Genomic DNA, 118,148 nt, shown 5'->3' on the forward strand with positions numbered 1-118,148 from the left:
GTACCTTTAAAGAAATCAAAAAAACTTAAAGACATCTTTTTTGTCTACTAAAATGTAACACCAAAGTATACAGTATTACAGTATATAAAGCTGTTAAATGCATGTAATAATGTTGACATTAACAGTGCTTCATTAAATGGATGCTTGCAAAAACTCTCCTTAACTCTTACATAGATTTTCATAATGCTCTTTGTAAATGAATGCTGTACATCTAAATCAACAATGCACAGATATTTTCAAGATTTTGTCCTAGTGTCTGTTTTGTCCTACAATGTCCACTGGGTGGAGACAAAATACTGCACCAACAGTATCACCAGTATCACCAAAGCTCACTCATCTTTTCTTTATCCAGTAGAATAGCTTTTGTCTGCCAGTGGTTTGTTGGGACATAGGTGACACCTGTTTTATAGGTTGTCGTGGGGAATTTATATTGATTTAATATTCACCTTATACGTATTTGATATAAAATAACACACACTCACACGCACATTAGGCCTATGTGTCAGCCGCATACAGAGGCAGCCTGTCAGACAGGTCACACCCAGAGAGTCGCCTCACAGGAGACGGGTTGTGAGCGGAGGAGGCCAGTGCCACCCCTTCACTTCAAAAGACATTTCCTAAGGAGCTTGTGGATTGTATTTGTCTGAAGAGAGAGTTGGGGTTATTTACAGGACACAATGTGAACTTCTTTTTTAAACAGTATAGATATAACCCAGTGATACAGAGACACCAGGAGCCAACATCTAACCAGCAAATGATTATTTCACGACAGAATGTAAAGGTCGTCTGATAATGTTGTGTCACAGCCTTGTACTATTTTGCATATGACACGATTCAGGGAATTGTCAGCTGCCTCTAAACAGAACTGCTGTAGGTCAATTAATATTTGACTCTATAATGTTAAAAGGCTTCATTTGGAAAAGATAAATGCAAGCTGATGTTAAAAAGTAATAGACTTCGAAATACTGTTGGAATAAAAGTTGTTATGGATGTTTGCAAAAACAGAAGTCAGCCAAAAGATATAAATACAGTTTCTACAGGTGTTTTTAAACATTTATTCAAGTTGTGTACTTAAGTAGTATCACTTTTGAGGTACTTGTCCTTTACTTGAGTATTTACCTTCTCTGCTAATTTGAACTTTCACTCTAGAATCCAGATCATTCAATATTTGCTTGACTACAGTTATTTAATCATTTGGTTACTAATTAATTTGATAGGATCCGTCCAATAATTCAAAAAGTATTCCATTTACATTACCCGCTGATCTAGAAACAGAAATAAACATATGCCAGGTATAGCACTTTCAAAGTCTCATATAGTCCATCCCTTCACCAGAGCTAAATAATGACCAATGTATTTTGAAATAGATTTTAAAAGTTGCTGATCCAGCTTTGAAACTTAAAAACAATACCTAGCTAAATAATCACTGCTTAATATCTGGGGATTGATTTTCATCCAAAAGCCCAAACATAATGTTTAAAGCTGAAGTCAAATGTGTGGAACTTTGGACACTGGCCCACTAACTTAAACTTTGCCAAAATAAATTCTTCCTCTTTCTATCTGCATGATGCTGAGTGTTAAAACTCTTCATCTCAATATGATATTGAGCCATATTGTGCTGCTGCAGCTGCTGTTGAACCTTTCTTGTCCACTTGTGCCTGACCCTGTTGTTTGGACGTCCCGGAGCTGCGCATGCCCAGTGTCGTCTCTCGGAGTAACTCATGAATATTTAGTGTCGCTCCTCGCTCGGCGCCCCGTGATTGGTCCCCGTGGCCCAGTTTCCTGTGTTATGTTGTGTAGAGGCGATGTTTGAGGGAATCGGGCTCAGTGTGTGAATCCAGTGTGAACGCAGCTGCTGTCAGAGTCGAACCCTCCGGAGCCATCGCACCATGGACGGAGGAGCCGCCTCCACGCTGGCCGAACACTAACGGGAATAACATCTGGCGTGAACTTGGATTTTTGTGTTGTCGTCCTGTGGGTTCGGGAAGAAGCGGGTCGAGTTGAGGGAAAGACTTTGGACTTCACTGAGGCTCCTTACACACAGCAGCTGGACTGCACACAGGGAACACTGTAGAAGACAGGATGGTGAGTGCTGTTTACATTATTATGGCAGAGTCAATACAATCCAAATATTTAATTAACATGGATCCACGTGTGAGCCATACAGGTGTAAGCTATTTTATTTAGTGGCCTTATTATGGAAGGTTGATGTGTAGGCTTCAGTAAATATTATTCTAAAATTCCAGTTTCCATAAGTTTCCTTTTAACTTGAAAATCACCTGTGTAAATTTGTTGTTTTTTTCCACATATTTATGTATACATGCTGTAGTGCAAGTGATGAGAAGTCATTGACCCAGGAGTGATGTGTTGTGATGTGTCATTTAGAAACATTTTGGCAGCTCTCTCTCTTAAAAACCGGTTTGTCCTGGGGCACGCAGCGGGGAGCGTGTATCAGGTGCAGTGTGTGTACTGTATGTGTGTGGCTTGTTGTGGGTGCGTGCATTTCATGGAGACAGGTTTTTCCTGGTTACTGGGTGCCATTCCTGACACGCCTAAAGCCAGGTAATGGAGGAGGACGGGTTGTTGCCTCATCCTTGCGTTCTGGCGACAGCTCCTCGGGTCACTGTGGATGAACCCCTACCTGACTGTGGAACACGGTCGTTCTTCTGCAAGTTTCTAAGACTTTGACAATATGGCCGCTCCTTCCATTACTGGATACATCAATATTAAGAAATTGGTTGCAATTTTGGATTTGTGTTGAATTCTAATCAACCCCTCAGTAATGTTATTAAAACATGTTCAAAATGAAAAGAAAGGTTGAACATCCTCATAGATATCTCCTCTTGAGTAATCCCATTTCTCAATATGTTTCATGCATTATGGCATCTTAGAGCCTCATCAATAATCCATCAGCCAAATATATAGGTCAATCAGATCAGACATCAGATCCAGGGGAAATATTGGGTTTCAGTTGCTCCAGCCAGGGAAATAATGTATAGAGACCAAGACAACAACAATAATTTAAAATATAGGTCAGATATTTGTATTGGTTTATATGTTGTCCATATGTTTTTTATTGAACATTATGTAGAAAAAGATGCTTGTAGTAACTTGGAAATGGTGAAAATGCGTTAGTTGATTAAACTCAAACAAAGAGAAAAGACGCTGATTTTTTGATTTGTAGTTCCATGCCCAGGTTAACCAATAAACAAGCATTTCATCTCATCTACACTAGGACCTATAGAGTATAAACATCTGTTGATATTGATTAATACATCAGAATCAGAACCTTTCAACTCCATACATTTGTTATCAGCATGGGCCCAGTATCAGTCTGGCTCTACTTCATTATCTGTTCATATGTAAATATACACACAAACACTGTCTATTTGTAACAGAGGTGAAACCTGCATCCTGCCATCCTTTCTGCTCAAATGACCCTGTTGGTGGTGTTTCCCAGAGAAAAACCCAAAGTACAGGGGTCAGCATTACAGAGCTTTTGCACTTGGAACAGTGACAAAGACAAAAAAAACTTTCATTCTTTGAATCTGCTCATGAGGAGACATTTACCAACTTTGGATGCAGGAGTTTTTTACTGTAGTATTTGCCTAATGTATAGCTGTCATGGTTAAAGTAATTTCGGAATGAATGGGAGTTGTTTTCTCCCAGTGAGGTGTTATAATGAGGATTTGGTCAAAGTAAAGAAAGGTTAATGTAGGTCTTGTCTGTACAATGTTTTCGAGGAGGTTAGGGCGAGGATCAGCTCATGTAGTAAAAGCGTCTGATTGTCATCCTCACTGTCTGGAACAGCCGACTCCAGCATCGCTCACTGGTTCCCTCTCTGCCAGATGCTGAATAGCGAGTCGGTATGACAGCAGATGGTTTGCATTAGTTTCTCCTACAGGGAGGTGCGTACCGAGCAACCCCCCTCTCCCCTTCATTTCAAAGCTGGCGCTCCATTTTCAAACCCATCACTGCTGTAGAGATTTGCTCAGGAATTCAAGCCCTCGCTCTGAAAACAGGACGAACACCCATTCTGTGGAGCTGGGGAACTCGTTAGGCTTGTCGCTGTGGCTCAGTGCGCTCACACACTCCTCCTGATCAGTTCCATACGTCTTTATTACAAAGCTGCAGTGTTTGCACTACTCTGCTGTTTGTGATGATGGACCTCCTCCGTATTGACTTAGCATACAGTGGCACTTGCTGTAAATCATTTTGGATCAGAGGAGCACACAAACACACCACCGTTTTTTTGTATTTTCTGGGGAAATGTAAAATTTCCATACATTTGAATATGAAAATAAAAACATTTCATTACGCGCACAAACACACACACACACACACACACACACACACACACACACACACATTGCACGCATATTTCATGTTTTGTTGTCATAGGTACACAGATCATTTGTTTGTTTGTTTCTTGGTTTGTTGGTTTGTTTGTAAGACGTTTATCACAAAAACTAATTTACGGATTTCCACGATACTTGTGAGATGGATGCGTTATGGGTCAGGGAAGAACACCTTACATTTTGGTTACACATGGTAACATATCAAGGAATCGTCTTTCACTTTCTTTAACATTGGGATATATGGCATTTTTCAACATTTTTACTGTTTTCCCAGAGAATAAATCTGGCATATTTATGGAACTGATGTCTATGAGTGTGGGAAATTAAGTGTAGCCCAATTAAGTTTAAGGGGACTGTGGGGCCTGTCTTTTGTTTTTGTTCAAACTCAGACATGGAGCGATTCCTCTGGTTGTACTGTACATTTTACACTTAGACATAAAAAAAAAAAAATGATGAAGTGTTTCAAGTTCCTACACAGATAGGATACATTTCTATTCATAACAATAAATTATATTATATTTGTAGCTATTGTTGTCTAGTGGCTGCTATCTCAGTGTCAAATTTTACAATGAGGAACATGAGGAAGGTTAAGCATCAGAAACCAAACACCTGATTGGTGTTGTTATTTTTTTTAACGTCGGCTGGTGACATCAAGACGTCCAGTATTCTAGTTACTGTGAAACATGATCTTCTGACCCTGGAAGTGGTGAGGTGACGAGCACTCCGTGGTTTTCTCTCCCTGTGACTCAAGTTTGTTTACTGTGTTGTCTGAGTCCCCAGAGCACAGTGCAGCTGCGTGGCTCTCATTGTGTGCACGACACTGCTGTAGTGCTGATGCTGTAGTCGCAGCCAGCACGGCGTGATGAGGAGAAGAGCAGATACATCAGCTGATGGAGCAACTGAAGCAACTGAGCAGATTTGTGTGTAGGATGCATGTTCACAGATATGAAAGGTTCCTGCTTGTACACTGATTACAATTTTTTGTGTTTGTTCAACATCGAGCAGATAAACACTCCCATCAAACAGGAGAACTCAAATCTACATTCCAGCGTCTTAGTTTCTGTCCACAACAGTTTCAAAATGGGTCAGGTGTTAAATCATTTTACTCAGCTGTTATCGGATCATTCTTTGCAACTCAACACCTGAAGAGACAGCTTACAATAAGTAATTAAATCAAGAATGATTGTTACCCCCAGCAAGGAGGTTATATTTCCGTCAGATTTTTATTTGGATCTGCACCAAATTACACACACTCATAAATATCAGTCCCCTAAACATTCACTCTATCCATGAATTATTCTTTGAGAAATTAATAAAACCATTGAAAAGAAAGTCTAGGAAAAAAATGTTGATAAAAAACCCCAACTTGGATCCTCCCCTGGTCCAGATCTGCAACAAAATGTAGAGGGTTCTTTCCTGGTCCATCCATACCACATTCTACCTACAAGTCTCATAGTAGTTTGTCCAGTAGTTTTTGCGTATGAATGAACAAGCAAATAAATGCAGGCAAAAACATAAACAACTGAGATCCTGATGAAAAAAATCTGGTATATTTCAGGGACTTATACATGAGTGTGTGTAATTTGAGGCAGCTGGATTGAAGTTAAGGGACTTGTGAATGCCAGTCAAGATGTAAATGTTGTTGTTTGTGACAACAGAAGTCCTGCTTCGTGCGAATGTTAATACCCATTTCATGTTTGTTTAGTTTATCTTCCTTGTTCTTGGATCATTAACCGAGTTTTACCCTTTCAATGACGCCTAGTTGCATTTGCATGTATGACTTCCCTCATCATGGAAAAGGAACAAGGTCGGACTCTTACTGCTGTCCTCTGCTTATCTGCTCTAATAATTTCTCATTGTTTGGCCTCTGACTCAGTGGTTGAAGCCTCTCACTCTGTCCAGTGGGAACCTCATGCATCGTGTTGTTCTCAGTCAGCTGTAGCCTTTGCTTTTACACTGCTATTGTTTAACCTTACTTCCTTAACATAGACAGTGTACTGGCTCAGTGAAGCAAAATGACAGTCATATCATAAGTTGAGTTTACTGAGTGACACTTAGTCTTTGAATTAGTTTGCTCTGTTGAGTCAAAATTGGATGGCACCTTTGGTTTTTGATGCTTTTTAATATCCAAAATCTGTTAAAAATGACCTTTATTTCATTATCTTACAGTGATAAGCTCAAAATGTCAAGTGGCAAGTGTTTCATTTTTCCACACACCATCAAGGAAAAGCTTTTTAAAGGGTGTCAGCTGTTGTATGGGAAGACGTGAAGGAATCGGCTGGAAACAAAGTCAAAATTAGCTGGTTTAATGAGTTGTGTTTTCTGGCTCGTGACCCACCATGTCAGGGCTGAATCAGTGCAATTCTCCACTATGGAATCATGCAGTGAACTGGAGTATTAAATAACATCCTGTTGAGCTTTAAATACTAGTTCTTCAGTGTATTACACACACTCACAAGGTCCAACTAAATATGGTCTGAGAGTAAAGATAGAGCTAAAAGTCAAACAGATTCCCAATCAGTGTAGATTCCTGCTGTAGCTGAGAGATAGAGACCACATGCTTTATCTTTAATGCTGTATTCGGTAGCAAAACCATTACTACGGGTTATGACGGCCGTGATGTTATCATGTCGTCACTTTTGCTTTCCATGTAGATTTGTCTGTAATGGGCCAAAATAAATATTGACTTGGATCTGACTGACGTTGGGTTTGGCTGCTTGTGTTGGATTCCTGACATTATCGTGAGATGTGGTTACTTACAGCAGGAAGGGTCACAGTTTAATGAATTCAACGTAATATCTCCCACATTCTTTCTTATTGAACTTCCTGCTCTTGTGAATTGCGTCTGTCTGTACATTCACAAGCAAATTTTCCTGTTGATCATATTTAAAAGTGGCAAGTTTTGGTTGAAATTAAAAACTGTGCTTAACCAGTGCAGAATATGCTTTCTTCTAAAAAATGACAGTGAACAATTATGGATTTATGTGGAGTTTCATTGTACTTAAACTCTCAGACATTCAGTTAGCTCGTGAAAGATTAGGGGAACTAGATAGCGCTCAGTCCAGCACATTAGATCCAATAAAGCTGCACCAAATTACACACACTTTTAAATGTGGCAGATTTTTTATGATGTTATTCAATGAAATCAAGGAAAATGTAAAAAATCACCTCAAAATGCTCAGCAAAATTGAATGGGTTCATTCCTTATTCATATATCATTCTTCCACCAAGTTTAATGGAAATCCGTTTTTATGTTATCTAGCTCACAAACAAACAAACCAGCAAACAACAGGGGTGAAAAGATGATCTATTAGCGGATCTTGGTAACAACCTGACCAATCATGCTTCTCTACCACAGTTCTCTTTTAGCTCTTCATAGAACCTCTTAGATTTGGAGCAAATTAAATAAAATGTTGTTTACTGAACCACATGACCCACAATAAACTTTCTCACAGCAACACCAGGCACCTCTGACCAATGTTAGACTGTTGGACCGGGCTCCTATCAACACTTTATTCACGAATCGGAGCCAAGACGTTACTGTGTTATTTAGTGATATACCGCTTATCTGTTTTAATGGGGATGATAGATTTCCCACAAACTGATGCACTGACCCTGTTCTGGGTACAAACACTCCGATCCAGCTGGAAGCTTTCCTGGAGACCTTACTTGCCCAAACTCATAATTCTAACTCCACCGCTCTCCTTTTACCTTCTAAGATGTGAAGGATGCGTTGAAGTAATTCCTGAGCTGCAGCCAACACAGAACGCCCTCAGGTTTAATGGCATTTCACCAAACCATGTGCTGGGTCAGGCTTCTCCTCCCTCTTCAGTTTGAGATGAAAACACTGCCGTTTGTGTCCAACATGTATATGTCATGTATCCAGTTGCTAGAAGAGGAGATGCTGGTTTGGATTTCATTGATTGACACTTGCAGTCTTGTTGTGGCACACAGCACGGCTATGAATGAGTTTCCACTGTGGATGGCTTGTTTACATTCAACCACTACTGAGACTGCTTTAAAGAGGAAGCACAGCACTCTGTGACATGTCTCTTGTCTAGGATTTCAGCTGAGTTCCACAGAAAACCACATTTTCTTTGATATCATAGTTTATTAGTGGCCTTGGGGCTGTTGTCATCCATTTAAGAGACAGATTCAGTTTGAGACGTTTAAAGTAAGCAGTGTCCACAGTTTCACTCCAGTTAGATAAAGAAGAATAGAGCCTGTGTGAAGTTGAAAGGTTGTGTAGCTCAGTCTGTGTTAAAAATCATCCAGTGTCTGTTTACACTTAATCATTCTCTCCTGTTTGTCTCTGGGAGGGATGGTGCTCAATCCCGTCCTGCAGGCACAACATTACAACGTCATCACAACCAGTCGCTTCTCAAGTTACCACATTGCAGCAGGATAATACATTTCTTTTCATTCTTCCCTTGTATGTGACATCTCTCAGTTCAGATCACAAACACTGTGGCGTATCTAGTCATGGGCTGGGCCTGGTGGTTGCATTATTCATGGTGTTGTGCCCATTACATGCAAGTGACCTAGGCGACGTTTGAGATGCCAAGAGAGCATGTGATCTCTCCTCAGCAATCAGCTCTACTGTGTAGTGTTTACAGTTTTATACATTTCTTACTTCCAATGACTTTGTTTTGATATCTGAAGTGCTATGGTTAGTTGTCCCTGGCTATTCTGGGTATGTGAACACATTTAAACCATATTTCAGATCACACAAAAACTTAATGGCTCCACAAATTCCCAGCTTAGTTCGTATTCAGCTGCAGTCAGGGCTTTAGATCGAAGTAGATGGATGGAAATTACTTAAGGTGGTATATCAGAGAGTTGTATTATTTTCATTTACATTAGGTATTGACATTTACAGTCTTGTAATGCTTTGATTTAATGATTTTTCTAGAGATTTCTGTGGGAAAACAGGGCACATTGTCAGTGATATATAAGTCAGATGTTTTAAAAGAGAGTAAGTGTAATATGTGAGGCTGCAGGTTATTCTATACATTTCTCTAAGTAGTAAGAACAGATGCTTCTCTCCAGTTTGTTGGCAGGTGAAGCAACTGGTTACCTACTTTCTTACTCCTCTGTGGTGCTGGCTCAGATGTTACTGCATGTTGGCTGTAGCACCACATGATTGATTGTGTGGTTTCAACCGGGAGAGAGATTAGACTAGAACATGAAAATGTACACATATAAACAACCTTTATTTGTCAGAATATATTAAGTTATAGCGTTTCAACCTCAGGGACAGTTTCAGTTCAGTTGTGCAGCAACACTTTTCCACTCTGTGTAATTCACTATGGATTTACTGTCTAATCAAGTTCCAGCTGCATCTGTATTCTTCAGCATCACTTAAGAGGAAGTTTGTGTGTGTGTGTGTGTGTGTGTGTGTGTGTGTGTGTGTGTGTGTGTGTGTGTGTGTGTGTGTGTGTGTGTGTGTGTGTGTGTGTGTGTGTGTGTGTGTGTGTGTGTGTGTGTGTGTGTGTGTGTGTGTGTGTGTGTGTGTGTGTGTGTGTGTGTGTGCGCGCGCGCGTCTGAATGTGAGTCAGAACTTGATGAATATCCCATTCCTCAGAAGTTCAGATGGAATCAGACTGTCTCTCCCTGTGGGTCATTGCTCCTCTGACACCACACACGCACAGACACACACACACACACACACACAAACACACACACACACAACCACACACCTCAACCACACACATGGTGAGTAATCCTGGACAAAGTGCAAACACAAGCAGCAGAGACCAGGTGGAAATGCTGTTTAGAGAGTAATACTTCCTTAAGCCCTTCTGAGTTCCGATAGAACCAGATATGCTTCAGTTTCCATCAAGAGTATGAGGGGAAAATTCTGTCAAAATCACCCCACACGTTTTTGCAGTGAATTTGTGCTGGAGCTGGTTCCTGACTTCTTTTGGCTCCGTTCAGGAAGTGGACAATCTTGGGAGCAATTAGAGCCCTTTCAGTAATTCAGTCATACCAGACCGGTGAATGGTGTGAATGGTTGTCTTTGATTTTGTTTCCCCACTATTGACTTCATGATAAGCAGATATGGCTAACGGATGGATGGATGGATGGATGGATGGATGGATGGATGGATGGATGGATGGATGGATGGATGGATGGATGGATGGATGGATGGATGGATGGATGGATGGATGGATGGATGGATGGATAGCACTGCTATACCAAGACAATGAGACAGACATGTATATTCAGTTCTTTGCAGCATGCCATTGTTCAAAGCCTTCCGTTTTTAGATTGCTGCTCAGAAATATGATAATTAGATAGTCATCCTCAAAAAGCTTTGGATTCACAGGGTTCCCAAGTTTTAGGATTGTTGGGAAAAGTAAAACCAGGAAAACGAACAATGAGTGAACTACAACATAATGGAAAGGATGAAGTGGAGTTTTCTTTTTCATGCATTAAAAAGTTTTTACTGAGGTTGGAGGTCAGATTTTTCAAGAAATGTTTGAACTTATCGATGAGCTCTGAGTGCAGAAGACATTTTTATTCTTTCTTCAACTTTATATCCACAAACTAAAAAGAACCGAAAAATCAAATCAGTGATTTTTGAGACTACAAAGACCGTTGAGTAAAATAATAAATAGAATGGTACAGGCTCTTGATAAAGACTCACAGTGTTCTCCAAACGTGAAACACACTCAGAGAACACAATGACCTGTGTATTACTGCTGTGTGTTGTTAGACTGTGTAATAATAAGAACTGCGGAGCAACAGCAGATTTCCTGTCTGGTGTTTTTAATTTTTATGGCGAACCAAACCCTTTTTTCTCCATTTGGACGACAGATTCTCTCAGAAAAGCCATTACTGAATAATTACTGAATGTTCCTATAAAAAAAGAACATTAAGAAATCCCTGCTTTATGTTACCAAAACAAATCAAAAACACAATGATTTTCATAGGGCAGACAGAGTTTTGTTGGAAACTCTTTGGACTTGTTCACGATAACTGGAATTATTGTAAATTTTTGCTTTAATTTGTGACACATGTTAACTAAATTAGATTACTTTGTGTTTTTGTTCTTGGCTCTTTCACCAGCTGCCTTTTCATCACAGTCTTTGGCAAGTCCTGATAATAATGTGGAAATAGCTTTTACATCTGACTCCCACTTATTCAGTGCCCCTACACCCACAGGCTTTTATAAATGGAGAATTTTCTTCTCTTTGACCAACACATGCCCTTCAAAGTAAAAAAGCACAAGTAATGTATTGTTCTGCAGCCACTAGCGCATATGAAACAGACCTGGTTTTTCCCTCTGACAAAGAGGTTGTATGTTTTCAACTCTGTCTGTTTGTTTGTAAGCAAGATAAGATAAAAACAACTCAATGGATTTCCACGAAACTTGGCTGAAGGATGTGGGACAGGGAAGAACCCATTACATTTTGGTGCAGGTATTTACGAGTCTGTGAAATTTGTTGCAGCTTGATTGTATGTAAGGGACTCGTTTAGGTTTTTTAAGGGCTGAAACATGTGCATAACATGTTTTAATTGTGTTTTTTTCACAATCAACACAACCACAAAAACATGCTATAGCATCTATGAAAATGTCCTTTTGAAATACTTTAGAAATCAGGTCAAGTAAACTTGTGGTACATGGCAACGCTTCTAATCTTAATACACAAGGGCTTATCAGACCTGGGGACTAACGTCTGTTCCCAGCCAAAGTCAAAGTCATATAGCTCTAAAAGATCCCACATCCTGCAGCTTATACTCCCCTTCATTAAAAAAAATGCCTTTTCTAATCTGCTGATGACAAACGGGAGACTTGGCGTGTTCCTTCACAGAAACCCAACATGGTTGTGGGGCATAGAAGCCCTCAGATGTTGAGATACTTGACCAGCATTAGATTTACTTTGACCACTCGTGGTGAGCTGTTTTCCTCAGTCATTCACTTGTATAGAAACTCAGTGATTTCTCCACACCTTTGAGACAGAGGAATGAACGGCTTTAGTTGCTTCTTATTTTGGAAGAGAGGAGTTTGTTCTCATGGCGTTCATCCAGATTTGCTACCAGAGGGCAGAGCTAAAACGCAGCCCTGGCACATGGTGGACTGTGTGTCAAATCCTGGTGTGGAAAAACGACACAGACGGGAGAGAAATGAGGGAAAAGTGCCGCTTATGATACTGAATCAAACCCAGCCATTTCCTGTACCTCGAGCCAGAGCTGCTCAGCACTCTCCATATATGGTGATGGTATTTGCATGAAGGGAAAGCCTAGGCTTATGGATCAAGAACTGGTGTTGAAATTCCTTTGTATTAACTTCTGGGAAAAGGTTGGATCCTCTACTTTTGGGCGGTCTCATTATCTGCCCAATGGAAAAATACTTTTTTTTTTGTATTCCTATTATTAGCTGGTTACGATGTCAAATACTTAGCTCTTCTTATCACCATGTTGTGGTGATGTCAGATACTAATTTCTGGGTGTTGCTCAGCTCAGAGGGAAGGCTGTGGTTCCATGGTGATGTTGTTATGGCCACCATAGACACCCAATATTTCCTGTGAGTGTGTGTGTGTGTGTGTGTGTGTGTGTGTGTGTGTGTGTGTGTGTGTGTGTGTGTGTGTGTGTGTGTGTGTGTGTGTGTGTGTGCATCGGTGCATGCATGAGTGTGTGTGTGTGTGTGTGTGTTTGTTAAAACACAAATTCCCCTCATCTGCATAGGAGCGGTGTTTACTGCGTATGACCAGTCACTAACATGGACAAGTGAACTGACAGCAGAGAAAAACACCATGACTAAAAGAAACACAGTTACATCTGGACATCTGGTAAACAAAAGCTCTGTATGTGTGATTGTTTAAGTCCCGGAGCCCCCCCGGTGACATTTGGCGGGAAATAAAATATTACATGACCATGACATAATAAACCAGGAGATAAGAATCTGATGGGAGGAGGGAGGGATGGGGTCTGTAACAAGGTAAAGAACTATCTATCCCCCATTCCAAATTAATATTTGATTTCATAAGAAAACCCTACTTAAAGGGAAGGATACAACTATATCTGGTTATTCTGTCGCTAACACACCCACTACATCAATATCAGTAACTCCCTCCAAGTAAAGAAACGTAGAGCGATGCAGACAGTCTGTGTTACTGGGAGCACGCTGCTCCGACGTGTCAGGTTGGTTCTGTTCTGCTCCAGCAGCTGACAAAGGTTTATCATTCCCTCCAATGAGGATCTATATCTTTCATAAAGATACTGATTAGATTCGGTAAAAGGATTTTGTGGGTCTCTGAAGACCCTTGTCCTCCTCAGAGACTCTCACAATCTGTACCCATGCAGATCCACAGGATCCTTTTTTTGTTTTATTTTATTTTGCATGTTTCGAAGGAATTGATTGGTCAGTGGGCAATGTTTTATCGTGGTTGTTCTCTTATCTCAAACTTAACCTGCTCTGGAACAGGTTAGCCGTTCAGCATAAGTTACCATGGTGATTTACCCTGATAAGAAGTGAACGAGCTTCATAAAACTGAAAACCCTGAGGTACAAGTTACCCCTATAACCGCAAATCCTGCCAGTGGTCCATTAGTACAGGACCACTGGTCTTTTGTTAGTGTTTTGATTGAGAGACCCCTATAGCGTCTAAAGTTATGTAATATGCGTTAAAAAGAAAGGAAAGTCACTGGATGTTGGATTACTGTATCTGCATTTGGTATTAGAAGAAAATCCAGAATTAATTTTTTTAAGTACACAGATAACACACAGTTAAAGTATTATTTCTTATTTATTACAAGGATGAAACATCTGCAGTAAGTGCAAAATATTGTTGTTTTTCTATTATAGAAGTGTCTGGATATAAACTGGCATAGCAGAATCGTAATGATGATATACAGAAGCATTTTTATGAATAGCTACTGGTTCAGTGACCCCATCACCCCAACTTCATTCTGTACAAAATTCACTTGAGTAAATCGACCTCCAGCCCCTGGTTGCTGTGGAGTTTCTCAGCAGCAGAGGAGTGCGGTTGCTTTCGGGCACCTCCCTGACGTCTTTGTGTGTAAGTGTGCAGCCCACTTTCCCTGTGCAGCTACTCCCTTATGGCCCACTCCTTGAAGCAAGCATATTTTCTTACTCCTCTCGCCTCATTACACAAAGGCCTAAGTCAAAACAGATGAAACAATCTTTGGAATATGTGACGTTCATCTCCCAGGTCTTGTGTTCATTACTTCTTCCTCCTTGAGTCTGCGCTTGTTCATTCCAGACATAGCAGAGAGAGGTTAAATATAGCGTGTTCAATTGTTTTCACTTTGTGGTCGGGCCAGCACTCTCTTAATGTCTGCTTTTAGAGAGAGGCTTTTCATTTGCCTGAGTATTACTCTTAATAAGAAGGTGGCAGTGAAAGGATACCTAGTAATTGCCTGAATTAAAAAGAACATTTGGTGACAACAACAGTAAATAAAAGATTCAGGTTGTGCTGGTTTTGGAGATAGCTGAGGCCCAGTCAGACCCTCAGGGGACAAAGTGAAGTCAGATGAATGAACACAAATCTGCTCTGAAAGACTCAACGTGCTGGTAAAAATTGTGTTAAATATCCTGAAGCCCTAGAACCAGAGGGAATAAGGTGTTTCTTATCGACCCTTGTCCACAGCCACAACCTTTAAACCAAACATTTTAACATATTGCCAAAAAAGTTAACATGAAACTCATATCACACTTATTTACTTACCCAATATTATACTTTGAATGTTGTCATTCTTTTTTCCATTTCCTAACTGTACTTTCTCTACCTCTATCCAAACTGTGTAAAGGACATATATTGATTGTTCCTTCTGAACGAGCCATTTCTCCTTGCTCACGTTGGTGTGTTGTTTCTCTCTGTGTCTACTTTCTCCACGTCACAAATTGGCTACTCGGCCTCCCCGTCACATCAGCTCGTCATCGTTGCTAAGGGAGGAGGGAAGTCAGCTGCTCCGTCTACAGCGCCCAGAGAGTTGTAAAACTTGTTAATGGGTGTGATCTGGAGAATTAATCCAGCTATAATTGGCTGCTTCCCTCCTGAGGAGAAAAAACTCACTGAATTAGGCTGAAAAAGTTGTTAACATTCCTCACCACAGCACCATCTCCCATGCTATGACCGAGTCTGTAAAGTGGTTTTAATTTTGCTGCTGTAAAGAATAAAATCAGCCTGGAGGATATTAAAAGCTTGCTGGCTGCCCCCCATGATTTAGTAAGTTCAAGTTACTGTAATTACTAAAAGTACAATAATCTGCCTCTGGTTTGGTTATTTATGTCCCTTGATATACACCAAGGTTTCTGTCTTTTACATTTTTCCTTTCTAGTTGTGTCTAGTGTACAGGCAGCTGCATTTATTGGTTCACAACATACATAACCTCAAATAACTTTACATAGTAAGGTTGAGACCTTACATTCGAGAAACTACACAGTTCCCAGAATGAGAAAGACATTTCTTTAACTTTTTCTTGAACAGAGCCAGAATGTGTGTGGATTATGATTATTGAATGATACTCTGCTGTTTATGATGTGTAGTACTGCAATCAGCAAGATATTACAACCTCTGAAAGGGAAAGAAAAAGTAGGACACAAAAATACAGCTGAGGTTTAAAGTGCATTCTTGACATTGGAAAGAGCAGTTGTGAAAACAACTGGAGCTTTCTGTCATATCACTTGATCCTCATCAGCAAATCAACAGTGTCCTGCTGTTGTGGAGTTATATTATTTTAGCATTTAAATGAAAATAGTTGCATAAGAGTTGTTGTAGTACTTTTGTGTAGTAGCTGTGGCTGTTGTTGCAGTCTTCAGATTGTTCACTCAGAGAATAATAGACAGTTTACTCAGTGTATAATATACGGTTTGCTCAACTGCTTTTCAATAATGAGTTTCGAAGCTCAGCTTTTAAGACAACACAGAGGAGTTTATGCTCAGAACAAATAACAAAGCTACTAAATACAGCCACTATACTCGCATGGCACTCAGTAGAGCGTATACATCCACCATGGCCCAGCAGTCCCATTGTATTCAGTCAAGCTCCAACAAATTCATAGATATCAGTTTACACCTGACCCCCCCCCCCCCCCCCCCTCAAGATCCATATATTATTCCCTCGGAAAACTGTGAAAATATTGAAAAACGCAATTTTGCAATGTATAAGTAAGTGAAACAATAATAATTCTGAATCCACAACATGATTTGAATCCGCACCGAAGTTTAGTTGGGTCTTTTCTCATCCATACCGTTTCCTTCAACCACAATCTTTTTTAAATCTCAACACAAATCTTGATTATTCTTTCAAAAATGAATTACTTGCTACATAAAGTACAGTGTCTTTGTGAAAAATCTATTCTTTTATTTTCCATTGGGAGTATTGTTGATGGTCACTTCCTCTGTCCACACTTCCTCACTGAAGACGGAGGAAGTCAAGAGTTAACTTGTGTGTTGACTAATGTTCTGGACGCTCTCTGTGGCTTCGAGTGGTTCTGCGTCCAGGAGAAAGAGACTCACTCCTCCGAGCACGTTGTGACTCTCGTCCACAGTAGCCAGACAACACTGACTCATAGCGCATGATGAATGACCTCAGTTCTCCAGAGACTCATTCAGCTCAAACAAAAACAGGAACGTAGGGAGAAACTCGGAGTGGTTGACTGTGTGGGGGGAAAAAATCTGGGTCAGAGCATCTTTAACATTTAGACAAATAACACGAAGCACATCTGGGAATCTGACCTTGCACTATTTCAAAGTAAACATGGCTCATTATACTGCTGACATCAGATAATAATTTTTTTCCCCCTTGCTTTAGTTTGGTCTGATTATCTGAACACTGTGATAAAAACCACACCACCTCTGCCTCTGAGGGCGTTTGAGACCCAGTTCCTTCGTGCAGCAGCCTCGCCTCTGTGCAACCTTAATGTCAGACCCTCCATTTGTCCACACCATCTCATTGTGTCTCTCTCAGCGAGCTAACAGTTGCGCATTGTGTGTGTTTTGTTGCAGGGGAGCCGGGGCCACTACCGGTACCACTGGCAGAGCCACAATGTCAAAATCAGCGGTGTGGACGACATGGTTCTGCTCGCCAAGATCAATGAGGACGCCATCGTGGACAACCTCAAGAAGAGATATATGGATGACTACATCTTTGTATCCTTTGTTCACGATCGCAGCTCACACCCCAGTGAGGAATAGCTGAGTCCCATCTCATCTGTGCTGTTACCAGAATAGCTGAATGGTCATCACAGTGCAGCAGTGAGTAATAAGTCAGTGTTGGAAGGTGACGCCTTCCCCCCGAGACGCTGCTGTGAGCGGGGGGGCCAAAGGGCCTCTCTGTTCAAACTTCCTCCCAGACCTCTGACTCCTGTTACTCCACCAGTGTCAAATTTACTCTAGCTTTGTCCCACCGTGGTGCAAAATGTGAACAAAATGGTGTGAAGAGTAGCAGATTGCATAAAGGAGATCATTATCCTCTTTAATCAGAGCATTGCTGCTATCTTTTTCAGAGTAGTTTCATTGTGGTAGGGATTTAAACACGTGTGCTGAGAGCTAGTATTTCCATAAATGAAATCTACCTATGAATTCCACAAAAGTCAGGGCAGAGTTTGGTGCAAATTGTCTTCAAAGTAAAAGCACAAGGTTCATACTGTGGCTGTAATACTTTATATCGAGTTGAATCACAGAGCTTTTATTTTGAAAAGGGAAATGTGAAATTGAGTCTGAAAATTGTGTTGATAGCTGAAAAGACCTCTTAAATAGCTGACAGGCAATGTATAAATAAATAACAGCAGTTTAGAAACTCATTTAAAATTATATGAAACCTACACATTCTAACAGTAATGAAGCAAATTGTTTAATTTGATCAAAAACATTGACTATAAAATCTTCATTGCAGTTAAACACAAAGATTTCGAACTTGACTCTGCACCACAGACTGTTTATAAAAAGCTCTGCACTCAGCGTCCAGTGCACAAGCAATAAAAAAGTGACAGTATATTGTCAAATAACTGTTTGAGGAGGACTCACTAATTACAAGAAATAATTCAGAAGTAGCTCCGAACTGTTACCATAGGCTAAACAAACAGCCCCTTCCTAGCAAGCATGTTGAGAACAGGCACTGCACTAGTCACACAAATGCTAAGTTTGGGCTTTAAAAGTACAGCTGTGGCTATGGATACACACACACACATACGAGCTGTTAGTGACGTAAAAAGGAGTTGATGAATGAATGAATGGAGCCCTTTCTCAAAGCAGCACATTACATAAACTCCAATCCACGCTCTGGCAGCGCTCAGGACCATGAAGTTTGGTAAATGCCGGCAGTTTTTAGGTTTGTCAGCTCTGAGTCGGGCCTTTGATTTGGGTCAATCAATCGCAGTAGCTGTGAGATCGGCCCTGCCAAGGCTGCGGGTCGCTGTCGGCCGCTGGAGGCCACCCACAATAGCAGCTTTATTTGCCTCGAGCGGTATTTTTGCTCCAGGGCACAAGAACCTCACAGTGTTACACGGCCAGTCTATTCTCTGTCATTTCGTAAGCACTGGATACTCATTTAGACTCAGGCCTCATCACCAAATACTCCACTGCTGCACTGGTGCCCACTCTGTTGACGTCCTGGCCTCAGATGAAGTCATCTCTTCCCTGCACAGTCTCATTATCTCTCTGTAAAAACGTTATGTTTGCAGACTCTCGTTGCAATTAAACATTTTTAACCCCTAATATAAATGTTTAAACTTCCTGGGAAAAGAGGATTTTAATGGGATCTGTTCTTTTGTGATATTTTTGTCTTCACTGTATGATCCTTAATTCAGCATGTCATCAGACGTATATCGGCCCTGTGCTCATCTCTATCAACCCCTTCAAGCAGATGCCTTACTTTGGAGACAAAGAAATTGAGATGTATCAGGGTGCTGTAAGTACAACTCCATCTTTTCAATGACATGCGATAATATATGACACACACAGCATATTTTAGAATTATTGATGTGCAACTGAATTATTGATGCCTTATTGAAATCCTCAGGGTTACTGATGTATAACTGAATGTTTTAAGATGGGAGCAGTGTGAAGGACAAATGCTCGGAAATGAACTGGGTTAGATGCGGTGCGATCTTCCCAGCAGGCTGGCGCAGATGTTGCTGTCAGAAACTTGACTCAACCATTGAGAGGCTTGGCAGCACCTTCACAGGACAGCCTGTTCGAGTCTGCCTTCTCTTGGCCAGTCTGCTGAAGAGTGGGCTCGTCTGCTTAAAGCCAGCAGCACACTGGAAGACTTTTAAAATCCTCCGGACTGACTGTGAAAACACTCAGTGTGACACATGCCAAATTTCACAGATTGGCAGATTCTCATTTTGCACTGGGTTCTGATTTGCAGAGGGGGCCAGCTCAGATAACAGTATGAAATTCAGATTCGATCAGAATAAGATGAAATATTCATGAAGCTGCTGACTATGTTTCCTATTTAAAAGGGCAGCAGATTTGTCAGAACAGTGCAGACGTCACAGTCTTGGGCTCAGTCATTTCCTCAACGTCTGGACACAGCAGTTTTTTACAAATGTTTCTCAAACAGGAGGTAAACGTGCATTTCCTGTAGACTATTTTGGGAGCTGGATTAATACACACTAAGCACACCAGTGAGTGTTAACATGAAATCTGTTGACACTAAGGAAAAAAGTACGTCTGCCAAGGCCCAGCAGACCCCCGCATAAAGACTTTATGGGAAATAAAAAGGAAAAACTATTTGCTTAGCAAACAGACTAAAACGTGGGAGTTGCAACCACGCTGGATCTGTCCAAAGTAGAAGAAATACAACTATATCTCACCATATGCTAGAATGGCCCTAAGTAGAGTGCAAACCTCCACCAAGGCAACAGTCCCCTCAACAAACCACATTTAAATGTACAAAAATTTGCTTTTTATTTGGAACTCCACCAGATTTCACATACAGTCCCATAAAATATACGTATTTTTCCTCAAGATCAGTTGAATATTTTTGGAGATATCAACGAAAATGTTGTCTCTTGTAATGTTAAATAAAAAAAATAGGCACCAATATTGAACGGGTTCCTCCCTGACCTATGCTGCATCCTCTCTATTTTCATAGTAATTTGTCTTTTTTGTTTAATCCTAACTAATAAACACAGATGAACACATAGCCTCCTTGGGTTAGGGAGGTAAATATACAATATCACCAGATTTATCCTCAATATGTTACAACCTTTAGTTTTATAATAGCAACCTCCACAATGTTTAACGAGAGCAGCTTAAACACTGATATTTTCTGATTTGTGTTTGCAGGCTCAGTATGAGAACCCTCCTCACATCTACGCTCTGGCCGACAACATGTACAGGAACATGATGATCGACCGTGAGAACCAGTGTGTCATCATCAGGTGAGACTCTCGCACAACATTCCCCACCTTCTCTCGCACACCGTGAACCAATGGCGTGTGACGGCCATAATGTGTCACTGCACGCAACAGAGAAAGTATTCATCTCTGTGCGATAGGATGGCTCGTAAAGCGATTGACTGTTGACCCCGTCACGTCACCTGTTCGCACTGTGCAGGATGGGAGCGAGCGAGACAAAGAGTGGAGATAGTAATCTGTGTGCAATGTGATCTGTGGGATGATATAATGAAGCTGAAGTGAAGCAGAGCCTGTGCAGGTCATGATAATGGTTTGGGAGGGGAGCAGCTCGGAGAACCGACCGAACAGGTTCCACCACATTGCTCGGTGCAGCTGACTGACCGAAAATGACACACCCGCGGTGAAATCTAAAGGAATGAAAACATATATAAATGTGGATAATAAACCATGGATAAATCGCTTGCTTTTATGCTTGGAATGAGCTGCAAGACATCCTGAACTTAGAAACATATACACTCCCCTGGTGCATTTAAAAAATCATAGAACAATGCTATTGTTTTTAACATGTGCTTTTATTTTCTTTAGTTTCTTTTAGCCACAGATTCCTATATCCTTCTATGTATCTCCTTTATTTTCAGTCAGTTTGCTGTTTCTGTGTGTTATTGGTCCCTGCTGGTATTTATATTTGAACATTGCTGCCCATCTTGACCAGGAGGCAGAACAGATATTATACCTCAACGGAGAATTTACCCATAGAAAAAGAATAAATGAAAATGTCCGTATATGGAAACAATGTGAGGTTCACAGCAGGATCTGGCCTCTTTTAACTTAGGATGTGAGACGAGAACAAAGCACCGTTTATAAAGGCTATTTTTAAAGAACTTCCTGGTTGAAATAAGAAAAAACACCTGCACGACCCTCTGTGCAGAAACCCTCTCTCACTGTATTTGGGGGATTTTTCTATCCCTTCACAGCCTGTTTGAGTTTGTTGGTGGTTTTATTTTTTGCGCTGCAAAGCTGCAGAGGGAAAAGTGTGGTGTCATGATCGGGCCTTTATCCTGTAGCCCTGTCACCTGAGCGCCACGGTTACCATAGTGCTTACCTCATGATGAATGACCCCTGCTTCAGCACTTTCGCCCGTTGTTTGGACAGCCAGCAGTTGCTCGTTCAGTTTCCCACATAAAGGCACCGAGGTGGATTTTGTGACCAACTAAATCAGCAAACAAAAGCATGGAAGTGGTTTTTTTATGATGAACCAGGTCCTGGCAAACAAAGGCTCGCTGTGAACTGCTGGCCATGCAAGCGGTGCGGTCAGCATCGGCCTGTGCAGACGCTTTTTCATATTTCTAAGGAAAGCCATGTATTAAACGTAAGGGGAATTCAGGTCAAAGAGGTCGAGCAGTTTTGACGACTCATGAAGGGAAACTGTGACTTTCCCAATAAAAAGTTATTTGTTTTATTCAGCAGTTTATCCATTTGCCATCTGCTAACCATAGCATGTGACTGACGTGCCTATCCTTAGGAAACCTTTAGCAGATTTTAAAAGGAAGAATGGGAGCAGGTAATGTACGTAGGTGGTGATATCAGTTTGGCTCTCAAAGTATTCATTGAAATCAGGCCAATGACATTTTTCAAAGGATGATCAACCGAGACTTTTGTAATGTGAGAACCAGCTGCTTCACATCTGTCCTGTCAGAAAAAAAAAAAAGTTTTTCTCGCCAAACAAAAGTTGCTTAATGCTTTAAAAAGCCTGTTTATTCTGTGTCAGCTGGGTTATTACGTCTCCTTAAATTTGCCTTTCTTTTTTTAACGAATGAAAATAAGACCTGCTTTTAAAAGGACAACGTGTATTGAGAAATTGCCAAGTTCTTTTTAATAGTACAGGTGTAGTCACAGGGTGTTGCTTACTGTTCCCTTGTAAGTGCTTCTTAAATGTGTTTAGTTAAACCAACAAGCAAAGCATTGATCTACTGTGTTAATGCATGAGGCAGAAACGTTGTTCAGCCATAGGCTTCATTCAGGAATGAAATTGGATTACATATTACATCGAATTGTTTTGAATAAATAAGTAAAGGTCAAAGAACAGGCCCCATCTACCTGTTTAAACACTGATTTACAACCTGGATAATTATTACCTCTGCCTGGGCTGTTGTGTTTTCACTTTGTCTGACTTTGAGAAGGATTACTGGACGGATTTCCACAAAACTTTTGGTTTGGGTCAGAAAAGAACATTTATTTATATTTTGGTGTGTATCCGGTTCAGGGGGCGGATCCAGGAGTTATTTAACTTCCTTTAACATTGCGAGATAGGGTGTTTTTCAACATTTCCCCTTGATTTCTCAGAGAATAATTCATGATCTTGATAAAAAAAGTCAAGACATGTTACGCAGCCTGATATTTGTGTGCAATTTGTACCAATCCAAATAATAATATGGATCTAGTGAATTTAAATGTGGTTTCTTAAGGAAAATGTTGTGTGCCATTTATGTATATAAGCTAAGCTATGATTTAAAGCTAAGGTGTCATCATGTGACCAATATATAATAACAGTTAGTCATTGTCATACTCATAGAGGGGTTCATCACCAGTGTCTTTGTTCAAATATGGTCTTTGTCCGATGAGCTTTTTGATCCTTGTTCAACTGTCGACCGACTCCTTTGTCCGTCGATGACTTTGATCTCGTCCCAGTTGAAATGAATCCAGCTCATTTTACAGATGTGCTGTTCTCCACAGCTGTTGCATGGGATGTTGTTTAACACTCCATCATTTGTGTCCTTTTGCTCCAAGACATCGGGGGGGCAGCTAATACATTAAGTCTCAATGGACGATTGAACGCACTGCTTTGAAATGACCCCATCAGCAGCTCAGACCGGTGCAGACACGGTTTTGTGCCGAGAGTCAGATGTCGATCAGAAACTTCATCAAACACTGAAATTAAATATTTGTGTATGGCAATAATCAAAGCATCGAATGGCTTAACTCTTCTGCTACAATACGTCATAACACCATACTTTGTGACACATTGCAAATCTGTGTGAATATTGTTTCCATTTTGATTGTTTTTAGACTTTATTTCTTTATTTTCATACATAAAATCTAACTGTTTTAACCAATATGTTATTTATTTTTTTCCTGTTGACAGAAGTTATTCAAAAAATGCACATAAACAAAACAAGTACAAACCAATGGCAATAACCATTGTGATTTCTATAATAATAGAAATCACAATACAATTCTAATGTAAAGAAAAAAAGCACATTACTGCTTTAATAACACAACCACATGTAAAGCTTCAAAAGTCTCCAAGCACTCTTTTGTTTGATTGGTTGTCATTCAATTTGTATCCGTTAATATGAGTTTGACACAGACTCCAATAGCATTGGAGGGCATACAATTAAAGTCTTTCTGTGGGAGCGCAGTGACTGTTATACCAAACCACCTAAACTAGAACTCAGTGTTGCGTGTGTGTCTGTCATGACTTCTGAAAGTAAATGTTTAAACCTCCCTTCCCCCTGCATTGCCTTTTTTAAACTCATGTCCTTGTTTGGTTAATAAATCTCTGCAGAAGTTAACAAAGCTTTCAGAGTGATTTTGAGATTTTCCCATTGGGAGCTCAAATATGACTCAAGACTCCGAGCGGCTTCTACTTAAAATAACTTGCAGGAGTAGAAACAATGCTAAACCTCATTGAATATTTGTTCCCCCACTTCTTGTTACTCGAGTCCTCTGCAGCGAGCGAGTACAATGCCGAAGATTTGGAAGTAACAAGGAGTTACATAGGGGGAGGGTCACAAACCATACAGAGAGACTGCAGTGTAATGGAGTGGCTCCCATGACTTCCTCTGGCAGCTCCTAACAGCCTGCAGCTGTGCTTCTCACAGAGGCATTACCAACCTGACCCTGCTTTAAGGCACTGAAAGAAAAACAGACTCCACTGTCATCCACTGCCAAACCACATATGTCAAAATAAGTATGACCCTGGCAAAGTGAAAAGGCAAAGAGGAAAATAGACAAGTGTGGGTCGAGGAAGGAGAGATACGGGGGGAAAGTCTGTAAATGTGTCAAAACTGAACCAGTTATTACTGCAGCGGTCCAGAGGTGCTGTAGCCAATCACTCATCCAGAGTTGACTTTTGCTTCTAGTTGTACTAACCATATTTTGGTTCATGCAGTAAATGGTGTGTGTACAAATCTCATCAGGGGAATGGATTTGACCTGTTAGTTCAGCAGACTCAATATGACTGATGGACTCAAGGTTGTCTTTACTCAGCTGGAAACATTTGCACAGAATCAGAGACGCACACAAAAACAACGGCAAATTTGTGCATAACAACTTGCTCTTACTTGTTTAGAGTGTGAAGGTTTACAATGTCTTAAACATTATTAATAATAAAAACAGTTATGACTTTATGTAATGCAGAATTTTGACCATGAGGAATGTGAACCTGTCATATTTTTTTAACCTCTAACATCATCATCAGGTGGAACTTTCAGAAATTAAGTTTTATTTATTCCACAGACGTCCGGCCTTTTCCTCAGTGGGACAATTGTAGGACATCAGACGACCGCAGTACATCGGCCTCAGATATTCACGACAGCAGCACAAAGAAATAAACGATGAATACAAAGTGTCTTAGTCCCTTAGTGGACGCTTCCTGCTCTCAGGGTCCATCGAGCAGCGTGGATAATGGAACAAACAAGGCGTTTTCATGCCTCTATGCCAGCAGCAGACATGACCAGAGGCTTTATGTGTCTGGGTTGTCAGTCCGTCCATCTGTCCCAATTCTCAGCAACACCTCGGGGGAATGTCTTTGAGTTTGGCACAAGCATTCACTTTGGACTCAAGGATGAACGGGATAGATTTTGGTGGTCAAAGGTCAAAGTTATTGTGATCTCACAAAATAGATTTTCGGACATCATGAATTACACAGCAGGAACACGGCAATAGGGCAGCACGGTGGTGCACTGTTGGTATCCCAGTCCGGTCGGGGTCTGTCTGTGTGGAGTTTGCGTGGTTCTCCCTGTGTTTGTTTGGGTTTTCTTTGGGTATTTTGAATTCCTTCAATGCGTTTGAATAAATAAAGTCAGTAGATGTGAGGGACTGAAAATAATGTCACCCTGAACATGCACATGCAGTCACTCACCCGCCCTCCAAAGCCATAGGCTATCATGCCAAACAATCACTCAAGTGCATATGAAACACTTCAGGTGTTTCATACCACTTCACAGTGCACCTGGTGGGTGGATTTGAGTTTCACTCACCGGATCCGATTGCTTGTAAGAGAAAACGTGCTCACATTCTGATCTTGTCTTTCAGTGGAGAGAGCGGCGCGGGGAAGACTGTAGCAGCCAAATATATCATGGGCTACATCTCCAGAGTGTCAGGGGGTGGACCCAGAGTACAGGTGAGACTGGCTGCTTGTTCTTTCTCCGTCAGGACAGAATGTTAAATATGCATGAAAACATGTGAGATGTTGAGCAACAAAGATCTGGATTGAGATGAGATTCAACGTCAAGCAGGAAACTCATTTGCATTTGTTTTGACTCAGGAAAAAAAGGTGGTCAGGGACTTTCTTTAAGCATCCCTTCTTAAATATTGTATTACAAATTTACAATATTTTAACTTGAATTATTCATTTAATTTTGTGACTTCTCAAATTAGTGTTTGAATATATTTGGTCAACTCTCCTTGTAGAACATGTTAAAAATTGAGCGTAACAATCTCATAACCTGTTGCTATTTCATTCCTGCACTTCTCCCTTCCTCTCGGATCATCTTATCATCCTCATCCTTATTCCCCATTATCAGGCCATCAGCAGCTTCTTGCTCACCCAGCCCCCTCCTCAGCCATCTGGCAGCCCCCCAACTAGCAGATGTCCAGTTCCCTAAGCTAGATAAAGATCTAAAGTTTGATGAGGAAATGCCTTCACTGTGATGGCTGTGCAGTTTTTTAATTTAATCCAGTCGGAGCTGCTGCTGGCATGGCCACATCAGAAATCATCTTATGGCTTTAAACAGTAGAGCTGGTAGACTTTTTAGATTAAAAGGAGTTATACTTCAATGGTATAATTCATGTTTTGTGTAGCAATTAGCAATATAAAGGTACTTTACTAAGGAAGTAAAAACACAAGTTATTATTGTTTGCTTTTAACGAGTGTGACTCTTACAGAAAGTACATTTACCTCACATTTGTCTCCTCCACCTCATCCAGCTGTGTTGAGCTCAGTGATGCTCAGGACAGTACATTCTTATGCAATGTGGTCACATAGTTTTGAACAGATAAAAACTCCCTGTCAGTTCCATATCTATTCATCTGTCTAAACATTGCCCTAATGAAACTGCATTTAAATCCTTTGGATCTGGATTCTTATTTGGATCTTCACCAAAATCAGTCCCCTATAGAAATCAACAGAAATGTTGTTCAAGAAAAGGGGGAACAATTCCTGCATCAGTTTCCTGGTCCTGATCAAAACCAAAATGTAATGGGTTCTTCCTTGATCCCTACCACATCCTTCCACCAAGTTCTGTGGTAATCTGTTTTTGCAGAATCCTGCTTACAAACCAACTAAAAACAAACAGACAGAGGTGAAAACATAACCTCCTCGGTGGATGTAAATCTAAATCTAAGGTTTAAGTTTTGGTTACTTAACTCAGTACGGATTGTCTTGGAGGAGTCAAATGCGATCAAATAAAAGACAACAGACTGTTTTGCTTGTTTATTTCCTGTCTTTTACACAGAACAAAGTTTGATTTAACAAAGAAAACAAGAAATAATTTCCACTCAACTTCTGTGGACAGAAATGGAAGTGGGAGTAGCTGTGTCTGCTCTACCGATTTAAAACTCATGTGTTTCTGACATGCAGATGGCTCACAGGAAAGATAATGTCTTCCAGACCTTGTGTCTGTCTGTACGTGTGTGTGTGTGTGTGTGTGTCTGTGTGTGTGTGTCTGTGTGTGTTTGTGTGTGTGTGTGTGTGTGTATTCATGTACACACACATGCTTATATTTGAGTGGAAAGTTCCAGGCGTGTACACGGCAGCCTGTTAGTGAGGGTGTGAAGTGTGTGGTGTCTGTACCTGCTCCACAGACCGTCTGTGACGTAGCTAACAGCTCATTGCGTCTGTCTCCCCGCAGCACGTCAAAGACATCATCCTGCAGTCCAACCCGCTGCTCGAGGCCTTTGGAAACGCCAAGACAGTGAGGAACAACAACTCCAGCAGATTTGTAAGGATTTCGTTACACTTTTTTGTGAATCAGCGCCTAACATTCTGGCTCAATAAATAACTGGTTCTCGTTAACCAGAGAACTCTTATTCTTCCAAGGACAGAGTTTTTCAGCCACATTTCGTGTGTGTTTGCCAAATCTGGTTTGCAGCCTAAGTGAAGATGATGCCGGGGGAAAAAATGAAATGACACACCGTCAATGCAAATCCTATGTTTCACAGAGAGGAATAAATGCAATCGGAGCTGGAATAACTTGAGGAGTCAACTTTTTTGTGGTATATACCTTTTGCATTCGAGCTGAGACTTTGGAAAACAAAGATTTATAGTGACAGATTTTCTCCTGACTCCTGTTTTACTGGATGAGGCAGCAAACAGCGTGTGTGTCCTGGTTAACCAGAGCTGTGCTGTGAAAGTGCTGTGCACAGAAAGACATGCTTGCACAACCACTGAGGCACATCCTCCACTGCTTATTAAGGAAGATGGTCAGCAATGACTTTGAAAACATATTCCCTCAGAGTTAATTGGTTAAGTGTTTGCACACAAAGCAGTATTGTCTCAGGGTTTGAGACATTTTAAAAGTTGAAGTTTTGGGGGAAAAAACCCTTTGGTTTCTTTTAACTGTCTTTTGATTAAAAGTGTCTCCACTTCAGATTTGCTCTCACCGTGACTGGAACAGATATAACATTACATTCAAGAGAAAAGGGCATTGCAAAAAACAGGATCAGATTTTTACACACACCAGCAGCAACATTAGAACAACCAGATGCCAGTTTTCAGATCTTACGGCTTCAACTTTATTGCAGCTCCCTCTGATACTAAAAACAAACCTGCTTTGATCCATCAGGGGAAATACTTTGAGATCCAGTTCAGCTCCGGTGGCGAACCAGACGGAGGGAAAATCTCCAACTTCCTTCTGGAGAAATCACGTGTCGTCATGAGGAATCCTGGGGAACGGAGTTTCCACATATTCTATCAGGTGATTTTTCAAGCTGGAGAGTCAATGGGACACACTTGTGGAGAAGGTGCATGTGTGTGTGTGTGTGTGGATCTCAGGACATATCGGACTCAGTGTTCCCTTTGGCTGCGGGAGGAGGGTAAATCTGTTTTCATTGTGCATGACCTGATTTTCCTATTCCACATAGAGATGTTCAGATTTCTCCAGAAACAGATTGAGTAGATGTGAACACTAACACTACTACAGTATTTGTGAGATGTCACGTGTATAACTGCATAAATATCCCCTGTTGATTTCTGCTGAACAGTTGATAGAAGGAGCCAGTGTCGAGCAGAAGAACAGCCTGGGAATCACGAGCCTGGATTACTACACTTACCTCAACCAGTCTGGTTCCTACAAAGTAGACGACATCAACGACAAGAGCGACTTCCAGGAGACAATGGTTAGTTTTCTTTTTCCAGACGATCCCCTGTTTTCGTTGACCGGTCAAACCACGAGAGGAGTAATTAGAGGACAAGTACAGCAGGAGTTTGTAAAGTATAAACCAAGCCCTGATAGTTTTTCTTTGCTTCCTCAGCACGCCATGGAGGTGATCGGCATCTCAGCGGTGGACCGCTCCATGGTGCTGCAGATTGTGGCCGGAGTCCTGCACCTGGGAAATATCACTTTCAAGGAATCGGGCAACTACGCTGCTGTGGAGAGTGAAGAGTGTAAGTGGGCTCACATCAGCAGTTGTGTTGTGCTCAGTGTGGTTCCAACCAAAAACAAATAACCAAAGCTCACACTGAAACAAACAGGGACTATTTTTGACGTGTTGTTGAGATTTTGCTGGAAAAGGACAAATAAAGAAAATGAAAGCATGAAAACAAATATGCATCGAGAGAAAGTATCTAATCATAACCGAAAAGACTAAAAGTTTAAGATAATTGTTTATTAGTGCCACCATGGGGAAACTTACAGCCATGCTATAGTGGCTAGAATGGTGAACTTTGACCCTGAGGCACAGCTTTGTGAGCTAACATTAGCTGTTGGAACCAATCTTGCTAATAGCTTTCTATGTAGCTTATTCTGGAAATCTAAGCATTGAGTGAAAACTTTGACATGATGTCAGTTGTATTGTTATGACTGAGGTGTTGTGCAGGAGGTAACTCTCTTCTTCTGATTGCAGTCGTCTTTCTCTGAATGTCTCTCCTCTTTCCAGTGCCCTGTGCTGCCTCTTCTCTAATTTCTTTTTCTCTCACCACGTTCACTCCTTAAAGTCTCCTTGTAGTTTTATTGTGTTAATGCAGGGATGCAGCCAACTGTCTGGAGTAACCCAAAACCATGCGAGATTACCATAAAATAAAATGCTGTTGCTGAGGCTCTGGTCATATTTCGTCACAGACTAAAATGCCTAGGAAAAATACTTCCCCCTCTGTCCCCTTCCCTCTTGCCACATTTGATTCTTCAGTCCTTTTCTCCCTCTCTCCTTCCTCCTCACTCTGTTTTGGTATGATGCAGTTGAGCAGTTGCCAGTGTACAAAGCCTCGGTCTGTTCTGTGCAGACGAAACAGTGGCACGTCAAAATCTCTGCTTTTCCTGTTCCCTCCAGTCTCACTTCCTGTGTGCTTAAACTGCACACTCCTACTCTGCCTTCCATATAAAACTGCACCAGCCAAGTTCACATTTAACATCACATCACACTCAGCAGTGCAACATCATCTGATGTTGACTGTACTTCCTATAAATGACTTGTACCTAATTTGGCTGGTTGGACATTTAGGAACTTGAGAGTGGTACAAATGACTGTTTTAGAAATTTAAACTTATGTAAATGAGAAAAATAAAGTTGAAATCAATATATACACTATTGGACTTCATATTTATTGCATATACGCAAACTGTTGTCAACAGAGGTGAGCGTGTGAATATCTTATATCAATTTCAAGTTGATTTTAAGTCTTTCTTGAGATTTTCTGAACTTAGATATTCAAATATCCAAGATGCTATGATTCCGACATTGAAAGTTAAGCAGAGTCAATTCTGTAATTGAACGTGACAGGATCACTGTATGTGTGACAGCTACTTGAAATTAATGAGGCCACACGCTTGACAAACTTTTGTATTGATAACCCTTCCTACAGTTGCTTTTATTAGTCACTGCTGTTTTAACACATTTCCTGCAGAGGAACTTGTGCATTGTTCCTGAAATAAACAATGTGTAACAGCCTGCAGTTTGTACACTGTAGTATGTTATCCATAGTCTCCCTGCTGAACACATCAGTGGCTTTTCCTGGTGATTTAAGCCGGCGTATGGTCAGTCACACCCTAATGTCCCAGAAGGGGAGCTACTGCAGAGGCCTGATGCATTCCCAGACACAGTGAGTCTGCAGGTCTGAGAGCTATTTCCTTTTAGGGGAAGTGAGTCACTGTAATAAGGCAGGGAGGGGCTCTCAGGGGACGATATCAACACCAGGTTGGGGCAAATGATCTGTGGTGTGCTCAACACTTTTTTTATTCCGATGCTTAGCCCAGTACTGTTCTTCTATTTAGCTGTAATTCAGAGCTCATCTGTGTTGAATTTTCTCTGGAGGAGGTTTCGTTTTGGCGGTTTAGCTCCAATTGCATGCGTTGTGATTGTCAGTAGAAGATTCTCTGACTCGTGAGACCGTAACACTGATGAGCAAATGTAGAGCTAAAGGAACGTTGGAGCCCTTTATTTGCAAAGGTTACATAAGGCTGTTTGTCAAACGTATAAGGTCCTGAGTATTGATTTTCAAACAGATTTTTCTCCTTGCTTTTTCCGAACAGAACCCAGGGCAAACTGCCTTAACTCTCAGTTTATCATAACAGTGTAGCAACTACACAATAAACTATCATGAACAAAATATTTATTAGGTTTTTATCCTCCAATTATTTTGTGGAATAATAATTTAAACTATAAATATCAAAAATATGACAGGGCAGAAAAAAACAAAAAAACAAATACATTTACCAGTAACCAGGTTGGTGTCACCAAACATCTCACTGTGTCAAACTCAGATTTCAAAACCCAACTATACCAGGTTAAGATGAAGAAAAGCAGCAAATCATCACATGTAAAAGACTGAATCTAAGCAATGTTTGACCCAAAAAACAAGTTTAAGGATTGTCCGAATATGACAATAATGCTACCAAACAGACTCTTTGTTAGAAATGAGTTGGTATTATTATATACATATACTATTAGCTATAGTTTGTGGAATTTGTACCTATATAAAATACAAAAAAATAGTAACTGTCTGCTGTTACATGATTTATTCCAGTACATTTTACAGATTCCAGCGCTGTCTGGAAAAAAAATTACTGGAACAGTTTCAGTTGGGAAATAAACATTTATTAAGTTACCTTCCCTTTATTTATTTCTCCTTGTCTCCCCTTCTTCTTTCTCTTCCCTCTTTTCACAGTTCTAGCCTTCCCTGCGTTTCTGCTTGGCATTGACCAGAACCGTCTGAAGGAGAAACTGACGAGCCGGAAGATGGACAGCAAGTGGGGGAATGCGATAGAGTCCATAGACGTGACTCTGAATGTGGAGCAGGCGTCTTACACTCGTGACGCCCTCTCCAAAGCCCTGCATTCACGCGTGTTTGACTTCTTGGTCGAGGTATGATCTTATTGCTGTACAGCTCAGTGCGTCTCAAATAAATATCCACATATTTTCCACGGATAATAAAGCTGCAATAAATCTACAGTAACCCACTCTTTTGATTTCAGTCCATCAACAAAGCCGTGGTGAAGGATAGACAGGAGTTAAATATTGGGGTGTTGGACATTTATGGATTTGAAATTTTCCAAGTAAGTGTTTTTTTTTTCTGTTTCACGAGCTGACACATGGCAACGGGACGTTAACTCTGCAGCAACACATAAGTTAGATTAACGGGCATTAATTTAAACAGATTAAACATCACGGATAAAACTAATTTATTAAGTATGTGGATTAAGTCCCATCTCCTGATTGAGGCAGCAGACGTCAACATGTACTTCTAAGCTGATTGTATAATTTGCTTAATAAGACGTCCTTGATGCGCCAGGAGTGGACGAACCAAATGGAGATGTATTTGTTTTATTTTGGTTTGTAAGGATATCAAGGTTGTTGGTGTATAATGACATCTACTCTGTCAGTTTAGCTTCTTTGTTTGCACAATGTCAGATAAGGCCAGCTGCATTTTGGTGGCCAAAGATTATTAACACAGGAAGATGCAGGCTGCAGTAGCATGAGGCTGAAAGCCCATTGTATGGGCTGTGAAATGCACAATATGGCCCTTCCTTTAATGCCAGCCAATCTGTGTGGAGCTCCCTCTCCAAACAATGGCCCCTGAGCTCAGAGGAAATCCGTCCTCTGCTCAAGATAGATCTCACTTAGGCCTTGTGGGTTTTATTAACTACATCGTCTATTCATTAGAAAAATGGATTCGAGCAGTTCTGCATCAACTTCGTGAATGAGAAGCTGCAGCAGATCTTCATCGAGCTGACTCTGAAGGCGGAGCAGGTAACGCACCCCCCACACACACACACACACTCTTCTTCTTTTCTTTTTTCTTTATTTTGAATTTGTAAGATCTTCACGTGTTTCATGTACTGACTCCGGACTCTCTTTTGTAGGAGGAATATGTGCAGGAAGGCATCAAGTGGACTCCCATCGAGTACTTCAACAACAAGATTGTCTGCGATCTCATCGAGAGCAAAGTAAATAAACAATAGATAAATAATTCAGAGAACAAACTATGAGTTCACTGAGTTCACACCCCCCACAGAGGGTGCATCATTCTTACAAAACACAACATCACACAATATAAATAGCCCTTGCATCAATTTACTTTAAATAAATTGGGAAATGTAGAGTAGTTATGTTTTATATTGAACATTTGTTAGTGTTAGGGTTCCACAAGTTGCTGCCAAGTTCCTGCTCTGTTGCCAGGACTTGCCGCTTAATATCCTCAAATGTGCCGACGTACCTCTTAATTTGATTTATCTGCCCCACTGAGGGGTCTAATCCATGAAATCCACAACAAGGGCTTTACAACAAGTCCCCCCCTGAGAGGAGGGGGGGGGATCTGTATCGGTGCCTGACACTTCAGCTCTGTACACCAGACCCACTTTAGTTAATCCAGAGACAGAGACGCGTGTTCTCTGAGTCCGACACACTGTTGCCACTGTGCACACACGGAGCAGCACTGATCAGCTTTAATGGAGCCGAACAGGGCAAAGTGTGAGAGTAATGTTGGACAGAGGCCGAGCTTAACCTCACAATCTGATTTATTTTACATCTCTTTTAGATGCTTCTTTAGTGTCATAAAGATTTCGGATGACAGTTTTTTACCAGACTGATAAAGCTACAAGCCGTAAATTGAATAATTCAACCTATATTTCAACTCGTAAATACGTAATAACACAATCATTTACTTTCCTAGAGGCTATAAGGTGACTTCAAATATCTATTTGATATTGATTTGACATAAAATACTAAGGAAGCTAAAAAACTACAGAAGATGAAACCACTACATTTTTATTATTTTTTGCTTTAAGGATTTAAACATAACCTCAAAGTTACAACAATAGTTTTCTCATTGAAATTGATGTTATTTCCTTTTCTGTCAATCATATAGTTCATTCAGCTATAGAACATATTAAACCTTGTATTGATATTTTCATTTGGGTCTTTTTATGACTTTGTATGACTCACTAATTATAAATAAAGAAGCGGTAGGTCAAAAATGATCTGCAGTATCAACAGTGTGAGCATTAGTGTTGTTAAATAAATGTCATATGTTTCCTTTGTGTTTTCCCAGAATCCTCCAGGCATCATGAGCGTCCTGGATGATGTGTGTGCCACCATGCACGCGGTGGGCGAGGGAGCCGACCAGACCATGCTGCAGAAGCTCCGAGTCCAGATCAACACCCACGAACACTTCAACAGCTGGAACCAGGGCTTCATCGTCCACCATTACGCCGGAAAGGTCAGTGTCAGTTTGAGTGCACTTAGCCCAGAGTGTGTTCTCCGTTTGAGCTCTTTATGAACACACACACACAGAAGAACCTTGTGTTACCACTTGTTGCTGCTTGCATGCTTTGGTTGCCAAAACAGAAAGATTTAATATTCAATATAAAGTTTACAGCAGCTCTATGCACTTGTCTGTGCTGTGGTATCTACTGTAAATCAATTTGTTATGCCGACTGCCTGCAGTTGGGAGCTGTAGCTTCTACAAATAGAAACTTATTAACATGTCATTTTTTATGGTGTTGGTATGGAAGCTGTCCTCGTCACTCCCCACTTCTACGATCTGTCATAAATACCAGTTTTGCAGCTGCTGCTTTAATTCTGGAGCTTCTGTCGTCATCTTCGTATTTATAAACTTTCCAGGTCCCACTTATTCTTCTCTTCGTCATCATCCAGCTCTGTTTCTTGACTATTTAAGGTCTGTTTGTAACAGTGTCTAGTGACGTTGTGCATGTTAATCAGCTTTATTTCGCCCATTCATTACAGTTCAGTAGCTGCCTTTGTTTTGCCATCCTTCTCATTTCTGGTGGTCTGGGCCGAGGTCGTCCCGTGTCACTCTCCAGATGTGCGGCGGCCTCGGCCTGGCACACATGCCGCAGGCTTAATGAGCCATGCCATAAAGACTTGAGGGGCTCCCATGACCAGGCTCAAAACATTCCTCCAGCCTCAGCCGCTACTATAAGAGAAATAAAATGGTTCATTTTCTTCACTTTCAAAACCACTGCTGGGTTTATAAGGGAGCTAATCCTGGGAGGTGTAAAGCCTGGATATGCAACCAGTCATTTTCTTTCCCCATAAAATTCAAGCCACTGATTTAGGTCAAAATATCAGTTACCATTTTTGTCTTCGCACATTTACAGGTGTCACTTTTCCTTTTTGCAAGAGGTTTCAAATGGTTCCACCTCGTCCTCTTTGATTGACATGGAATCTTCCTCTGTATCTCTCGTCCAGGTGTCCTACGACGCAGAGGGTTTCTGCGAGAGGAACCGAGACGTCCTTTTTTCCGACCTCATTGAGTTGATGCAGAGCAGTGAAATGTAAGTAGCTCCCATTTGCACATTGCACCAACAGGTGGTGAGGGTTTCTATGGCGCTCGACTTGAAAGAACGCTCGTATTGTGATGCATATGGTTATAATTGAACACATGTGAATGAGAGCTTCAGATGCTCCAGTGCATCCGGGAACTGGTGGGAGTAGCCAAAGTGTGCAGGGCCGGGTTGTGCCGTGCCCTCTGCCCCAAATCACGTCTGGCTGCTGTCCCGGTCTGCAGCTTTATGGGGGTCTTCTCAGTCTGGCCTTGAAAGTGGGGTCTCCCTCTGGGGGAACACAGTGGAGTCTGGTCCCCCTGTGTCTTGGTGTCTTGGCCTTTCTTTGTGTCAAAGGGGCCATCTGTGCAAACAGCCTGCATTATCTGTGTAAACCCTGCAGACCTCAGCCAACGCTCGTCCCCTTTGTGTGTCGTGAGGCGTCACAGGCCATTATGCCGAATTCACATTCACGCACGTGTTGTAAAACAAATACTTGAACTTCACTCTGCAAACATGTGCACATATAGATAGTTTGGCACCATCGTTCATAAAGGAAGCACGAGAAGGAAGGAAGCAGCCTCATTCCTTGGAGCAGCAGGTCTGAATAGAGAAGAAAGGAATGGGCAGTATTGTCAGCTGGATGATATTAGAGGACTTCTGGTCTATTTGTACACACAACCTGCTGATCCTTTCTTCTGTGTCCATGGCCCTGAGCCTGAAATGTCAAATCAAACAAATACCAATGTGGGAGCAAACTGGAAAGGGGCTGGAATTAGAAGGGGAAAAAAACGACATGAAATGCACTTTGAAATAATAAAACAATAAACATCAAATGCAGCGACATATGCAAGTTGAAATATGTGGAATGCTCAGCTGCACTACATGTCCGACCAGGCCTGACGGTCGCCACATTTCTGCCTGAATGACAGATGTGGTAAAATAGTACTGATGAAAGTTTTAAAGATAACTACTGTGCTTAATTAGATTTTACCTCAATCAGATTATATATACGAGTATTTTAAATGTGTAACCTTAAAATAAGTCTTTGAATAAGTTGGACATTTATAACCTAAGACTGGTGAAAACTATAAGACATCATTGTTCATTTTATTTTACAGCTGCGAGTAAACCCCTGGTGTTATAATAATATTCCTGTGTGTATTCATTTTCCTTAATACAGGAAGATGTTGATACACAAGAATATGAGAAGAATTGTGTTTTAATGTGATCAATATTTGTATTTGGTGTCTTATTGTGGCTCAGTCCAGTTTTGCAGGTGGCGACAAATGTTCCTTTGTCACAATATAAACACACATTTCTCTCTTTTACCAGCATATATGAAGTTCTATTTAAAAAGTGAAACCCTCAGTATTACTGTTTGTATAAATCTGGTAAGATTTGGTGCACAGAGAGGTGTCTCACACACACACACACACACACACACACACACACACACACACACACACACACACACACACACACACACACACACACACACACACACACACACACACACACACATACACACTTGTTTTCCCACCAGTTCAGACCTTCCCAAGAGGTTCAGGAATTTAAACCGCTGACCTCAGTTAAATGTCCTTGGTTCTTTAATCATTAACTCTGTCTTTGTTTTTAGCCTCCATGGTAACTCATTATATATGTGTTTAGGTCTAAGACACTTTGTTTTGGTTGGAATGAGGATGATACCAGTGTTTCTGTGTCCTCACTCCGTGTCCTCCCCCTCTCCCCCTGACAGCGCCTTCATCAGAGCACTGTTTCTAGAAAACCTCAACGCTGAGAAGAAGGGTAGACCCTCAACTGCAGGCAGCAAAATAAAGGTGTGTGTTCAGTAAAGTTTGCTTGTGTGTGTGTACACCTGCCCCTCCGCCTTATCAGGGCGGCTGTGGGAGGGGCCTTCGTCGAGAATATGTGCATTAGCTGTTCTGTGTCCTTCAGCCAGTCATTCATTCTCAGTGGTTTGGTTTTTCATGACTTTGACATCGTGATCCTCAGTCTCATCATCGTCTTCTTTCCTCTCTCTTGATATCTGCTCAAACTACTCTCCTCAGAAACAAGCCAATGATTTGGTGAGCACACTGATGAAATGTACCCCGCACTACATCCGGTGCATCAAGCCCAATGAAACCAAGAAGCCCAGAGACTGGGAGGAGAGCCGGTAAGTTTCACTGTGGCCCCTCACAGTCACACACACACACAGACATTAGAGACAGCAACCATCCACGGCCTGTGTGGATCATTATATGTAAGAGTTCTCTGAAGCAGCAAAGTGAGAGTACAGTAGAGACTGAGAAGAACAAAACGCACGTATCAAGTTGACTTACTCCGACTTGGTGATGAGTTTTCCTTTTGCATTTGAGAAACCCAGCTGGAGATTGTTTGGATCAGTCAAGTTCACAACAACAGGAACATTCAGGAGAGGGGGGGGCACCAGGGTAGAGCAGGTACAAGGTCAGATGTGACGTATAAATTCCCCTGCGGCGATCCCATGTTTTCTTTAAACACGTCAACCTCGGCATTGGCTCTTACAGCTTAGAGCTCTTCTCGAACTCAAACATTTGTCAGAATCTTCTAACCCTAACCCGTCGCGTATTAGAAAATCAATCAACACGCAAACACCAAATTCATTCAACTAAGTTATCCATCATTATCCCCATATTATATTTTTTGTTTGTTACAATCACTCTTTCATTTATATTTTCTTTGTGACTTTTTGTAGTTTGATAAACACAGGCCTGTCTCTTTAGTTCTCACACAAACACGAGATCTTATTTTTTATTTTTTTTTTAAATCTTTGTCTTCAGACTAAGTCATGTGAGATGTGTCGGAGACATTCCCCCCGCCGCTCTTTATCCCTTTGTTTCAGCTTCCCGCTCGTTCTCCCCTGCTCGCAGGCGTCAGGCACTACATGTTCAGATGTATTGTGCAGTCGTATTGTTCAGAGCCGATGAACTTCCTGTTGTGAGTCAGGCACAGGGTGGCTCATTAATTAGCAACGGAACCGCTGTTTTCACAGGAAGTCTGAGTGCACTAAGTAGTCCTTAAGTTCTTTGTGTGAGGAAAAAGTTTGCAACATGCAGCTGTTTTACATACAATGACCTGTGATAAGTCCTTCCGCTAGTGGAGAGGAAGCTTCTGGTGCTGAAGACATGGCAGCTAATATACTGGTGAAATGAAAAGTTGTGGGTATCAATCTCAATGTCGACTAGAAGGGCACTTTGAGAGTGTCTACTTCTGCTGATTGGCCACTTTATCAACATATACGTAAAGAATATTGCATCAAATACATACACCATGCACACAAAGGAACAGCTTACATTACACAACACAGTATAGTGACAGGAATATTTGAGGAAAGACCATTCACCTAAACATACTTAATTTGATTCTGAAAATGTGGATCATTATCTGGATCTGCCCCCAATTCGGTTCACAAATATTAGCAGTTTAAAGATCTGTGCATTCATTCTGGTTGGAAAACGCCCTAATTCGCATTGTTATAGAGAGTGAAGTAAAATGTCATGTTGAAGGTCTTCCCTGATCCAAACTGCATCTTTCCAACAAGGTTCATGGAAATCAGTCCAGTAGTTGGCACTTGTGCTGATTGATTAACTGAGGATAAAGGAGCCTGTTCATTTTCTGCTCGTGTCGACTCCGGTTTCTTTTTGTCTCGTCTTCAGAGTGAAGCACCAGGTGGAGTATCTGGGTCTGAAGGAGAACATCAGGGTGAGGCGTGCTGGCTACGCCTACCGCAGAGTCTTCAAGAAGTTCCTCAACAGGTAGCTCACAGCACGGCCACATGTGTTTCTGACGGGGTTCTTGTTTGAAAGTTTAATGGTCTCCTTGCTAATATATATATAAAAAAAAATCGTATTCCACTTTGATTATTCATACATTCATTCAGTCAAAGACGACCGACACTCAGCATCAAGAAAATATTCCTGTGAATAAATTTCAGATTTCAAAATAAAAGTGAACTAATATTCATGTTTGGAACAAATCTCAACAAATACATATATTGAAAATGGAAAAGTAGACAATGAAATAGAACCATTAAAGACTCTTTAGTTTCCCCTTTTTTATCAATTACCACACTATCAGTATGTTCATTAATTATTTGTTGTTGAATTAAACATACTTGGGTTTTACCTGAAATGGTTCTAATATGATTTTTACCATTCAGGTATGTAAGTGATAAATATCCAGATTTTTTTGGAATTTGATTCAGGACAGAAAACATTGAGTTGGTCCCACATCAACATTAGACTTCATCGAGCTTTGAACCAGTGTCCTATTGTGCGGATAAACAAACACCCTGTCATCCAAACCCATACAAGCAGCCCATCTAATGCCAAATTCTTCAAAACCTCCTGGTGCTCAGGTACGCCATCCTGACCAAAGAGTCCTGGCCAACGTGGCGAGGAGACGAGAAACAAGGCGTCCTTCATCTCTTAAAGTCTGTCAACATGGACCAGGATCAGTTCCAGCTCGGTCGCACCAAGATCTTCGTTAAAGCTCCAGAGTCGGTACGTTTGTCACCATGTGTCCATCATGTCTTCTGCTCTGCTGCACTTTGTAAACCAACATATTTATTAGAAAGCTGTCCAGGAAAATGCACTACAAGGCAAAAGAACTTGCAGACCAAGTTTTTCACATGTTGTTCTTGTATTGAGGGAAAAACCCTGATCACGTGTCAGAAAGTCCGCTGGTACGTAAAGGTCTGTTTGTACGAAGGGAGAAAACTGAACGTGCTCATTTTACGCTAAATACCATAAATGGGCACTAATGTCCCAAATCATGCTGAAATCCTTGTAGCAGGGGAGGAGATTGAACCCGACCCTCGCACCACGTCAGCACTGAGTCAACAGCGCTCTGCAACTAAAACACAAGCACAGACTGTGGTTGCAGAGTTTGGGGGGGGGGCATCGTAAAGGCTCGTCTTTTTCCACCATAACTGCCCTTTTTTCATGACTCCTATGAAAGCAGCACTTGTGTGACGCCTGTGCGCTCACTTGTTGACATTTGTACACTTTGTGCACAAATGAGCATGCACGTGTACACACACACACACACACACACACACACACACACACACACACACACACACACACACACACACACACACACACACAGATGTATGTTTAGAAGCTTATACACAGGCATCATAGTCTTAATTCAAGCCTTACAGCTGACCCTGAATGCCTGTACTTATTCATCGCAGCCAGGCATTGCCAAGAGGGTCCCATCCCCCCACTCGGCCAGACTGAGAGTCCAAGTCATGGAGGTGTGCTTATGAAAGGCAAATATCACACAGGGCGGGCCGCTGAAATGAGCTGCCAGGCTTCTCAAAACAGCTCTGTGTGATAAGACACTGACACCAGTTAATTAGTCGTAGGACTGAGGCTTTTTCTTTTTTCGGGTTGGATAGAATTAGTTTGTTTGACATGAAGCCAGATGTTGGAGAAGAGCAGCTCCCACCAAGTGTTGATGGATGAGCTGGTGGGTCATTGTCAGTCAGAGGTCTCACTCAGGCTACACTGGGGGCTGCACTGGGAGCTGCATTTGGCTTTAAATCCCTCCATTATTTAGAATTTATAAACGGCATACAAACATTTATTTAATGGTTTATAACACATCCTTATGTAGCTGCTGTAGGGACATTTTAAATGTTTTTACACTATTTGTTAGCATTTATAGTTTCTCATATGATGACTTACATTTTTGTTCACTACCTGTTTATACAAAAGATAGAGTTAATTACTCATATAACATAATTATATAAAAGTGTGTCAATCAATAACTAACAGAATGACATTAAATATCTTTTAAACCCTTATTAAATGTGAGGTGTTACTGACTAACTTAGCAAGTAACTACATTATTCACTCTAACAAATAGCAGTTCTTTTTATAATAAAAATCAGCGATAGATGCAGTCTCAATAATGATTATTACTGGTTTGGTAAAGCTGTATAATATAAACCAAAACCCCACCTGCTGTTTGTTCTTCGATTTGTCGCATTCTGGTGTAGAACTCTTGGTTGTGTAGTTCCCTCGTCTCAATCAGTGACTCAGTGCATTTTTCTCCTCACAGCTTTTGTGGTTAAAGTTTGTTCCGTCACGTTGTGTTTTGGTTTTGCTCGTGGTCGGTTCCGGCCCCATCGCCCTGTGGGCTGTGGCCGGCCCAGTCCATGCCAGTCCCGGCCCAGCAGCGAGGCAGTGGGCAGGATGTTTAGTCTGGGAGGGAGAGGACACAGAGTGTGATTGCATATCTACAGGCCTGTCAGGAAATTACATAGACTGGTGAGAAGACTGGTGGTCGTCAGCTCCTTGTACAGGATATTATGAAATGACTTTATGGCCAAAGAATAAAACTATATATTTTTTATATAATGGTAACCACTATATCAATTTATTTATATACAATATCAAAAATCATGCCAACTGTTTATTCTTGCCAATAAAATACTAACATAATCCTATTATAATTCAAGTAAAATAAAAACACTAAAACATCAGGAGAAGTGATGGATCCCTCTACTGCATAAGTGCAATAGAAGTCACGTTTAATAGAGCACGTCAACAAAATAAATATATTTGAAATATAAAATATATTTTCTAACAAAGAGGCTTATGTTATAAGCTTTAATGCAAAAAGAAAATGTCAGACAGGGCAGCAATGACAATAATGATAAAGGTGTGGCCTGTAGCATATGTGGAGAGGCGCTTTGGGTTCAGTATCTTGGACACTTGGGGAAGACTGGGATTCAACCACTGACCTGCTGGTTAGAGGACGACCCACTCTACCCGCTGAACCACAGCTGCCCAAAATATAGAAGACTGTCGATACTTTTGAGAAAAAAGTCTATTCCATGTAAGCATTTATTTTAAAGACAGTAATGGCACACACACAGACACACACACACACACAAAGACACACACTGACAGGTTTGTACGTTGCTACTCTACTGTACTGCACGATCCGATCTCTACACTCGGCTGTTCCTGCTGTCAGATAGTGATCAGGACAGTTCAGTTGTTGAGTTGTTATCAGTGACACCAGAGTTTGGTGTACTCACCTGCACACAGGTATGTTCAGTATGTGTGTGTTCTCATTCCTTTTGTCAGTGTTCGTGTCTCTTACATTGTTTTCTTCTCTTTTTGGCCTCACAGCTCTTTCTGCTGGAAGAGACGAGGGAGCGCAAGTTTGACGGCTACGCCAGGACCATCCAAAAGGCCTGGAGGAAATATTTGGCCCGCAAGAAGTACGTCCAGATGAGGGAGGAAGGTGAGTCACGGAACATGTCACAGCTCTATCTGTTTATCCATCTCCCTCCGTCGTGCTCTTCTCACTCTCTCCTCCTCCTCCTGGGTTTGTCTAGCTTCTGACCTCTTGGTGAATCGAAAGGAGAGGCGGCGACACAGCATCAACAGAAACTTTGTTGGAGACTACCTGGGCATGGACGACCGGCCCGAGCTGCGGCAGTTTCTGGGAAAGAGAGAAAAGATCGACTTTGCAGACAAGGTCACAAAATACGACCGTCGCTTCAAGGTTGGTTTTGCTCAGGCTCCGTCTGCAGCTTGTTCTCTTTCTTTCCTTCAGCTAAAGAACACCTATGGAGTTTTTGTGTGTTTTTCTGCCCTCTAGGGAATCAAGAGAGACTTGATCCTGACGCCAAAGTCGGTGTACCTGGTTGGAAGAGAGAAGGTGAAGCAGGGACCAGAGAAAGGTCAGGTGACCGAGGTGATGAAGAGGCGGATTGAGGTGGAGAAGATCTTGGCCGTATCACTCAGGTACGAACTAGTCAGAGAATTATAGAATTATATAAATAGGATTATATAGTGGAAATAAAAGCCAATGTCAATCATTTGTAAAAGAGGCAATACCGATGTTTCTCCAGGTTTCTGTCATCACCCTTCCCAATTTTAGCTTCTTTGACGACACTGGTCTACATTCCCTTGCTTATTCTATTGTTTCTCAATAAGTATGATCCTGCATTTAGCATAATTTCCGTTTTCAAACTTCTGGAAAAAAATTTAAGAACAAACTCCTCACCCAGCTTCTTCCTCTTCTTTGGTTTTTCTATGGGCGCGGTTATTCGCACGAAAAGCCATCTCTTACAGATTTGTCCATTCTAGGCTACTGTCAAACCATGACGGTGCAACATGGCGATTTCTTGTTTGAGCACTTTGTAACCTGGTTTAAACAAGAAATATAGAAAGGAAGTATTATGATGAGGATTATTATGGTTGGATAGGATTGAATTTGAAACCTCTGTGTGTGTTCTGAGCTTGTGTGTGCTGCTGCGAGCAGAGACCAGTGGGTAATGATTTGTTTCCACAACAAGACACTGGCTGTTCAACGAGCAGCAGATTGTTTTGCAGAGATCCGCCATATAATCTGGAGACAGTGCAAAGAGTGGTGAATCTACTTCAAGGCCACAGCCTGTTTCCCAATCACACTATAGACATGTGGAGATTAATAAAACAAAAACGTCTGTGTCCCTGTTTGTGATGTTGCTGCAGAAATGTCGCTGTGATAATGAACAATCAAAAACACTCTGGGTGAAAGAATGTAGACTGGTTCACTACAAAGAAAGAAAAAAAAAAAAGGAAGAGGAACTGAAAGAGTCCGGGGCCTTTGTTGTTGATGGGAACTCCGTATAATGGGTTTGAGAGGTAGGAATCACGGAGCTGCTGGTGCGAGCATGTGGCTTCGGAGTCACTGGGGTAATACGGACCAGGTGGCGCAGTGAACGAAAGCAGGAGTTGTAAAGAGCTCATCAGAGAGAAACTCCACTTCACTGGGAGGAACAAAGTATCCTTGTGTGGGTTACGGGACACAAGCTGTCTTCCCTCTTCAGATGTGAGCGGCCCCGTGAGGCTCCCTCTGTGTCTATGCAAATGTGAAAGACGATTCTGACGCGTGAGGCTTCATCAAAAGGACAAAAGCAACGGAAGCAGCTGTGAGATTTCTTTCTTTTACCCTTTAACGGAGAACGTCTTCTTGGTGTTTTTGCAGCACGATGCAGGACGACTTAATGATCCTTCACGAGCAGGAGTACGACAGCCTGCTGGATTGCGTCTTCAAGACCGAGTTCATCAGCCTGCTGTCCCGCAGGTTCGAGGAGAAAACTCAGAGGAAGCTACCACTCAAGTTTAGTAACACGTAAGTCAACACACGCAGCACCATCCCCGACAACCACACAAACCAACCACAACACATTATCGTATACTCCTAAATCCGATTTTTTAATAATTGATCAATTTATAATGAATCGATCGGATAAAAAGTCTGTCAGACACTTATTTGAACTCACATTTTGTAATAACTATTAAAATGAATGATGCCGCTAAGCAGGGACCCTTACTGTGATCCATGAATCATGATGCATTTTGTGGGTTTTAAAAGCTAAATGAGACGATCAACAGAAAATATCGGAGCCCTACTCCCGTCTTTGTCTATAACCGGCCAAACTAATTTAAGAGTTAAAAAAGAAAAGAGATCGCACACCCCCTGCCGCCTTTACCGGGGAGTTAAATAAACAATAACAACTTTGGCTACACGTACTATGAAAAAAAACGAATAATTAACTTAATACTTTAAAGAATCAGACTCAAACCGGACCCTTGCTGTAATATGAAGCTTTTATGGATGTCGTTTTCAGACTGGAGTTGAAACTGAAGAAGGAGAACTGGGGCTTCTTGAGCGGCGGCGGCACCCGGCAGGTCTTGTTTGTCCAGGGTGACGGAAACGTAGCCGTCCTGAAGCCTTCCAGCAAATCCCTGCAGGTCAGCATCGGGCCCGGGCTTCCCAAGAACACACGTGAGTATGAACAGCCCCGGCAATGACCTGCTCTGACAACGAGCCACAAAAAAATCTATCTGACTCTTGGATTTGAACCTCATCTCTCGAAGGAGATGATGTCAGAGGCTCATGCAAAGACATCACAGATGTTTTAGTGTTTAAACTATAAACATAGAAAAGTATATAACCTGTATAAGAAGATGTATCTATCGCAGACTTCACATTTATTGGTTATTTAGTCTCATGGCTACCATATATACAAAGCATTTCAAACATAACCTAGGGAACATTCACACTTTTTTGATCCAATATAATAGGTTTGAAAACAATTTTCGTGACCATATGCAGGAAGTTAAGAGGAAGTAAACAACAGAAGAAGATTAAGATGCAGAAATAGCTTCAGGATTTGCTTGTAGTCTCCCTCTCAGACGATATAATGTTTGAAAGACGAGGACGTTCATTTTGCTGCTAGAAAATAATATAATACAACGATGGTGCCAACGAAATTAACGTAGTTGACCGTTTTATTCATTTTCTCAATTCAAACTGTAAGACAATTTTTTCTATGCATTTTGTTGATAAGAGTTAATGAAACAAAAGCTGAATTTACAACGGGTCGACGTCAGACACACAAACCAAACTATGTGAAGTACTTCATATAAAAGTCTCCAGTCTGGTCTTTAAGTTTCAAACTAAAACTAACTGGATCAAATGTTAAAATGTCAAAATGTTCGCCATTCCTACAATTCCTCTCAGCATCATGTCAGATATTTACTTACTGGAAATCTCGTCCTCAGGCCCAACCAGGAAGAGCTTCACTCAGAGTCGCACGAACACGTCCAGAACCCACCAGAACATCCCGGCTCGGTCTGCACCAGGACCCCCAGGTACAGGGAGCCCCCCAGTGTTCCAGCTCCTCTTCTACACTGTCCACACACAACACAGCATCACACAAACCCATACTTTGTTTCCTCTCCACAGGCTCTCACCAGAACGGTGGCCTGAAAAACTCCAACCACGCAGCCAATCAGAGGAACTCGCAGCATCACAGCCAGAGGCCTCCGCCGTCCGGCAACTCCACGCGCCCCTTCCTGCCGAGCAACATCAGCCAGCTGAAGGAGCGAGGCAGCAGCCGGCCGCCGCCCGACCTCGACTGTCTGAAAGTACCTGATCAAGGAGCTGCAGGGTGAGAAACCCAAAACACACACACACACACACACACACACAGACACACACACACACACACACACACACAGACACACACACACACACACAAACACACACACACAGACACTCACAGTACCCACAGAAGTAGATGAAGTAACACGCACACTTACATGTTAGTGCTATGAGGATGGGCCATATTAGGTTGAAGACAAAATGTTCAACCCTTCACACTGCAGCAGAAGTTTATCACATCTTCTGGTTGGTTTCATCGTGTGAAAACTCTTCCCAGTTCTATCTGTAAGTTGTAAACAGTTTCACAGCTTTATTATAATCCTCAGTGCAGGTGATTTGGTCTCTTTGGAGATGTTGTATAACTTTGTGTAGATCGTATTCATACGTTCAGCTCAAAGATAAAAATCGTACACCTGCACGCTTAAAACATGAAAATAAAAAGTGTTGTGAGTGATACAAAGCTGGTGATAAGCAACAAAGGTCAAAGTCAAGGGGCGAGTTTAGTTTCCATTGGCACAAAGGGCAAGGTGTTGGATCTTTGGTGAGACCAGACTTCCTTTTAATTTATCAACTCATCAGCTGCAAAATGCTGTTTATTGTCCCTGAACCTAATACGCCCCAATGCTGTAGCAGTGTGATCCACAGTTCATAGTTTAAGATCATTATTTTTTACATTAGTGTGACTTCTCTGTGTAAATAAACGTAAAAACTCACATAAGACACATTTATTCATGTTTGATGAAGCCTGGATTTCTTGGCGTGCAAACAGCATCTCTGCACAAAGCGGTAAAGCTCTCAGGCTGTTCTATGTCTATGTGGACACACTCATACACGTACCTGTGTTTCTGTGATGTGACATAATTTGGATGATTTATTCTTTTGTAGCAATGGAGACAGACGACCAGCTTCCAATGGAGGAATGTGAGTTGGAGTGTTTGCGGTGTTTCTGGTGGTGGTGGTTCACAAGCAGCAGAGCTTCCAGCAGCAGCACATGTCGATGCTTCTTCTCTTTTTTTTTGATTTTATCATCCCGGAAATGAAATAGTTCAACCTCGCTAAAGAAGCCGACTGTAGCACACAACTAATATTTCATTTTCTGCTGCTGATGCTCATTCTAGTGGATATCAGAGGTGACCTGTGTGGACGCATCTTTCACTTGTGTCATGAAAGACGATTGAAAGAGTTTTTTTAGTGAAAGAGTTCCTGCTGTGCCTCAGGGATTCTCTTCACTAAACAAACTCATGACATTTACTTTCACATACACAGTCAAAACTGGAAGACATGTATTTTAATTCAGTTAATAAAATATAATGTATAAACTAACTACTTCACTCTGTGCTCACTGCTCCCTGAGGTGACGCCACCTTAACTATTTGATCCTCAGTTACTTGAGTCGTTCTGTGACAGGACATTTTATGAATAGCACTAGAGCACCATCTTGTGGCTAATGTGTGAACAGCTGAAAAAAATAGATTTTTTCGAATTCATAACAATATTTACAAAGCTTTTTCATACAGTGAAACAAGATGGTGATTACGCATGCACTCGTATTTTGGGATATACTCTACTCATTTAAAAAAGCCTTCATCTGAGTTTCCTTCACAGCCACTCAGCACAGTGAACTCAATCTTTCACTTCTCGTCCTCCTGCACGGAGCTCGTCCTGACAGCCCTGTGGTTTTTCTCTTTGTCTCATGATCCCTCAGAGCCCACAGACCCTCGGCCAGCCGACCTGCGCCGGGAGGGGGTCGACCCAAACCTGCCCCCAAACCCAAGCCTCAGGTGCCGCAGTGCAAAGCTCTGTACGCCTACGACGCTCAGGACACGGACGAGCTCAGCTTCAACGCTGACGATCGAATCGACCTCATCAAAGAGGGTGAGCGCACAGCAGCACTCTCTGTTTCTGCATTCCAAAGTGTCCTTGGGCAAGATATTGAACCCCAAATCGTGTATAAAACCCTTGTATAGAATTACTCTATGAATGTGTGTGGGACTGGATGAATGTGTTTTGTACAGTAAAGCACTTGTGTGTAAACTTTAGTGACATCTAGTGGTGAAGTTTCACATTGCAGCTGAATACCCCTCACCTCACCTCACCCTTCCAAACATGAAAGTACCTGTGGCCTTCAGTTGTGATAAAAACTCAAAAGATGTTTAGTTTGTTCAGTCTGGGCTACTGTAAAAAACATGTCCGCCTCTGGAGAGAGGACCTGCTCCAAATGTAAATACAAAGTATTTCAAAATAAAGGGACCATTCTACCAACATTTATTTGTACAGTTTAGATGAAACACACTACTTAAAACAAACAACTAGGATTAGTTTATATTCAGTTTCCTCCAATAGATCCCTTCAAAAAATCTTATACACTGAACCTTTAAGACTGGAAAAGCAGTTATATGAATACTGTCCATTTATCAGTTATAAACGTCTTTATTCTTCTCATACTCTCGGTTTGAGACTGTAAACTAACAGTCATGTTTTCCCCAGATGCATCAGGATGGTGGATGGGACGACTGCGTGGAAAGCAGGGACTTTTCCCCAACAACTACGTCACCAAGATCTAAGAGCTGCAGGTTTCCAGCACACGGAGGAGGGAGCCTGCTGCGGCCCCCCCGACCCCCTCGGGCGACCGCGTGGAGACAGGAGCACCGCGAGCTTCCCTGAGGAGAGAAACTCCCGCTTCCTCCACTTTCTGCCTCGTGGTGCATGAAGCGAACCCTCGGTTCTGCCACCAGACCAAAAGACCGTCAGGCTGGACAGCTTGGCTCCGCCTCAAAGACCAGAACACTGTTTGACCCGGGGGTCTGGTTCCCTCCACAGTCCCTTTGAGTCGTGAACAAAAACTATTTATTGTATTTATAGCTTTCTGTGTTCTCCTCGCTGCCATTTATATTCTTGCAGAGGATTTGAGCTCAAACGTTTTGAAGCGCTGGAATGAAGTATGCTTTATCTGTGGGACCAGGCTGTGATTTACTTTAATTTTTTCAACATGTCGTCTTTCGATGAAGGTGTGATCTCCGAAGCACGGGCGGTCGTCTCGGTGTTTCCGGGGCTGCAGGGAGACGGCTGTTTTACCAGGTTTTATTTATTCTGATGCAAAAGCTGTAACTGCTTCCTCGGGAAAGGATGCTCAGTAAATCACCACACTGTGATTGTTTTTAATGATTTTTACCAAAGGAATATAAATTTGAACAGGTCTGTCCGAGGGCAGCTGGGTGACTCACCTGGAAAAAACCACCTTCATCTTTGTTTGTTTTTGTTTGTTTTTCTATCACACCAGTATACTTAACCTACAGAGTCGAGGCCATACTGTAACCTGAGCATGCTGTCTGTGGTGTATTAGCACTTTATTGGTACAGGTACTACCTTTGGATACAGACACCGTCACTCGTTCATGCCACAGCCAGTAAGTTTAGTCTATGAAGGACAGGTTGCCAAGCTAAAGCAATAAGCCCAGTTACTGAGGAGAAGAAGTTGTTTACATGAGATGATGAAACTAAACAGGCGTCGTAGAGCTGATTCTGTATATGTGTTTTCATATTTAGGAACGTGCCTGTCGTTGGTTAGATTTTAAATTATTCTTTTTTTGTATTTTCTCTGAAGGATCTTAGTATTCTTAGTTTTTCTGCTTTTGATATTCACGGAGGGCTGCTTTGTTTCCATTTCAGCTACAAATAGATAATAATAGTTATCACACACGAGGGTGAATGGATTTTTGTTTCGTCAAGTTGTTTTGGTAGAAAGAATAAGATTTGTTCACATTTTTCCACGGCACTACAAAGAATTCCTTTCGCTTCTGCTTGATTGTTTCTGCACATCCTTTGCACTGCTGTTGAATTACTCACACATTCCTTTAGTCATTTGTTTTTATTTTATTTCCATTGAATAACCACATTATACTCGAGTCAGTAAAGAGACATGCTGGGACTTCTTGTCACAGATCTTCCGCATCATCAAATATAGTTTGATCTTGGATGGTTTAAAACATCCTTGTGCAATACAAAAACAGTAGATGAACCTTTTAATGAAGCATGTAATATTGTATATTGAACTGCTTTTTTGTTTTATTAAAAAGATCATTAAATGAATGACCATCAATCTGAGGTTTCTCTTTTTTATCTCACACACATGACACCAGGGCTGCGTGACTCAGTGTAAGATACACGTTTACACATAATAATATTAATAAGCTTATGTTGAACAGAGCCAAACTGCCATAAAATGAATGTGGATGAGGAAATAACTGAAACCACTAAACTGTATATTTTTAATAGATGTTTTTTTTGTATTCATTTTTAAATAATAAAGACTCTGCATTTAAGAATAATAACTGCTGTTAGCAGGATGACAAAAGAAATGAAAAGAACCCATTACATTTGGGAGCAGATCTGGATAATGGGCAGATCCATGATTATTTTCAAATGGGTTTGCCTTGGCAGAGGTTTGTGTCTCTGAATGTTCTTCTAAACTACTGAACAGATTTGCACAGAACTTGGTGGAAGGACAGGACATGGGAAAAGAAAGAGTCTGGATAAAGAGACAACTGCAGGATTTCCTTATTAGTGTATTTATGTTTTTTCCCCCAAATTCTTTAAGAAAAATCTGGCAAATTTAGGGGATTATTATCTGAGTGTATATGCAATTTGAATGTGGATTCATAAGGGGACTGGTGGGCCTTGGCAGAGGAATGAACTTCTAGTTGATCCCGTTTCTTATGTGACAACCTTTACATTTCACCTACTCGGACCTAAAGATCCTTTCAATTAACGACACTAATATAATCATTCTCGAATATGTAACCCAAACCCCACCACATCATTGCTGTGGTTAGTTTGTTTCAGTCACTTGGTCAGAGAAAATAAAATCACACACTCTAAAGTTTAAATGCAGAGTACAACAGTTTGTATCATGGATCTAATGACTTGAACAAACTCTTCCCTTCTCTGTTCATTCATGATCACATCTGTCCTGCACTGCAGCTCCTCTGCTCTTCCTGAGAAATACCGTCTGCCTCTCCACCCTGTGGCTGAAGCTGGTACTGCATATGTATTTTGCTGATTTAAAAGTCATAAATGTAATGAATAATACACCAGCAGCCCTGTTTCTTTATGTAAAGGTGTTATGGTTGTCTATTCAGACTCAATATAAAAATTTGAAAAATATGTTGTTTTTCTGTATTAATGTATAATTAATTTATTATTTTTTTGTTTTTCATTATGAAAAAAATCTGCTCTTTTTGTCTGAATTAGCAAGATGATTTTCTGTTTTATTAGAAACTAAATCTGTTTTTCCGAAAAAGAACACAAAGCTTCAAAATCCTGCAAGTAGCTCTCATCTATAACTTATAGACACAACTATTTCCCAATTTTCAGGAAACTAAAATAAGACTGAATTGAACTGCACTGGTTGGACATGTTTGCTTCAATGAGCTACATAAGAGTTTCTTTTGGGATTTTGCGTAGTTTATCTCGTTATTTCAGACAGAGCCTTATTTTCTCTCACGTGAATTCACTACACTATACATTACGCTTCTGTAGCATTGATTATAGCATATATAAACATTTGAGTGAGTATAACTTATATGACACATTTGTCTCAGAAATTAAACATGATCATTAACTGATAACACTCATGGTCTGTATGGTTTTACTGAAAGTGACCTTCAGCCTTTATTACATCTCAGAAAAACTCAATTCATCCCAATTCATTCTCACCATTTTCACTTCCTTTGAATCTATTCATGTTTTGTTCCATTTTTTTGTGACATATTAAAACATATAGAAGTGTTGCATAGTTGTGTTAATGTGATGTTTCAGTCTTACTTTTGATGAATTAGCAAAAATGGCTGAAAGTCTGTTTTTGCTTTGCTGTTATTGGTTATGAAGAGAAGATATATGATTGAAAATTACAAATTTGTTTTATTTGAATATGAATGTACTGAACTTCTACCTGAAAGGGGACATTTACCTCATTAAACAGAATTGTGCAGTTTAGGTTTTTACACTTTAAGAATTCTTGCACCCAAATCACTTTCAGTATATACTATATTAAGTATATAACATTGGATGTGTTTATTATTAAGATACAACTTGAAGGTGATTATTGAAAATGATAATATATATTCTACAAAATTTTGAATTATTTTTCTATGTCAAACATTTTCTTTAACCCTTGACATTGTTTATATACATGATAAATACATTTCATATTTGAACATTTTCTTCAAATATTTTCAGGACTTATTTGAACAAATACAAGACGTTTTTAGGATGAGAATGTATTAACATTGTGTATTTACTAAATCAAATTTAAACATATTAAATCATAAAACACCAACAATCACTCAAACATCTGCGTATCAAAGAGCACGCCATGGAAAGGAATCAAGAGTTATCCAAGTTTATTATTTTTTAAAACTAATATAAATCCCACAGAATATGATCCTGGTGCCTTTAAGTCAATGAATGCATGGATACCTGCTTTAAGTACTGCATTTCAACACTCCATTCAAAATATTGTTGTTTTTTTCTTCTTTTTTCATATTCATCAGAGTGGAAATACATGGCCTCAGCGCACTGTCATATTCACTACTATTCTCCTACCTTTTTCTCTCTTGTGCAAGTCTATGCGAGTGAGTTAGTCAACAGTATTAGTGTTTTTCTTTGCTCAGCAGCCGGAGCGGACGCTGCTGCTCGACCACAGAGAGACAAAAGGGCAGGTGGATAAAAATGGTTTTGAAGTGCGAAGAACAAACAGTAAATATTAATCCCACATTGAGCTGTGTATTTCCCTCTGAACACACACACTGGAAACCAAAGTCCACACCACTGCCAGTATCAAGTCGACAAAAATGACCCCAGGTTGCAGGCTCATGCGAAATGTCTTTACACTCACACACACAGCCCTGAGATCTTCTTACCGAGATCGAGTAAACTGTAACAGGCCTGTCTGCAGGGGGGTGGGGGGTGGCAGAACCCCCCTTCCCCCCCGACTAAATGAAGAAAAAGATTCACAGCAGATTCCCCCAAAAAAAACGCTCGGTTTTAGAAAGAACAGTCAAGAGAGGGATGTGACATTCTTTTTCTGGTTCTCTAAAATACATGAGATGGTGGTGCTAACGGTGTTCTCGTCAAATGAAGGTGCTGGAGGAGGGGATAGGGGGAGGGGTTGGGGGGTGTCATCGTAGCAAAGCATGTGCATATTCTGGGAGTGAGGTGAACATCGGAGTTTATTTCCACTCTAGAAATACTGGGTGTGCACTAATACAGCAGCTGATCTGTTAACATATTTCCCTAGTTAGGAATGTCTTGATTTACTTAAAAAACATCTTTCACTAACAATCCACATCTTCTAAACATAAACTAATCAATACAATGATCGGTAAAATGAATCCTGCAATGTTTTTTTTTTTTTTTTCCAAACTGGAGGCTGACATTCTATTCTAGTAAAGCAAGGCATTAAGTTTACAGAAATGCGTCTTTACTAGAGCAGCTATCCTCACCTGCAAATTGTTAGGCCGTGTTAAGCCCACGTTATATGTGCAAAGAAATGCATTGCAAGGAAACATGCAGAGAAACAAAAACAAAAAATGACACTTGAGGAAACAATCAAAAGCTACATAAAAGCTTTATAAATACAATAAAATCTTAAACCCTTAATGGAGAATTCTAGCTGTTGTAGTAATATGTGATAGCTGGCACTCTAGGCTCGATGCGTTTATGTCAGATGTTTATTCTTTTATTTTCTCAAAGTGGAGCTGCACAGGTAATTCATGCCATCTTTGGTTGACTGCAGTACTGAAGAGATAATTCATATGATCTCAAAATAAACTTTGAACAAAAGGGGTTGTTAGAAAAACAGCATCAACTCTCGGCAGACAGCTGCGCTTCGATGTCCACTCTGCAGATGGGGCACTTCTTATTGGTGAGGAGCCACTGGTCCACACACAGCTGATGGAAGAGGTGCATACATGGTAGACGTCTGCAGGAGAAGTAGACACAAAGGCCAAGAGAGATGAGGAGTGGTACAAACAGAAACACACATCTTTTTATAAACCTACGTATATATGGTGGGCCTCACTTCTACGTTAAGCAGGACATCGTGAGATCCAGCTCATCAGCTGATCTACCTGCTGCTCTCTTCCTGCTCTTTGTCCCTCCACCAAGCACCTTATATTTTCACTTCCTTTACCATTGCAAAATATGGATTTTTGTACATTTTCAGCTATTTCTAGGGTGAAATTCATGGATCTTAATTAGGGTTGCAAAGGGGCGGAAAGTTTCCGGTAAATTTCTGGAAACTTTCCATGGGGAAGTTAAGCTTGGGAATTTGGAAAAAATACGCAAATTAAACGCTGAGCAATAAAAACATCATTCAAAACTCTATTTTAAAGATGTATGGAATGCAGCACAGACTGTACGTTGAGTTTCAACCCTCCACTGTGCATTCTTCCATCACATGCACAGATAACTCCCAGCATCCTGCACACTACAGCAGGGCTGATTGAGGCCTGCTGTAGTGTTCAGGACTAGGTAAGTTTCGATGATATTACTGGGGAAAATATATAAGCATGTTGATTGAGGATTGTTCATCTGTTCATCTAGCCAATTTCCATTCATTTATCCATCAATTGTAGAATATTTTTACAGACGATTCCAATTGTTTGGCTAACTATTAATATCTCGGGCATTGCATTAGTGTTTTTCTTTACAAATTTTTTTCTCATCTTATTCTACAGAACAATGACACGTGCACTATCTCATGTGTGGAGACATTTCACCCCATCCAATGTAGAAGGAAAGGCTGTGTACATTTGCAAATACTGTGCAAAGACCTATGTTAAGATTGACACGACGATGCAGAGGCATATAGTCAAGTGCCCAAAGTTTCCTCAGGGCTCAAATCAGCCTATGACAAAACAAAATGTTTATATTTGTGTCTGTATATGACAAGGTAAATACAGATAGTATAAATTACCCACGACATTTCCAGTTTATTCCCATTAATTCCTGTATATTCCTGTTAATTCCCGTATATTCCTGTTAATTCCCATGGAAAGTTTCCCACTTTGAATATTCCCGGAATTTTGCAACCCTTATCTTGATACAAAAATATGAAATTGATATTTGTGATATGTGTGCAATTGAATGAAATAAAGAGAAACTGGTGCAAGTGAGGGCCATACTAGTATAGTTGTTTTATCGTAGTAATGTACTTAGACCATGTGGGTAGTTTAAATATCCAGGTGAAAGACTATATCTTTATTACTTTCACCAAATCCCAGAAGACCAATTCCAACAATGACATCATCTCTCTGAAATGCACACACACAGGTTCACGCACACACAATCCTCCTGCAGTAAAAACACTGTAGTCACACGACTTTAAATGTTACTGAACAAAGACACTATTTGCATATTTTAAGAAACACCTATTGCAAACTATTGATTGACTGATGTAGGAACCTGAGGCTAAAAAAGCCCAAACACAAAGTGTTTAACTCCAACAGGTTTGGTCTTTTTATGGGAAGTGGACGCAGTCAAATTTGAGTTATCGCTGACCTCATCCTTTAAAAAAATACTAGAGCTGTCAAACGATTAAAATATTTAATCGCAATTAATCGCATTTTGTCATAGTTAACTCGCGATTAATCGCAATTAATCGCAAATTTGTATCTATTCTGAATGTTCCTTCATTTATTATTTTTCCATAATTTTACTTTCGTTTTAATGCTCTTATCAACATGGAAAAGTGGATTGGCTTGCTTTATGCAAATGTTTTATATTATTGAAAAACAACATTGCCAAACAGGGCGGTACAAAATAAAATTATAAAGTTATTTTCTTTTTTTCAAGTTTGCTGTGAACATAGCAGTCAGTCCTCTTATTTCAGAAACAATGAACCATAACAGTTAGGTTACCAATAAAAGGTAAGCCTACTACTTCTTTGCTTTAAGCTAGCTACTCAAACAGACAAGCAACAAATAACAAACAAACAAAATACACAGGCAGGTGTCGGCCTACTTTAAAATAAATGAAACACAGAACTTTGTAGGGCTATTTGAGTCCTCCCCTTATTTGTGGAAAATGTATGAAATAAGAAGTACCCTATTTTTAAATAAATAAAAACATATAGCTGCAGCCTAATAGTGTAACGGACTGGGTTTATGTTTATGTTTGGTTTTGACGTATGCTCAGTAAAACACTGTTGAAGGAGCGCTCTGATGTCTGACGGTCAGTGAAGGGGTCTGGGTGGGACATGTGACTGTTTGGACCAATAGGATGGGGGGATCGGGGATCAATGAGGAAGTGAAGTGTTGATGTCTGCGAGTGACGGAGTAACAGCGAGAGGTGCACATGTTCGTGTAGAGGAAAATACCAGTTACTAAACCACGAAGAAGTTCCGTGTCCTGTGGGACGCTACAATAGCTTTAAAATATATATTTTAGGTGGCGAAATATTAAAACAAAAAGCGAGAGCAGGTCAGACTGGAGGCGAACACAGATGCTCTGCTTTAACGCCGTTAATAACGCGTTAAACTGACAGCCCTAAAAAATACACAAGAGCGAGTAGGGAGATGCTGATGTTTGAAACTGAATTAAGTGTGAAAAACATCAGACTAAATAAGAAATGTGTCAAATATAATATACAACCAGAACCAGAATTTTATACATGTACAGGCTCAACATCTTTTAAATCTTTGTGGTTCAAGGATAGTAAAATGTTTATCAAAAACCTTGATTTGAAAAAGAGTTCTGTACAAACTGAAATGTGACACTCATCTTCACCCTTTGTACCAACAGAGGGCAGACAACGCTCTCCCAAAACCTGAGTGTGTGCCAAAGCACAATTCCTTGAGGTGGGTAATTTTGAGGTACTCTGGGGTTTCCTGCTGATTAATATACCTCTGGGTTTTTTCAAAATATATCTCTAGAGATGATGGCAAAACAGAACAGCTACATCTGCCACCCCACATGTCTGTGTTTAAAGGCTCACACACACACACACACACACACACACACACACACACACACACACACACACACACACACACACACACACACACACACACACACACACACACACACACACACACACACACACACACACACGTGCAATTTAACACCCTTAAAATTGTGAGCAACAAACACCCAGGAGGGAAACCATTTACCTGACGTCCTCCCCCTCCTCTAATATTGACAGACAGATGGTGCACTTTTCTTCAGTGTCTTCATCTGCCAACTCGTCTTCGTCTTGCTTGCCAAGCAGCTTCCTCTGTTTGTGAGAAACGTTTGGACACGCGACTTTTGATCAGTACAGACTCATTACATGTGGTTAATAATCATATTTAATCAATATTGAACTGCTCAACTAAACACTGCGGTAACATTACAAATACATGTTTTACAGGTGTATGAAAATAGAAATCTTGCTCGTGAAGAGGTAACTGTACTTAGGAATAACATTTCAACAAAAACATTACATTCTTTGGGGACAGAGAGAATGGTCATTTTGTCCTTAAAACTGTTTCTATACTACACAAATAAAGTTGTTCAAATCAAAAGGTATTAGCCGAATTCCCTGACCCACAAGATTAACACTAACATCTACTGTACATGTGAGCAGAGACATGATTCCAAATTGATTTGTTCATTATTTCTCACCGATTCTGGGGATGCGTGCATATTTTTCCCAATAGATGCCCAAGCTTCAGGGGTTAACTGTTGGTCAATGTCTCTCTCCAACACCTTCTGTATTGGGTGGCAGGGTGTTAGATTGCTTATTTAGATACATTTGGAAAACTCTAAGGAAACTTTTCCCCAACATTGTCGTCACAGCTGCAATCTCTGGTAAAAGACACTACGGTATTTTCTCAATGTTGGCAAAACATCATATGTTTGAAAAGAGCACAAAAGACCACTACGCACTCTGTCCCAGAACAAACTGCAACAGGCATGCACATCTACATACAGCTTCTGCAAAATACATTGAACAGTGTACACAGCACAAAGCTGAACACACATGCTCACAGGTCCTCACCTTTTTGTACTTGTGTGGGTAAGTGCACCTCTCTATGGTTCCCTGAGAGGCTCCTCGGTTCACAGTCCCCAGTCGCTCCTCTAAATGCAGCAGGTCCTGGCGGAAATAAATGAAGAACAAAGCCATGAGACAAAAATCAATAATCCTGACAAACTTGCCGGTGACTAAACTAGTTTGCCAGTTAGTTATATTATTAAAAACAGCAGTGATCACATTAACTCGAGTGTGTCTGTCCTGAACTCTGGCAGCTTGTTGCATTCAAGTGTCAATTCACTGGAAAAACAATCTTACAGCAAACTTTAAACATGTTTGTATTTCCAGCTCAGAACAGGAAACTTATATCAAATTATAGTTACTTAGCAGAAACTACTGTACAAAGCATAGTTCAGTTGTCACATACACATATATTGGTATATATTGTTAATTTGAGATTCATTCTCTTGCTGCAAGGAATGTTGACGCTTGGTCCAGATCTTGTGGTATCAGAGTCAGTGCCGGGAAGGGGAAATGGTATCTCAACATATCTGCTTGTTTTCCTGAGCTATATGACACGTTCAACTGGAGGCTGAAAAGCTAGTATGTGAATTTAACTTTTTTCTTCTCCTTTCCTTATGAACACTGTTCTTCCATTTCCAGTGTGGGTTCTAAATATAACTAAACTAAAATTTGGATGGTGACAGTAAGTAATAATGACTTACTTATTTGTGTTATGTGTTCCCAAAGCACAAACAGCCACATCAGTGGTATTTCAAACAATCAAAAACAGTCCTCACCTCATAAGTTCTTCCGAAGCCAGATGAGATGTACCGAATGTGCGGATAAGTCACATCAGATATGCCAGTGTGCTGCGAGGGAGAAAACAAAACATGCACAACACGTTACTTTTAACCCTGAGAAAACACTGTTTCATAAAAGGACTACCTTCTGAGACACAAGAAGACTACTGTACATTCTTACTACACAGTTCTTATTTATTTTAATAGGGTATAAATACAGGGTTAAATCAGTGGCTGAGTACTTGGACCGGACTTTTAGCGATGCCGTATATCTGTATTTAAAGTTGTGTAAATAGCAGAGCCAGGAAGGATATTTCTTATGGAGAGAGGGATGTGTACATTTTCCTAGGGTGGGAACATTTGGTTAAACTACATCCTGTAAAATAAACAGCTGAAAAAAGGGAACTTCTTTGCAAGATGAATGTAGATATTGTTTGTATTAGAGGAACAAATAAGAGGAGCTTCTAAAAGTGTTCACATGGCACGTATGTAATGAAGGTCACAGACAAAACTATAATTAAAACTCATCTGCTGAGTTCATCAAAATTCACTTGTTTTCTTGGGTTCCACTTTGCTACCACCGGATTCTAAGCATGCATGTTGTGATTAACTGGATACACTCAAAACATCTGGGAAGCTTTAAGCTGCAGCCTGACTTCACACGCACTTGCTTTGATGCTTCAAAGAAGAAGCGACTATAGAGGACAACTGATGTTCTGTTGTTTGAGGGTGACCATGGAAGGAAACAAAAATGTCACAAAACTGTTGACTGTATTTGCGCAGGATCTGACTCGAGGCTTTTGGAGTTGTTGAGTGTGCATTTGAAATGCTTGATGAGCCCCTATTAATTGCTAATACATTATTCATCTGGTTCACCAAACCATCCTTGAAATAACTGATGTTATAAATAAGAAGCCAGCACCATTAATCTCAGCTAGACTTCATAAAAAAGTGATTCTCTCATTTATGCTAATGTATGCATGTGTGCTGCTCACCATGAAGGGAATGGGGAAGTGGTGCAGTCTGGGGGGAGGGTGGTAGTGGGGCAAGTGGGAGTGCAGGTGCCCTGAAGGGTATGGTGCCATAGTAACTCCAGCCTCAATGCCAAGCTCCCTGTTGACAAACACAAACAGCCATTAGTCAACACTACCAAGGAATCATAGCTCCGCGTTCAACATCTGTAATATTTGTATGCCTGATGCTGACCATGCTGTTCTCTGCTCGGGCTGGCGAGGATGGGAAGACATCGTTTGTGGCACATGGATGTGGTGTCCATGGCCGTAGTTGGGGTGCATTCTGTGGGGGTGTGGAGGTGGCCGTTCATGTGCTCGTCTGCAAGGAAAGGAACATTTCAGTTGGACACTGAGGTGCATCACAGCTGGAGCTTCTTCTAGAGAAATATCAATCCTCAGAATACTCACGTGGGGTGCTGCATCATCCTGCGCCTCTGGACCTCCATCCTCTGCAGCATCTCGTGATGATGGAGCCTCTGCACAGATGTCCCCAGCGCCGGCATATGGTGCGGCAGGGTCTGGTGGTCTGTAGGCAGGTGCTGGGCCAGTGGGGCACTTGAACCAGAGAGGTGGTGGCCAGACAGAGGTGGGGGAGGGGCAGGGGGCACAGCGTGGCCTGGAGGGTGGGTCGGTAGTGGCGGATGAAAGGTGACCGTGTGGGGGATGACATAATCGCCTTGTGGAGCCGGCTGAGGTGTAAGCTGGGGGTTCCCATGGGAGTGAGGGCAGGCGGAGGAGGGCTGATGATGCAGTGAGCGTGCTAGAGAACCATCTGGGTGAGAGGAGAGGAAAACAATTATGTTTTTAAACACAAAACAATAAGGCTGCTGATATTCTTCATTTTTGTTGTTGAACAAATCTCAGTGAAGGCTCAAATTCAACAACATTCAAGGCAATGGATTTCATTCATTCTTACTAAAGGCGTATAAATAATGGGTTATGAAAACATGCTTACATAATAAGAAGGCAATGATAATTTTTTTATGGCATTGAAAACAAACTACCGTGCCCATGCTCGAATAATGAAGAAACATATTTCACATGAATCCCTGTTTCAGTCTTGGGCTTGAGAATTTATTTTTCTACAATTTTAGTTATATCAGACTTTGGCCACACAGTAAATAGATGTTTGATGATTTAAGTGTTGTATGTTTGCTGTCAATAAACATTAAAATGTCAGCTGACCTTAAAGTTGCAGTGTGTAGAATTTAGTGACATAAAGTGGCGGAGTTGAATGTTGCAGCTGAACACCCCTCACCTCATCCTCCCCTTCCCAACATGAAAGAGAACCTGTGGTAGCCTTCAGTTTTCATAAACACTCAAAAGGTGTTTAGTTTTTCAAGTTTGCGCTACTACAAGAAACATGGCAGCCTTCATAGAGAGGCTCATCCAACTGATAAATGTTCAGTTTCATTGTAGTTTGGAGAAACAAGCTAGAGAGGGGTGAGCACAAGCACCAGCAGCCACAAACTGTTTTGTTCCATACCCACATGAAAACCTTGTCACTCGGCTTCACTCTCCATACTGAGCCATTCTGAGTAAAATGAGCATTTAACTATTTCTGCCTGCTACAGTGCCCACAGCACTTGGGACATTAAGCATCAGCCTGTGTTAATTACTATTAGCATTAGGATGTAGGAGTGTAGCAGTCAGCAGACAATTTTCACTAGTACCGCTAGTTTTTTTGAACAATTCTGAGAAACCAGTGGTGGATGTGTGGTTTCCTGAACTGCATAAGGGCGATGTACTCACATGAGGGGTGGATGTAATGTCTGCAGGGCTGGGGCTGTGTTTGTGGCTGGGGCTGAGCCACCATGGGGGAGCTGAACGAGTCCACCACGGCTGGCTGGCTGGGCCCAGGGGTGGCCTGAGAAACGTAAGTGGGAGGCCGCGAGGTGGAGCCTGGGCAGCACGGGTCAAAGGCCGAGGTGCTGCCATGGAAACTTGCCCCGTTATTTGCACCACCACGCACACTGCTGTTGCTCAGATCCACTGGCAGAGTTTGCTGTGGGAGAAGAGAAAGGTTTTAGAAAGAAGAGGGACAACGTTCCCCTGTGGAATGCGAAATGATTCTACAAGTTTCCTTCAGGGGACATTTTCCCAGGCTTAAAATGTACAATGAAAACTACTTTTCACTGTTGCTCTTTCAAGTGTTGCGTAAATAACTCAACACCAATACTGAATACTAAGTCTGTTCTCACTAACTGTGTTTATTAAACTAATTTGACTGAATACACAAATGAGAGATTGTGCTAAGTAGAGTTCAGCCTCCTGCCAAGGATGGATGGCGGACTACTAACGGTATAATTCAAAAACTCCTGCACAACTGCAGCAACTACGCATGTTGGTGCTAAAGGCAGCATAGGTATACCTGGTCGTGGAAGTGGCCTGTGTTGCTGCTGCTACTACCGCTGTTACCACTGCCGACTCCAGCGCAGGGAGCCGGCAGAGCAGTGGGCCTCTCCACAGGGCAGCTGGCCTCTTGGAAGGGCAGGGTCCCTGGGGGCTGGGGTGCTGGGTGATGGACATGGTGGAGGAAGTGGTGAGCATTGCTGTGACTGTGGCTGTGCTGCGAGCCGCTGGTCTGCTGAGATGACGACGCCTGCAAGCAGCTTGAATGGGAGTGGCTCAGGGACAGGTGACCAGGGGAGGGGCCTCCACATGGGGAGTGCTGCTGACAGCATGATGGGAGTCTGGGCATGGCCGTGCCTGTGTTCTCTCCTCCTGGGGCTGACAAACCTGGTCTGCTGTCATCTATAAGAGTCAGGAATATGATTAGGAAAACGTTTGGGTAAGACAGTAGATAAATAAGAGGAATACAGGTCACCTATGGCGACACATGCCTGCAGAAAAAACATTTACAAACATCTTAAATTATATCAGCAGCTGAAAAGATGTAACATTAGAACCAAGCTGCCTTTGAGTTTAACAGCTGAAATAAAGTAGTAAACAGCAGCTGGTTTCAACATGCCTTGTCCCGTCTTACCCTCTGTGGCTGTACGAGAAGAGCCACTTGGCCTCTGGGTGTGCATACTTTCAGGTATTGACCCTGGGCAGCTAGTAGAAGGGCCTGGGGCATCATTGAGCTCTGAGGTAGAGGCATGATGGGAAGATGATGATGAAGACGACCTGACTGTTTGAGGGTGAATGCCGCCGGAGGTTGTTGGCACAACTGACAGATCTGGGGAGAGAGGAAAAAAAACACAGGAGATTCTGTCAAAACCTAGTTTGTGGCTGGACCACATGTGAATCAGAGAACTTAACTTAAACTTTAATATGCTAATTAACCTTCCTGACATCACTGCAGTGTATTTACATAACGTATAATATAGACCAGCCTTTCATCTGTTTGCACATCAACTCAGACGGATTTTCCACAGAGTTTGCAGAAGGGATCTGCAGGTGTAATATCTATTTAATGACTGGTTCAAGTAATTTGTACATTTGTGTTCACCCATGAAAGCAGCTTTTTGTGGCATACAGGTGGAGCAGCAGTTTGTTACTCAATGAAGACTGTACACTCTGCCTCTTACTGAGCACAGGAGATGCAGGGACTGGTCTGCCTCTCACTCACAGGGCAGCAACAAGCCTCTTTTCCACTGGTTAAAAACACTATTAACACCTGATAACATCTGGCTTTTGTCTGCAGTGGGAATGGAGACAATCCTCTTCCACTCTGCAGTTGATACATGATCATTTTGTATCAGCCCCGGCTCCAATCAGCGGAGATGGAAATATGACACATGGGTAAATGCGCCTGTTTCTTCTTCTTCTCTATTTTAGCAGACTAGATGCAAGTTTCAGGACTTTGGTGCATAAATAGCCTTGAACATGATGAAGTGATTTTTTTCTTCGTATTACACAGGTTGCAACACTGGCAAGAGAGCAAGTTGAGAGAGCTTCTCAGTTTCCGGCAGGTTTGTAATGTAATCACACTCATCTACTGGCAATAGGCGAAGGCGTCAATCGTCTTTTTCAGCAGGTTTTCAGAAAAACCTTTGTATACCCACCGATTTTGGTGTAAAAGGGGTATATGTAAGACAGGAACTGTTCAAAATAACTATTCATGTCATACACAAACATGATACATTCATCGATTCAGGGATGTTAGCGCAGGACCGGCAAATAATATAAAAAAGGAGTCCGTAGGGAAAGAAGGATTAGTAACACGTGTTTGTGAGAGATACAGGAATCCTTTCAACAGTCTGTATGTTAAATATATGGAAATATAAGAGCACACAAACAACAGTCAAATCTCAAATTACTGATACAAATGAGAATTAATGAATGATCAAAAAAATCTGCAAACATTTCACAATAAAGTCAAAACAGTCACTAAAATTACCAGGTTCTGGGTTCTGAGTGTGTGTTTAGTTTAAAACATTATCCTCATATCAATGACATTTTATGATTTTATGCAATGTTAAGTTTCAAATTAATTCACAATAACACTTGAGGACATCATAAGAAAACAAGAGGTACCATATAATTCTCACATTTCTAAAATCCATCCTGACACTATTATCCTCATTTAGGCTGCAGCATGTGTGCCTGCAAAAACTGAGCAGCCAAGTAGAAGAGCAGAGCTTATTAGCATTCTACTGTGTGAGCTCTCTCTGGTTTTCATATTCCCAAATTAATTACCCCCTCGTTCTTCTGACAAATGCAAATATTCTAATACTCAATGCTCCACAGTTTTTCTGTCCATCATGGGTGTGGGCTGATAAAGAAACTGACATTAGACTTCAGTCACATAAACACCTAAGGTCACAAAGCAGCCTGCTTTTACAGAAATGAACGCACTTGTTTACTGTTGTAAGAACTGCAATGGATATGGTACTGCTTCAGGTTAATGGGGTTAATAAGCAAAAATACTTTTTTTTAATTTTATTAATTGATTTGATTAACTTTTAGATATCAAGAATAATATTCCTTTAATTAACAAACATAATTTCCACATCTGTACAACTATTTTGATTGCTCGGACTCTGACAACTTTCTAATGAGAAATTGAATAAAACTGTACTCTCATGTCCACCTTAAAACAGAGATTTTGGTTTGGGACTTATTTAATAAAACATTTTATTTACAGTTAAATCAGAGATTTGTCCACCTTCAAAACACTACTCAAACCCACCTTTTCAAAACTGCTCTTAATGTTTGATTATGATGATTTGATTATGTGTATTTTATTTTATATTTGCTTTGCATATCTTTGAGATCCTGTAAAATGTCATTTAGCAGTGTTAAAGGTGCTATAGAAATAAAATGTAAAAATTATTATTTGCAGATGCAGGTGCAACTTCTGTTCAATAAAATCTAAGGTGAAACATGATTCTAGTCACTAAGTTGTAAGTTATATCTCCCTCTCTCGAACACTAATGTCTTCAGTTTCATTGTTTAAATACACGGACCATAATTTAGGTCTTCAAGATACTAATTAGACTCATTTTACAGATGAATAGTTACTGTGATTTCATGAGCAGTTTGCTTTAAGAAAGCATCACAGAGCAATGGCACAGACTTTTGTGCAGCTGGGAGGAGGCAGATTACTAGAAAAGTCGAACCTGAAGTAAAGACATGGTGACAATATAGTTGGATGGAGGACTTTATCGGTTCATTCTTACCATCTTCATCAACAGTGAGATCCACCACCTCCCCAGCATTCTGGCGCAGTGGTTGGATAACAGTGGAGAGTCTGTGACGTCCTCGTGGCTCCTGGAGGCGATTCTGAGAGCAACTATTAGCCCAAATCCTGCCAAGACCTCCCACTGAGCGTGACCTGTAGATACATAGACATGAGAAAAATAATCAATTACACCAAACTGGCAGGAAAATCTTAACAGCTCAACTGTGCAGCATTTGCTTTGCCAGAGCCAGACTCTTGTTTCCAGGACAGCGGCTGCTTAGAAAAGTCAGCTGGTGCAAAATTATGTGTGGAAGAAAACATGGACAGTTCTAATAAAAGCATTGAGATCTTCTTTTAGAAAATGTATGTATTATGGTTTTTACTGCGGTCTCGAAAGTCGTTTTCAGACATAAAATCTGCAAAATGTCTGGACAATAGGGTCTGGACTTTCTCTAGAAAGTTCCTTCACATATGAAGAAAGCAGCAGGAGATTGTCCAAGTCAGATGCATTCACAACAGAAAAATATCCGGAACATGGTGGTGGCTGGGTAATGCAGGCAGGAGGCAGGACATGACATACAAATTATGCTTTATTTTGAAGTTGACATCTTTGGTGATGTCTTCTACGTGTATCTCACCTCTTTTCTCCTGAGATTTATATATTCTTGATATTGTTTTACGTGGCCACTAAACATTTTTCAGACATCATCCTGCTTAATTCTCACATGGGCTCGATCGGACATTCTCTAGACGTTTTACTTGGGGGCTGGTTGCAAAAACTCTACATGCAGCACCCACGGTGTGTAAAAAGGTGATTGATCCTTATATGATTACTAAGACAAATTGTGTTCATTATATTTAAGTAAATTAGTGGTAATAAAACAGCACTTTAAGGGCATACAGACATATCCGAAGCTGCTAAGACTTGTGTGTTCTATGACAACTATTTAGGATAAAGATTTTCTAATACATGTTAATGAATGTGTTTTGTTTTCTCCTGTGTCACAAATGATCATGTAACAAAACAGTGTTTATAGTCTGTGTATTAAATGCTGTCAGCTGTATCCATGACCACCCCAACACTTCCTTAGAAACCTTACTATTCATTCAACATGTTTTCCTTTTCCTCCCCACTTCTAAGTCAAATTCTCTGCACCGCTCTCGCTGTGGCTTCTGCCCTTCCTTTTTTTTCCTCCCTCCTTTTAATTTAGTCTCTCAAAGGCTTCTGTCGCTGTAGCCCGTTGTTCTCTGAGACTGGAGTGAGAGGCAAGGGAATAGTAGTGTTTCCCCACAGTGCCGTAAAGCCAGGTGATCAGAGGGAGGAGGGATGAGCCTTGGGGACAGCTGATAAGAGACTGAATGGGAGTGCCGTAAACCTGGACACCATGGAGATGGGCTCAGGGAATTCACTGCCTCTCCCTGGATGATTTTTACAAATACAAAGGAGCAAAGGGAAAAGGCTTTATATGTGAGTGCCATCAGCAAGGCTTTATTAACCAGAGAGCTGTTTCTGTCGAAGTATATTAAAAACAGGCTCACTGATTCTTATAGATGAAATCATGGATACATACAAAATTACAAATGATTCAATTAATCCTTTTTGTGATGATGAGTTGTTTTTTTCTCTCTTTGGCTGCATGGATTTCCCAGAGAACAAATTCAGACAGATAACGTGGATTAGAAGAACAAAAACTTGCTTCATATCAATGTACTGTTTATGTGATATAATGTATTTGTCTTTGTGCTAGCCTTGTGACAGATTAACAAGCTGCGCCTACATATAAATACTGTGATAGGCTGCACACAACTGTGAGGAATACATGGAACAATTATTCTGACAATACTTCTGTTTGGCTATTCTACCTTTATGATATGAGCTCTTAACTAGAAAATAACTCTTGATTAGTGTGTAGTTAAAAGTGTTTCATTCACTCAAAAAAATAACAAATATGTACAAATCAAGATAATACTTAAAAGGTATGATCCTATGAGAGTGTCCTATGAGACACACTGCACAACTATGAAAATGGAATTAAGGAAGTTGCATCTGTGAATTCACAAATGGGAAATCTACAAAGGCAGACACACACACACAAACACAAACACAAACACACACACACACGCTTGTGACTGTACACGAAACACACTTGGATGAGGGTGGTATGAAGAGGGGGGTGTGCTGTGGTTGTTGTGGGGTCTAATTGGCCAGGCTCCACAGCTCTGGGTTGATCCCAGGGAGCCGGCCTACTCACAAGGGAGGAGTGTCTAATTAGGTAGACCTGGGATTATTTTGTAAATATCTGTTTACCACCATGACCCCCTGAGTGTGGGGGGGGGGCAACCAAGAGGAAAACAGTACATTATAAACATGAAAGCTATGGGAATGGGTGGTTTGGCAAAGATCAGGTTGTGCCAAACCGATGTGATGTGAGCCACGTACCCCGGGGGGTCTGAGCAGTGCACTGCGATACTGTGGAGTAAACTGCTGGGACCGATGCTACTGACAACCAAGGCTGGGAGTTTGGGAGTTAAAGAGGAGGAGATCAAGCAGGTGAAGAATGTAAGTGGTAAACAAAACACGTACGAAAGCTGACTGAGGTGGACTTTAAAATTAATGATACCATGATGTCACTTTCTAACTCTCAGCACTGAATATCTGTCACTGAGCACTGGTCTGACACAAGAGGGGTCCCCACGACATTAGGCAGGTAGTTTTAATGTAGTGGCTGATCGGCGCAAACGTTTTGAGGTTTCAGAAATTAAAATGTGGCAGCAAAATATATTTGGGCAAAATATATTTTAAACGGGAAGTTGCAACATTTGTTTAATCTCATACTTGAATGGAAAAGGTTTTTATTTTAAGTTGACAGAGTACACTTGTGAATCAGTCATGCAACCAGAATTACGTTAATACCTGATTGTTTTCAGCCAAACACAGGTACAACATTACCATGTTATAGATGATCACTGAAGTGACAGCTGATGGCAAAGCGTTAAAGGAAAGTCTAGCAACATACAGAGCGTGTTGTGATCCCACGACTGTTTGAGTCCTGAGCTGAGCTGCAGAATCAGGGCAGAGAGTGATCATGGCCTTTTTAAATTGATCCATATCAGCTACACAATCCTTGTTTATTGTAACTGACTGCGCTCTGGGTAAAACAGCTGCCAAACACGCCCCACAGTGTTCTGTTAAAGCACTGGAATGTTCTCCTAATGCACTGCTTTACAAGTGAGCAAAGTGTGGAGTGGCATGAACAAATAAATAACACCCTGCAGTTCAAATTAAAGATAGAATGGCTCTGAGCAACATGAGAGGAGCAGGTTTGAAATGAAGGCTTTACTCAGATTTCAGTAACTTTTTGCAGCATGTCCCTAAACTGCTGCTGTTTGAGTTCCAACATTTTGTAGGAATGAAGCTGGGAATGAAGAGAGGCTTTTTAAAATCCTTTCCAAGCCTTTGAGCCATAACTTCACCAGACTGCCACGCTCGTATTCACAGATATTATGATAAATACTCAATCAAAACAACAGAGGAAACATTCAAGGTAAAGCATTATTTGTTTAGGGATTTTTGCTGAATCAAAGAAGGCCAATATGTGCAATGTAAAGCTAGCTTATACAACAGAATACAAATACCCCACTGAACATGGTATTTGCAAATAGTCAAAGCGTAATGGATGGGATCAGAGGCAGCATACCAACCAACTACCAAGTAAATGAAAAATACTTTGGAAAAAACCATGATAAAAACAGCATATGTGTTTTGTGTGTGTGCAAATGTATAGTGCCTTTGTTGACATAAACTACACACAGTCACACATTCACCAATTGGAGCACCGACAGTGTAAATAAAGATTTCATTGCTCATTCTGTTGGCCTTTGATTCTCCGCCCTCCCGCTCCACTGCTGCCCATCCCCCCAGTTAGTGAGGCTCATCTCTACATTCTCTAGCGAGCCAGGACTTCTTTGGAAGTCAGGAAAACAGGCAGATTAGACAGGAGGCTATGGCATTCCTTAGTGGAATCGTTTCCAGGGAACTATTTTCTAATATTACTGATACATTAAAATAAAGTGCACGAAGAGGGAAAGGTACTGGAAAGGCAGAGGCTTGTAAATTTAACTGTTTATCACCTACAACAGGAATTGGGGAGGGTTCTAAGACAGGAAGTCATATCATGAAAATGAGGAAATAAGAATTTCACTGGGTAGAGGAAAATGGAGTTACCGGTTACTGAAGTACTGGTGATGGGAAATGTCTTTTGTAAATGTATTGCTCTCGGACTGTATTTATATGTACATCATGCCCTGATATTTAGCAGTTCCCCTGAAAGCGTTATGTTCCAATTCATAGATCATCCAATGAGAAAACCTTAATCTACTCCCTCATATAAACAGTTACAGAAGAATGATATGACGCATTGAATACATGATATGGTTTGACTGTTCCAGTGTGGAATAGGTGATATTGAATAACATTGTTCACATTTAATGACATGAGGTTGTAATGTCTGAGTTTATCAATATTATATAATATATCAATATTGCAACATGGGGCAATTTTCAACATTTTCATGAATCTTTCACCAATTAATGCACAGGTTTTTTTGCTTTTATATGTCTACAATAAGAACTGGACAATGCTGTGTAGGATTGTTGGCCCTGGTGGAGAATAGTGATCTACTGAGTCCCATTCCAGTTACCTAATGTATTTCATTTCCTGGGACACTTCTTTGATGTCAAACAGCAGATCAAATCAAATATTAGCAACATATGGTTTTAATATGTGAGTTGCCTGCGAAACAATGACCCTTTCACATGCTCAAAGTGACTGGCCATGTCCACTCAAGCCATCCATCTGGGAGAAAACTAATTATGAACATTCAGTCCGACAGTCGGAATGTTTTGGGGTAATGTCGACTGAATTGGCTTATGATGTTGTGTGAGTGAAACATCGTGATGAGGGGGGTGTCACAGGTTTGCCAAGCTCTAACACTAATAATCGTCAGCAAACATAATTCGCATTAGCAGTGCAAAGCTGTCACCAGGGTAAAATAACAAACATGGTCGTGATGTTCCGTCAAATAAGCTGTAAATGATTATCTCGATGAAGGGCCTAGATTAAACTTGTCTGTTGTGTGCTCTCTGCTGCTCTCAGTTCTTGTCAAAGACTGTTTGTGACTAAAGAACAACCACTATGTAACATAACTGTACAACCTCAAGCAGTGTTTTTTCAGTAAGACATCTCAGCATTTTCATCATGTCACTGACAGCATTATTATACACAAGACTGAACTTCATTCATATTATATAATCAATTAAGCCAACAAACTATATATTTGTAACCATAATTTAAGGACTTGTAAGAAAAAGCTCAAAGCTGGGCTAAGTATCATCATGACTATCAACAATCAGCAAAGGACGAGGGCATCGTCCATCTGCCCGACCCTGATGTGTGATGATCTCAGAAAGAGTTAAATAACAGGAGCGTTGCACACATTGCTTCAGAGGGATGTAGTTTAACTATCCATACAGCTCTACTATGCCAGTACTGTCTGGGCAAAATCAGCAGGGCTACGGAATTCATGAGTAAATCCATGGGAGCACTATAACACACCCCATCCTGTGCTTTTTCATCTAAAGAACTATACCAAAGTCCTTAAAGGCAAGTCCTGCCACTTGGCATCCATCTTGAGAACGCCCTAGATGGTTTCCTAACAAAAGCAGCAACCTAACTAAATGAATGGGTAGAGAGTCACAACTGCAATGTCACTAGCACAAAAACTGTATACAATCCCCCATTCAAATAAGATTTTTTAAAATCCTTTCAAAATTTGGCTACATAAAAATGTTTTTCCTCCTCAGGTTATACTTCTCCATGCAACAACATGATGTAAATATACTGTTAATATAAAGTATCTACATATAAAGGTCCCTGTCTAGGGTAAATAAAACAATATGTACAATTTAGATGATTACACACAAGAAAAAACATCACATTGATTATCTGATATATAATTTCTAGCAATTAGAAAACTGCATTGACTCAATTTCCTACTGGTGTCATTAAGGCTGCACCTGCTTGCACACGGCATCACAGCCAATGGCCACACTCTAGCTAATGTTTTCATTAGATTCAGGCATCCCATAATATAAAACATTATCCAGCTGGCCAATAATATAGAGTAATGATTGAAGTGGCAGAACATTATCTATCATCATTGCCTACCCTGGAAATAAAAGGTCTAAGAACAAAAAGCATGAACAATCTCCCACTCTCTAATAAATTACTTTTCAGAAAAAACACTGCGCATCACAAACAACTGTCAACACTGACCGCGGATAGTCTTCATAGAGTGAATATCATTTGTACGGTGCATATAAACCTTGTGTTCTCTCTTGCACCATTATCCACTTCTCCATTGTTTGTTCCAAACACTCATCGGATTGCCTGAATATTGCTGCACACGCTGCTTCCGTTAGTTGCTTGCTCATGGGTGCAATCAAAAATGTGACAGGCTCACAAGGACGCCCAACCCATATCACCAACTCTAACTTCTGCATTTCTCAAACAGTACGCAGGTCGGTCCTGTGCGCTGCTCAGTTGTAGGTACAGTGCTGTGTGAGTGTTACTCTGAGATATCTGCACCAAAAGTTACTGTTTAATCTCAAGTTACTGTTTCATAAAAGGTCAAAGACACAAGACAACCCCGACATATAAAAAGCATTTCCTATGCAGAAGAGGGAAAGGGGGTTCTATTTGTTTGAGGAGTCCTGAGGAGAAGCTTTTCCTCAGCCCCAGGCTTCTACAGACCTGACTACTCGTGAGTGAAAAATGTTCCGACAAGCAATGACACATTTCAGATGCTTTTCTATCTGGCTTAAATTTGATTTATAGCCCTGCAAATTAACACCTCTGTCATCAATCTTCTATTCAGTTTTAGTTTTACTGGAACCCAAAGTTTATAAAAGCTATGGATGCCACAGTGTGGAAACTTTCCCAACGATAATAAACTCATAACAACCAATTGTTACCAATTACACCTGACAGTTTACAAGAAACGACATTCGTCAGCTCAATATCCGTCGAGTGATTACTTCTGATCTTTAACTTTAGATTTTGCTGCGGGCAATGCCGGGCATCTTCACTCTCGTGCTCTTGAATGTGTTTGTATATTGGAAGTGTTACAACCAAGTGCTGCCACCTTTCTCACACAAAGTTTCGCCCCCTCAATGTTATCAGGTTCCATTTTGGCGTCAGATGCGTTTGATTTTCGCTTTGACACCCAATGCTCGGCCTCGTCCGTCACTCCTCTGCTCATCACATAGTGAGACTCAGCTACTCTGCTCTTCTCTGCATTGAACTGACACGTTCAGTAATTGCAGTGAACAACTAAGACTTAATTAACATTTTACAAAGTTAGGGTTTTTTTGTTGATAAACACGGGGTCTACCGCTGACATGCAAAAAATGAAACAAGACTTTTATGTTATTAAAAAAAAAATCAGAATAAAGATCAGGATTTTAGCTGGGCAGCGTACACACGCGGCTGTTAAGAGAACATTAAAAACTTGAGCAAACGAACGTGAAGTGAAAAATGAACTGAAGGTTATTTTTTTCCTTTCACACCAAAGAGAATAAAAATCAAATATTTGTATCCACTGTATCTGAGCTACAGCACAACAATATTTGTTTAATGTGAAGCACACAGCGCACATCCATTTTTCCTGAGGGTTGGTCTTACCATCAAACACATAATGCAAAGTGTGGCTGAAAGAGCTGAGGTGCTTACCTGAAACCATCCCCGACAGTGACTATCTCCACCTCGCTGTCTGTTGACGTGACGTTGATCTCCTCATTTGCAGGGACAGCGGGGGCTGGAGCTGGAGTCGCCTCAATCACCACCACATCCTCATCTAAAGCACCTAAATACATGGGTGGAAGTTAGTTTATAGCTCTGTTGTACACATCATGATCTCACAAGTATACAAATCAAAGAACTAAACATGCCTGAAATGAGTTTATGGCTGTTTGTCATTTCGTTTTAATGCCTTGCTCTGTCTGGAATTTGCACATTAAAATTGGGTGTATACTATAGTTTGATACGAAAAAGAAACACATAAACATGCCTTTCTGTGTTTTGAATGCAATAACATTATAAGGCCATCGAGATGTACTTCTACTCTGTAGCATTACCAAAACAAACTGTGTCCTTCATCTATGCCAAAGTCATTCTGCAGCAACAACAACCCCAAACATACAACTTGAGTCATCAAAAACTATCTTCACACCCAGCCCCCCCGCAGAGCCCTGATCATGACATCATGGGAAACATGAAGAGACAGTTACAGAGAAAGTCTTCCTCCACAGAAGAACTGGGACAAGTGCTTCAATCAGCTACCTGCAATATTAATTGAAAAACTCTGCACAAGCGTTTTAAAGACTAGGTGCTGATTTTCGAAAGAATCCTTACTTTTCGTGCCTGAACCATCTGCACAGTAATCTATCCGTGTTAAACTGACCAACAATGAATATGCCTGTTTATACTTCACCTCCTGCATGTGTGTCGCGTCCACCCCATAAACAAGGGACCTAGTCCATCACACGAGTTAGTCATAGCAAACTAATTTGAGCCGAATGCATCATTCTCCTCAGCCTTCTCAGTGGAGACTGTGCCAGAGCCATGGGAGCGCAATGAGGATAACTACTCCCTGACTATATCTGAACACACAACTTAATCTACCGGATTATTTTAGGGTGAGGCCCAGGCATTTATCTATCATTAGTTCCCACCAGTGATGAATATGCAGCATATAGTCACAGACAATGAACATTTGTTACTTGTGCGACAGTCTTGAGCATGTTTCTAATTATTGTAACATTTTCTTAGTGTTAGTGAGTGTTGCTGACTCATGCATCTGATATATGACTCAACTTTACAAATGCTCTCCCTCATTCTCATGCCTAACATGTAAATACCATGCCAAACGTATGTGGCAAATGTGAAATATACCATTGTCAACCTGCAATCAAGACATGTATATTAACCTATAAGATCTAACACCTTTTTCATATATTTGTTAATTGCTAACACTATGATGACAGTGAGCAAAACCTGACCACATTCAATCATTTTTTGGTTTCACTTCATCTAGAATTCAGCTCATTTAGTCTGGTCTGTGAAAGCTTGTATGACTTGCAGCATTTATTTATTTGTGTTGTAGGTTTCTTGTTTAGTTTTGTGAGTTAAGTTTTATGCTTCAGTAGTGCAGATTTTGTTTTTGTGCACATCGCTACATGTCTCAAGCGAGTAAAGTCCACAAATCCCCACAGGGATTCTATTCCAATGTCTCCTGAGAACTGCTGCTTAGCACCCTCTGCAAGTCGCGCTGCCTGGCACTCGTGTGGTCTTCATGTGGTTACGCAAACAACAACACCTTTCAAGTTGGTAGAGAAGTGTAACAAATATGTGTAGAGTTTGGCTAGGTAAACAACCTCTGCTACTATTTCCTAACGCAATTTAATAACATAAGACAGGACCAATATAAACGCCCTCTCAAATCCCACATGGGTAGCAACTTGATCAGCTGATAGTAAGAGGATTCAATATCCTCTGTAGAGTGTAGGTTAGAGGTAGGACTAACCTGTTTCCTGACTACATCACACACCCACTCTAACTCTGGAGTGGGTGTGTGATGAAGGCAGGTTTCATCACTTGCTTTCCCCTGCTGTAAACACATGGCTTGTTTTCCCTGTGAGACCGGCTGTTTCTATGCAAAGGCTAACACTCAACAGCGACTGAGTTTTCTCCCACTTGCCTCCCACCATAGAGGCATAACAACTAATTTTCCATTCTCCCTCAGGGCCACAGCAAAAGAAATATTGCTGAGGCTAAACGGCTACACAAGGAACACAACGAGACACAGTAAAGGTGGGGCTTTTTCACAGGATACATTGAGTACATTTTGGATAAGGCAGTAGAAGGTGCCCTTCATGTGCATAGTGTGCCGAGCTACTTCGCTGAGAGCAGAAAGTGATGGTTTCGATTTAGGAGCGACATAAAACTGTTGCTTTAAGTACAGAGGGCAGCACTTTCCATTGCATCATGCAAGGTGAGGGGTCCTGAGAGGCACAGGGGAGTAGATGTTCCTTTATCAGTGGTGCAGAAGCAACACCGACCATATTCTCATGCAAGCTGCTACATTTAGCAGGTTTATGAAAAGAGCCAAAGCTATAATAAAGGTGTATCACTATCCCAGAGTTATTTGTAACTAAACCTACACATTGGGAAGATAAGAGCCATTCGTGAGAATATTTTCTAACCTTGCAAGTACTTTGCAAATACTATGCAAGGTGGCTCCTCTTCTATATGTGTGGGAATCTCATGATTTGATTCATAATCAGATTCTTACTGTCATGATGATTCTTGATTCAATAAAAAGAAAGTTGCATTTTGATTCTGAAGCTGACAGGCATTCTGTTCCTTGTGTCCAAACCCCACCCAAGCCTTATGCAAATAATATATGCTGCACTGAGTCTGTGTTACCCTGTCCCTGACACGCATGGTTATTGCATGTTTTCCCTGATGACAGACATGTGCAGTTTAAAAGAAACCTCAGCCTAGCCAGCTTGACTAACGCAATAGCGGAAATAAGAAAATGAGCATAGCTCTACCCAACACAGTTATGGAGAGATTGGGTCTGACATACTCTGAGCTATATATACACGTATGTGCCATGACCAAGCTAGCTTGCTTCTGAGTTTTCTAAATGTTATTCGGATCACACCACAATGACACTGTACTTCCCTGTTGGTTTACAATGCTTTTAACCATATAACATAGCCTACTTAAACATACCCTGATGCCATAAATCAACATATGTTATATACAATGCAGGGATTACAATCTAAAACAAGGACACACCAGTACTAGGGTCAGGGTTTGTAATTACCTGTGGCTACAGCAGCACTGTTGGGCTGGCTGCTGGTGCTGCTGACATCTACATAGAGCTCATCTTCTGCTTCGGTAGACGAGGGGGAGGAAGAATCACTACTGAGCTCCTCGCTGGAACTACTGGTGCTATGGAGAAGAGCATACTTCCTACGTGCAATCACTTCACGTTTCTTCCTCTGCAGTAATAGACGCTCCTTTTGCTTCTGAGTCCGCTGACCCCCTCCAGGAGTTGTTTTCACAAAGCGTTTCCTATGCAGAGGCCGTCGGCTGTTCATACACGGCCGCTTCAGCAGCACTGGCTCAGCCTCAGACCGCACCCACTTATGAGAGCGAGTCCCCCGAGTTCGACCCAGAACAGGACGCAAGCCGTGTCCAGTGGCTCCTCCTGTTGTAAGGGCAGGAGCCTTGTTTTGGCCCCCTGTCGCTCCAGTATCCCCATCTTCCTCTGAACTGAGAGTGTCCGAGTCCCCAAATCGTAAGCTCGAGGAAGGGGAGGAAGCACAGTCACTAAAAGAGGAATCGTGATTGTGTTCATCCTCGCTGGGCTGCTGTAAAAGTTCTACCCTCGGACGCTGAGGGGTCAGCGAGCTCTCACTGATGTGGCCCTCCTTCAGTGAGCAGTCTGACGGCCCTGCCTGTTGTCCTTTTCTTTTCCTTCGTCCAGGGAGGCTGCGTTCTGAGTCTCTGTGTGTTGCTGTGTCCCTCAGAGGCCGATGCCTGGACTCACACATGGTTTCAAATTCACTGCCTGCCTTCCCAATCACCTCCATGTTGTTGGGGAAGCTCTTGGCTGCCTCCATTGGCTCTGGGTTAACCAGTGGCTCCTTCAGATGCTCCTGTCTGCTCGGGGCCTCAGATGGCACCTCACTCTTCATGGTGGCAGGTCTATCCTCACAAGGGGAAAAGGAGAGATCATTATATTAGTGGCAGAATTGAAAGTGTTTGTGAAATATCAAGATCAGTTTCACATCACAAACTAAAACAATAATAAATTATCTAAAAATAGTTTGTGTTGGTAATCAACCATTGAATACATATCTGAAAGGAATCATTAGATAACTAAACTGTAATTAATTAATTAAAACATATGCAATGAACATAGCAAGATGTCAAATCAATTAATAGATCAACTGTAGCTAAATAAACAAAAAAAAATATTTCTTATCTTTTACTTAGGATTTTACTGCGCAATCAACAACACACTAACCAAAAAACATGTAAATACACCTTTCACAACATTGTGTTATATTTGGGGAAACACTATGTTCATTCACTTACAGTCATTCTGTTTGTTAATACAACTTGACACGGCTTTTGATAAAAGACAGAAAATAAACATGCATAGGCTGAGTTAAAAGTGAAGGCTGAGTCAATACTTCTGAGCTTTATTGTTTATTCCAGGAAATGTATGAATCAGACTGGATAAAAACTGGATCATGCCAAAGGTAATATCCACAATTATATCTCGACTCATGGTTATGTCATGACACTGAGACATTTCTGTATTTGTTTGTAACTCCTAAGAGAAAGAGACTCATTTCTGCACATTGCAGTGGGACAATTTTAACAGTGGGGTAACATTTCCCAGAGCAACACCACATTCCAGCACTACAAAAAACGTTGGCAACTTCATAATAATGCAACAAAAAGTTGATATTATGATTTCATGGCTATCTTCAGAGGCCACATGGCTGAATACCCCCTCCGCCAACCAGAAGTGGTGTCAGAATTGAGAGGGGTTACAACACTTAGTACCTGCACTTCTAAATTGGCAAGAGATAAAAGGCCTGTGTGTTCTGTGCTGTCAGTAATATTGAAGCTTTTAAAGTAGTGACTAAAGGTTGGATTTTACTGGTCACTGCTTTCATGAAAACTGTGCTGTTGGTAAATGGACACCTCAGTAATACCAATAACCTGCTGCTTTCCACGCACACTGTTATAATGGAAAGCTATTGTATATTTATACATTAAGAAATAAGGATTTAGATAAAACATATATGAAAATTGTTATAGTATAATACCCAAGAACTTTAACCAATATCAATGGTGTTCTATCAAGATTTATATGAATAATAATATTAATTATAGGATTCTAAAAAACATGAACACCAATACTGACCACCCCTATCAGTTTGAACATCACAATTGAGTGTCCTAGCCAAGAAACACAGAGTTCATGTGGCTGCAAAGAGCAGATACGATTCAAAAGGATTCAAGGAGTTATCCAAATTGATGTAGATATCACTGTTGCAGATATTTCTGTGAAATTAATCCCACAGGGTGACATGTTTCCAGGAAAATTTCAGTGACTGCATTTTAGCGACAGATGGGTAAATGACACAAGAGCAGGCGTACACACTGAATGCAATTGGTGATAACACCCACAGCAAGAAGCTGAATACACTTCTTGATATGACGTAATCAGTCAAAACAAAATCACAGTACTATTACTTCAGCAAGTGATTTAAGAACATATTGTACTGACTCTTTCTATATTGCCATCTTGAAGAACAAGTGATGCAACACAGCAGAAGAAATTAAAACCTATCCTCTGTTAGACTCATTCAAATTGTTTGCTGAGTATACACAAATGAGGAAATTTTGGTGTCTTACTTCCTAACCCTGATATGAAATATTTATGTTAAATATGTTATTTTATCTACATCATAACAAAGATATTTCTGTTCAAGTAAAAATGTGACCACATTTGTGGTCATGTTTGCTGCAGCTTAACTGTACACTAGAGTGTTCATGATGTACCTATGTGATGCAGTGAGAACAAAAGGCATTGCATTCTTCCTTCATGGGTTATTTCAGAATGATGTCTTAGTTCTTAGTTGACCTGAAGCTGTAACTTTATGTTAATGGGGCTGATGTCATTGATGTTGCCAGGGGATGTTTCTCTACAGAATTTAGTGAATTCAGTGAAAAGACTGAATGTATTGAGCCTGCTATTGATAACACATGCAATAATGGTCTTTCTGTGTTTAAATACATGAGTATGAGAGTCCTTCAGATGCCACAGAGAGAGCTGCGCAATGACATGCATGAATTCTGGGGCCTCAGAGGACAGCCCTGAAGGAAGAAAAATCATCCCTAGGCATCAGGGCTGGATAATACAGATTTCTGAATAACGATGAAGAAGAGACAATGTGTGTGAGTCCAACAGAACCGGTGGGAGCAACCTGTAGAAGAGAATATATGGTGTACCAGAAATGGAGTAAAGCAATTCAAGATGTACGACTGGAGTGCTGAGCTGCTGCTAGCGATGCCCACTGAGCTTCCAGCCTTTGAAAACCCCATCACCAGCCCCTCAGATTGAACAACAAACCCCGCTGCGTGTTTCTCTTGACAGCATCGAGCCTGGCACCGGTGCTGTGCATAGTTTTCTACAACGTTTAACAATCACAATAAGCCCAGCAGCAGCTGTGCGTCCGCCTGTGCCCCACAAACGCCGCTGATGTGACTGAGGCCATGGCTACTCACGTTCACGGAGAAGCCATTAAAATGTACAAAAATCAAATGTTATGAACTCGCGTTGCGGTCCTGTTAATGAGGACTGAGGGGGACTCGGAGGGGACCCGGTAGCCAGCTCGCCTGACACATACTCCAGACAGACAGAAGACAACAAAGACAGCACGTACCTGGCTCCGATTCCTTTTTTCAGAATCTGTCACCGTCCTTTTCCGAACATGGGAGGTTAAATCCTGTGGGGGGGGGTAATAACGGCAGACGTTGGAAACCGGCGGCAGTGATCCCAATGTTACGCCGAGCAGCAACTCGACAGGCCCGCACAGAACCCGCAGGAGTCCCGGGGAGGCAGCGGCGGCGGAGAGAGAGTGAAACTGACAACAGCGTCCCGAGCTGAGCCGAGCGGCGACGGCAGCAGCAGCGGGCCCTGCTAGCTGCGAGCTAAGCTAACGCGGAGGCTAGCTCCACTTCACTCAGCAAGTACCCGATTATACTCAGCCATTTTGACCCGCGCGGCTGTTCTATCACACCGTGAGAGCTGCGGCGACATCGCTACCATGTACGTTTTTGACAAGAGAGAAGAGTCTCACAGTTAGCCCTCGACGAAGCTCCCATTCCTGCCTTGTTTACCCAGCAGGTCGTCGTTCTGCTGGATACGGCTCACGGCCACAGCTCCCGTCGTTACCCTGAGCGCCGTACGGGGGCGCCAACTCGCCGTCAGCCAGCAGCGGCTTTACGACACTTTGCGACAGTTTGAGTTAATCCAGTTTTTTTTTTATGGAAATGTACACAAATTCCACACAGAACAGTCGCATAGATCACACACGTTTTGATAAAGAGAATATAAATGTTGAAAAACAAAAACAAAGGGGATCCATACTGACCTGACTAAGAATGAGACTGAAAACCAAACACACACATAGATTCAAATGAATGGGTCAGTGCTTGAACAGCATTTCATTGTTGGAGCTGATGTATAGCCAATTTAAACTGCTTTACATACAATACTGTATGTTTGTGGTGATTCTCAGTCATAATGAGAAATTATCTGGATCTCTGGGAAGCTGTAACAGGCACTTTTCATGGTTTACCAACGCAACATTAAACAAATAAATGATTAAAAAGAAAATCATCAGCTGATGAATTGTTTATGGAAACAATATGCAATACTTAAAATTCAAATGATTAATAATAATAATAATAATCAGAGGGCCACAGCAAAGTATCAGATTAAATAGGCTGGAGAAATGACATTAAGAATCCGGGTATACAAACAGAAATAAGTATGTTAAAAATGATCATAGTCAAATGTTCAACATGCCTGACATACAGTATTTACCAATGAAAGTGAACAGGCTGGAGAAATGTTAGAATATATACGTATATGTTTTAATTTTAATTGATCAAAATGTTCACATATAAAATTTCAATATTTAGATATAATGAATATTATAGGCTTTTTGAATACAATTCATGTTCAGTAAGTGCTCAATTGACGGGTGTGGTACGTGTGGGATTCAGGAATTACACTTGATATCTGTCTCTGAAAGGTGCTCCATGTGACAGTAGGTCTTTGCAGTTTTGTCATTGGTCATATGGTAAGAAAAAGCTATGGCTTATAAGATTTACCCGAAGAAGATCCATAGAGCCATTTTCTGTTTCCACTGGGAGAAACAGGGACAGCATTTCTCCCTCACATGTTTACCTGAGGAAATTTAAACAAAAAAATGGACCAAAATATGTTTAGCGCAGGAATAATAAATCAAAGTTTCTGTACAACACAAGACGGAATTTTACTTATTTTGAAGAACTCTAGTTCGAGACAGTAGACATATTACCTGAGGTTGTTGTGACAAATCTAAGCTGGAAAAGCTAAATGTCTTTTGAGATCAAACAGCAACAGAAGAAACTGATTATAGTCCATGTAAATGTATGTGCAGGATACATGTGGGATAAAGAAAGGGGGGAATCTCCTGCTGTTTTGTCATATTAGCTCCTTCAGACTTTTTGCAAACTTAATACGGGCTTTATTATTATTACTCCCAAGTGTACAATGTTTCGGTCCTGCGGACCTTCATCTGGTAAACAGTGAGACATAGGACATTCAGACAGAAATATAGGCTACACCTCTTTGAAAGCAGCCAATCAGAGAGAATCAACTATCAGGCTCTCAGACCCACTGTTTGTTTCCATTTCACTAATTAGTAAAGATTACACACCACCAACAGTAAGGAAACTGCCTGCAATCAAGAAAGTAAAGTTAATATGAGTACAAAAGCTCATCAGCGTAACATATTACTGTTTAGGTTAACCTCTAAAAATGCCTCTAAATGGGTTCCCATTATACAAAGTACAAATCAGATAGCCATAAGCAATGACATGGCGAAATTAAAGATACATATATAAGATAAGATAAGATTATTGTTATTGTAAGTCTCTTTGGATAAAACAAGGGATATCAAATCAGGGCTGGATGAAGATAATGTACAAGCACCGACCAAATGGAGATACAAACCAAGGGATGATTTCAAAGAAAAAATGGTAAAGATAATCCTCTCAAGGCTTCAATAACTGGGTGAATAGAAACATTAAAACATTAGTGGATAACTCTGAGAATCTAATCAAAAAATGTAAGTTATCACACTATAATGTGCAAAAAAAAACACATAATTAGAAACAAAGCATTAGAAACAAAACAGCATTTTACAAAAATATATTGTCCCGATAAAATCCATCAGATCTATATAATGAGAACAAATCTACCTGATTTTTTGGTGATCAGACTAACTTTTGCATTTGATTGAAACGATTGAACAGTATTTATATGAAGATTGCTTTGAAGTTTTTGTCCTGCTTTATTTTATAGGTCATCGGTTTGTTTACATGTTGCCCGTCACTGGCTCCTCCACACCAGTAGGTGGCATCTGACGACAACGAATGAAAACAACGAAGAAGAAGAAGAAGACAGGCCAAAATCGTCCACGCATGCGCGCGGTCAGCTCAGTAATCTCGAGGTAAAATGGCGTCGGGGGCCATTTCCACGGATTCGAAGAAATTAACCGAATTAAGAGTCGTCGACCTCAAATCCGAGCTGAAGCGGAGGAGTTTGGACACTTCCGGCGTGAAGAGCGTTCTCCTAGCGCGGCTGAAACAGGTGAATGAGAAACGAGCCTGTTAGGTAGCCGAGTGGTTGCTATGCAGAGATGCTAACGCTAGCTACATCAGTGACAGGTTGGCTGCTGACCCGGTTTAGCTTTGCACGCGTCATCTTTAAAACCACACCTGGTAAACAGACGTATAAATATCTCTCGACCTAGAAACGCGTGTGAGCTGCTGGGGTTCGAATTAGCACCGGAAACGCGAAAACAACGTATTCTCCTTAAAGTTAGCATCGACAGCGAAAGGCCTCGTGACGACATGAGTAATCTGAATTTAATAAAAACAACATTAAAGCCTCACATTGTTCAATACGACACTGCATTTCCCAGAGTAAAGGCGATGTGATCGGGCTAGCTTGTTGCTTCGTGATGGATCGTTCGCACAAGCGTTTTAACTCAATAGAAATGGTTTGTTTTCCCACTGGTTGGTTACTGGGAACCCACCCTATAGGAGGCTCGGGTCCAGGTTATCCTTGTATTATACTCGATGTTCAAAAAACATACAACACAGATTTATCGATCGTTGTGTGTTTCAAGCAGCATACTTTCTAACATTCATCACATGGAACCATTTGCTTTCAAACGCGTAGCAACTGGAATTTTGGGTATCAGAGATTTTAATTTCATTAAGAATTTATCATCCGATTATTTTCTTTTAAATCAACAAGGCGTTTATTGTTATGTGAGTAAATAGGGGAACATACTTTCTACAGTTCTCCAGAGATCCAGACAATGTGTTAGTCATCCATCTAACATCAAGATATATATTTGACAAATATTCATTAAATTCGACAGTGGAAACGCTGGAACTTGCAAATATTTAGCATTTCTGCTTACAAATGATGTTTATTTTATATTTTATAACGTTTAATTGATTTTCCGTTGATTGAATGATTAGGTAAAAGCTGTAGCTGTCTTTGGTCTTATGAAAAACATTTTTAACAGATTATGTTGCCAGTTTGAATTACATGTTACTTCTAAAATGTTTTAAGGCTGTCGAGGATGAAGGTGGTGACCCCGAAAAGATGCAGCTTTCAGGTGATGCGTTACCTCGGAAAGTGGGAAAAGCTAAAGGTAATTTTTCCCTTGTTTTCACTGACGAGACAGGGTGGTGAAGCAAGTCTGTTATTTCATCCATGTTCATCTTTCTTTCTTTATTTCAACTTTCAGGGAAAAAGACGGATTCGGACGCCGACACCACCTTGGAGGAAGATGTCCTATACAAGGTGACTGGCACTGGATTCTGTTTTGAATGTTTGCCACCTGACTACTGTTTTTAGTTTTTATCCACCGTGGTCCAGATAGAAATAGAATAATTTCTAATAGCGTACATCTTGGGTAATTTTTTAGGAAGTTGTTTTAAGAGCTGGCAAAGGATTGTTTTGTTTGCCTGATCACCAAAATGAAAGGTGCTTGAATTGATATTTGTTTTTTTTTCACACTTGGTCCCTTTCAACCTTCCAAACGAACTCAGAGAAATGAGTCAGCATTTTTTGCGCATATTTGAACACTCTAAAAGAACAGAGTACGACTCGGCACGCTTAAACTCTGCATTTTGGTTCACTTAGCTTTGGCATTGGGAAAACAAAGCACTCCCGGTTTGCTTCAAGTTTTGCCATTGTATCAAAGTGATCAGTGACGGGACAATATCACTTCAAGTTTTCTGCAACATTAATTTTGTAGAAGTTACCTACGGCTGCATTACAATTATTATTATTATCAATGCTAACACTAGTATAAGTTGTTGCCAGGAAGTGTGAGGGGAAGCACTAAATATACTAAACTGAGCTTAATTTGCTGAGAAATAGTTAACAAATCGGCACACTTGCTATACAAAATGTTTTTCTTTTCCATCTAGAACTAAATAACTGAAATTTGTCAGAACTCTCTGTAAAAGGATGGAATCATTTTAATCTACACCTTGCAGCTGTGGGATTGTTTCAGGGCGTCATGAAGAAGCATATACTCATCTAGAGGGAATATTACTGAACTAATGCAATGAAAAATACTTTTCAACTTCTATACTGAACAACTTTCCTCGCTTGAAATAGTTCCTTGGGCTAACATATGTGTTCTCTTTTTTCCCCCTAGGAAACTGAAGAGTATGAATCAGAGAAGGGTATGTACGCAGGCAGTCTTAATGCCCAAAGTAAATAAGTATTAAGTCTCTTTCTTTGCAGCTAACGCCTTATGATGAGATTATTTTGTGCTTCTGCTAGCTGCTGTGGTAGGTCACAATATGCTAAAAGGAGCCATATATACAGGCTTGATGAAGACAGACTCCAGGTTTATTGGTCATTGTTACATGTATGAGGTATCGAATGTGGGTTGCCTTGACTGAGGCACCTGACTTCTTTGGAGTGCACAAAATGTCTCAAGTTAAAGAACTGTTTGCTTTGGTGGATTTCCATGCCCTCTGGCACCCAGCGTCTTACACTCCCCCTGGAGACAACAAGGGAAGGTTCACCAACAAACGGACACGCTATTACAAACAATGAATTTGAAGACACATCATTGGTGGACAGAGAAGTGACAAGTGCACCGAATACTTCACCCCCTTTACCGCAGGAATCTGGCAGCTTGTTACAGGTCTTGCCAGGTGAGGCAGCCTGTGAGTGAGGCTCATATTTGGGTAAATCAAGGACAGTTACACTCCTCAAAACAAGTCTGAGGCCTTGTGTCATTAAAGACCAAGAGACGTCATTCGTCACAGTCAACATCCATCTGACATACAGCATCGCCTAGGACTGCAGAAAACAGACTATTACAACCAAAGGGACACAAACATTTTGACTACAGTTGGGTACATTTGACAGGACACATCCCAGCAGATTGGATTTGATGATGATTGTCCTGAAATCTGCTGATCACACCAAAACGTCATTCATTATTGACGAGATGTTGGACGATGTTGGACGATGTTTGAGATGTTTGCCTAAAATCAGATGACTTTCCACGGACTGATGCCATGCATTTTGTGTAATGCACAAAACTGAAGGATGAACTGATGGCTTTTCCTCCTTATGTGTGCTTGGCCCAAGATTCCCATCTGGAGAACTATTACACATCATGGGGAAACATCCGGACTCGCACATTCAGTATGAATTGAAAGTGAACCAGCTCATGACAAGTCAAGAAATGAAGATCACCGAATCGTCAACATTTTCAGTGAAGATTGTGTGTTTAGTGTCTTCCTATGGTGTCTACGCCCTCGATGACCATTCACACTAAATGTGCTTTCTATTCTACTTTTTAGGTGAATGAATATGCGACATGAATGTTAAAAGCTGTTTTGCCATGTTTATCCTATTAACTCCCTCAGATGTAACTGATACAGATGATGGTACTCGCGAAAATTCTAAGCCTGCACAGAGGGAGGATAGCCTCACTCAGTCTGAGGCTGAACCAGAGCCTGAAGCTGTGGCGGCTGAGGCTGATTCAGAGCCTGAGCAAGAGGTGGATGCGGAGACTGAGCCCGAGGTAGACGCGGAGACTGAGCCCGAGGTAGACGCGGAGACTGAGCCAGAGGTCGATGCTGATGCTGACCCCGACGAGGATGACGACGCTGACCCCGACATGGATGACGATGCTGACCCCGACATGGATGGGGAGGCTGAGCCAGAGGTCGAGCTCGAACTGGCTCGGATGGATTCTGACGCCGAAGCCATGAATTCCTCTAAAGATGTAGAGGACGATCACCTATCCGTCTCAATCCCAAATGAAGATGCCATCACCCTAGATGTTGATGGTGACGATCTCCTGGAAACAGGTAAACATGTGAAACTTCCAGATGCCGAGAAGGGCACAGATGAGCCAGATGCCTCTGCTGATACGGGCCCAGATGATGACATGAAGGATCAAGAGACAGACGGCCACAGAGATGGTAAGAAAGACGATGGATCCAGGTGTGAGCCCACGAAGAAAGACAGCAGAGAGTCCTTGAAGAAAGCTGACACGGGAGATAAAGAAAAAGACTCTGGGAAGAAAGGCCCCTCCACTACTGGGGCATCAGGTCAAGCAAAGAGGTTTGTCTTTCTATGTCAGTTCTTTGATACTACTACCAAGTCCAGCTCACTAAGAACGCACCATTGTGGGTAGCCTCAAGATTTTTTTCGCATAAGGGAAAAGTTCACTGATGTACCTAATCCTGCCATTTACTACTTTGATGTATTTTTGTGAAGTTGGTTAAATTCTACATAACCAGGAGATGAAAAAACACCTTATTTTGTTACTTTGACGTTTCCAGAAGTTTTAAAGCCCTTTCCAGATTCCACACAAGGCATTGTAAACGAGCATTAGTCCCCAAGATGACAGTTTTTTTTCTTTTTGGCCAAAACATTCACTGAAGTTGAACAAAGCTCCGAAGATATCATTGGTCCAGGGAATAAATTGGCTGACAACCTGACCCATCTCACCTCTGGAAAAGCAATGAAGCCTTTCAGTCCTTGATTCAGATCCACTCTTTGCCTACAGGATTTCTTTTTCTGAAAAGTACTAAATATGTTGCTGTTTTTTTCCCACAAGACATACGTCTCTCACTTTACACCTTGGTTTTATTTATCTGCGCTCATTTTCATCTGTTTGTTGTTGCAACATTTGCTCCATAGCTCTTCAAGGGACCGAGATGGAAAAGACGACAAGGGTAAGATATTGTCCAAACCTTCAAAATAAAACCAGGAAATCACTTTTGACCAGTTGATATAGTATCTTGTGTGTTCTGGCAAACCTCTTAATCAGGAGTCGCTAGCAGCAACGGTTCGTCTCGTAACATCTGGGTGAGCGGCCTGTCCTCCAACACCAAAGCAGCTGATCTAAAAAATCTGTTCGGCAAATATGGGAAGGTAAATAATGTGGAGTTAGTTGTTTCTTATTTTGAATACGTCTGAAATTATTGGTCATAGAAGAATGTTAAACACATTTTGCTGCCTACAGGTTCTGAGCGCCAAGGTGGTTACAAATGCTCGCAGTCCTGGTTCAAAATGCTATGGCTTGGTGACGATGTCGTCCAGTACAGAGGTGACACGTTGCGTCTCCCACCTTGACTGCACAGAGCTCCATGGACAGCAGATATATGTGGAGAGGGTAAGTTAGTAATCAGCTAAATGGTTTCTGACCAGAACTTGACTAATCCAATGCTATCCTTTTATTGATTGAATAATATCTGCCATGCGTCCTTTATTTAATATTCTGCTGTCGTTTTTCAGGCCAAAAATGATCCATTCAAAAAAGAGCCTTCAAAGAAAGAAGCAGAGGACAAAGCAAGTTCCAGCAAAACAAGTGACAAGCGCAGTTCCACAGGGATGAAATGGACGAACAAGTGAGTGACATAATAAGTTGAACAGTAATGCCTTTACGTGAGGACAACAAGATATTAAATGTGCTTTCAATCTAACAGAGCCCAGCCGCCTTACAAGAAGGAAGACAAGAAACCTGATAAATTGTCAGAGAAGGACAAAGATTTATCCAAGAAACAGGAGGTGAAAAGTGGAAAATCTGACTCGGTTTCATCCAACTCGGGACCAGATTCTCTGAAGAAAGACGACAGAAAATATGGCCGTATGTTTTATTCCTCTTTCCATCACCAATTTCAAGAATTCAGTTAATCATTCAGCATGGCCTTTTGTTGTAAATAATCTTTCTCTCTTTCTAGGGACAAAAAGCCCATGCAAGGTGATGGCAGTAGATTATAACAGAGGAGATCCCAATTTTGGCAGAATGAGACCTTTCAGAAGAGGAAGGTATTTTGAGAGGGTAAGACCTTTTATTTATATTATTATATTTAATGTAAATATTTTATATAGTCTAACTTTAAATGGGAGCTATCAAATGAAAAAACGTTTTTATGTACTTTTCAGCCTCCAGTCAACATGAATTTTCAGAGGCGGCCTAAGTGGTTGATGCCTCCTGAAGAGGTATGAAGCTCCTGATACGAGGGACACACACGTCTGTCTTTTCATTTACTGTGCTTCACCGATGAGGTTCTACAACTATAATTTCTCTTCTCTCCTAGTTTGAGATGTTCAAAGAAAAACCGCGACCTTTCATGAACAAGGGAGAAGAAAATGACATCCTGCCTTTCGAGAAGATGAAAGAGCAGAGGATGCGTGAGCGAATGGCTCGCGTAGACCGGGCTCGCAGGGCCATGGAGCTGCGCAGGTATCCTGGAGCAACACCCATTTTGTAGACTCAAAATTTAGTTGCCTTTTTGTATTCTGCAGTTTTAAAATACGACATGTTTTCACGTTTGTAGGCGGCGGGAAATTGCTGAACAAGAACGACGGGAGCGTGAACGTGTCCGCCTTTTGCGAGAGCGTGAAGAAAGGGAGAATCTGCTCAGGGAGCGCCAGAGACTGGAGATGGAAAGACAAAAACTGGAGAGGGAGCGCTTGGAGAGAGAGAGACTCGAGAGAGAAAGAATACGCATTGAGCAGGTACAGTGAGCATAGATACATTTGCCTGTTTGTAAAAGTACCCATATTTGCAGTCAAATGTTTATCTTCAACTGGAAACTGTCCACCTCAGAGATGAATGATGTGTACTATTTCATTATTTCAAACCGTATTATCTCAAATAAGCAGTGTAAAACCATTTGTCAATTAAGCACCCCCTTCAAAAAAAAATTAGTCCGGGGGAAAATAAGAATGGATTAAACTCCTACAGACAGTAAAATAACTCGTATTGTCAGTTAGCTTGTAATTTAGCACTTCTTTACAAATGCTTGTAGCTAGAACAATATCCACATTGCCTAGTAATTGATTTGAATTCGAATATTTCAATATAACCTCCTTCAGGAACGGCGTAAAGAGGCAGAGCGCATGGCACGCGAACGCGAGGAGCTGCGGAGGCAGCAGGAACAGCTCCGCTACGAGCAAGAGAAGAGGAACAACCTGAAAAGAGGCCGTGAAGTGGAACACGGGTACACACTGTTTGAATGTCCCTCAGTAGTTTGGTAGTTTTACCTGTCACTTTTTCAAGCTATTCCCTGGTTTGGTTTGCTGCTTTGGTTTTGTCAAGGGGTTTTACTTGTTAAAATTGACATGGATGCATAACCCTCTCTAAGCACGTTATAGACCCTTGGTATCCTGGTAACTGTCCAGTATTACCGCTCAGATGCGTCTTCACTCCCCCGCTCACCTGCACTCACTTCACACATTAACAATGAACACCGTCACTAATCAGAAGTAGTAAGGACACTTACAGTACTTGAAGTTTCCTTTGTTGGTTTGATTCACACATTTGCGATCACCGGCCACAGGTGAGACTTGGGACGCACAGCCGGGACATCAGTGTTAAAGTGACCAGAACGATACGGATTCATGATCCGACGCCATCGATTAATAACTAAATAAATGTGATCATTCTTGTTTGTGTGAAGAGTAACAGATACGGGCAGACATGCGTGCACACTCCTGCAGGAAAGAGGCAGCTCGGGATGTTTAAACAACGCAGTGTTTTAACTTAAACATTACAAAAGAATCAACGCCCTGTTTACCCAGGAACATAAATATGATTTCAGCAGATTTTCTACGTGTCACGAACCCCCCCCAAAACGAAAACCAATACTAGGCAAAACGCTGATCTTGACAGAAGTGATGCATTGAGTTGTTTCTATTTATGCCCATTGCTCATGAGGTGTGGCTGTATGTGTTGTTGCAGTCGGAGGGACGATCCCTATTGGAACGGCAACAAGAAGATGCCGTCAGACTCTGATGTCCGCTTGAACCAAGGCTCAAACTACAACCGTCAGCAGAACCGCTTTACAAACTTCAGCCCCCGGGAGAGGGGACGTTTTCCAGAAGGTGGCGTCGAACAGACCAACACGTACGACAGGTACAAGATGTGGTGAACTGGTTTTCTCTTAAGATACCATTAGCTTTGTTTCGGTGTTTGTCTCCTTGGACAAAAATGAAGATATATCTGAACCAACTGCAGCCACTGAACTTTCATTCCCACTCGTCCTAAAATGAGCTTTGAAAAGACATCAGTCAGACGAACCTCCTGAATCAGCGGGTGACACTCTTCTCATGTTTCCACACAGATCTGTGTCAAGTGTCCTCCACCTATTTAAACAACATGAAGGCATCTGTATGATTACTTCACAACAAAATCACATCCACACTAAGGAATAGTTGCATAAAATCAGTTCTATAGGCCTTACCCAAAAAATATTCTGCAGTTTGAAAAGTGTCTGATCGGAGTTTAGTCTTTTGCAAACAATGACTACTTATAAATCTGACTGACAGATATTTATGTTGCCTTCTGGCTCATTTGACATTTCATTCAAAAAATGTATTCCCATTCTGTTCTTGGTTTTCTTGCCAGACGTAACCGATTTGATGGTGAGCCAGAGGCAAAAAAGAGTCGACCCGCTCCTCACAGAGAGGGCTCCGGCTTTGAGCGCTACCCTAAGAACTTTGAAACAGTCCGCAGAGCTGAGCCGCCTCCTCCTCAACGCAGTGAACTCAGGGACACGGACCGCAGGGACAGAGATGAAAGACGACCTGTGCCCATGCAAGCTCGCCCAATGGGAGCCAGAGCGGGAATGCCTAGCATGTCACACAACCGTTCACCCAGGGATGGAGGGCATGGATGGAAGAATGATGGAGGGATGAACGCCAACAAAGGAGACATGCGGTAAAAGAAGAGACTTTGACACTTGAGACATTTTTTATCTTTGTAATACGTGAAAAGTAATGCATTTTAAACCTGATTTGTGGTAATGCTTGGTTGAGCAGAGGACAGATGCGCATGCGACCTGAGCGCTCCGCTCGAGAGGTTCCAGGTCCTGTGCTCAGAGGAGGCTCTTCGGCCAGCCGGGGGCGGAGCAGCTTCAGTGATCGAGATGGAATAAGACCCATGGTGATGAGTAATCAGGTCAGCCCATGTTTTAATGAAACTCTTAAATTCTCTTTTACCTGACCTGGTATTTACAGGTCATGTATAAAAGGTTTAAGGTTATCTAAAGTCTTTGAATTTAAAAAAACAAACAAACTCCAAATCTCCTTGCTGGAGGTATTTAATCAGCTCAGTTGAGACCAAATTTGTCAACTTAAGCTGTAGCTGACACACACATTTAACAGATCTCTTCTCTCCAGTCGTTCAGCTCCAGCCGCCAGGTCGTGGTGGAGCGTCACAGCAGGGAGCCGGGCGGGAGGAAGGAGTGGCACGGCGGCTCAAGCTCCCAGCGCGGCGGCTTCTCTGACAATCACAGGATGGGAGACACTCGCAGCAGCATGATGTCGGCCTCCAGGTATTACAGATGTGTAAATAAATGATGACAGAAGTGACTCTTGTTCCCAGCAGACTTTGACATCACGTTTTTTTTTATCTCTCTGCAGTCACTCTTCATCTGGAATGAACCGAATTGTGCAGATCACCAGCAACTCTATTTCCAGCAGTGGCAACGTGGGCGGATTCAAACCCTTCAAATCGACACAGCGGCAGTTCTAACTGCAGCCATACCCTGTAAAGCCACTTTAAAGCACCTGGAACATTTCAGAACTCTTTATTTTTTAGGATATCAACTGTTTTAGGTGGTACATTTGTAGCCGCGAGGTTGACTACTTCATTTTATTTTGTATAGACAAGTGTTTACCTAAGTGTAGGGTTTTCCTGACAGTTGTGCTGTTACCAATAAACAACCCTTGCACATGTTTTACTTATATTTAGGAAAATATTGTACAGCCCTAGGTCTTTGTAAGTAAAGTTTTCCAGTGATGTTATGATCTTCTCTAATTGAGTGTTGTATGTACATTTTCAATAGACCAGTGTCTCACATGGTTTCCCTGTGTACCGTCTAATTTTAGTGTATTATAGAGCTCCCTCAGTGATGAGCGTTCACTTACTTGGATGTTTATTTGTCAGAAAACATGAGGCAGGACACCGCAAGATTCATACTTTGTGTTACTTTGGAAACATTTGATTCTTAAATAACGGGCACTGTAGCAGACATTCCTCTCAAAGGCCATAAATTAAATTACACAGGCCAGTGTCTCTGAAATATATTCTGACTTTTAAGTGTGTTGCTGCATGGCATTCACTCAAGTCTTTCAAAGGACTATCGCACCGTTTCTTTAGTTGCTCATTGTTATTGAAGTTATCCTGTATTCAGTCAGTTTTCAGGTTAGACTGATTTTGTAAGATGTATGATATCATGGCTTTATACCATATGTTACAAACAAGAAGTTCTCTGATGGCAGCATATAAAATGTGTGAAAAAGTTGGTACACGACAAAAGGTGCATTTTGACATAGTTGACCGGTTGATTCTGTAGTGGAGGAACCATCATTTATTTCAATTTAATTTATTTTCTCGTTTTCTTTTTATACCTGTCGTTTCTTTAATCCTTTTGTATTTGGACCAGTGCCCCAAACCCAGGGCTGCCATGCTCCTACTCATAACTCACCTACTCATACTCTTTACCTACACATCTGCTGTAAATGGTTGACAAAGCTTGATTAAACTACAACAAAACTTAGACTCAGAGGGACTTGTGCTGATTGTTGGGTCATGGTAGCTGCTGTTTCCTCTTTTCACCTTGTGTTGGTTCTCTGTAAACTCAGTTTATTAGTTACACACTGGTACTTGGCAGCTTCATTGCCTTCTATAAACAGTCAAGTGTTCGTTCTCATACCTGAACAGTATATGTAGTCATTTTAAATCATAGTTTAGTTCTGGAATATGTATCAGGATTAACACAAATAATTGAGGTCTTAAAACTAGTATGTTGGAGGTTTACACTACAGTGTAGAACATGAAGTTGATGTGGGTTTCTGACAGGACCGTCACAAAAAGTCCTTTAATCTGTCGTACCTTATACATACAAACGGAGACTACAAAATAGGAAAGATAAGTTAATTGAGTGCTTTTCAAAACCACCATTTTTTTAGTAATTCGCAGAGAGATTAGTGAAAATATTTTAAAAGGATGGAAATCCTGGATCCACACATTTCATTTTTTTTTTCTTGGTCCAGGTCCCATCCTTCCATCAAGTTCCGTGGAAATCAGTTCAGTAGTTTGATTGATTTGAATAATACTAACCAACAAACCAATCAGACATGGTTAAGAACTACCTCCTGGGTGGAGATAATGAATTGAGTTGAATCCTGTCAAAGCAGCAGAAAATGCAAACTTTGTGAAATTGGTTCTTGAAGGATAAAAAGTGGAGGAATAAGATGCGACAGAGGTAAATAAATAATTGACACTGAAGTTACATTGTGAACAACAAAGTGATCGGCTGACTGATTACAAATGACGACACCGAAACCAATGATTGATCTTATTCTTTTATTATCCTCTTAACTTCTAATCAGGTTGAATGTCCCTCGTCTATAAGGCATTTTGTTATATATTTATAACCATATACAATATGTGACTGTAATGTGAAAGGCTACATACATTATTTGGTCATTTATGTAAATAGATGAACATTGAAATCAACACAAATGAGTAACCTCCCATATTCACAACCCCATTCCTTTTTGCTTGTGTGTTGTGTTGAAATATAAACACTATGAGCCGCACAGTTGAAATGATATTCCTGGAGGGGGAGGGGGGGGAGCCGACGATTTTGTTTCTCTTAACCCTAATCTGTTCGGGCCACACGATAATGCACGAGCACCACAAAGTCTAATGTGGCCGTCTGATATTGCAATAGATTGATCAGCACTGTGGACGTCTGTCTCGCACAATAAGAACGGACAAGACCCTCTGCTACATACAGTCAGACGCTCGAGCCTCATGAAGCAGCCCCCTTTTTTTGTTGTGTGTTTTAGTTTGGGTGCGTCGCCCTCGTTTGTGGACATCATGTGGTTAAATTATGGGACTGGTCTGGACTAATCACCTGAATTAGAGGTACACCTACACCAGTGTTTTTTGCTGATTGAATGGATTCCAGCGTTGTCTTCGTGCTTTGTAGAAAACTGCTTTAAATGATGTGCATGTAGCTACTGTTGTCATCCATTACGCCCTTCACCACCCACGAGCTGTGTGCTTGTACTCGGACCTTTGAATTGGTCGAGTCTGGTGTTGGTGTACCGCTAACCTGAATATATCAAATTGCATTAAGTTCTACTGAAGTGGAGCTATCATGTTGTTGTCTTTTAACAAATGTACTCATGTCATTTGAAGCCAAAACATTTAAAAAGCCCTTTCATACTTTTACAAATGAATAGGCTTTAAGATCGACCACTCGAGATTATTCTTTTGTCCATTATTCCTTCTTTTTTTTCTTTTAAAAAAGGTACCAATAGAACAATAGCACTCTTGCACAATTTCTGTTCTGTATAAAATGAGGTATGTTTCTCTTCTGTTAGTGCATATAAATGTAACAGTGCAAAACCAATTACAACGATTATATGTTCAACAACCACCTTGTCAAAATACTACTTTTACAGCATTAACCCCACCATCACTTTTACAAGGCATACAAGAAACCACGCCGAGACACTGAACACACAATATCCTTCTGATCGATTCGTCATTGGGGGAAACAAACACGTTACAACAGAAAGTATTCAAATTCTGGTAATAATGACTCGGGATAGCAAGAAAAAGCACAAGGTATCTGAAATAAAACAATAAACAATAATAAGAAGAATGTGTGGCTCCATGTTCTTTTCACTCTTACAAACACCAACCAAGTCAAATTGAACCCAAAATTGCCCAAAGTGAAGTTTCATTTAAACCTAAACTTCCACTGGAATGATAAATCAGTGTGTTCACTTGATGGGCTGAGACGCAAATGAGGTGAAACTCGGTAAAGACAAGAATAAATGGAAAAGAAAAAAATATTGCCACAAAGCCGCCCTGTTGCCTTCTGGCTTTCACCTTATGATTATATCTCAGCTGCACGGGAAATAAAACAACTACTAAGGAGTCAATGAAACGTGTACATACTTAACGATGTTCCTTAACCCTGTCCAAGGAAGGAGTTTATTTTTCTTTACATAGTCCAACTTTACACAAAAGGGAGCAGCTTTAAGTCAACCCTATTTTTTTTAGCGTGACGTTCACCCAAAAGGGTCTTAAATAATAATAGTGTTGAGTCCTTCAAAGTGTCAAATAGTAGTTATGATCATACACACACACAGACAGACACTTAAAGTTGTGACGGACAAAGTGGATACAGGCCGAGGAACTGTGCCATTACAAAGAATACCATTTGAAAAAGACACTCAAGGATATATGTCCCTTCAGTAAAAGGCCTGAGAGTATTTTTGATGTCCGTGTGAAAAATGCATGGATTGTCTCATTCTGCTAATACGCCTGTTTCCTTTTGTCCTATAAAATATGCTGAAATGTCGTAAGGCGTCATATATATATATTTATATATATGTACATACAAAACATAGACTTGTTGGGGCCAAGCGAACACACAAGCTCAAACTCAAACTGCAGGCTCCCACACAGTAGGTAGCCCCGCTGCCTCCGTCCTGTCCCGACAGTGAACCCGTTCTCACCGAGCCACAATAACGGAGGCCGTGTTTTCACAAGCACTGCGAACACCTCCTGTCACAACTGTCTCCCTCAGTCTGTGGTTCGAAGGCTTGAGTCAAGGCATCCAATTGGAATGTTTAGGTAGAAAAACGATTCTCAGGAGGCAGTCCCACGGTACAATAACAATGGCACAACCCACCAGCTGGAGAAACGCATTAGGTAAATATGTACATCGTGTGTTTGCACGGTCGGTGCTGCGGTGAAATGAGGACGAGCTCGTACCACAGAGGTCCAGTATTCAGAATGTATATTCAACAGATCAATATGTAAACCTTCTAATTTACACATCTCTGAATGTGACAGAGGGGCTGATGGTAATTTCTACAATAATATTAAATTACCCTCGAGATAACAGTAGAGAAAGAGAAGGGAAATGTCTACACAATAGAGCAGAGTCCAAACATTGTGACTGGAGTTCAAATCCATGCTTTGTCTTAATGTCCCAGTTTTATGTCCAGTTACATGTTCACAAATATGAATCGCACTTTCCTAGTGTGGTGGAATATTACATGTGAATTACTGAAGTCTGTGGTATGCCTTTTTAAAAACCTGGCTGCAGTGGAACTTCTGCATCCGGAACCTAACAAAAGAGATCAGGATAGCGCCGGACACACGTTTGTACTTCTATCTTAGTGAGGACACTCATTAACACAAAACATTACCTAGCCCCTTTCCCTTACCATCCAAACTTAATGCCTAACCCTAACCTAAAGCTAATTCTAACCCTAAAACCAAGTCTTAACCCTCACACAGCCCTTTGAAAAAGTGAGGACCTCACTCTGAAGGGTCTAGGCTTAAAATGGTCGTCACAAAGATAAAAGTACAGGAACAAACAGACATACGCACACACACACACACACACACACACACACACACACACACACACACACACACACACACACACACACACACACACACACACACACACACACACACACACACACACACACACACACACACACACACACACACACACACACACACACACACACACACACGTCGCTTTACCACGTAGCACACATGTACTGTACAAACCATACACAATGAAACAAATACACATTCAAACAGAGCAGGATACGACACTGCCACTCTCTGTTAAGGCAAATCTGAACAGGGCAAGCTGTGATGAGTATTGTTGTGAAGCTACAGTATCTGGCAGCTATCTGGCATTGAGTGTTTCCATAGTGTTTGAGAAGGGACACAAACAGTGTCACCATGAGTTCCAACAGGCAAATTATCAACAAAAAAAATCCCTTTCAGCTTAAAGAAAAAAAATGAATGCTCCCAAAAGCTTTGTGTTACACAGAGACATAAATAAAATGTGAATCTTGGCATCGACAGTAAACTTACAATAAACTAACAAACATGTGGGGTTTTTTGTCTACAAACGTTTTGTAAATATTTATAAGTACAAAAAAAAAAAAAAAAAAAAAAAGCTTATAAGCTGCAATAATGAAAGATTAGTGAAATGTACGATGGGTGTTTTTTTGGAAAAGATTATGGTGAAAGAATAAAATTTTGTTTCTTAAGATTATATATTTTTGCTATAAAATATACCAACCCAGATAAATTTGACCCCACATCACAAATATAGTGCACTGTGCAACTTGTAACAAAGTTTGGCCGACTCTACGAAAGATAAGGGGTAGTTGTTGTTGTTGTGTCCCTTCCTCTGATGTCTGTGTTTAGAGGATAGCAGGCACCAGTGGTTTGGGAACAGCAAATCCTCTCCTAGTCTCCTCTTAATTGTCTCCTTCCCTTGTTTGTCATCCAGTGGGGCTCCGAGTTGCGTGTCCATTCCACGGAGAAACAAATGCTGTCCCTTTCCTCACAGATTAGCAAATGCACAAAACACCCACTCACACACACACTCACACACACAGACACGCTGTATGTTACAAAATAACACATTTGTCTTTATCCTTCGCTTCCTTCTTGGTTTTGCGCTCCCCACTTGAGGACTGCTTTCCCGGGCTGGGCGTGGCTCCAGCTGCTGCTGCCGTCCCGGGGCCGGCCGAGGCACCACCTGCTCCTGCACCTCCTCTCTCCGCCTCCTCTCCCTCCGCAGCCTCCTGCTGGCCCTGTTGCACAATCAGGATCGAAGAGTAAAAGTGTATAAATATATAGATCTATGAGTGTGTTAGAGCTTAGAGCTTATTTGTAGGCTCTGCCACAAAAAGCACCTGCTGAATAGAATGATTCCTCACAAAAAAAGAGATCTTTGAAGACATATGATATAGAATTGTTGTTTTGCATAAAGGTTGAAATGATCACGTCTCGAGGAGTTCAGACTGTCTACAGATGAAAGATGATTTCGTTCTGTGGTTGCTCCGCCTGGAAGTGAGCGCCCACTGAGATGACAACATGTAGAATGATCAGTGAGGTAAAAATATGGTCCAGAGCAGAAACAGCTGAAGGCTTGAATGAATCACTGGAACTGGTTAACGTCCCTGTTCATGAGTCACCAAACACAAATCATGGTGCATGTTAGCATGGAGCAAAGTGTTCAGGACCAGACACGACAGCTCTCTGAAACATAGTCACTGCACACCTGAAGTTTGCAACAGAGCATCTTCATAGTGTTACTGGAAAAATATTTTGTGGGTTGATGAAGCTACGGCTGAATTGTTAATGACTAGCATGCTGCTCTGCTCATGGGACCCACCAAGCTGCTCGGCTGCCTCTGGGCCTAGATAGCTCTCCACCATTTAGGGGGAAATTAATTCCCAAACTAATGAAGACTAAACCTGCCTGTTAAAAATGGGCTGTTTGCTCGGCCTGCGGTGATGCTGGTTGCAGCTTTCTTTTTGAAACCAAAAGTGACCGCCAGTACACCACCCTCTTACTGGACTCAGTCCACGAAACCCCGAAGCTCCACCACTGCACCGGTGTATTCAAAGTTTATTAATATTGAATGTATCGCGTTCTAAAATCAAACCAAATTCGTAACTTCAACAGCACCTCCCTGGGCCCTTAACAATGCCTAGTGTGAAGGCAATGAGATGAATGCTGGAATTATTAAATAGATATCTTTCAGACTAATGTCATCTGGTTCACATCAGAAGCAGAAGGTTTGACCAGTTGTTAAATCCGAGGTTTCACTTGCTTATCCCTTCCGGGCTGTGAATGATTTAAGGATGTTTTCAGTAAAGACACAAAACACTAATTCTTTGTGTGTCCTTGGCATGTGCCTTGTGTACTTTGATGAAGCTCCGATCACATTTGTATGTCAAGTTAATGCAATGGATCATTTTGCTGATTATCTGCATGACTTTCCATAGCACTTATGCAGCTCTACAGACGAAGCGTGTGTTGACCTCCTGAAGAAAGAAGAAGGTACCACTGTCCCTTTTTTTATCCTCAGTTCCTCCTTTATAGCTCAAACTCTCTGCTGCAGACATCCATCTGTCTCCTCCGACATTAAATGACCCACATTTGTTCAAACTACTTCTCCTCCCTCTCCCATCTGCTTCCATCTCCCTCAATCCCTCCCTCCCCACCTGTGCCGCCGCCGCCGCTGCCGCCTGCTCCTGCTCTTGCTCCTGGTAGTACTGGGAGGCTCGTCGGTCCTCCTCCTCCTGAAGCTTCTTCGCCAGCTCGAGGTCGCTGATGCCCTCGGGTAGCTGCTCCCACTGTAGGTCCTGGTTTTGCTGCTCCTGCTGCAGTGACAGCGCCATCAGGTAGTCCTGAAACGAACACACAATGAAAGACTTGATCATTTAGGAGCACAGCTGTCAGCTTGGGGCCGTGCTCCGATTATGCAACTTGGTCATTCCTCAGCCTGCACAGCATGGACCAATCAACAATCCACAACCACAGTTCTTTGCTTATTGATTGACTGACCGAACTGGGTCTGTTGTTATCAATTTTCACTTATCTTCCTGTTTTTAATGGTTCAATTAAGAAAAACGTTCTCCATTGTATTATATTCAGTAGGTTCCACTTCAAAGACCCAATTTCCCCACATGGAATTACAACAAGTTCTCTCCAATCTAACTGAATTGATTATGAGTACATAAAATAGATTTTTCTCACCGTGCTCAATCTTGCAGATACAGAGGCCTGGGTAAACACAGAAAATGAGAAAATAATTGACCCCATGCTCAGATCCAGCCGCTGTGTGTATGTGTGAAGGCAGATCATTTGTCTTTGGGCCACTCTGGCAAACCAATAAGCAAACAGCAGTGAGTTGAAGTAAAAATGTATAGGAGACGTAACCCTGCTGCATTGCTTCGGGGCCTGTGTGGTTATATAGTGAAGCACAGATCAGAATGAAGGGAGGGACTTGGTTGCACTTGGCAGGTTAGTGTAGTGAGGCATAACACATCTATTATTTAAGAGACCTCCCTTAATTTTTTTAGCCTCGGATGGTGCACAATTGATTTTTCCCTGTGATCACTCCCTTCTATGATTGTGTGACTTTCTGGTGTCAAATATCTGTTGATTGTTTTGTTTTGTTTCTTTTTTCTTTTCTTTTTCCACACATGCTTGAATAAAGTACAGGGAGGAACAGTGTGCCAATGCTGGTCTTGCATTCTGTCTTAACCTTTGTGGTCCACTGACGGCGAGAAAAGCGCGTCAAAAAATAAGCATATCAAGATGTGGTGGTAGACAGTTGCTTGGTTTTGCCAGTCTTGCCTGCGTCAGTGCTCAGACCTGGTCTATCTGATCTTGCTGGCCGCGGTACACCGTCTCTGGATCGGAGGGCGGCCGCAACCGGAACTCGGAGTCACAGAAGTTGCCATCTCCGTCGACGTTGTGCAGACTCTCCCAGACGACCTTCTCCTCCGTCAGGAAACCTTGGTCTGTAACCAGGTGGTACAGCTGGCCCTGGGAAACACACCACATACACGTATCTTATCAGTGAAGCCCTACACACAGACCGTTAGTACACACCCACACGACCTACATATGGCCGTTTATCATGTGTGGCTATATGGGTTCATGTACATGTCTGCAGATGAGTGATTACAAGAGAACCAAGGCCGAGGCCGAGGTTATAGGTAACACACACAGCTTTGCTTGAATTGGCAAGGATGGTGTATGATTAAAAGGGGGTAGTGTGCAGACTTCACTTCCCCTCCTGTGGTCAACAGGAAAGTCCTGTTCCAGCTGCAATGATATGGTGAGCCAGCTGTGGGCAGTTACAGATGGGACGCACTGAATGGGAATGAGAATGGTCTAATATTGTATAGCAGTTACACAAAAACACGTAGGATTTATTGTTTTAAAAATGTATTATAACAAGTTTGTGTAGTGATCAATATTGTATTGTAAAGTACTAATGGCATTCATCAGAAAGGTAAGAGAAACAGAGAGAAGAGGGCGGATGGTAACACTAACTAGAAAAATCTGTAAATAATTCAAAATCTATTCAAATTTAACCATCATCAAATTTCTTGATAATAATTGTAAATAATGATTTCTCAGCAACGACTCAAAAACCAAAGCTCAACATTTCCGGAGGACTTGGTGACAACTTGAACTCTTATAATCACTTACAATACTGTTAGGATAAATATGGAGCTGGAAAAGATCTTTAAAATGATATGAGCTGCTGCGTTGCTTGTGGGAAAGTCAAACTTCAGTTGAACTTCGGCTTTAGACACTACACGGTTCCATAGCTTCCTCATGCGACCATATCAGCAAGCTGAATTTCATTTAGATTTGTGATGGTGCAGCCTCAAAGTGTGATGATTTCACATGGAATTACCCACAGGTGGATCTGCTCATATTTGTAATGAGCATATGGAGAGAAATACAAATTCAGTTTTATCTGCTGGTGATATCTCTGAAGCAAAAAGCAATAACTGTCCTATAAAAGATTTAAGGGCCTCACTGACTAATGACAACATCTTCTATTCAAGTTGTTGCAATTTCTACATTATGCTCCACACATGAATTTTGGTTTATTGCCCTCACAAAGCCAACAGTAATAGGGAGGGAGTCGTTAGCAGCCTTTAGTGTTCACCTTGTATTTGATCATGGTGCTGAAGTGGTTGTTCCTGAAAAAGACACAGAGCTCGCCCTCCTGTACGGTGGAGGTGAGCTCACATAGGCCGTGATACGTCAGCTGAGTGGCTGTGCTGCTCAGGAACTGCTCCGCTACGATGCCTAGGTTGAGAGAGAGAGAGAGAGAGGAAGAGAGAGGGAGAGAAGGATGAAATATGCAGAGAAGAAGTACAGAAGGAGAAACTGAATTAATGCTTGATTTGAAAATGCAAAAACATTGGAAGCATGATGAATGTTACTTGAATATTTAACTTAATCGAAGGATTTAGTGCTCGCATGCAATCAAACACTCATACATGAAACTATTCTGAAAGCATGTAGAGGAAAAACTGCTGTAATGTCTGTTTGAACAGTGTGAGTATCTGCTGCTGGAGCAGCTCACTGTTACTGTAGGGAACCCAGTATAGGCTGAGAGACGGATGAGAGACTTCTGTGAACAGCTTCCAATTGGTTTTCTGAGAGTCATATCCACCAATTTAAGCAGTGACCAGTGTCCCCAGCAGCAAACCACTCACATGAAGTGCTGAAAGGATTTCTCTATGCTGCACATGGAGAAGCAGAGTAGAAAAGAAGGGAATCTTCCATCTCAATATCACCATCGACTAAGATGTTGATGTGTTGACTTGGCAGCAGCCCAGCGGACGACCTCTCAGGATGAACAAATATTTACTTGAGAAGTTTCTGATGGCTAGAAAAGTGTGAGCTGAGGAAGTAGGTCATTTGATTAGTGCCCTTGTGTGTCCTGGTTGGATTTTAACTTGGTGCCTTATGTGTTTGCACCAGACGGCCCAATAAACACATGCAATGTCATGAATGTGCCTCTGATTTAATGTTAAGATGCACCCTGCTGCTCCTCTGCAAAGTTAGACATGTGCCACTACCAAAACAGAGACAGGAGTCAGACAGGTCAGAAGAAGAGTGGTAGGAGTGAAGAGAGAGCGCCTACCTTCACCTGCCCGCTCGCTGTTGTCTGACTGTTTGCAGGATATTATCTTCTCCACCAGCTGGTTGTAGCTGCAGTTTCCCACTGCCTTGACAATGTCATGCATCTGCAAACACAGATAAAAGGCTGTAGTGTTGTTTTACTGAGCGCCACTGAAAAACTATTCCAAATTTAAAACTGGCAACAAGGGGGTTTATACTTAAACTGCTACCGCTGTATAAACCTGATTCCTTTGGTCACACTAAACTCTGGAATATAACACATTCATTCGGTGGTATTAGATATGACATTAGTCTAAATCTACATCATCACTGCTAAATGGATCCAACAGCAAGTCAAGCTAAACTGTACAAAACCTGATCATTATTGATCAAGTTAAATTTAAGACCCTTTGGGGATTGTTTTTTCAGACCATAATGAATGAAATATTAGGCCTAGGTTAGCTTCGACAAATATGAACGAATATGAGAGTCCCAGAATTACTTATGCTCCCCATAATTAAAGATTTTGTGAAGTAGCCGAGTAGAGAATGACCCTTGATTTGCTACATTATGTCTCAGGTGGAGACAGGAAATAATCTTTCCCACAGACAAGCTGAGCGTAGCTGAGATCAGTTCTGATAGAAAATCTGTTCTGTGTTGGTCTTGTTTGTAATTTATTACAGCATGTTTATATCTTTATCAATGAGAAAGAACTACAAAACACAGAGACATTACAAACTGTGCAGGCCACCATGTTGACAAAATATTGAAGATATTTAAGGCCTCAAATCCAGATGATTGAATTTTAGACTTTTTAAGACCTCACAGAAACCCTGGAATATATCATACACTGTGTGAACTGTGACAAAAAATAGGAAAAACAATTTCAATAGGGTCTCACCAGACACCTTTGATGTCTGTGCTCGGGCCCTAATAAGAAACAGTTTACTGCTAAATTACACGAGGCAGGACATAAGCACAGTTTGGCTCTTTTTTTAATCCTTTTCATTTTCTGATTTGTTAGTGAAAGTCATTCTGAAGTGCTGACAAGTATACGTGTTACCACATATACCAAGGAGTTTGCGATTAGCCATAACTAATGTTTACTCTGCTTAGTTTATTTGTAATAAGTTAGTCTGAATACAAACAGGAACAGAACTTCGAGACAATGAGGAAACTGTTTTACCCTTAAACTGGACCCAATATTCCAACCTTCAGATGCGAGGCAACCACAGACTACTGGTAAGAATATCAAGTGGATTTTAGAAGAGATGAGAGTGTCGAGGATCGACAGGAGGACAAAAGAAAACAAAAAGATGGGCTTCAGGAGGTGAGGAGAAAACAGAAGTGAAGCAAGTAAGGTCCATCTCACCTGGGGGTCGACTAGCCAGCCGTGGTAAAGGGGGATGTCCAGCAGATCAAACACAATGCATTCTGGGGTGTACTCGAAGACTCGCACCCCCGTGAACTTCACGTTCACGTCCAGACCGGTCTGCAGCTTGTGCAACACGGCCATGGCATCGCTCATGTTCTGGGAAACAAGGAGACCAAAGACACAGGTTCTTGTTAAATATAATAATGCAGACGACAGGTTAAACGATGTGAACTTGAGGTTTAACTATAAAATCACATTATATCAACCCACTGAATCCAGCTGCTTAAGGTGCTGTAAGCTGTCCTTATCTGTTACATTCTTCCCGGCTGCCCACACTGGCAGCACATCTGAAGCTACCAGCAATTGATTTTTCTACCTTTACAAGAAACCATGAGATGCCATTTATTCCTGTACAATACAAAGAAATCAGCTTTACAGTCACTTCATTGCGACGGAGTTGAGCTGTTTTCATATTTACTGCTCTTATTGGCTTTTTCTTCGTCTATCAATCAAGCTGCAACCACAGGAGGAAATGGAAGTCGCTGCCAGGAAACCATGTGATCTTATATTTCTGTGGGAGCTTTCAGAGTTCTCATCATGAGACATGATATTCCCCTTTGACAATATTAACAATGATGAGACAGAATAACAGGAATAAAAGGCAATACAAAGCAATCCAGTAGCTCTGCTGCCCAAAGCCTTTGTTTGGTTTTTCGGAGGCATTGCCCGCATTTTTTATAGTGGACAGTGGAAACATGACAGTGAATGAGGGCAGAGACAGAAGGGGAATGATGATACAATACGGTCCTCAGCTGGGCCGAGGCCGCTGCTCTCTACATGGTCAGTAAACACCAGTTAAATGTTAAAGTTTTAGTTCAGTCACGTCAGACAAATGATTCAACTTTGTTTCCATTTTAAATGTACAATGTGTAACTTCAACCACTAGGGGCCCCTCAATCAAAACAATAACAATAACCTAGTTTGATGATGCTGTGAGGCAGCACGTTACACAGTAAACTGTTAATGAATTCTCCTCAATGAGTCAATGAATTATCTTAAAACTCACCACTTCCTCCTGTGAAAGCCGTATTTATCAAAGATGACTGGGCAACAAATATAAATCACATTTAATAAATTGAAATGACTTTAACTATGAAAACTTGTGATGTCTTTATGTCCAGTTGATGGGAGATGAGTCACTGCAGCAGCAACATGCACTTAAATCACTCCTCACTGTAACTGTGCAGCTATAAACAGCTGTTAAGCTGCGACTCCAAAATAAATAAATGCAAAAATCTTGAAAGAGTAAAAGACCACAAGAATGAGCAATGCTCCGTTTAATAGTAGCAGTAACAGTTTGCTGAAGACAGAAAACTAGGTTCCTAGTGTACATACACACAGAACCTTCACACCAGGTGAGTTGCTTTACACAAAACAGAGAGTGAAGGCACAAAGATGCCTGGGGCAGGAAACCAGATACGTTGGCTGAGTAAAACCCAGAATGCCCTCAAACACACAACGTGGTGTAAGGCGAGCTGGTCTGGGTGAAAGGGTTTCATTCAGCAGAACCCAACCCTCGATGGGCTTCATATTATAATCTGTGTGTACAGCTTTGCCAATATAATTTAACATTATTCCATGTTTAATCCAGTAAACTGCTTTGATTGTGGCTGTTACACAGACTCTGAGAAAGTATAACTTCAGCTTGGCTCTTTTTCCTTTGACCTCATTAGATCTTCCTGAAATAATATGCATTTTTCACAAATATCACATTTTTTCCCCTTCTTTTTAAAGCTGCCTTCATGCTTTTGAGAGGAAGATTGGCATCAGGTTTACCATTTCAACTTGTTGTCTCTCTAAAAAACAATTTTGGTCGAATTTTACGTAGATATCTAACACAGGTAATAGAAATAAGCACAAATTGCTCTGTCACAATTTTTAATAACGATATTGTGAGAAAAGTTGTCTGTTGAACCTATCTTTCGTTGAATCTGCCAAATTCTATGTGGATAGAAACTCCTTTATTTTGAATTAGTGACTGAAATGTTGAGCAGAACATTTATCCTTTAACAATAGCTGAGTAATTATTTTGCAGACCAGCATTTTGCTGCACTGTATGAACATTAGGAAAAATACTTTATATCCACATCACATCAGGAGTGTGCCACATGCAGGCACACCTGAGAACCCAGTGAGAAAGACTCATTTCTGCTTTCTGCCTCAGAGCTGCGTTTCCCAGCTGGCTCCGAACCTCCGCTGCCATTTAACTCTGAGCTCAATATAAACCGTACAGCTGAGCCCTGAGTCCGTCACAATGCACAATAACAGAACCATGAACCCGAGTCTACAAACTGATGATTTACCTGCAGTTTAAATTTGATTATTTATCATCTTTAAGTAGTGTTGTATTATAATATAATAATAAGTAATATAATGTTATAATATTGTTTACTCTAATGAAATATTGAAAGAAGGTGGTTCCGTTTACACCCCTGTCTGTTTGTTGGTTTCTTTGTAAACAGGGTTAAGCAAAAACTATGGGATGGATAAGCATGAAACTTGGGGGACGGATGTGGTTTCTCTGGCAATTAACATGGAGACAGCGTGTTTTTCAACATTTTCTTTGATTTCCTAGGAAATAATTAATGGATCTTGAATAAAAAAATGCATATTTAGGGAACTGATATCTATGAATTAGGTGGAAGTTGACTGAATTAAAGGGGACTGTTGTTCCTTGACAGAGGTATGCACTTTACTGACTGTCATTCTAGTTTTAAGTGAGAAAAAATTGGTCAGATTACTTCATGTGTTTGTACCATGTTGATGTAGATACTGTGATATTCATTTCGGCCAGTGTTTTGCTTAGTTTGCCTTGACACACAATTGTTGAATGGTTAAAAAAAAGCATCACTATTGTGGACATTGATCGTAAATCATCCATGCTACGCTGCATTCCTTGCCTATGTACACACTACGAAATGTAATAACCTATTATTTTTTCCGTCTTTCATTGTCCTGTGACGGTGTCATGATATCACATAGCTTAGGATTGAAATAACAGATGAGCAAATGTTCACTCTGTGGACTCGGGTTACACAGTCAGATTCTATACATCCCATGAGCAGTGAGTTACTGCAGCTTTACCGCGGAGCTGAGGTGAAAAAACTTTCTGAGTGTGCGGATTAGGACGCTTCTGAGCAGCACTGATGGCGGGATTAACAGGGCTGTGTAATGAACCACATCTTTTCACTTTAGGGCAGAGGGCTCCAACAGCAGATGAGCGCTCAGAGATCAGATGATTAGCAGCAGTGTACCGCTCACATTCATCTGTGCTTGTTTTGGATACATTTTCACATAATAACATTGACTCTGCAGAGGCTTTGCTTGGGTTTTTTCACTTTCACTCTTCTGTCTATGGGAACTTCTCTCTGCTTCTCAAACTAAATTTACCCGGAGTTGATCGAATTAACTGGTGGGTCACAGAATACGGTATGGGGCGAGGTTCTGTATAGAGGACTCGCTTCGATATGAGCTAGTTTCCTCACTTTAGTTTCACAGTTTAAAACCAATAGAGCGACATTTTTGACCTAAGAAATACACATGAATATAAACATACATCATTCTCCTGTTGTATTCTCTCATGGGCTCATTCAGACATTTTTCAGACATTTTACTAAAGGGTTTGGCAGGAAAGGTTCCAGAAACAGTGTTTAGCAACTGACTGACATTAATGTTCTCACATACATCCCTCTGGAAAACCAGTGCCTGTCTGAAAGCAGCTTAATACTGAAACAAAAATATTTTGCATCATAGGGTTTCTGTTGATGCAGGTTTTATTAGTCCGACTATATTTGTGTCTATACGAATCTTTAAAATAAATAGAGCAGATCTATGCACATTAAAAAACCAATACAGTAAACTATTACGTGATGTCATTCAGTGGGAGCATAAATAACGAACTGTTTACTAGACTGTAATGTCCCATGATGTGGGTCACACATGCATGAAACACATCAGTGGCTGCTCTACATTTTAGACCTTATTTAAACACATAGGGACGGAACACCTCTCGATATAATGCAATCCAGGCTTAACATTGACCAAAGGGGTGAATCAGCTCCTTTCTCTCATAGTCAACATAAAGGGATTATAAGCTTTAAAAAAAACATGCATTTTTTTGCACTGGAGCTACTGTAAAGGATTTCATTGGATTGTACACGTGTACCTCACACACTGATGATAAGCCTGTTTGTAGCTTAATGTCTGATTATGTAATAAGATGGGCCCTGCTTGAATTAGTCCGGCACCATAACCTGCACAACTGATAGCACCGTCTCCCCCTCTACTCGCCCACTCAGTGCTCTGTTCTCCATTCGGAGCTAATAAACTGAGCAGTTTCTTTTTATGAGACTTTTATGATTCTAATTTTAAAAACGAACCATTTATTTGCCTTTTATGTTTCTGTTATTGTCTCCGCTTATTCATAGATATATTCCTTGTTGATAAATCCCAGCCAATGAGGTTATGAGCGTTTGTTTGTTGGTAGTTTAGTATGTTTGTATTACACAAAAACAACTTAATTGATTTCAAAGAAAATTGGTGAAAGTATGGAATGCGGGTGAGCAACCAACCCATTCAATTTTGGTGGATCTGGATCAAGTTGTGGATCCGAGAAATTATCTCACTTTCTTTAACATTGTCAAATATATTATATTATCAAAATTTTCCTTGATTTCTCAGAGAGCAATATCTTGATGAAAAAAACAAGGCAGATTTATGGGACTGATATCTATGAGAGTGGGAAATCTGGTGCAGCTTGACTGAATTTAAGGGGACTGTTGGGCCATGGCGGAGCTATATGAAAAATTTGCATCCACTCATTATTCGTCAGGCCCAGGCTAATGTGCAAGATCAGAGAGGGATGCTTTTTGAGACCCAAACTGGGACTGTATCTGCTTTAGTCAGCATAAAAGAAATGGAAACATCAGTGAAAAACGTCCATTACTGCAAATGACGTCAAATTAAAACAAGAGGCTTCTTGACCGTGAAAACACATTTCCTCCAATGGCTGAACAGTCATCATTTTCCTTGCTGCTGAGCTGAATCCACTGAGACAAAAGCATAGAAAATCTATACTCTCACTTCCACAGCTCCTCTGAGTAAATATTTAACAATAGCTAAAGAGCCGCTGTGCAACTGCTATTTTAATCCCTCATATGCTCCTGTGACAGATGATGGTTTTTCAAGCTGAACATATAAATAGAACCACTTCTGTTATGAACTCCTACGGCTCTTTACTGAGTCTGAGCCACTTCAGTTGTATTTTATCACAATAAGCGACGAGAACACATTTCTTCACGGGGTATAGGGGAGGAAAAACCTCCTGTGTGATGTGCACATGAATGCAATTCACAGACTTTCTCTCACATCCCTCAGCCCCGCCCACCATGGCCTCCAAATTCTGTGTCAACCACAGCACTGACACGCACAGCACATGACATGAGGACACCCACATGCTAAACAGCTCCCCAGGCACTGGACCGCCATAATAACTATGCAACACAAACTTTCACCACTCCCTGGCTTTAACTGTGCATGCCGAGTGCACCACTGACCTATTTAAGAGGCTGCATTTTAGTTTCAACTTAAATTTAGAAATAGCCATTCAGTGAGCATCTATGAGGAGAGCGATTTATTTTTTCCTCCTCCTCTTCAAACGAGGGACAAGTGGGGCTTCAAATCATTCACAGATGTGCTGGTGCTCTGCCACGCAAGAGGAGGAGAGGCAGGGACCCTCCCACTCCATCCACGGGCAGTGGAGATGGGAGGAAGCAGGGGAGTTAGTCGGAGTAGGAGCTCCATCTCTAAGTGTCTTTCATGGTTAACCACACACACACACACACACACACAAACACCCACACACACACACAGCCTCAGTAATAGCCAGGAGCTGAACCCAGCCATGCATCTCTAAGCATCCACCGCCATGTGTAACAACATAAACTGACACTCCTGACCTCTGTTGTTCCCTGGACTTTGCAAGACACATCTTATGTAACCTATAGAGCAGTGGAAAAAAAACGCTAAGCTGCAGTTTAGTGTGGTTAGTAATCAACCTGATGCTTATTTCCATTTTATGGAAAATCCACGGAAACGTCAATGCAAACGTAAAAAAAGCTGCTTTTAGCATGAACTGAATGTGTATGTGAGCGAGTACATCAGAGAAGCGTGCTGATAATATATTGATAAGGGTCACAAGAACAGACGGAGATATGTGAGTCTGTCAGTGCAACATAAAAGCTGATTTTAAACTTGCAGTCAGAGTTTTTGACACAGAGAGGGAGAAAGAGAGGAGACGAAGAGGGAACTCATTCCAACAGCCCTGCTCGAGCACCATAAACAGTCAGCAGGTTACAGATGCACGCAGATAAGCAGAAACACATGCCCGTTTAACAGTAGAACAGTATTTTATGTCGACTGGGCAGATCTTACCTGCTCATAGTTTAGCCGCTGAGCCTCAGTTATCTCTTTAGGCTTGGTTTCCAGGATGTAGTCTCCTACAGAGGGACAGAAAGACAAATATGCTGAGTTAATGTATATTGTCTTAACAGAGCAAAACAGCAACTATATTAACCTGCTCTGGTTATGACTGAGGACTCTTATTTTAAGGATTCGTAGGAGAGGCTGTGCCAAACAGCATCATCTGAGTCCCTGTCCACCGCGGTGTCACCTGAGATCCCTGCACCTCGGCTCTGTAGCTGTTTCAGAGGCTGGCAGATGTCTGGCTCCTGCTCTGTTCCGGCCCGATCAGCACTTCAGAAAAACCTGTGCTGCAACCTTTAAACTATTTCACACACTCTGAAGGGCGAGTGAAAGCCAAGCAAACGCATTCTTGCTATCGCTGTGAAAGTGTTATTGCGGGTCTACTCCTTACTTTTAAAACTCTGGTGTAAATATTTGTGCAGAATGTTTCTCGGCGAATCATTAATTTATTAGAGAGCTGGCAAGGGCATCATGCGGCACTGTCGACACAGACTTTCCCTGAGCATTTACTCAAAGAAATTCCATCCACCTCGTCATCATCAGCTATGTTGAGTAAAAACAGCTCCACATGGAGATAAATGTGCACAAGCAAAAAGAATGAGCTTACGCTTTTGTTTATATAGTTGCAATGCCTGACCTACAATGCTAAAATGGACGGATTACCACATAAGTTAGTGGAAGGAGGTGGTGTGGATCAGGGAATAGCCCACAGAATATAGTCAATATCAAACAAACACAGGATTTTGTATCGCAAACTTGTGAACTTTAAGTTATTTCAAGAGGTTCCGTCTGACCAAGACACAAGCTGCTGGTTGCACTTATAAACTTCTGACTTAATTGTTATGCTGTCGCCGTACATTAAGTCGTCAGTGCGAGTGGAGATTGTTCCCAGCAGGGGACTGGCCAGCTGAGTGGCTTTACTACATTCCCTCCGCCCCCCCCCCCCCCCCCCCCCTTCACTGCTGTGTGGTCCACTGAACTGTGAACTCGCTCATCCGTTGTCCCCCCTGAATGCATCTGCATCCGTCCGTCGGGATCGGGATCTTGCTAGGCTGCGTGTTTCTGAGCTGCCGAGGGACCGCCAACCACCGCCCTCTTTGTACAGCACATCTGAAATTCATCACCCATCTTCAGCCTTGGTGTTTTTTTGCGTGTGTGTGTTATGACAAACACTGTCATAGTTTCAAAGTTATCCAGCAGCCCCTGAACATAACACGAGATTAACTGTGTGCAGGGACTGAACTCGGGTTCCTGAATGGCAAACAAATGGACACATTTAGATGAAAATGGAACAGCTAATTGATGAGTTTCTTTACTATTTAACTGTGATCTATAGACATGAGAGTGCTGTTGGAATCGGGCAGCTAAAAGACACAAATTCAACTAGAATGGCACATACCCACACCAAGGCTGGACAGGCCCTTTAGATTCAAGCCGCAACACATCTCATATCAGTCCTAACAGAACATTTAAGTCAGATACTTCCATTGAAACCGAAGATAGATACTGACACTCTGCTTTGATATTGTAGATGAATTTAAGTTATGACGGGCAGGAGACAGCCAGAGAGAAGAGATGTAGCTCTTGTTTCCGTTGCGAATTCAGAGGATTGGCTCAAGGGGGTTTCCCCTGCTCTGGTCTCTCCTTCCTCTGTTGACTCTGGAATATATATATCTGACCTTAAGTATCCACTCATTTGAGGGGAAGTGAAACCCTAGAATGTTTACTGGGTTCGGTGAAGCTCGTTGCCAGTGGCTTTTGGGCGCTAGTCTGTTTACACGTGTGCACTCTGGTAAACAAGGTCTAGCACCGTGATAAGCTCCACCATACATGTGTTATTATCCCAGAGGTAAGAATCAAGTTGTTATTGTGAAGGTCTCCTGTAGATAAGTCGTGATGCATCACCTTGCTCTTGTGTTGTGTAACAGGTTTTCATGGTGACACACACTCACCTAGATACTCCATCAGCTGCTCCGCGGTTATGATCTCCATCATGGGGGGCATCTTAACCTGCAACACAGACATGTGGACACTCATTGATCATTTGTTTATTCCCCCCTTCATCAGACAAGGCATGGCCAACCCAGTTCACCCAACACTATTCACTACTGGAGCATCAGCTGGTAAGAAACAGGCCTCACAATCCTCCTCAGAGTGCAACGTGTGTTGACATGGGGAAGTGAGTCCACATCTAATTCTGACGTTGAGAAATCATATATGAGCGAGTCCGGACAGACATATTAACACAGGAAATGCTGAGGGATCCACACGCACTATGGTGTACACAGAGGATCCAGTGTTAGATGTGTATGTCAACCGTTAGCAGAACTAAATGTGATATGATGAGTCTCACAACAAACCTTCATCTGTGAGAACATGAAAACACTGGTGAGGACAGATGAGCTCAGAGCTGCTCCTCGGGATATATGACTATTTGTATCGAGTTCGAATCAAGTTTCTATCGATCTGTGCTCATCGCAGAGTCTTTTACCTTCCATGCGAGCAGAAGGACATTCATAATTGCCAGTAATGGACACGGGCCGTTCTCGTTCTGGGTGATGATCGGGGTGTTCTCCTCCCTCCACTTGATCCACTTGATGTGGTATATGGACTGCCCGGCGGCCCGGTCCTTGCTGCAGGCGGTCTTCGAGCCCTCGGCCCCGTACTCGCCCTGCAGGGCCAGGGCCAGCCCCCGGTCCTCCAGCCCCTCGCTGTTCAGGTCCGAGCTGGGGCACGAGTTGAGGTTGGAGAAGGACTCGAGGGAATCGATGCTTCGGGACTCTCCGCCGAGGCTGGGATCGCGGTCACTCCCACTCGGCAATCCCTCGGATAAGGTGCGATCTCCGGACTTGCGGTCCGCCGTGGTCCCGCTGTCCGGACACAGACGCGTCGGCTTGGCCGGTTTGGTCGCTTCGCTTCCCGCAAGAGCCGAACCCGCGCTCTCCTCTGCGGGAGGCGAGGACCCTCCATCGCTGGTGTTGTTTACTAACTTTGAGGCGCCACCCTCTCGATCTCCTGCGGCCAGCTGCACCGAGTCCTGCCCCGTCCCGGTACCGATCCGCTCCCCGGAGCCGGACCCGCTGCCCCCGGGCTCCGCAGCCTCCTGCGCGGGGAGCACCTGGACCGGCACCGACGCCTCAGACTTCCCGACGACGGACATGACGACAGCGGCGCCGGGAGCAGCAGCCTCCGCGGGGCTGTCACCACGACCAGCGGCCGCCGGAGCACCGAGGGCAGCCGCGCTACTCCTGCATGTCTCTGCGGCTCCTCTCGCTCCGCCGCCGGCCGACACGTCGCCCATCCCCGGCGCGGCGCACACGGAGCTCCCGGCGGCGGCGGCTCGGTGCACGTTCGCAGTTTCCTCCATGTTGCCTCACGCACCGTCGACAGATTTGTGTTTTAGCTGGATCGCAGCAGCAGCAGCAGCTTCGCTCCCAAAGACGCCATGACAACTCTGCGAGTGACGTCATCAGCGTGAATCGCTTTCAAGCCGAGGAAGGGGGGGGGGGGGGGGTGGCGCTGCTGCGGTTGGGTTCGCTCGTATTCTGTAAAACTATTTGAGTCATCCGAGGTTTTCATCTGAATTAGAACCAAATGTAATGGGTTTCTAAAATTAAGATTTAATGTTGAGAATAGTCAGAACATCTGAATTTGAAAATTTTGAACTTAATTTTTTTTATTCTCTTCTTCTCCTGAAAAGCACTCTCACGCACCCAAATGAACATATGTCATTAAATCTTGAATATCTTTGGGGGATTATGTTATACCTGAATAGCTTTAGCCATACGGTTTATACTCAGATGCAGCTTTACAAATAGAAGTCCATTGTTTCAAACCTTTCGGATGGGGTTCAAAAAAATGGTTGAATTGAAGAATGCCGTCTTATTTATGACAATGTGGAACTTTTATTTCCAGCCTTGACCTCTGAACCTTGTATTTCTTTGAATTTGTTTTGTTGTCTGTTTATGTTCTATATCTTCTGGCTCAGTCTGGTTCTATATACTGTTCTTGAGTTGACAACTTGAAATCTGTATTTGCCAGCATTTTATACTTAATAGATTTAACAAATAAAAAACATATTGTATGCTTGCTGTATTTCTTCCACTGTAGCAAATTATTCGGTTGTTAGTTGTTTCTACACGTCTATATTTGCATGTTTATTTCAATATCTCCTTAAACATAAGGCACAAATGCTGTAGGTATACATCCTCGGGCAAGCATCCTGTGCCACTGCACTTTACCAAGTTTCTCGACAAAAATCGTATTTGATTCTATTCTATTTTAAACCTTATCTTATATTGACGTGTAGATATATTAGTCCATTTAGTGTTTAGCTGCCCACTAAACACATAGCTTTGAGTTCTCCTTTTTACGAGGATTCATGAACGTAGAATGAAAAGAACCTGCCTTGGCCGTGACCGTGTTGCGCACGCGCATGTGTAAATGGAGCTCTCGCGTGATCTGACCTCCCGAGCTCCCACCACAAACGAGACTTCAGAAATGTTGAGGCAGTGAGTTTGAATTTGAGTTCACCATATTTTTTAACCATTAAAAGTTTATCATTATTTTTCTACGTAACGATGTGTTGACTTTCTCCAAATATAGTCCGCTGTTCATATGGGGCTGTTTTATTTATTATTTATTACTTTGCGGTTTCACATGCAGTAACTCTGTAGAAACACTGGGTGGCAGCCATTTCTCAGCTGTACATGAGAGAAGCCTGAGCACAGACACATAACTATCACATAACTATCAGACTGCATCAAAACATTCTTCCATCATAAATGATCGTTTATTTGTATCAGTAAGACAATGACAGTGCAGAAGAAGTTCTGCAAAGTAATGTTTAACGTTCCATGTATTTTTAGAATAGAAGTAGTTTGATTTAATTCAGACTCTAAATGCCAACACATTCAGTGTAAATGATTTCGTCAACCGTTGATCTGATTTTTGAAACTGTGCTGTTCTACATACACAGACTTTTACTGCCTTAATAATATTATCTTTGCGTTGCTTTTCTCTATTTTTCTCAGAAGCAGGATCTTGTCTATAAAGCATAGTTGGTGAATGAGTAAGTGAAGATCTGAGGATGTAAACATCTCGTAGACTGATGAATGAAAACAACAGCATTCTGGATCGAGTTTTCTGTTTGGTTACAGAGAGGTTCACAGATCAATGTTTTACTTGTAGAAGATATAAACAGTGTTTTAAACTGCGGTCATGTGGTTTGTCACGCCAGCCCCACTTTGAAAATTCATACAGGTCCTGGGAGTGAAAAAAACAAACAAATTCAGTATGTATATCATGAATTTGATTAACGCAACAGGAAGTCAGCCATTTTCGATTTTGTACATGTTGTGTATTTTAACGAACTCCTCCAAGAGCTTTCATCAGATCAACTTCAAATTCGGGTAGTGTCATCTTGACTTCTTGGAGGTTAAAACTAAGTCAAATTGTACACGTCTTACACGCTGCCTCCATTTACCGATACCATGTCAAACTTTGTCCAAAGGGTCTCGATGATGAAGTCATATGGAAACTGAGTTTTTGTTGAACACCATATTAGTGGCCTGGCTTCAACTTTCAACGTGTCGCAGTGACACGCAAAACTGCTGATACTTCAGTGTACATTGTTCAATTTCCCTCAAACTACATGTGTTTAAAAACACAACGCTGGCGAAAGGAAGTTACATGTTTCACGCTTTGATACAATGCTCCTGTCTGCTTTACAGTATACAGCTCAAATGAGCTCACACAAGTCAGAAGACCTTCATGATACTTCATGGTCAGAATTTTGACATTTCCTCAAACTGTGTAAACATTGAAGTGCGGCGAAGGTTGATCC

At 41.4% G+C, this 118,148-nt stretch overlaps 4 protein-coding genes across 7 annotated transcripts; 2 read left to right on the forward strand and 2 right to left on the reverse strand.

The window, feature by feature from the left end:
• Positions 1 to 1,828: 1,828 nt before the first annotated feature.
• On the forward strand, positions 1,829 to 51,014 carry myo1ea (myosin IEa). Of its 2 annotated transcripts, XM_061067786.1 has the most exons (29): positions 1,829 to 2,085; positions 17,334 to 17,477; positions 19,147 to 19,236; positions 20,622 to 20,716; positions 26,009 to 26,096; positions 27,826 to 27,915; positions 28,759 to 28,890; positions 29,177 to 29,311; positions 29,447 to 29,579; positions 32,294 to 32,490; positions 32,601 to 32,681; positions 33,289 to 33,375; positions 33,489 to 33,572; positions 34,676 to 34,843; positions 35,836 to 35,921; positions 37,669 to 37,750; positions 37,982 to 38,088; positions 39,611 to 39,709; positions 40,312 to 40,456; positions 43,103 to 43,217; positions 43,312 to 43,481; positions 43,578 to 43,723; positions 44,952 to 45,098; positions 45,598 to 45,755; positions 46,535 to 46,624; positions 46,719 to 46,923; positions 47,802 to 47,837; positions 48,622 to 48,791; positions 49,404 to 51,014. In XM_061067786.1, the coding sequence occupies exons 1-29, from the start codon at positions 2,083 to 2,085 to the stop codon at positions 49,478 to 49,480; spliced, it is 3,360 nt and encodes a 1,119-aa protein (XP_060923769.1). In that variant the 5' UTR covers positions 1,829 to 2,082; the 3' UTR covers positions 49,481 to 51,014. The 2 variants fall into 2 exon arrangements, with proteins under 2 accessions (XP_060923769.1, XP_060923770.1); XM_061067787.1 differs by lacking the exon at positions 47,802 to 47,837.
• A 2,285-nt stretch (positions 51,015 to 53,299) lies between these two features.
• rnf111 (ring finger protein 111) lies at positions 53,300 to 81,458 on the reverse strand. 2 transcript variants are annotated; one of them, XM_061068304.1, is made up of 15 exons: positions 80,968 to 81,458; positions 77,322 to 78,208; positions 74,162 to 74,294; positions 66,371 to 66,525; positions 63,730 to 63,924; positions 63,115 to 63,497; positions 62,496 to 62,748; positions 61,152 to 61,515; positions 60,937 to 61,062; positions 60,726 to 60,843; positions 59,728 to 59,799; positions 58,955 to 59,050; positions 58,579 to 58,665; positions 58,086 to 58,189; positions 53,300 to 54,896 (listed from the first exon to the last, which is right to left on the reverse strand). In XM_061068304.1, exons 2-15 carry the CDS (start codon positions 78,196 to 78,198, stop codon positions 54,779 to 54,781), a joined length of 3,081 nt encoding a protein of 1,026 aa, XP_060924287.1. In that variant the 5' UTR covers positions 78,199 to 78,208; positions 80,968 to 81,458; the 3' UTR covers positions 53,300 to 54,778. The 2 variants fall into 2 exon arrangements, with proteins under 2 accessions (XP_060924287.1, XP_060924288.1); XM_061068305.1 differs by lacking the exon at positions 58,579 to 58,665.
• Positions 81,459 to 83,796: 2,338 nt separating this feature from the next.
• sltm (SAFB-like, transcription modulator) lies at positions 83,797 to 94,427 on the forward strand. The gene is made up of 20 exons (XM_061067766.1): positions 83,797 to 83,948; positions 84,945 to 85,026; positions 85,123 to 85,178; positions 86,044 to 86,071; positions 87,275 to 87,977; positions 88,560 to 88,594; positions 88,690 to 88,793; positions 88,885 to 89,034; positions 89,157 to 89,269; positions 89,348 to 89,508; positions 89,603 to 89,703; positions 89,808 to 89,864; positions 89,963 to 90,108; positions 90,203 to 90,383; positions 90,744 to 90,868; positions 91,609 to 91,782; positions 92,275 to 92,586; positions 92,688 to 92,826; positions 93,048 to 93,202; positions 93,291 to 94,427. The coding sequence occupies exons 1-20, from the start codon at positions 83,814 to 83,816 to the stop codon at positions 93,400 to 93,402; spliced, it is 3,069 nt and encodes a 1,022-aa protein (XP_060923749.1). The 5' UTR covers positions 83,797 to 83,813; the 3' UTR covers positions 93,403 to 94,427.
• A 4,501-nt stretch (positions 94,428 to 98,928) lies between these two features.
• mindy2 (MINDY lysine 48 deubiquitinase 2) lies at positions 98,929 to 115,742 on the reverse strand. 2 transcript variants are annotated; one of them, XM_061068442.1, is made up of 10 exons: positions 114,795 to 115,742; positions 114,256 to 114,313; positions 112,253 to 112,317; positions 105,758 to 105,916; positions 104,408 to 104,510; positions 103,421 to 103,563; positions 102,106 to 102,279; positions 101,485 to 101,511; positions 100,950 to 101,135; positions 98,929 to 99,530 (listed from the first exon to the last, which is right to left on the reverse strand). In XM_061068442.1, the coding sequence occupies exons 1-10, from the start codon at positions 115,668 to 115,670 to the stop codon at positions 99,345 to 99,347; spliced, it is 1,977 nt and encodes a 658-aa protein (XP_060924425.1). In that variant the 5' UTR covers positions 115,671 to 115,742; the 3' UTR covers positions 98,929 to 99,344. The 2 variants fall into 2 exon arrangements, with proteins under 2 accessions (XP_060924425.1, XP_060924426.1); XM_061068443.1 differs by lacking the exon at positions 101,485 to 101,511.
• Positions 115,743 to 118,148: the final 2,406 nt, after the last annotated feature.

This window comes from Limanda limanda, chromosome 3 (assembly GCF_963576545.1).
Source record: "Limanda limanda chromosome 3, fLimLim1.1, whole genome shotgun sequence".
Lineage (NCBI taxonomy): Eukaryota > Metazoa > Chordata > Actinopteri > Pleuronectiformes > Pleuronectidae > Limanda > Limanda limanda.

What these genes read in the sequence shown, in the direction of transcription:
- myo1ea (XM_061067786.1), top strand. An exon ending in TTGAGATGTATCAGGGTGCT is followed by an intron (nt 19,237 to 20,621) that starts GTAAGTACAACT and finishes TTGTGTTTGCAG; the next exon opens with GCTCAGTATGAGAACCCTCC. An exon ending in TCGTTAAAGCTCCAGAGTCG is followed by an intron (nt 40,457 to 43,102) that starts GTACGTTTGTCA and finishes TTGGCCTCACAG; the next exon opens with CTCTTTCTGCTGGAAGAGAC.
- rnf111 (XM_061068304.1), bottom strand. Translation starts at nt 78,198, where the DNA reads ATGAAGAGTGAGGTGCCATCTGAGGCCCCGAGCAGACAGGAGCATCTG. An exon ending in TTCTCGTACAGCCACAGAGG is followed by an intron (nt 63,498 to 63,729) that starts GTAAGACGGGAC and finishes TGACTCTTATAG; the next exon opens with ATGACAGCAGACCAGGTTTG. An exon ending in ACATTACATCCACCCCTCAT is followed by an intron (nt 61,516 to 62,495) that starts GTGAGTACATCG and finishes CCTCTCACCCAG; the next exon opens with ATGGTTCTCTAGCACGCTCA.
- sltm (XM_061067766.1), top strand. Translation starts at nt 83,814, where the DNA reads ATGGCGTCGGGGGCCATTTCCACGGATTCGAAGAAATTAACCGAATTA. An exon ending in GAAAGTGGGAAAAGCTAAAG is followed by an intron (nt 85,027 to 85,122) that starts GTAATTTTTCCC and finishes TTCAACTTTCAG; the next exon opens with GGAAAAAGACGGATTCGGAC. An exon ending in AAAGAATACGCATTGAGCAG is followed by an intron (nt 90,384 to 90,743) that starts GTACAGTGAGCA and finishes AACCTCCTTCAG; the next exon opens with GAACGGCGTAAAGAGGCAGA.
- mindy2 (XM_061068442.1), bottom strand. Translation starts at nt 115,670, where the DNA reads ATGGAGGAAACTGCGAACGTGCACCGAGCCGCCGCCGCCGGGAGCTCC. An exon ending in CAGCGAGCGGGCAGGTGAAG is followed by an intron (nt 103,564 to 104,407) that starts GTAGGCGCTCTC and finishes CTCTCAACCTAG; the next exon opens with GCATCGTAGCGGAGCAGTTC. An exon ending in AGCAAGATCAGATAGACCAG is followed by an intron (nt 101,512 to 102,105) that starts GTCTGAGCACTG and finishes GTGTTTACCCAG; the next exon opens with GCCTCTGTATCTGCAAGATT.